This window comes from Gavia stellata, chromosome Z (genome assembly GCF_030936135.1).
Source record: "Gavia stellata isolate bGavSte3 chromosome Z, bGavSte3.hap2, whole genome shotgun sequence".
Lineage (NCBI taxonomy): Eukaryota > Metazoa > Chordata > Aves > Gaviiformes > Gaviidae > Gavia > Gavia stellata.
In genome coordinates this window covers 50,781,604-50,925,782 of record NC_082637.1, presented here as the reverse complement: position 1 = coordinate 50,925,782, position 144,179 = coordinate 50,781,604, and the positions used below count along the sequence as shown (strand labels likewise).

The window sequence follows — 144,179 nt, the reverse complement described above, 5'->3', positions numbered from 1 at the left end:
GAAGGAGTTCATCAAATGCAGGACCTACAAGAAAGACTGGGAAAATTGAGGTTAATTAACCTAAAAAACCGAAAATACTAAAGAATAATACAGATAAGAATCTTTATGTATATAAAATGTTGCTGCAAAGAATAAGGTAATTATTTATTGTCTATTCAAGAGGGATAAGATGAGAAGTAATAGGCTTCAACAACAGCACGAAAAGTTAGAACTGGACATTGAGGAAAATTCACAGAAAGGGTTGAGAAGCACTGGACCAGATCACTTGTGAAGTCTGTGAAGTCTCCGTAGCTGGAAATTTTTAATAGCACCTTAGTTAAGGATCTGTCAGGATGTTATTTTGTGGGGAAAGGGGATGAATAGGTCTGTTCCTTGAAGCTCCTTTAGCCCTACCTTTGTGCACTTCTGTAATCAGTCTTGGCCCTAGTTTCTTATCTCCTTAACAAACCTTCTCTGCTTCAGAAATCATTATGTATAAAAATTAATATTTGCAATATACTTGGGAATAGTGCTGGTAAGATTGCTGTCTTATGTGTACAATCAAAGAATCAAAGTTCAGATATTCATCAAGGAACTCATGCGCTTATTTATAGCTATACAAACCATGTGTGTCCCTACTTAGGAACATAGATAGGCTCAGCTCTATATGGATTTACATTGCCAGCAATATCATAGAATCATAGAGTCATAGAATATCTCAAGCTGGAAGGGACCCATAAGGATCATTGAGTTCAACTCCCTGCTTCTTGCAGGACTATCTAAAACTAAATCATATGACTAAAATATACATAGAAGTGGAGATGCTGCAGGAGTCACTGCTACATAGAATTAGGAATCATACTCCCAGTCCTTACTAAGAGGGGGCAAGATGGTTGTATTATTTCCAGTATGACTTTCATTAGATGTTAATGTTTTACTCTTCTCCCCATGTCCATTTCATCAAATCTTTTATTTATTGCAGCTTATCACTATCATTGCAAATAAAAGATTATGGAGTGAAGTTTAATATAATTGGATTACATGTTTTCTTTTTATAACATGTAAAAATGCATATATAGCCATTATGATTTGCTCTGGATCTGACTTCAGCCACTGTTGAAAACTTACTGTTCCCTAATAATACATGAAAATGTCAGGTAGTGGTTTAGCTACCTCTGTTCCCTGAGTGCTTTTTGAATTATGGTTCTATTTAAGAAATATGTGTCTATTATAGTCACACTTGTTGAAGTGATCATTTCACTTATAAATTATTTTCATTATCTTTTAGTGTTGCTATCACATCTTGACCTGTATCCAATTCCTACATAATTAAACACTTTATCACCTCATCAATTCCTTCTTGAAATGTCAAATTATTCGTACTATTATTTTATTGCATAGCAATAAGAATTATATTGGTAAGAAGACTCAATTCTTTCTTGAAAAAGTTTTAGCTCATAGGATCAAAATTTGCATACAGATCTAACTAGAAACTTGATTTAGTTCAAAAATGGAGGTAAACAGAAAAATGTGGTATTTCACATTTATAATGTGAAAAAGCTGTACAGTCCAACAAAGATATTTTTGAAACTTATTAGCTAGGCTGTAGTAGTAAAAAATGTATTAATCACTTTTGCAAAATATAATTCTTAAGAAAGGGAATTTGTAATTCCTTTGACTAGACATTAATTTTTTCTGAGCCTTTTCCTTACTTTGATTTCAGATAATCAATCACAGACACTACAGTTGGAAAAATCCAGTTAAGTCACGTCTGCCATCAATGCCAAAGAACATATTCTTTGCTATTTTTCCAGGCAGATCTAAAAATTGTCAAACTATTGGATTTTCAGTTCATACTGTAGTAATCCCCTTACTTGTTCTCATTGATATGAATCAATTGTTTTTCCTGATCCAGTTTAAATACAAGTTTTCTCTTTCTAACTGCACCATGTATGACCGTAAAAATAGATTTGCCTAGATTCAGTATCTTTACTTTCTTTGCAACTTTGACATCTGTCACTCCTTTTCAGTCACCTTACCTTTTAAGGATCATGGCCTTCTCAGAGTGAAGAACTGAAATTTTCTAAAAACAAGACCTTTTTGTGTACTCAGATTATAGCAGCTAAAATCCATAGTCACTCTCAAATGCAGGGGATTGGAATTGCATTATGTCTTTCTAGTAACACAGTTTATGAGAAAATACATCTAATTTAGCAGAAAGGCAGAGAAGGCAGAAGAAATATTCAGAAGTTGGATTAAAATGATACACAAAAAACTAAGGAAGCATTTTTTTCAGGGTAAAATAAAGTGAAATCCTGGCCCTAATGTAGTTAAAAGGAATATAGCCATTGAGTTCAGTGGTACCAGGATTTTACTCTGTTTATCTTGAAACATATTCAATACTTTTAAAGTTAATTTCATCTGAAGACACAGTGGAGGTTTTCTACTACTTTGTCATAGAGCTGAATAAACAAAAATATTATCTTGTATGAATGTCTGACAATAATCCAATTTCACTTGTCTGCTTTAATTACAACTCCAAAATAATAAATTTACAGTGTTCTGTAGTAAAAACTTCTGATATATGTAAAAACTGAATATGCATTTTCTGTTTAGTCCGTTAAAAGATAGCTTTTTTTTGCCAAAATCATTTTGTTGTTAGTCTGCAAATTCTTGTAAAAGCAGTTACTTTCTTTGGAAATCTTTGGAAAGTGTATAAAATAAAATAATTCAGTAGCATTATAGCATTAAAAAAGTATATATACCCAGCAATGGTAAGGCATAACTGGGGAATTGAATCTGAGCATGCTAGGAAACCATTTCAGGGAAAAAAGCATTAGCAAATGCATGTCATTTTTCTTGTGTAATTTGTCATGAAGAAGAGAAATATAAATATGTAGGTCAGAGGTGAAAGTTTAATTTTACAAAAAGTCCATTCCTGTATTTTTAGCACTTATTAGAAGGGAAAATTGCAGGTCTTACAATCTCTTTTGGAATTTTCCTGGGAGAGGATGAAAGACTATCCATGCCTTTATATTAACAGTCTTGCAGGTTTATTGGAGTTGTTGAGATCAGACGGTATTTGCTGCTTTCCATTTGACCTCATGGAAACCCTGTTCCCTGTGATTCCTGTACACAAGGTTTTCCTGGAGAAGCAGAGTAGGGGAGACAACAAGGTCACCTACAAATTCCCTGAGAAATTTTACAAGTCATTTATGACTGACAGGCCCAGCATTGCAAAGAATTACTTGATCTTGCACCTTATTGCTTGAAAACTTTCATGGGGTGGGTTTGGACAACACAAATTGAGAGTCTAAGTGAGTTTCCTAATTCTCTTCCCTCCACCCTTGATGTGTCTCCTATGGATAGCTACGCCACCTCAAAGCAAAAGATTTTTTCACACTTATCTTTAAGGTCTTGCAAACTTTCCATGTGAGGACATGACCTGAACTGACGTTAACAGGCCATACAATATTATTCATATTATTTTTGAGAATCTTGCACAGCTGTATGAATATCTTGTTACTTTAGAGCCGTTCATTGTTTCACTGAGGGGGAAAAAAGCAGCAATGTATAAAGGCAGTACTTTGTTTTGGTTGTTACAGTCACTATACGTAAAATGTAGCTTTAAAAGTGGTTTCAAACACAGTAGAAAAAAATTGACAGATGTTTGCATGGATTTAACTCCTGCTATGACACTGCTTCAATATTACCATATGGCACCACTTTTAGCCACAGAATCACAGAATCAGTACGGTTGGAAAAGACCTGTAAGATCATCGAGTCCAACCTGGGGGCGGGGGGGGGGGGGAACCCACAAAAAAAAAAAAAAAAAAAAAAAAAAAAAAAAAAAAACCAACCCACAACCACAAAACCCACGCCACACAACAACAATAACAAGCCACAACCCACCCAACACCACACAGCACCATGTCCATCAAGCTACATCCCACAATGCCACATCCACACGCTCCTTGAATACCTCCAGGGAGGGTGACTCTACCACCTCCCTGGGCAGCCTATTCCAGTGTTTCACCACTCTCTCAGTGAAGAACTTTTTCCTAATGTCTAGCCTGAACCTCCCCTGTCGCAACTTGAGGCCATTTCCTCTAGTCCTGTCACTAGTCACTTGGGAGAAGAGACCAACACCCACCTCTCTGCAACCCCCTTTCAGGTAGTTGTAGAGAGCGATAAGGTCTCCCCTCAGCCTCCTCTTCTCCAGGCTAAACAACCCCAGCTCGCTCAGCCGCTCCTCATAAGACTTGTGTTCCAGACCCCTCACCAGCTTCGTCGCCCTTCTCTGGACACGCTCCAGCACCTCAATGTCCTTCTTGTAGTGAGGGGCCCAAAACTGAACACAGTATTCGAGGTGCGGCCTCACCAGAGCCGAGTACAGAGGCATGATCACCTCCCTGCTCCTGCTGGCCACACCATTTCTGATGCAAGCCAGGATGCCGTTGGCCTTCTTGGCCACCTGGGCACACTGCTGGCTCATATTCAGCCGGGTGTCGATCAACACCCCCAGGTCCTTTTCTGCAGGGGAACTTTCCAGCCACTCATCCCCAAGCCTGTAGCGTTGCCTGGGGTTGTTGTGGCCGAAGTGTAGAACCCGGCACTTGGCCTTATTGAACTTCATCCGGTTGGCCTCAGCCCATCGATCCAGCCTGTCCAGATCCCTCTGCAGAGCCTTCCTACCCTCAAGCAGATCAACACTCCCTCCCAACTTGGTGTCATCTGCAAACTTGCTGAGGGAGCACTCTATCCCCTCATCCAGATCACCAATGAAGATATTAAACAAGACCGGTCCCAAAACCGAGCCCTGGGGGACTCCGCTTGTGACCGGCCGCCAGCTGGATTTCACCCCATTCACCACAACCCTCTGGGCTCGGCCATCCAGCCAGTTTTTTACCCAGCGAAGAGTGTACCTGTCTAAACCACGGGCCGCCAGCTTCTCTAGGAGAATACTGTGGGGAACAGTGTCAAAGGCTTTGCTGAAGTCCAGGTAGACAACATCAACAGCCTTCCCCTCATCCACTAGGCGGGTCACCTGGTCATAGAAGGAGATCAGGTTGGTCAAGCAGGACCTGCCTTTCATGAACCCGTGCTGGCTTGGCCTGATCCCTTGGGTAACCTGCACGTGTCCCGTGAGCGCCCTCAAGATGAGCCTCTCCATAACCTTTCCCGGCACCGAGGTCAGGCTGACAGGCCTGTAGTTCCCCGGATCCTCCTTCCGACCCTTCTTGTAGATGGGCGTCACGTTGGCAAGCCTCCAGTCATCCGGGACCTCCCCCGTTGACCAGGACTGTTGATAAATGATGGAGAGCGGCTTGGCAAGCTCTTCCGCCAGTTCCCTCAGCACCCTTGGGTGGATGCCATCAGGCCCCATAGACTTATGAGTGTCCAGGTGGCATAGCAGGTCGTTAACTGCTTCCTCCTGGATCATGGGGAGCCTATTTTGCCCTCCATCCCTGTCATCCAGCTCAGGGGGACGGATACCCTGAGGATACCCGGTGTGGCTGTTAAAGACTGAGGCAAAGAAGGCATTAAGTACCTCAGCCTTTTCCTCATCCTTCGCGACAAGGTTCCCCGCCGCATCCAGTAGAGGATGGAGATCCTCCTTGGCCCTCTTTTTGCTGTTAATGTATTTATAGAAGCTTTTTTTGTTGTCCCTCACGACCGTGGCCAGGTTGAGCTCTAGCTGGGCTTTCGCCTTCCTAATTCCCTCCCTGCATGACCTAACGAGGTCCTTGTACTCTTCTTCACTTGCCTGCCCCTTTTTCCAGAGGTGGTAAGTTCTCTTTTTTTCCCCAAGCCTCAGCATAAGCTCCTTGTTGAGCCAGGCCGGCCGTCTTCCCCGCCGGCTCTTCTTACGGCACACGGGCACTGCCTGCTCCTGCGCCTTCAAGATTTCCTTCTTGAAGAACATCCATCCTTCCTGGGCCCCTTTGCCCTTCAGGACCGTCTCCCAAGGGACCCTCCCGACCAGTGTCCTGAACAGGGCAAAGTCTGCCCTCCGGAAGTCCATGGTAACGGTGTTGCTCACCCGCCTCCTTACTTGGCTAAATATTGAAAACTCTATCATATCATGGTCGCTAAGCCCAAGACGGCCTCCGACCTTCACTTCACCCACCAGACCCTCTCTGTTCGTAAACAGCAGGTCAAGCAGGGCACCTTCCCTTGTAGGCTCGCTTACCAGCTGCGTCAGGAAGTTATCTTCGACACACTCGAGGAACCTCCGGGACTGTTTCCTCTTAGCTGTGTTGTACTTCCAGCAGACATCCGGTAAGTTGAAGTCCCCCACAAGAACAAGGGCTTGCGACTGCGAGACTTCTGCCAGTCGCTTGAAGAACACTTCATCAGCTTCTACGCCCTGGTCGGGTGGTCTATAACAGACCCCCAGCAGGATATCCGGCTTGTTGGCCTTCCCCCTCATCCTTGCCCATAAGCATTCAACCCCGTCGTGACAATCATCCAGCTCTATACAATCAAAGCACTCCTTGACGTACAGAGCCACCCCACCGCCTCTCCTTCCTTGCCTGTCCCTCCTGAAGAGCTTATAGCCCTCCATTGCAGCACTCCAGCCATGCGAGTCGTCCCACCATGTTTCTGTGATGGCGACCACGTCATAGCTGCCCTGCTGCACGATGGCTTCCAGCTCCTCCTGTTTGCCGCCCATGCTGCGTGCATTGGAGTAGATGCACTTGAGCTGGGCTATCGGTCTTGCCCCCAGCAATGGCATGCCACCCCTAGGCTCACCTCTGGGTAGCCTGGCTTCATCCCCTTCCCCCTTCGAGTCTAGTTTAAAGCCCTCCTGATGAGGTTTGCCAACTTACGGGCAAGGATTCTTTTCCCCCTTGGGGACAGCTGGACACCACCTGCACTCAGCAGGCCCGGTGCCACGGAGACCACCCCATGGTCAAAGAATCCAAAATTCCTCTGGTGGCACCAGTCTCTGAGCCACGCGTTGACCATGTTTGCTTTCTTATTCCTTTCAGTGTTCCTCCCCGCCACTGAAGGGATTGCAGAAAACACCACCTGCGCACCCGATCCATCAATCAGTCTCCCCAGCGCCTTAAAGTCCTTCTTCATCCCTTTCACACTTCTTTGCTCTATTCTCCAGAACATACCTGTCTTTTCATATGGCTCATTTCTAAACTGTAGGCCCTCCAAGATGGAAATATTGTAACTTAGCCACCTTGCATGACTTTTGACAGAAAGGTGAACAGTTAGCAAGAGGCACATCCTTGGCATTCCAGTGATGTCACTGACAAAGTGTAGTTCTCTGTAACAAGACATGGAGATGACACATAAGGCTAGCTGGCATCTTTCAAGACAATTAATTTCCTCCAAAGACCAATCTTAGAAATGACTGGGCCATTCTAGTTTAATCTCAGCCAAAGCCTGAGGCAGGCATTCAGCATGGCAAATATTAGTCTGAATGACTACATTTATTACAATTGTAAACTGTTTTATGATGTGGGCAGGTAGACAAATGTAGGCAGTATCTAACTATAACATGAAATAGTTTTCTGCTTTTGCCCTTCACATATGGAAAAAAAACAGTGGGTCTGGCTGAATAGCTCTGTGCCAAAGCCAGCTTCCAAGTAGTTAAATGTCTCTAATCTATTCTGCATGCCACACACAAGTGTGTGTGTGAATGCTTGTAAATTTAATGAAGTGACAACTGAAAAAAGTTTATGCCTGGCTTCCAATTAGATACTAATAAGGTAACCGTAGGTAGCATAAACCCTTTCTTACTATGAAGATGGAATATGTTAGCTATAAGCAACCTCAGAGTGCTCAACTTTATAACGTTGCCAAGATTGCCAAGACTTTTTTTTTTTTTTTAACAGAACAAAGTTTCCCTTTTAACATCTTGGCTCAATTCACTTCTTTTTTGAAGTCAGTGTGACCTCCCCATTGACTCCAATGGGTTTTGGATTGGGGTCTTAGATGCGCAGCTGTTGCTAATACAGGGCAGGTATTCAAACACTGCACAAAATTAGTAACAAGAAGTGGTTTATAAATTTATCTTGTACAATAATCTAACCGAGAAGAGAGAACAGAGGACAAGAGGATATCTATTCTTTTTTCTTAGATCTCCCAGGTCATATGTAAACAGTGGTTCTCCACCTATTCAAGTGTAGTTGCATATGCTAACTATCTCCTAGCTCCAAATTTAGGCAAGATCTGGACATATTTGTCCCTCTATTAGAAAGGGGACAGAATAGAAAGGGTCTACAGTATGCTTCACCTGCATCTTTTATGAGGTCCACCTGTATGATGCATCTTTAATGTAAGCACTGTGGCCTCTGTTACTCTGTACAAACAGTATATTCGTCAGTTTTCTCAGGCATAAGAAGTGAACTTTACTGCTAAATTCTTCAAAGAGTCAGCTAGGTATCACAATACAGAGTGTTTCCACACCCAACTTTTAGGACACCTAGTTGCTCTGCTAGGTTCTATGGACTTTTGGAACCTACATGTCCATGACAAAAGGTGGACACTTAAGAGTGGGATATCCAAAGAGCAATGTAAGTGGCAAAAAACCTAAGCTAGCCAATAGGGAAATACCAAGGAAAACAATACATTTTTAAAATTTTGTCCTATTCATAAGGCTCCTTAGTCCTATAATTATGAAAGAAATTGCTTTGCCACTTACTGGGATTTTTACAAATATATTTGGAAGGTTGCAGCACCTCTTTACATCTTCTTTTTTCAAAAATTGCTCTGTCTTCAAGTTGTTATCATTCATCTGTTTCTTACTTTTGTTGCTAGTTTTCTATTAGTAACAGCTGGTTACATTCTATACTAGGAATGGAAAAATAGCTCACTTGGTGCCACTGAACACCTTTCAAGAGCATTTTTTCTCCAAAACATACTGTATCTGACAAGTCTGACAGATCACATAATACAGCCAGTAAGCAGTTTTCAGCCAGCCCATGAAATTGACGTCTTAGATACAGTAAAAATGACTAAAAAGATGCAAAAACTGATCTCAGAGAAATGTCACTTTGTGAACATGCCAAAATTAATTTGAATAAATCTTTAATGGTACTTCAATTAATTTTTCCAGTAATGAATAAAGAGTATATACACCATCTCTTAATTAAAACTTATTTATTTTCCTATTCTTTTCATTAAGAAAACTCACCTATCTTCAGTTCTTGTTCACTATTGTGGCTATTTTGTGTACTTCTATTCTGGTATATGTGATAGTTCAAGATGTAAAAGTTTAGAAAGCTTTGTTTTATGATACATTTGTATACGTTTTTTACATATAACTCTAAAAACATCACTCTGCATTTGAAAGAGAAAATTTTAAAGGAGGATTGTCCTCCAACACACTTAAATGACAAATTGCCTTACTCTTTGTATATCCCTTTTTCCTTTTAGCTTGTTACCTAAGCTTTGCTGTTTGAACAATGGTTTTCTTCTTCTCTAGCCCCATTTTCTTTTTATATTTGATCCTGTCATGAAGTTCTAACCGAATTTGTGACATCAGTCATTTCCATGGCAACAGACTGACGCTTTAAACATAGGATTATGATGAATTCAATACAGGATTGAGTAAAAGGAAAACAGGACTATGAGCAAGCCAGGTTTTATTAGAGCACAACAGTGTTCTGTTAAAAGGGTGGAGAAAGGAATATAAATGCTGAATACACTTCCACTTTTTAACATTACAGTTCTGCATGATGATCCATATAGTGTGGTTATTTATTTCAGATGTACACAATATTTGATGCAACTTCTGTGGCCCTCAGACGTTGCCAAAAGTTTCAGACATATTCATTAGTCTTGTTCTTACAGATCTCATGTAAGACACAGTGGATTTTCATGACTACTTGCAGTTGTAAATAAGCTCAGTAGAGGTAGTAGGCTCTCACCACCTCTAAAGAATCATGCTTAAAACATTTCAGGTTGAACTCTGAAAAACTGGAACAGAGGCAATCATTGGGAAATATGACTGTACATTAATTTGTCTTAGTAAGTTTATGTTAAGAAATGCCATAGGTTTAACATTTTAAGAGTCATAAAAACACTTCTTTAAAAAAATACTTTTAGTCTAGCATAGTCTAATTCATGTAATGAAAAAAATATCCTGTTTTCTGTAAATGACATTCCCTTTAGCTGAATTCTGTTATTATCAATATATGAGTGTAATGCAGACATTATAAATATATGAGTGTAATGCAGACATACACATGGATGTGGATTTCTGTTGAGTCAAATTCGTACTCCATATTTTCCAGGCTAAAGGGCCACTGGTTGCATTAGAAATTTTACTAAAAATCTCATCCTGGGGTCAAAGCAGACCCTGGTAAGCAGTGACGTCTCCTCAGAGGTTCCATCTTGTTCCCACCTCATGCTACACTGTGTAGCTCAACTGAAGCTATACTGACAAGGCTCATGTAGTCACTGAGGAACCAGATACTGTGGTGATATCAAAACTACAAAGAAAACTAGAAAAGCTTTATTCTATAGTTAAAGAAGTTATAATATTCTATGTTCCTGTACAGTGGCTACTGGAAGGATTGTCAATTTTAGTCCTACTCTGCCCAAAATGCGTGAATCCAAAGAAGTATGGCATGTCTCCTTTAAGCTTCACTGGCAGAGGGTGCAGGATGAGGGAGGAGAAAGATGCCAAGGATACTGCATATCTCTGTCGCAAGAAATATCAGTCTTGAGGTCATAATTAGAGTCCGATTAATACACGGATTAAGAATAACACCAAGAGCTGTCCCAATATACCTAATTGTATTAAATATGTATTCCAATGTTCACAGTTTACTAGCTCTTATGAACACCTTTGGAATTTCTTTTACTAAGCAGTTTTAAAATACTGTTTCAGAGCTTGGAAACATCCCGTTCTTGTTCATATTTTTACTTCTTCCACCTATTGTTAGACTGCATATACCACAAGAAAATGGCATGTTTGAAAGACTTCAGTGAAGAAGGAAACCATATTCTTAACTTTTTTTCAGGTGTACTGTTGAAACAGCACAAATACTAAAAATTTTCTGAAAGTTATGGGCCATTTCTGAAGTAGAAGACTGCGGGCAACATTAGCCTAACATTCTGGCTTAGTCTTGGAAACCTGCTTTAGGTTTTTTTAAGTCTTTCATTTTATTGAGGAGCTTAGATACATAAACCTTTTTTTTTTGCCAGCTGCTGCCGAGCGTGGGAAGACACAGTATATTGTATTCCACTCAGCAGATAAAACATACTTCAGAGGGCATAAGGGAACTGGAATATAGTTTCACTTTGCAGACATGAAGTGGCATACACAAAAAGACACTATTTAGAAAGAAAACGTTAACTATGACTCTGAAAACAGGTTAATTTTTGTAGATAATTTTTCTTTAATTGAGGCTTAATTTTCACAAATTGCAAAAACTGATTCGTAGATGAGATCCTAATTTTGAGAATCTACAAAAACATGTCTTTAAAGAATGCTAAGAAATAAGAAATCTGAAAATTGCTGTGTTGGAAATGGCTGTTTACTGGCATTGGTGAATAACTCTGTATTCAGTCTGTGCCTAGGCACATAAAATACTAGCCACCTAGTATATACTTTTATTTTCACATACCAATTGCTAGATTTGTTGTTCTTGATCTTAAGGATCTTGCTTTCTTACATAGACAAATGACTTACACTGGGGTGTTTAAGTAGAAAAAAGGTTATGATGAAACCATTTTGACAAAACATCGAGTCGTTAGTTTATGTAGATCACAATTAATCTATTCTTGTATCCATGTGAGGTATCCATGTGATTATTTAACCTTTTGCTCTGTCCTGGAAATTTGGGTAATAAGGTCATTCAGATTCTTTGACATTAGAAGAGTTCTTATATATGACAGAATAAGCTTTCACTGAAAATGCTTATTCAGCGTTATCAGACTGTCTTAATTGCATCTGTATGTAGAGAGTAAAGAATGCAGGAAAATACAGTTAAGGTTAGAATGCAAAAGATAACCTAGTCTAATGAAACTGGACAGAACATCAAAAGAGCCCCCAATGTTTTCCCCATATGGTGTGAAAATGAATGTGAGGCAATTCTTAGAAAGAATTAAATATATTCAATAGATCTCTGCATGACATACTGTTAATCATAAAAGACTAAAAAAGAAAAGCAGTGAACATAAATACATTTTACATCATAACAGCTTAAAATTTATCTTCAGAGTGATTTGTGCATAATGCATCGCATTTTTCAAGCAGTAACTACACAATTGATTTTCTTCAAAATTCTTCAAATTCTGCCGCTGTTAGCAAAAAGGTACAGTATTTTAAACTTCAACTATTATCTACAGTACATCCACTGTAAGCTCAGTTATTGTGTTTAGACATAAGCCACCAAAAAAAAAAAAAAAAAAAAAAAGAAAGAAATTAGCTGAACAAAAGAGAAATCTAATTATGCCATTCAGAAATGTAATACACTTCTAAACTCCTGGCTTGCTCATGAACAGTAATAAAGAATTAGAACTGACAAAAACAGTCTATGAAGTGCTGTTGATTTTTCTGTAACATTTTATAACTTGAGCATAAAAGACCCAGGTTTCTCTTAGCTCCTAGTAGGGACCTGGATTTCCTGACAAATGTATTGCTTTTAAACAGTGGAGAGTTTCTTGGTAAGTTCTTTCCACTAGAAATCACATTACATCAGGACAGAAGCATTAAAATATTTTTCATCTCCTGATTGTAATGATGACAGAAATTTTTAATTTGTTTCATTGAGAGTTCTACCGATATGTCCTTTATTGTTTTAATTCAAAAACTTTTAAACAATATCTTATTCAGATGAATTACCCCTTTATTTCACCAAATACTTGTTTGGATGGAAACCCCACTCTCTGCATCTAGATGTTGTTTTTATTAAGTCAGTAATTCTTTGTTCCAAAATGCTTCCTTCTCTGGGCTAATACCTAGTTCTATTATTTCATTCTTCCAGATAGCATAAATTTGACAGGATTGTTTTACTGCCTCCTTAGCAGCAGCCCAGATAGCTTTTTACCACACATAAAGGCACCCTGATAAAATTGGGAAATCCATTTTCTAGTAGAATTTCATATCAACTATCTTAAATCAAACGCCAGTTACATCAGTAGTGTTCCACCTGGTTTCTGTGCTTCTTGTGCAGCTTTCACTGACCCCTCTATACCACATGAGCACTTGCCTTCTCAGTTCCAAAAGCAAAGATCCTCTAAGATACAGTTAACAATAACGGTGACTCTGAAGTTCTTCAAAAGGATACAAAGATAGCAGGGGAGTATTGCTTCATACAAAGGCTTGTCTAGATGCCTGATCATGAAGAAAATAAATTATTTCAATAATATTCTAAATAGCTGAACAGTATGCATTCACGGTAAGAAAAGTATTCAATGATGTTGCAGTTTGGTTGCAGTTTGCCTGAATGTATAGTCATTTAACTAAAAGTCAGTGAATGTCTGTTCTGTTGAGCTACTTTAAAAACACAAGAAAGCTTTTTAAAAGCTTTGGCAAAAGGAGACAGATCAATATTCAAAGACTTGGGGTTGTAATTAGATACAAATATCTCAATTTTTAGGAATCTCCACTGTTGGTCAATTCTCTATTTCCACTATCTTTGCTTACATCTAGCCCCAAAGAAATAAATACCTTTATTTCATGCCCTATTGGGATAAACTGTGTGCCCTGCCCCAAAAGAAAACATTCTATGTATTTTCTTTAGTAAATATCCTGTTTTAAGTACCTGAGGCCCTCCTTAGGCTCTGACCTTCCAATATCACACGGTTGTAGCTCTGTGGCAACTACTGCCAATTTACCAGTGCAAGAGGCCTTGCTCAGCACGTTTATGTTCCTGTAATTGTTTTAACATTCTGACTTGTTTGTGATCTGCAGAGAACGGGCAGGCAATTCGGTTGTTTTGACCTTCCACGTTTAGGAAGTAGGAATTTTAAGCCCCTTGTGTAATTGGCTCACATCTGCCAGGCGCTTGTCCACTAAATCAACCCAGTGCAGTCGTCTCCATTTTCAAGACGCAAGAGTATAAGCACAAATAAATGGGGTTGACATGAATGCAAAGGCAAAATCTGTCCTGTGCTCTGAGGCACAAGTGACACATAGGTACATTTTTCAACAATACATCTTGGAACTAGGTAACAAGTGCCACGTAAGCAAACATGTAAGCATACCGAAGTAGACTGAGTTCAGTAAGAGTAATTTCTGAAGAGAAAAAGCAAGCTGTGAAAACATCATATATCTTAGCATTATAATCTCAAAGCTGCACTGAGGAGAAAGAAAATAGACAATCTAAGGAAACAGCTGCCTGCAAAACATATTGAATAGGCATGATGCCAGAAAGGGAACATGCTGTGTGTGTTACATGCTTATTAATAATACATAACAACAAGGGACCTTTCTTCAGCAGTATCAGTGTTAAAAGAAGATCAAAAAGGCTTTAAAACCATTAAAAATCAAGACTGGAAATGCAAGTGTGCTAACTGGATTACACAACAATCAGTAAAATTCTGCCATTAATAAAAAGCAAATATGTGAAAATTAAGAAGACACAAAAGCTCCTGGCAGGTGGTGTGAAATTGAAACAACCTTTATAAACCAACTTAGAGAACAGGTAGCTAATGGATCTCACTCAAATATCAAGTCACGTTACAGAAACAATTAATTTCCAACTTGCAATAAAGACAAGTGATTTAGCTCGAAAAGCCAAAATTGGGTGTTGCATTTTTCCCCTAAAATGTGTTCCCTTTTCACTTTAGTTATACACTGCTACTGATGTGCTCAACCAGGGAAAACGAAACTATTTGTTACACCTCATCTACATGCACAATGTAAGAAAATCAAAACAACTTAGAACTAGGTGAGACTCCTTCTTGTCCTTATTCCCGCTACATTGTACACACTCTCTGCACCTTTTCATTGTTACCTGTAAAGTCACATATGAGTATAAATACACATGCAATTATTTTTCTGTCTCATTTCAAATGTTTTATTAGTATTTTAATAATACTAGATGCCTAACAGAACATCTGTAAGTACTTTCACAGTCCTTGATTTTAGGTACCTAATTCAGAACTTAAGTTTAGAGGCCACACTCCTCCATTACATTAATGAAGCCTGAGATTATTCCTCTAGAAAGTGAATCGTGGCAGGTGCCCTGCACTGAAGCATGTTGAATAATGTTCTGAAGAAACCTCTCTCCACTAACCATATAGGCAGTGTCCCAGTTTATGCACCTACACACTGTGCTAAGTTTTGTTCTTCTGTGTTTTTGATGCAGCACTGACTGCATCAAAAACACAGAAAAAGAAAAAAAGACCCCCCCACCCCAAGCCCCAAATCCCCCTTCCTTCAGGCTACATTTTCAAACAAAAGCGGTTAGCAAAGCAAAAAAAGGGGCAGCACATTTGCCTTTTCAGTCTCGGTCCTGCACACTGTGAGAACCTGCAACCTGATGCGAATGGGCTTTCTAGGGTAATTCCAAACATAAAATTAATCAGGGTGAAGGACCTTCATGTTTTTTCCCTTGGAATAGATTATGATTGAGTGACCATATTAAAAGTAACAGCTGAGTGCAGAGAATTGCTGAGCTATTCTTCATCTACACTGGTTCTATTTTCATTCACGCTAACATTGCTTCTCTGGGCATAAGGGAGGCTGAGTCAAGATTTATACAGTTGTGCTAAATCAATTTATTTTACCCATCACCAAGTATCAATATTTGGATTTCCATGTGCAGCAGCAATCAGGTTACCAAGCAAAGTCATATGTTATTTAGGTAGTTACTGAACAGTTTTGCTCCAGTTGCTCCATTTTTTTTTTTTTCTTATTAGGATATATGTTTAAATAATAATCTGCATGTCAAAATACTTTCCCTCTGTATCTAAATGTGCTTTCCATGTCCTACTTCGACTGCAAAGCTGTGTTGTTAGAACTAAACTACAGCGAAAAAAACAGGGAAGAAGAGAATATTGAAAACTTTGCTTTCATCCAAGAGTCCTGATTCATGCTTGAATGTCAGTGCAATGGGAGGAACTCATTATACAGTATTACAAAATGCACTGCAGTATTAAATTACCAAAATAAAACACACTTATATGAGTATCATGCAGTTTTAAGCATCAATACAGAGATACAGTTCAAAGAACAGAATGACCCACTATAGCAGGCATCTTTATGTCTCTTGTAGCCAAAAATTTTAAATTTAATTTTTTAAAAAATTTCACTCTGTAGACTGCAAAAAACCTTCAAGAGCTTTAAGTTTGTTATATTACAATGATACCTATATTACCACTCTCCACAACCATTCTATTTTCAAAAAGCACTAAAGAAGTCATTGGGAAGAAAACTTTTTATCTAGGTGTAAACACGCCTCAGCAGTGTAGATGTGGGAAACTGCAGAAAAAGTGAATAGAAATTAAATTATGTTTTCATGTTTTAGCTAAGAAAGTAAAGACAAAGAGTACCGGTGTAAAAGAAAATCACACTTCTAAAATTCTTTCAGCTTTAACCATGATTGTGGGTGTTTGTACAACAGACAGGAGGCTATTGGGCTTGATTCCATATGCTGACCTCTGCTGAGGAAAGTGTTCGCTAGTCCTTCAGTCTGGGACCCATTGCAAATAACAGCTGTACAGGGACAACACGTCTGTCTTCAGCTTCAAGGCAACATTATGGTACTGTAGTGAATCTAGTTCTGCTTTTAATGTCTTTCTACCTTATTCTGTGTCTTTTAGAATTGTGCTGTCTCTGTTTCTATTGACATAATTGGGTATGATCTTTCAAAATTCATTCTCATAAAATAAAATGTTCTTTGACTGTGAACAAAATTTCCAGGACAGTCATTCTTTATTCCTTTCTGCTGGAAAAGCCTTTAGCATACTGTGGGCACTACTGGAACAGTGTGTTAATCACAAGCTATCGTCCTGCTTAAATAGTAAAACACAATAAATGCAAGGCAATAGTCTGCCTATTCCTCCCCCCCCGCCCCCCCCATTTGCCCTTCATGGTGCTCTACAAGAACAAATAGGACATTATTTTTAGACTTTCATCTCTCCAGAAGGAAGGCAGCGGAGGAGCTGCTGAGCAACTGCCTGAAGGAGAGGAATGCAGTAGCAAGTTTTCCCAAACAACCACCAAAATGGCTCCATCTGAGCCTCTGCTCGGAAGCGGTACAGCTTTATCCCTCTAAGTAACACTGAGTTTTGAGCCACAGCGGGTGGCTCAAAGGCACGTTTTCAATTCTCAAGGCCTAATTCTTCGAAGTATATAAACCTGAAGAAGACAAACTTCACAGCTTCAGGAGCCTCATTGCTGTCCTGGATTAATTGCAGCTATAGCAAACTTTCCCAAGTCCTATGTAAGGAGTCAAATGAACTTCTTTATTTATATCTAATATATACATATACTCTGGCCCAACTAAATGTTACAGTATTGACACACGGATGGGTGAAATTCTACCATCCTTTTGAAACAGGTCATAGCGGTCTCGTAGCATGTGAATTTGCAACTTAAGATGGCAACTATCTCCCACCTCCACCCTTACCACCTACATCCTTTGACTTGCTTCATGCCGGTGGGCCTGCCAGCGTGCATAGAGGGCAAGCAGACACCACAGTGGTCCTGCTTATGCAACTAAACCCAGCTCCTAATACCAGTTGTATTCATTTTATCCTTACTTTTGCAAGGCAATGTTAAATGAGTGCCCAAAAAGAGGGTGGGTGTAGAGGGAGAGGGGAAACCAATGCAAGCAGCCTTTATCTCAGCGTGCAGAACCAGGCGCTACCCCGTTTGTGTTACTGACTGTAGTTGCTTTGGTCAGCTCTGACAGCACTACCGGGCCTGGGCACGGTTGTGATTCTTGAAAAGAAGCAAGAGCGTAAGCGTTGATGTGCATTCGTTCTGGTACCACCTCATACACTGCAACAAAGCCTGAGCATGTTGCCTTTAAGATGGGATCTCGGTAAGTTCGCCACAAATAAATGTGCTGCGTAACTTCCATCACTATCAAGACCTCTCAATAAAACTAAATGGCAATTTTAAGCGATGAGAAACTTTTCCACGCACCACTGTATTTCAAGCTGCGCGTGAAAAATCTCAGCTCTCTCGTGGCTAATAAGTCTTCCTCATCATCGGCATCAGCCCGGCGCCGCGCTGACCCAGCCGTCCCCTCCCCGCGGGCTCCCGCGGCTCAGCCTGCCGCCGGCGACGCCCCAACGGCCCCCGGGCAGTCGTTGAGCGCGCGGGGAGCGCGCAGGGCCCTCACGCCTCGGCGGCGGCGGCGGGGGGGCGGGGGCTGGCGGCGTCCCGTGCGTGCCGCAGCCGGTCACGTGGGCGGCGGGACCGGGGCCGGCGGTCGCGAGAGGCTGAGGCGGCGCAGGCAGCAGTATGGCGGCAGCGCTAGGCGGGCTGGGCGTCCTGCAAGGCCGAGTCAGGCTGGCAACCGCAGCCGCCGCGACCTCCCTCGGCCGGCCCGGCCGGCGGGCGCCGGTGAGCGGAGGAGGCGCCGCCGCGGCTCTCCCCTCGGCCGGGAGGAGCTACGGTTCCGAGGCGAAGGAAGAGGAGGAGCTGCGGGTCCGGTACCTGGATGACGAACACAAAGGTAAGGAGGGGAAGGCAGCGGCGGGGCGACCCTCCCCGCTGCCCCGGCTCCGGCAGCGCCCGGGCCGCCGGGCCGGGGTGACCCCTGCGCGCCGCCGCGGCACTGTGGGGCGGCCGCCACGGTGGGGCAGAGAGGGGGAGGTCCCGGGGGGAGCTACCCGGCGGCGAGGGGCGGGAAGAGAGCGGCGGCTCCTCCTCCTCGGCACCTCGGCCGGTGGCTGCGTCGCAGGGTGCTAGCAGCTGCCGGCATGGCAGTTGCAGAAGTGGGTTAGCTTGGTCGCTCTTGGCTTTTTTTTCTCGGAGTACTATGCTGTATGTACTGTATGTGCGAGGTGCACCTTTATGAGTTCGCATTTGTTGGCCACTTTAATGGGAGAAAATGAAGTTTAGCAGCAAACTGCTACAATCGTGCTGCTTCCCACACCTGTTATGTGCTTGTGTACAGGGGCGGACAAGGACACAGAAGTTGTATGGACGTTTTTTGTTCTAGAAAGTGTGGATTCAGCACTCTTGCTCATCTCATGCTGCTTTCCTACTAACCATCTCATCCTCCTCCTTGCTTTTAGTGCTGTCAACTGTTGCTGACCTTGTTCTACTCAACTGTACCGAGAGTCTTGTTTTAAGCCACCTTGTTAAACAAAGAAAGAAAATCTGTGCTTCAGAGTGATCTGGAGCCAATGCATCACAACCTGGACGCTTTGTACTTCCTTTTCTGGTTTGGTGCTCAGCAGATTTTGGAGATGTTTTTCCTTTGGAGGTGTTTCACCTCCTTTGGTGTTTGTCACTTCCTTCCCGTTTGGGTGCAGCAGGGCTAGGAATGGTGGAGAAACAGTAAGTGCAAGCTCCATTCCTGAGGATTTATTTTTAGAGCCATGATGGTTTGCCTCCTTTTATGGAGAGGGCCATAATGTGGAGCTCTATTAATCTAGAGTGCATGGTTCTTTTTATGTGGATAGTCTGGTTTGGAATAACCATATGTTGAGACGCACAATTCAGTTGATGTCTTTCAGTGTGTTAACTCAGTTCTTGCTGCAAATTCAGGCAAACGCCTGTGAGTTGAGTATGTATATGTACAGATTTGTATACATATACAGAGATGTAGCTTTAAAACTTAGAATTTTAGCATAACGCTTAGAAGATGGTTCTTTTTCAAAGGAAAACTGAGGTTCTGCTTTCATTTGAGGGCAGGTTTTTCCTGTCACTGTTAAGGGTCAGTAAAGTTGATAATGTAATCTGATCCTGAAACCCACTTCTGTCTCAGTGATTGTTCTTTCCAGTTCCTTTAAGATGTACTTCTTTAGTCCTGTTTTCTCAACCAACTGTGGAACTCAGAATTAGTTTTAAACATCTATTTTAAATTTTTAAGGTTATTTTAAATTGAGGAAGAGGCAAGGCAGGGGCATAGAAGAGTTTGTAAAATGTTGGAGGAGCATTTTTGCTTGTTTGTTTTGTGCTTTTCCATCAAGTGTTAGAGAATACTTGAGTACTACCTAGGATCATGATTTTTATTTCTGCTGTTAAAACAACAAGCAATAGAATTAGGTGCTGTGTTCCAGCCATTGAATCAGCTAGGAATCATTGTTTCTGTAGTGTTATGGGGGTGTTTTGTACTGTGTATCTATCCTAAGTTCATTGCTGAGTGTTTTTGATGCAGATACTGTAAGTTTGATTGTGCAAAGAGTTGAAGGTTTTTGAAGAAAAGGTGCAGGCTAAAGTTTTGCGTGTCAGTAGCCCACCTGTTTTTATTTTTTCTGTTGAAAAAATCTTTTTTGAAGTTGTTCTTTCTTTCCTTCTCAGAATATATGTCTTTGTTAAATGTAGCATTAAAAATGCCCCCAAAACATGGAGATAGCATTTGGAGTGTTAAGTCAAGCACTTTGATTTAATGCCTTTGCCTTTCAGAAGGACATAGGAACAAATAAAGGATAAGAACAAGGGTCTAGAAGTAAGCCAGAAAGAGGCATAAGGTTTATATGCCTCCTTCAGCAGCACAAAGAGCAGACCACATTTCTGTGAAAGAAACATGTCTCTGCTTTCTCCCCGTGCTGTTACTGCACACCCTCCGTCTTGCTTTGTGTGTCAAGTTCATCTATATTTGTCTGCTTACAACATGTAATAGCCCTGCTGCGTTAGGACACTAACACCATGTAATCCCTTGTGGTCTTTCTTGCTCTTCTCTAATCTACCATTCCTTTTTCGAGCAGTTCATGTTCTAGACCTTCCCAAGCAGGACCCTCATGCCGTTACCTCATCGTATTCTTCCGTTACATATTTCTTGACTACACATGGGGACAGACCCCATCCCTCTGACTACCTTACACGGCACACACATGCTTGTTTATGCTCTTGTCCACGCCTAGTCTCTCCGTGCTAGTTGGAGAAGGATGTATTGTCCAGGGGCTTTTACAGCAGAGGATGCTGGGGAGACAGGAAAACTGACAGTAACTGCCTCACATAGGGGCGCATAATCTTGTAGCTCTAGACAGATCCTTCCCTGCAGGCAAAGTAGCAACCTGTCCTGCTTCGTAACACTTTCACATGATTCGTATACCATAGTTTTTGGGAAGCTGTTAAACATAAACTGAAACGAGACTATATTTGAAAGGGTTAGTTATTGAAATTTTAGTTCCAAGACTTCCCAGCTTCCAAATTTGAACTAACTAGAATAAAAAAGATGTGAGATTTTTGAAGAATGTGATTGTAAAATGCCTCTGTATTCTGAACAACATGTTGCTGCTCGTGAAGCTTTTTGTATCAGTTTTCTGTGAGTGTAGGTGAACATCAGTGAATTAGTATTTTTTAATTAAATATGTATCTTTTACTTTGAGATTCTGTTTGATTATCACTAGGACTGAGACATATTACAACTAGTGACATTTCATAACTTTTAGCCCAGTTGCATTAGTGATCCCATTACAAATGTTAATGAACTTAGGGCTTTTGCTCTTCCAGTTGTAGATGGAATTAGGAGAAATATCTCTGTAGTCTTGACTCAAGTGTTGCAGTGTCACTTGCTGGAATGTGATATAAATAATTTGTAAAATTTAGGTTTTACACTAGAACGACTCTTTGTGCTTACGTTTTTCAGCCGGTTTTATTTCAGTTAGAGTATGTAAGACAGCTTTTTGTCCTCATCAGTTAGCATTTTAACATACATAGAATGGCCAGAACAAATATGGTTTCAGTTGAAGTTGTTTGTTCAGACGTTGGAACTGATAGCTGATAAATGCGAAAAGCTTTCCCTTCTTTTTCTCTCTTTGAATAAAGCAGGGCTGAGCTGATGAGATCTACTAATTTAGGAAGTACAGGAAAGATTTTTAAGTGGTCTTTAGAGATTATAAAGGTGCAGATACGGGATTTTGACAAGTGTTTTGGTGTTTTTTAAAAATATTGCCTAGTACACATCTGTATGATGGAAACCACCAGAATTATGCATGATACACTCACCATAGATTCTTGTTTTGCTTAAGAAACTATTCTAGAATAATAAATATCTAAGTCAACTTGTCTTCCTTGGTTTATCTGAGTAGTTAAGTGAGACAAGCTTAAAAATAACTTAGCTGTCTGTGATCCTCCCTCCATTTTTCAGTGCATAATTTAGATTTATTATTTTTTTAGTTATGAAAAAGTACATTTGGGTAGATCATTTGTGTGTGTGTATACTTAATACAAATAAATGTATTTCCGTAAGTACTTTTTATACAGATACAGTGAATCTCTCTAACTCAGACAAAATTACTAACATGAGTGTGAAGACAGGATTTGTTTGTTAAGTAAACATTTAAATGTGTTTCTACCAAACATTGAGGATGACTGTTTTTTGAAAACTAGAAAGTACAAGATAAAACAGATAAAAATCATTATTTAGAGTAAGATTTCCTGTGTGCTGGTATAAACTGTAGTTAAACCATGATCTAATCACTTCACTTAAATTGGTCCACCCTGTTTTGTACAGTACAGAAAGAAATATGAACTCTCTCAGCAGTTCTAAATAATGATAACATCATATATTTTTGCTATCACTCTTAAAATACAAGAACCTTTCAATATGAACTACTTATATACAAATCCCAAATTTAGTCTACACTATGAAATGAGGATGTTTCTGGGAATTTACAGGTATTTTGAAACTATCTTTCATATATGTATGTATCCTTACCTCACTAAAAGACATTTTTTTTTTTTATTATATATGACTTTTATATAGTTTTCTCTTAAACATTAAGAATTATGTCACAGGCAGTTTCCTCTTTTAACAAAGGTCATGCTCTCCTTCTTGGGTTTAACCATTTTTATTTGAGTCTTGAGAGTGGTAGTGGGTGAATGGAGAACTTTGGTTTCAAATTGGTAGCTTCAGAGGAGCAGGAGCTCTCTTTAATTGTCTTGTGTGTGTGTCTGTGCGCATACATGCAGGGGGAAGAAGAGGAAGGGGAGTGGGCTTAAGCACTGATGGGTCAGTCCTTTGTGAGGACAGGTTTCCCTGAAATAAAAGTAGTAGTATGTGCTGAGATGACAAGACAGACACCCTGTGGAGGCTACGAGAGCCAGATTACATATAGATTATATGTGCAAAGCTGAGTGGTGAAGTAGCAAGTATTGAGTTTCTGGAATTTCTTTTTTCACCTTGTAGACTGATGGCAATACTGTGGGCATTTTTGAGATAGAGAGCTCCCTTTTTTGTCTTTCGTTCCTGGTCCCTGTCCTAGTCCTTTGTCTTTTTCCCCTTACCCCTGCATTCTCCAAGTAAAAAAAAAAAGTCCTGATTACCAGGGCTGGATCAATTTAATAGGACTGTGTGCTGGTGTTTAGAATCCAGGGAAATGTAGTGTGTTCAGGAAGTAATTGTCTAGAAGATTGTTGTAGGCTTGGTAAACCTAGACATTACCAAGATAAACTTTTCAGAATTTTCCTGTTTGATAATCATGCCTCTTGAGCTGAGAGGGGTGAAATAAGGACAAACAAATGGTTTTTCTGCTGCAACATTCAAACCAATGCACATGTAATTAGTCAGCGATCCAACTGATCTCACAGAATCACAGAATCACTACGATTGGAAAAGACCTGTAAGATCATCAAGTCCAACCTGGGAAAAAAAAAAAAAAAAAAAATAGAAAAACCACACAACAACAACAACAAGCCACAACCCACCCAACACCACACAGCACCATGTCCATCAAGCTACATCCCACAATGCCACATCCACACGCTCCTTGAATACCTCCAGGGAGGGTGACTCTACCACCTCCCTGGGCAGCCTATTCCAATGTTTCACTACTCTCTCAGTAAAGAACTTTCTTAATATCAAGTCTAAACCTCCCCTTGCGCAACTTGAGGCCATTTCCTCTTGTTCTGTTGCTAGTCACTTGGGAGAAGAGACCAACACTCACCTCTCTGCAACCTCCTTTCAGGCAATTGTAGAGAGCGATAAGGTCTCCCCTCAGCCTCCTCTTCTCCAGACTGAACAACCCCAGTACCCTCAGCTGCTCCTCATAAGACTTGTGCTCCAGACCCCTCACCAGCTTCGTTGCCCTTCTCTGGACACGCTCCAGCACCTCAATGTCTTTCTTGTAGTGAGGGGCCCAAAACTGAGCACAGTATTCGAGGTGCGGCCTTACCAGAGCCGAGTACAGAGGCATGATCACCTCCCTGCTCCTGCTGGCCACACCATTTCTGATACAAGCCAGGATGCCGTTGGCCTTCTTGGCCACCTGGGCACACTGCTGGCTCATCTTCAGCCGGGTGTCGATCAACACCCCCAGGTCCTTTTCTGCGGGGCAGCTTTCCAGCCACTCGTCCCCAAGCCTGTAGCGTTGCCTGGGGTTGTTGTGGCTGAAGTGTAGAACCCGGCACTTGGCCTTGTTGAACTTCATCCGGTTGGCCTCAGCCCATCGATCCAGCCTGTCCAGATCCCTCTGCAGAGCGTTCCTACCCTCAAGCAGATCAACACTCCCTCCCAACTTGGTGTCGTCTGCAAACTTGCTGAGGGAGCACTCAATCCCCTCATCCAGATCATCAATAAAGACATTAAACAAGACCGGTCCCAAAACTGAGCCCTGGGGGACTCCGCTTGTGACCGGCCGGCAGCTGGATTTCGCCCCATTCACCACAACTCTCTGGGCTCGGCCGTCCAGCCAGTTTTTTACCCAGCGAAGAGTGTACCTGTCTAAACCACGGGCCGCCAGCTTCTCTAGGAGAGTACTGTGGGGAACACTGTCAAAGGCTTTGCTGAAGTCCAGGTAGACAACATCAACAGCCTTTCCCTCACCCACTGGCCGGGTCACCTGGTCATAGAAGGAGATCAGGAGATCTCTAACTGAACTAAGGGAACTGTGGATGTGTGATTGGAGATGTGTACCAAGCATTGAGTGCAGTTTTTCTGTCTTGGGGGGGGAGTATTTTTATATTATTTCTTTCTTTTTAAACAAAAGTTCAGGTTTCCCCTTGATAGCATTCTTTCTGTGTGACTTCATTTTACCTGTGTCAGAGTTGCTAGTATTAGCTGTGGTAGCACTTCTTGCTTTAAGAAGTCTCTGAAGGCAGGCTGTCTAAATATGGTAACATGTACTTTACAGTTAAGTAACTTTCCTGATTGCCTGTCAGCACTTCACACACAAACATGAAATTTGTGCGTGCAATTGTGTGATTACATATTTAGCCTTTCTAAGCTCTGTTTCCATCTGAAGGTGTTAGGGCCATATTTTTCTTAAAATAAATGTCATTTCTGTTGAATATTGAAATGTTTAACATTGGAAAATGTAAGTCAATTGATTTTCTTTCAAAACCTCAGGAGTTAAGTGATTACACTAGCATTTTTTTTGTAGTCCTCAGTGATGATTTTTCTATAATTTCAAAATAATAATTTACATAGATAATACATATTTTACTACATTGTAACAATGATACAATTTTTCTTTCCCTCCAGGAATTGTGGTGCTTGGATTAAACAGATCTCATGCCAAGAATGCGCTTAACAAAAATGTTTTAAAAATGGTAAGTGAAAAGAATAGTTTTTAGTATAAAGGGTGAAGTATTGGAATTAAGTACTTTAAAAAGTGTTTGGTTATTCCCCTTCCTCCTTTTCTCTGTAGATGTCAAAAGCTGTGGATGCTTTGAAATCTGATAAGAAAGTACGAACTGTTATATTCCGGAGTGAAGTCCCAGGGATATTCTCTGCTGGTATGCAAACTTAATTTTCCTGGAAAGCTGAAAATCTGTATCTAATGTTGCACAAAAAAAGCCCAGATTCCAAGGAAACATGTATTTTGTATATATTCATCTCAGTAGCAAACCAAATATTTTTGTATGATTTTCCTCAATTGCTAACAAGAACCAAATATTGGTTTTATTCTTTCTGTGTCATAAAGTTTCAAAATATGTAATAGATTATTTGTGGTGGTGGAAAATTACTTACTTGAGCTCCTAGAAAGTCTTGCATGTACTTCAGAATGAGGACCAACTAGTGCTAGAGGCCATATAAGGAGGCTGTGTAGAAAGCTGTATCAAAACCACATTTCAAACACATTAAAATTAACTTTTAATTAAAGAAACATACTTAAAATTAAAATTCCTTATGAACGTGACTGTTACTGCAGACTGAACGTCTACACCCCAACCCAGATATCAAGCAGTACATATGTCCTGCCAAAGTGCTCAGGAAAACAAAAGCTCTCAACTACCAAACACTGGGAAATAGAATTTGTCAACATGTCAAAATCAATTGAAGCCACTGTGTCTTCTGTGATATCAAGTGAATAGTCTCCTTATTTTCAGATGTCACATCCAGTTCTTACTTTGTTCAAATTTAATTTACGTCTGTTTGAAACTCAAAACAGAAGTAAGTTGGTTTCTTCTTTCTTATATATGAATAGAACTGTCAGGAAAGAGGAGGAGATCAGTTCTAAAATCTTTCTTTTCTGATCATTTATGCAGTCATCAAGCTTGCTAGCCACACATAATTAATTCAGTTTTAAATGCAGAATAGGTTTTCCAATTTTTACATATTTAACATACCTAAGTACTTTTATTTGAGTTTAAAATTCTTTTTTGTTGCTTCTAATAAGTCTGTTTTCATCCAGATACAGTTTGTCACTTATAAGACTTGTGAAACGAATTGTCTTGAAAAAAGGAAGTAATCAATTCAGCATTTACTAATACATGTCAATAGGTAAAATATGCTTGTATTAATCAGCATATTTAAATTAAAGGTTATGTCTTGTTTTAAAACAAATAAGTTTTAAAGGTCAGTAACTAGTAATAATCTTCAGGAAAAACAAGTTTAAAAGATGTGGTTTTTAAACTGATGAAGAATGCAGCATCAGAGCAACACATGCAAATGGCGTTTCAAGTTAGATGTTGTGTACTTCATATGAAAAGGTGGCCATTAGTTGAGATTTGCTATCAACTGGTTTTGGTTTTTTTTTTCTGATTTTTTTATTTAACTTTCATGAATTTTATGTTAGTGTTATATAGGAAATATGATAGCAGAAATACTGATTTTGGGGGAGAGGATCTCAGTTACGCTATTAATATTGTATTTATGAGCTCCAGGTACTTCTCCAGTATTCTTTGTTGGCTGACTTTGCAGAGCTGTTTTGGTATTAAGATTTAAAGTCTGCATTGTTGCATGTTTGTCTGGCTAAGAAAAAGCAGCTTAATAGTATGTATGCCCAGCTGACTGTAGACAAGATTCAGGGATGTTTATGTGTGGATATTGGGAAGGGAAATCAGTCCTGAAAAGAGGAGTGTGAAAGACTAGGGCTGGATAGCCCTACCCTAGTAGACCTAGGGTGTGGACCAGGTGTCTGTAATTTTTAAAAAAAGTAACACGTAGAAGAAGGGTCATAAGAAAGGAACTTCTGATGAAGTTGAACCAGTGAAATAAAGGATGTTCCAGCACTGGTAACTGAAATTTAGGGTGAACCAGAAGACTTGAGGCAGAGTTTGTCAGTGAAGATAGGCAGAAAGAGCTCAATAGCTGGATGGATTGCTTCTGTAGATGACTTTAAGGGCTGTCTGTAAAGAGAATGCAACTAGAGAAAGCATAGAGGGACATGGGAAGAACAGGTAATGGCTTAGGGAAGTAGGGTGAAGGGAGAAACATACTGGATGTAACAAGGCATTTTCTGGAGAGGACTTACTCAGGAAATTCAGTAGGAAAGAAGAAAGTGTTTTCAAATGTAAGTGTTAAAGGACAACGTGTTGTTTCAAAAATGCAAGGATCATGTTGTGAACTGTTGTCACATTTTCTCATGCATGATAGTACAATTCAGTTAAGCTAAACTTTGAATGTTTGTTTTATTTTTTGTATTTCCTCAGTTATGTTTTCTTGCTTGCATGTGTGGGAATGTATGTTTTTAAAAATACATTTTTTTGTGATGATTTTTTGGACCACCATCTGATGTTTTACGGGCTGCGGATTGAGAAACTTTGTCCTAGAATGTAATTCCCTTTTATGTGTGGAATGAAATCCAAGATCCTTTAATCTTGCCATTCCTCAGCTATCAACAAAAATCTGTGAAAGCCACAAGCCAAGTATCTTGTTTCCTTCTAAGGGCTAGTCCGTAGAACATGACATCCAACTGTTTTTCACAAAATGACAGTGTGGGTGATCGAAAGATTTAAACTCTGTTTATGAATGATGTGGATCTGAGTATGATTCCAAATTATGGAATTTTCACATGGTGAAAAGGAAGGGGAAAAAAAAGGAATTGCATAAAAGAATATAGAGATTTGCCAGCAATCGTATCCTTTCATTTCTGCATAAAGATTTGCTTTGAGTCTTTTACCGTTGTTTTCTTTGTATCTTCCTTCTCATGCTCTATACATGCATGGGTGCAAAACGTTCCTCATTAATGCTCTAGCCATGACCAAAAGGGACCCCTAGAAATCGAAGAAGAGCTTGGCTGGGGTAAGGATGCATTATGTCTGTGAGGCCTTCTTGTGCTTCCATCAGAAGTGCTCTGGCTCTGAGTCACTTCTTGGCCCCTCTGTTTCTCTGTCTATAACCAAATAGATAAAATATTGGCTATTCTGGAGTGAACATGTACGACCAGTCCTGGCCTATGTAAGCCTATGCTGTACACTGTGTGCCTGCCAGTTCTGCAGCCAAGGCAGGTGAGTCTGTGCAGGAGTCTTTATTTCCTGGCAGCATTCCATCCTCGAGGAAGGCACAGTCTGTCCATGGGATAAGGCAGGTGTCCCATGGGTAAAATGTTTGTGATCAAGTAATTAAGAGCTGTGCTGTGTTCACACAAGGGGCTGAATTACATTTGCATAGGCAGTCTGAATAGGTTCATTTTTTATTATTAATGTAATTTGAACATGTATATTAGTGATACTGCTTCAGATAGTTTTGTGAGCAGACTTTCAGGGTTTTTCATCTTCAAAAAATTTCTGAAAGTGTAAGTGTGTGCATAGTACTATCAGGCGATACGCTACTGCGAGGAAGGGAGGAAGGACTGTCTGCAAGTTGTTGCAAAACCTTATTTTGCAGTGGCACTGTATTCTAGGAGACAATCTTACAGCTTCTTCTGATCTTAACTACATGAGGTCTGAAAAAAGTTAAAATAAAATCTACTTCCCCAAGAGCTATTTTTTTGGTTTTCAGATAGCATTTGATAATGTTTGTGGTTCAAAGAGTTGAACAACCAAATATTGCTCCTTAAAGCTTTTGTTGTTGAGTTTCCTAAGGCTTTGAAAAAAGGTAAAATAATATTTATAGAACTTCTAGTTATTATAGAACCTTGCTTTTGGAAATGTTGTTTTGGCAAGCTGACATGTGCTGTGTGATTCCAAGTCTTCCCCTTTCCTTTTTTTTTGCCTCTCTCCCACTCTTGTCTGTGTGTTTGGTGACGTGAAATGTGGATTATGTTATATTTTGCAATTACAAACTTTGGATATTTGAGATCAGGTAATATTCTTTTCTTTTTAAACAGTTTTATTTGTTGATGGTTACACTAATTAAAGAAACAGGCTCCTTTTATATTCTTTCTTACCCCTTTTCCACCTGCTGTTCCTTGTACTATTGTTTCCCTTAGGACTGTCACATTCCTCCAGCCCTCTTTTCATGTCCTGTCAAGAAGGCACTTTTATGTGTTTTTAAAAAATTTATTCCCCATGTGTTTGTCTCAGCCAGTAACGTATTGGACTATAGTCCATTGGTTCAGTGTACAGCTCATACTAATAAATAATATCCCATGATACTGTTTTACAGTTCAGAGTAGTTATTGTTTTATTTTCCTTCCTCTGGTTCCTGGTCAGCCAGGTCAGTTGCTTAACTCTGACTGTCCCAGTCCAATCAGAGATTGTTTCTTTCCTAAATGTCCACATATGAGTTGTCCTCAGTTTCCCTGCATCCCTCCACCCTCTGTTGATGTGCAGAAAAATTCTGCCATCTCATATGGGAGAAGAATGAAATGCTGTGATTCCCTAGAGGAACAGAGTACTTCGGGATTTTTTTTTTTGCATGGGAGAGTTAGAAGGAGAGCTTTCAGGGGCAAGAACCTCTAACTTCCTGAGATTTTTTGATGACACTGTTTAGAGTATAATTGTTAAGAACAGGCACTTCAGTATGGCTTCTCTGAAGTGAACTGCACTAATTGAAATAGAGTTTGTGAGGTTGATGAGTTATTTGCTTTGCATATGCATGCACACAAAGAAAGAGAGCTTTGGGCAATTTTTAGTTGACAGATTTGAAAAAATATTGTTCTTTGGAGACCTTATTTCAGAAATCTTTGAGACATATCAGAATATGGATAGTTAACTTATTTTCTGTTGTAACCAGCTTTCAAGACAATTTGAAAAATTTGGGTATTGGAGCTCTTCAAACTGCTTTGACCTAAAAGTCACTGCAGCTTGGCCAATAAAGCCCCTTCTCGGAACAGCAGAAGTAATCTTTCTGCCAGCAAAAATTCATTGTTTGGGTCTGTGGTGTGAGTAAAGCCAACACAAATTCTTTTCCTGTTGCAGTAACTTGTCTACATCAGAATTTTATTTCCAGCACAGCTGAATTGGCTGTATGGTGTGTGGTTCCCAGCTGCCATTTCCAGCTGGTGTATTTTTTCTGGCAGAAATTCATGAAGCAGACAAACCTGGTAGAGCAGATCCTTGAAGACTTCTTTGTTTAGGAGATTTTGATGTGGATTGAATTGAAAGAAGGAGGAAGGGGGTTCCATAATAGCTCTCAAATACTTGACCTACATTTTTGTAGAACTAGCAAGAGTAGTAGGGAAGTATTACTGTAGATGTAGCCTCCTTTTTCCCTCCAGTCTCTGTTAAGCAAGCGAGGAGAGAGGGTATATTTTCCCAGAGCTTATTTTCGTCCTCCTGATTCCAGCTCCTGCATAGGAACTGAGAAAAGAGTTCATGTATTACTCCACCTTTCCCTTTGGAGGGTTCAGATCATACATGAAAATATTTTACTGTCTTCTGAATATTTTTGTTGCTGTACATACATTTCATTCCCCAAAATAAATGCCTTCAGAGATAGACTGTAGCTAGGTTCTTTCCTCTTTTTTTTTCATTCCAGACTTTCACCAACGTTCAGATTCAAAGTGATGCCAGCTGCTTGTAGACTACTAGGCTCAACGACAGTTGTGTTTCCCCTAGAGCAACATGAGTTATGTGAAAACCAGAAGGTTGGTCAGCCATGTGACAGCTGTGTCTTCTGAGTGTGCGCATAATAATCTCTTGAGTTTGGAGTCTACAGCTTGCATTTGTCCAACATCAGTTATTTTACTTCTTAATTTTGTTTCTGATGTTTTTTCTCCAAAAGAACTAATAGCTGTCATAATTTTCCAGAGCGCATGTTTAACAACTGAGCCAATGAAGAGTGCAATTAGGATTGTGGTTTGATCCCCTGGTCTATACAGAAAAAAATCCCAATAAGACAAACTGGTTTAAGTGTCTTTCTTATGGAAGTACCTCAGTCAGATAACTCCAAATGCTCCTCTACCTTTTACCCTGAAGAGGCTTACTGAATTTCAGAAGAAATTGGATTGACTGTGGATTTTTGAGATCTAGGAAAGTTTGTCTTAAACAAAAGTTTGTTCTTGGCCTTAAGTATGGCAGAGCTGCTGTGTTCCTAATTGATCACTTACTTGATTCTAGTATTGGAATGTAGTTCAGCTGAGTTCAGCATGTTATTTGATGCATGTTATTCTGCCCATGTTTACCTTAACCTTGTGGCTAATTGTAGAAAAAGGTGCTGGGAAATTGGCAAATAAAATTGCTTGTAGTTGATGCAGCACATGGTGGTACAGTAAAGAGCTGCATGCTTAGTTTATGCTGCAAAAATAGATAAATATACGTACAACCTTTAGGTGCAGGGAAAAAAAAAAGGTGGGAGGTTTCCAGGAAGTTTTTCAGTAAGAACATGAGAAAATAACTATGTTCGTTTTCTTTATCTCCAAAAGAGTGATCCATTCCTGTTGAGGAGGCAGGCCCAAGGAATGGGGTAGGAAGTTGGGTGGGACTGTCAACAACAGTCCAGTCTTTAAATCAGCTCTAATCAGCTATAAAGCTTTCAGCTAAGAATCACTTGTTTGCCTTCTCATTGATGATTACAATGCCTGACTTGAAAAAATTATAGGAAAGGTTTTTGGGTTTGTTTGGTGGTTTTTTTTTTTTTTTTTTTTTTTGCATATTCAGCTTTCTTAAAGTTACTCTGTAGTTGGGAATAGAGTTTTAAACCAGTTTATTGGGTTTGCATGGCACGGGTCTGGTAGCAGTGGGGTGGCTTCTGTGAGAAGAGACCGGGAGCTGTCCCTGTGTTGGACACGGAGCGCTCCAGTGAGCTCCAGAATGGACCCATGGCTGCCCAAGGCTGAGCCCATCAGCGATGCTGGTGGCACCTCTCTGATAACATATTTAAGAAAGGGTAAAAAACCACATGCAGCAGCTGTGAGAGACAGTAGTGAGAAAAAATGTGAGAGAAACAGCCCTGCAGACACTAAAGTCAGTAAGAAGGAAAGGGAGTAGGTTCTCCAGGTACCAGAGCAGAAATTCCCTTGCAGCCCATTGAGAAGACCATGGCAAAGCAGCTTGTCGCCCTGCAGCCCATGGAGGACCACTCTAGAGCAGATATCCACACTGCAGCCTGTGGAGAACACCACTCTGGAGGAGGTGGACATGGCCTGAAGGAAGCTGCAGCCCATGAAGAGCCCTCTCAGGAGCAGGTTCCTGGCAAGAGCTGTGGCCTGTGAAGAGTAGCCTATGCAGAAGCAGGTTTTCTGGCCGGTGAGGCCCATGGGGAATGCACACTGGAGCAGTCTGTTTCTGAAGGACTGTACCCTGTGGAAGGGACCCATGCTGACACATTTCTTGAAGAACTGCGGCCCATGGGAAGGACCCATATTAGAGCTGTTCGTGAAGGACTGTATCCTGTAGGAGGGACCCTATGCTGGAGCAGGGGAAAAGTGTGAGGAGGAAGGAGTGGCAGAGACAAAGTGTTACGGTCTTACTGCAATCCCCGTTCCCCATCCCCCTGCGCCGTGCAGCAATGGGGAAAGAGGTAGAAGAGTTAGTGGTGAAGTTGAGCCAGGAAAGAAGGGAGGGTGGGGGGATGATGTATTTAGTTTTGTTTTTGTTTCTAACTATCCAACTCTATTTTTAATTGGCAATACATTAAACTTATCTTTCCTAAGTCAAGTCTGTTGTGCCCATGATGGTAACTAGTGAGTGATCTCCCTGTCCTTATCTTGACCCATGAGCTTTTAATTGTATTTTCTCCCCCATTCTACTGAGGAGGGGAAGTGACAGAGCGGCTTGGTGGGCACCTGGCAGCCAGCCAAAGTTAACCCACCACATCCAGTTATTATGGATCTTTCAAAATAAGACTGAGGCAAGACCTTTATTCTTGAGAAACTATGAAATTGAGGACCTACTTGTTATATAAAGTCTCAGAGGAACTTGCATAAAAAATGTGCTAAGTAAAAATAGTCAGGAAGCTTCTTCTCCAGTTGAGTGAGTAGCAACCAGTACTGTGTAATTAGTACTGTACAGAAGCTAAAGTGGCTTAACTTCATCAGAATAGACTAAATCTGTAGCTGCTTGGTTCTTTCTTCCATCCCTTACTTAAGATGCAAGATTCTCTTCATGAGGCTTCTGAAGGACATCTGTTTAGATGTCTCTCTCTTCCTACATTGTGTGCTCCGATCACTTGTCTATGAAATATTGTGTGTCCCTCTCCTCTAGTTTTTAAATTCTCTAATGACAACATTAGTTTAGTTACTCCTTTGGTGCCAGGAGCAATTTATAAAAACATATTTCTGTCTAAGAGAGACTCCATTCTTCCACTGATTGAAGACTATTTGAATTGAAAGTACTTTCAACCACAGTGTACTATTCTCCTGTATTGAAATTCTTCGTAGGCTCTAGTGAAAGTAGAGACAACTTTATTCATAGCTAATATTGCCACAGCATAAAACTTAAAAAAAATATTCTGTTAATTGGTTGTATTCAGCTGGCATGCTAGTTGTGGATATTTCCATGCAATTTTTCTTCCTTTTTTGGTCTTGAATGAGCTGTGGACCATACCTCACTGTGATTTGTGAGCACAAAGCTGGTGAATAACAGATTTAAGATCAGGCCATTAGTGAAAGATAGATTATGAAAGCCAGCTAGAGAGCCATCATTTTAGCAGTATTTTTCCTTGATTGATGTAATTTTGAGATTTGCCTTTTAAAGCTGATGAAACAGACCATTCCTTCTCTTGTATGGCTTGTGACATCTGATTCAAAAATGGAAATGTAAAAGGTTCATTTATGCCAATAATACAAGCATTCTTCTTTCTCCTTCGCCATTAGAATTGAAGCCATCTTGGACTTGAGATCCATGCTACCACTTAAGATTTACCTAAGAAAACAAATCTTTCCGAATTGATCCTTGTCCTTTAGTTATGTGGTGATTCTTGCCAAGCAGAATCAATGTTTTTGTGGACAGTGACTTAATAGGAATGATCAAGCTAGTGCTTTACTAGTGTAAGACAGAGCTCTTACCTAAGACTGGACTCTGTAATACAATCACATGGAACTACAAACCAACACCTACTTCAGTTATGTGAAGTATGGGGTTATTTTACGTGATGGATATCTGTCTTTAGAACTAATTTTGAGCAACAGAGGGCTATACTATACTTGATATCATTCAGCTGGCTTCTGTGTGCTGAAAGCATAAAAGCAGAATTAAAGTGTGTATCTTTCGCTATTGGAGAACATAGTGAGGTTCTGGTGATTTTTAATTGCTGATAAAAAATTTTTAATTTTTTACATAATTCTATTTACATAGTTTAAAGAATTTTCTCAGGCTTTTACTCTATTAGAACAAATGCACACTATGAATGTGATATTTTCTGGAAATTTTTTTAAAAATATTAAATTCTAGGCAAAAGTTATATTTCTGAGAGAGTGGAATTTGGTTAGTTCTTTAGTTTAACCAGAGGAGGGTAACAGGAAACAGGAATGACTTTCCTAAAGCCCTTCAAAAATTTATTGTAAAAGCATGGGAAAAATTGATCAAATTGAATGCCTAAAACTATTAAATTGGAATACTAGATGCAAAATAATTTGTTCTTTTGTTCTGGAGAAGTAGTCACAAAACATAAATATACTGGTGAAAAGTGAAATTTATTTGTTTGGATTCTGTGTATGGGGGTCAGAGTCGTTCTCCAGGGTATCCTCTTTTTTGAGTAGTTGTACAGAAAACCTATGGAGACAAATGTCTGAAGGATACACTTGGCCTTTTTGAGTTCCATTCCTACATCTAGTTTACACTAAGTTGAGTGAAAATTTTGGAAGTGCAGCTTGCTTTTTTTTAATGGGAGATAGAGGGTTTGAGCATAACTTTAGGGCTAAGACTTTTGTAGCCAAACAACTGAACGTAATTTCATTAATGAGAATAAATACAACCATATATCTTGCAAATAAACAAATATAATAGGACCCTGAACAGCTGGAGAACTTCTGCAGTTTTATGGGATGTTTGAAACAGACAGATTGCTCAAGATCTTTTGGATGGTTACAGAAATGATACAGAAGTCTGCTGTGTAGAAATTTGTAGTGACTTGGTGTGCAAACTTGACATATGCAGGAAATGTAGAGAAGCGTCTTCAAGTGTGTCCCAGAATTTAAATGAAAGTGACATCTTGTCACGATGATTATGGAGCAGTGAAAGGCACCACACTTGAGTACCTAGAATAGTGAAATGTGCATGCAGACCTTACTTAAAGTGAATTTTCAAATAGTGAAGTATTTTCTGGAGTGGATTTTACCAGAATAGACCAAATTAAAATGGAAAAGATACCAGATGGATGCAAAACATTTTATATTGGGGAAGCTATGTTCTGCAGGGGATATCCTTAGGTAGTCGGACAGTTTGTTTTCCTAGTTCCTCTTATGAAGAGACTCTGCTTTCTGCATATAAAATATATCCAGGTTTTTATTTCAATATTTAGAGAATAATCAGAAATAGTTTTGCTCTGTATTTGTCATTTTTTTTTAATACAATTCTCTAAGATTTGATCCACAAATGTCTTTGGTGATTTAACTGGCTTATTGGAGCTTGTATGGATAGGAAATGCATCTTCAATAGCTATATTATGTTTCTACTGCAACTGCAATGCATTTAATCTTGGGTTTAAAAATGCGTTCTGTAGTATTTCTATCAGGTTTATACAAACCCACTTTTTCTAGGTTACCTGTGTAGATGACTTCCTGCACTTCCTATGCTTGTTACAGTTGGATTTGACTTTTGGAATATAGTTCTTGTGGCACTGCTTAGGAGTTGTGTTGAACTTCATGTACAGCTACTTGCCTAAATGCATCACACCTTTTTTCCTTTCCTATGCTGTATCATTGAAGCTTGTAATTAGATGACTGTCGGTGTACATGACACCGTGTAAGAAATTTTTATGATTATTTAAGTGTGTAATGTGCGCAGATGAACTTGACTATGGTAAAAAAGAGTTAACTGGAAACTGGCGTAACTATCACCAGACCAGTTCTGGTGTCTCTGTGTGTGTATCGAAGTCTGAAGACTGCAAGATTCAGTGCTGCTGAAGTCCTTGATTTGGTAGGGTGGTCTAGTGGAGAGGATGCTGTATTTGAACAGTCTTTGTTTCTGTGGAAGTGATCAAAGTCTTCCTGGTATTCCTGAGATTCTCCTGTTCAGGAAAATCCTTAATATGGTGTAATTGTCATCTTTAAGCAAGCTATAGGCTGTGTAGATTCCTGCAGGTGTATTAGAGCTAGGTAACTGTTGATTTAATATCTAAGGCTACAGGAATATCTATGCAGTCTTCATTGGTATCTTTAGGCTCTTTGAAGTCACAGTGCAGTTCAGGTGGGTCTTCTGAGATCCTTGTATGTATCAGCTTTGTGTAGCTCTCTGTAGGTATTTTGAAGTATTTGGATTGTTTGCCCTATGGTTGACCTATGTGCTACCAAATGCTTTGAGTATTAGTGGTCTTATTTTAAAAATTTGTACTGGGCATGGCTGGGATGGAGTTAATTTTCTTTATAGCAGCCCTTATGGTGCTGTGTTTCTGATTAGTGACCAAGACAGTGTTGATAAGACACCCGTGTTGTAGCTGTTGCTGAACCGTCCTTGCACAGCATCAAGATCCCCTCTGCTTCTCCGTCTGCCAGTGAGTCAGCTGAGGGTGGGCAAGACGCTTAGAGGGGAAACAGTGGGCACGGCTGACTTGAATTGAGCGACGAAGTACTCCATAACATCTGATGTTGTGCTTAGCAGTGAAACTGGGGAGAAGTTTTTCCGAAGGAGACCTTGCGCGGAACTGGCGAGGCATCAGTCTGCTGGTGGTGGATGATTGCTTTTGCATTATTTGTTTTCTTCTTTTTTTTCCACTGTACTTACTAAACTGCCTTTATCTCAACCCACGAGTTGTTAGTTTTTTTCTGTATGTTCTCTGTATGTAAGAGTGAAGAAATCTAAGTAATTTTTTTCAAATCTCTTAAAGGCTGGGTTAGTATCCTAACCTGCATTAAGACAATTCAGGAACTTCATCTGGCTTTCCAAGCTCCTTGTACATCTCTGTAATAAATACACTTTAGATTCCAAAGAGAGCTTTGCGTATTTTGAAATGAAATTTTATTTTTTGCACAGAAAACATAAAGGATTTATTAGACAGAATCTGTCTTGTAGTAATACCAATTTGTTCATGGTTCGGTCATGATAACAGTCAGTAGGGGTGTTGTGCAATTTGGTTCACTCCAACATGATACCAGACCCATTTTAATGTGATCATGAAGGAGGGTGGCTATTTTAGTTCATGTAATTCTCACTCTTCATCATCTCCAAATCCTGGTTAAAAGAAAGCAATCAAATTTTCATTATGTGTAAATTCCATGTCTGTCTTAGTCTCTCCTACATCTTTGCAAAAGCTGGAAGCTTAATTTCAGATGTTGGCTAGAAGTTTTGCTACAGTTTCAGGGCATGCATATGGATCCATTTTTTGTCAGAAGTTGCAGTCACTTGTCTAACCTCAATATAAAATGGTTAAAAACTGTGTGGTTTTAAAGTGGCTAAAACCAGGCAAAGATCACTTTACCAGAAAAATACGGATTATCAATTAGCCCTGTTAATGCTAAATTGATAAGGATAACTTTCGGCTAGGCCTCTGCTACTCAGGATACCACTGGTAAACGCATTTGTGCTCAGATGAGGAGCTTAATTCTTATTAGCTTCTATTACATACCTCTGAACTTTTGACTTTCTAGTGCAGTGTCTAAGGTCCAGATCTCTTCCACAAGTATAAAGTCAAATTGAGTAGTCACCTCCATTTGAAATACTCACATCACATCTGTGAGTATTTGACATCTTCATTTGTAAAGAAAGGCTGCTGGTTTTCTTCACAGTTCTCTGAGGTAGATTGTCACAGTGCACTATATGAGCTAACTAACCATTTACCGTGGTGTACTAAGAGCCTATGGCACCTGGTTTCTTCATTGGTGAGGGGACTAAGCCTGCTTTGCCATTTATATACTTAGCTGAGAAAACCTGCTGGCAAAAATAATCTGATCTCGTGTGCTTGATGGTAATGTGTGCTGGAAATATAATACATGTGTGCAACACATGGCAAAAATAGTTATTGCATGGTAAAGAATTATTTTCCACTTGCTCTTGAAAAGAATAAAATGATCTTGTAGCAGAGGTATTTAGACATATCTGAATCTATGGCATTTTCATCTTAAGACAATTTACAAGAGTTAGTTTCATATCTGCTTCCTTCTATAAATGGCACAGAATAACACACAATGCAACTATGTATATGTATGCTAATTGCCACAAATATGAAGAAAAACCTTCAATAATTAAAAATTTTTACTTTCTCTTCTCTTGTAAACAGCAGGCAAAGACATTGGTTTCCTTTAAGGAAAATAACTGAATCCACATAAATGTACCATAGAGTCGCCTACAATTTCAGTTATAATATGGTCATGCAGTGACGTAGGAAAGGGTGGAGACCTGGCCATCATGAAAACGGCATGAATCTTGTATGTAATTTAGGTTTTTTTATATGCAGTCAGTGGACATTTGTTTTGTACCTTTCAAAACGTTTTCCTGTGTGAAAGTAATATAGGTAATATGAAAATGAAGAAATTATGAAATTTCTCTGTCAATCATTTTCTCCTTGTAAAATTTTTACTTTTTTTTTCTATTTAAGTGCTGATCCCATATGTATGTTTTAATAAATAGGACTATATGTGTGCTTCTGTTTATACAAATCAGGCAACTCTTTTATTGTCTTGAACCAAAAGAAACTTAAAAGATAAAAAGAAGAAATGCTGTGACTCTTAATCAGATCCTGCCTGTCTTAGACAAAATACAGTCCCCAAAAAGCTATTTAATGATAAAAAGGTGCAGATATGTAGTTGTCTACAATGTCCCCAGTATTTTCCAACGTAATGTCAGTAGTTTATGTTAATAGTGAAGCAGCAGGGTTTTGTAGGATATAAGAAATTTAGGTCTGAAATAGTCTCTTGTTGATATTTTAACATTTCTTTGTGGAGTTCCTGTCACCAGCTGGAACTTACTGACTGCATGTGGAGGGACATGATTTTTAAGTGCTTGAGCTCTGGGCTTGAATAGCACCAATCTATATAATTTGTTAAGCCCCTCCAGATGGCAGGTAATATTCCAGTGTTGGATCTCCTTTCCTTTACTTTCTTTCTCTGAAGTAATTTGCTGACAAGTCTTGGATGGTCTTTTAAAAATAGAAGAGATCAGATATCTCTGAAGAGTTTTAAAATAACAAGCCCTTATAAAATAGGATTGAGTTTGCAACATTGGTGCTGAAAATATATTCAATGCATGGGAAATTTTGCTCTTTGCAAGCATTTTCATTTATTTTTCTGAGTCAGTTTGAAGCCTTTGGGGACACTGGGAGTAAGGGGAAGTACTGCTTGTGAGCTGCATAACTTGGTGCTTATGAGAAGTAGAATTGCAGCTGCTGTTCTCCCATCTGACTTTTGTGTGAACAAAGCATAATTAAGAGATGTTCCTGCTCATGACTCAAATGCTTACTAGTCCTTACTTTCACACAGTACTGTGTGGAATGGCAAGACTTTAGCCTTGAGTGCTGGCCCAGTATTAATATGAGCCAGAGATGTTTGTGCGGGAATGCCAGCCATTTTAATGCATTCTTTTTTTTTTTAGTTCAAGATTTAAGTTTTCTGAATAGACTTAAAGTGGCCAAAGCTGAGCTCCGTATCTTTAACCTTGAAGGCTTTTCTTCTCCTATTTGAGTTTTCCCACAAAAGTCCTTGTTCTTCTCACCTGCTCTAGCTTGACAAGGTTCCCAGTCAAACTCAGTAGTCACCTCATCTAATCTTTCTAAGGCTGTTACTTCAAATCTTTCCTCAAGTTTGTTTGCAGTGTGCTGTATGCAGAGAACAGTCATCTTGTAATTGGGAGGCAACAAGTAATGATTATTGTTACAGATATTCTTCACAAGGTGTGTTTATTTTCATATACTACATGTATTATTTACCTGCTTCTTTAAATGTTCCGCTGAAAGTATCACTTGCCCCATAGCTGCAGTGAATCCGGTGTCACTGAATCTTGACCTGCTGGAAGTTTCCAACTAATATACCAATATGACTAATACTGATCATTGGAAAAAGAGCTGAAGAGATACTGGGTGATGCCTTTCAAATCAAGGGATAGGATGGAGGGTAATGAAAAAGAAGAAAAAGGCTTTCACCTATGCCTTCATCTATGTTCAGGGGATATGTTAAAATTTTAGTTTTTCTCAGGAAGAACTCCTCCTTTCTTTAATAGGATTTATGCCTGAATACTGACTTTAGGACTTCATTCGAAGAGATTCTGACTCTCACTTTTTTACCACATAACACACTTCCTCCTTTTCTATTTACAGCTCATAAAACTGGGTGTTCTGTTAGTTAACTATTTTTGTAATTATTACTAATCAAAATAGATAAACCCAGCAGTATCAATTCCCTTTAACATTAAAAAAACATGTGCAGTGGTCAGCTATATGGTATATGCAAAAGTTTTGAGTCAGTCATCTGTGATAGTGCAATGAAAGATGTCTCTTTTTTTTTCTGATTACTTAGTTTACTAGGAATCAAAGTGGAACAAACAGCAGGTTGCTCAAAATTTCAGGTGTATTCATATTTCTTTGAGTTGAAAGGCTATTTACTAAGAATGTTCAGTCTGAATATCACTATCCATTTAAGGTTAAAGAAGAAAGATGAAGAATCTCACCACTAGCAAGTTTTAGGAGTGCCTGCTTATTAATCAGAAGGTAGAAAACTGTGTGTCACTTGTCATTATAGGGGTTAGATATTAGCAGACTCACTGCAAAGCTATTGCAAGTACTTTTGTAATGCTTATTGTGGAAATAACGTAGAAATACAAGTGATGTAGGCAGTAGCTTTACTTTTTGGTTAAAAGAAAAGCTCTGTATTGAATAATAATTCAAATTCAAATAATTCAAAACAACATACGTTGTTTTCCGTTTAAATGCTGATATTTATCATTACTGTGATGTGAGGTGTAAACTCCTGGTCTTGCCATGTTTAGGTAGCTGGGCTGTTGAATGAGGGATTATTTGAAGATTGGGACAAACAGGTTTGTCATGATTTGATTGCTCTAGAGGGCTGTATTTGTGGTTCCTAGCCACTTACTAGGTGACCTTCACTGCTGCCACCGCTGTCTTTTCCTCTGGGATCTTCTCTGCTGATTCCATATCTATTTGAGAGTCAAGGATGATGCAGCCTCCATGCCTGTCTTCTGCTAGTCCTGATTTGTTAGCCTGACAGAGGTCACTAGAAGTGAGGCATAGCACAGAATCAAAATTAATATTGTCTTACCTTACTGTTTGGAAACAGGTAACTGTCCTGTTATTGTACCCTTCCACCAGTACTGATCTCTTTCATGTGCCATGGAGGAAACTGCAGGAAGTCCTGTCGTGATAGTTACACAATGTCTTGGCTCCATGAGAGGGTACTAGGGACTAGGGAGTGAGTGAGGCAGTTGTTGGATGATAGAAGTGTCACAAAGAAAACTGGTTGGTGTTTGGGAAAAAATATTGGCTTTGTTTTTAAGAGGTGACATGAGGATCCTTATAATGATTCTTTTTTTCCCCTTCTGCAAGTGAAGATGAATTCAGGAAAGGCATGCGAGTTATAAGTTGCCTTTTTTGTGGCAGAAAAGGTTAACAGGAGGAATATTGTTGGGTGCTTCTAAATTTAGAGCTGGACAGACAGGATGGAAAAAGAACCAGCTGACTTTAATCTATATCTGGTCTGAATTTGCATAGGCATTGAAAAGGGATTGTGTAACTTTTGTATATAAAGTTAGGGTTGTTTATATTCAGGATTCCTGGATTCGAGGAGGAAACCTGTCTGAATTAGCAGCTTGGCTTTTAAGAAAGGCTTGGGATGCAAAAGGGTAAAAGAAAAAAAAACCACAAAATAACCCCAAAAGTTGTACTTTCCAAAATATCTCATTTATGGGAACTGATTTAGTAGCTAGTGCTTTAAATATGTTGATTTGGGCGTAAATTATTGCAAGATACGAGATAACCTATAGCGGTGGAGCTCCAAGACTGCCATTTTACCAGAGGAAATGCTCAGGACTGGCATCCTGCCAAACGCTCAAATATAAGAAATTGCAGACATTTTGGTTGTTCTTAACAGTTTGATGATTCTCAGGAACTTTTCTGTGACACAGAGGAGATATATGTAAGAAGTGCAGGTGTCCAAGTCATGCTAATAAATTGTGACAGCAGATCTTATATGGAAGAATATCAATATCGGTTTTGACTTAAAAATCATATATCCGCATTTAGAGAACTTCAGGAATATAAAGTCCTGCATAAAAAATAAATATTTTTATTAATTTAAATTACTTCCTTATGTAGGAAACACAGCATCCTTCATGCCAAACTGTTTTTCCCTTGACTAAAATGACGGCAGCCAGCATCCTTCTCATATTGTGTTGAAATTTAGAATACACCTTGCTTTTTATCAAAGTTACACGTACATGCATTTTTCTCTGTACTCAGGTGGCGTGTGCAAAAATATGTGTCTATACCGGTGTGCGACAGGATTCATGGTTGCTGTCAATAAAACAGATGATTACTAGAGAAAGTAGGTGGTTATGCAGGGTGAATTATGAAGTCTGCTGCTTTAAAAACCTTGTGATAACCATATGTTGTGAACTAGTTTCTTAGACAAAATGTTATTTAACAGGCAATTACGACAAATGTATCATAACCTCTTTAATATGTTTGTGTAACAGTACCAAAGACTGAGAGACAACCCAGTTAGATAGGGGTAGGGCCAAGGTCTCTGTTTTTAGCCAGTGACTGTTTATAGCTCTTTGAGGCTTCAGAGCCAGCTTTTAAGTATATTAGTTCACTCTTAAGGCTGGGTGCCATGGTAATGTACTGGTTTTACTTATTTAGTTCCTTATCCATTACATACTAAAATTTCTTCCTAATGATCATGAGCATATGTACACTTACTTATATTAATTTCAAATCATTCTGGATCTTTATAGTGTGCCGATTTTCTAAGCATTTTGTGCATCTGAAAAATTGAGTTCTGAATACTTACATATAACTTTTGGAGTTCTCAATTTCCTTTTATATGAGAAGATTTTCAGCACTTGCTTTATATGTTGTGATATGTTACTGACTTCTTTAGTGTTGTGGGTTTTGTTTCCTACTTCATTTGTTTAAATCACTAGGGTGTGACTTTTAAATTTTTTTTTAAAATCACAGTATGAAGTGCACTAAAATGTAGAGATCCAAGTCAAACTTGCCACATAAAAGTGGTGATCATGTCTGTTTAATTTCAAATTAAAAGATATTAAGGAAAAATTTAAGTGTGAGAAGATACAAGAGTTTGGATGAAACTGTGTGGAGACTGAGACTAAATGTCATGGGATTCCTTCCTCACTGAAAAGTTTTGAGGTGCTCTACAGCACAGGCAAAGTTAATGTGAATCTTAGATTTTTTTAATCTATCCTTAAGGAATGAGAAAACGAAAAAAAGGGTTATGCAAAGCCATGTTTTGCCAAAAATGCATTGTTCTCTTAGAGATTAATCTTAGAGGAAATAATATTTTAATTTAAATTTTACCTGTTACATGCACATGTTTGATTTAAAGTTTAAAATATGAAATCTCGGAGTCCAGAAATGGCAGAGAGTAAGTTGTACTGCTTTGTGAGTAAGATCTTTCTTTTCAGTATTACTCATAAAAGAAGCTGATCCTCAGAAGAAAATTGCTAGCAGTTCCTTGTTTAGTAGGTATTTCAGTAATGTTTTTTCCCTTTCTCTTTATCCTTAGCTTTCAGATCTCTCATACCCCATAGCTAAAAACCACGATGCTTGAAGGAAGCATCATTCCTTAATGTTCTGAATTAGTAACTGAGTTACAAGTATTGATAGAGTCAATTTGAATATAAAATCTTGAAAATACTTAGGAATACACTGGAGCATATTCAGTATATTATAAGTTTATTTTGTGTGTTCTGTAGCTTTTAAACATTTAGATTTAAATATTTCTTTTTATTCTTAAAAATATTAAAAAATACATTTCTTCCTGTCTTTTAATCTCTCAAATATACACTATATATTTTTGAAGGAGTTGTTTATTCACCTGACCCTTGGAAAATGGGGCAGACTCCCAAAGAGTAATACAGAAGCATTGCTCAGGTATGCAGAGATATGTTTAGGATGGAAGAACCTCAGCTGGGGCTTGAACTAGCATAAGGTGTCAAGAATAACAAGAAAAGCTCCTGTAGGTATGTTAGTACCAAGCAGAAGTTCAAGGAAAATCTGTTACGAAAGACACAGAAAAGGCAGAAGTACTCCATTTTCTCTTTGCCTTGGTCTGCATGGGAAAGGTCAGCTCTCAAGTCTCTGTGCCAAGAAGTGACAGAAAAGTAAACAGCAAACCATTGACAGCAGAGGAGGACTGAGTTAAGGTCCATCTGTACCAGTTGGACAGATACATGAACAGGATCTGATGGGATGCATCTGAGTTATTGCACTGCAGAGTTACCATCGATCATATTTGAAGGGTTGTTGAAGACCTAAGTGACTGGAAAAGAGCAAATATTACACCCATCTGCAAAAAGGAAAATTTGGGAAACTACAGACCAGTCAGTCTCACTTCAGTCTCCAGGGAGATTATGGAACAAGTGTTTGTGGAAGTTGTTTTCAGGCATATGGAAGACAAGAAAGTGGCTGGGAAAACCCAGTGCAGGTTTACCAAGGGTAGATTGTGCTTGACCAACCTGATTGACTTCTGTGATGAAACCACTTGCTCAGTGGATGAGAGGAGAGTTGTGGATGCTACCTGCCTTGACTTTAACAAGGCATTTGACATGTTCTCCCCTAGCATCCCTGTGGACAAGTTGGTAAGGTACAGTTTGGACATACAGACTGTGAAAAGTGGTTCACATGCCAAGATCAAATGATGATGTAATGTTAATGGCTTAAAGTCAAACTGTCAGCTGGTCACAAGTGGAGTTCCTTGAGGGTCGATGCTGGGTCTCTTTGTACTATTCAATGTCTTTGTAAATATTCTAATGGTAAGGTTGAATCCTCTGCAGGTGACTTCAAAGTGGAAGGAGGGCTAGGTATGTGGGAAGAAGGAGCCACCATTCAGAGAGACCTTGGCAGGCTGGAAAATTGGGCCAACAAGGACTGCATGAGGTTTAACAAAGATAAATATGAAGTCCTGCACCTGGAATGGAATAATCTTAAGTGGCCAAACAGGTTGGGGATTGACTGGCTGGGGTATAGCTCTGCTGCAAAGGACCCAGGGGTTCTTGGGGACAGCAAGCTTAACATGACCTAGTAGTATACTGTGGCAGTAAAGAAGTGTCCTGGACTGCATCAGGAAGAGAACCATCAGCAGATCAAGGCATGTGCTTATTCTACTCAGTGTTTAGTAGTCCAGCATAAGGTGATTAGAGGGTTGGAGATTGCTGAGAAATAAGTGGTCTTCCTGTGCCCAGTAGATACATCCACAGAAACAGAATACTTTTCTCTGTATACAGTGACAGAAGAAGAGGCAGTGGACACAAGTTGCTTTAGGAGAATTCCATCCAGATAAAATAAATAAATTCTTCATTGTGAGAAGATTAATTAAGAATTAAACATAGGAGTGGTTTTCCCAGAGAAGTGGTGGAATCTCCCTTGCCAGCGGTATTAAAGACTCAAAAGGACCCTGGATAACCTAATCTAAGGCTGTGCATTTGACAGCAGGTTGGACCAGGTGATCTCCAGAGATTTCTTCCAGCATAGACTTTTCTGATATTCTATCAAATAGGTGATAATCTTTTTTGTTACTTTGTGAAAGAAGGTCCAGAATAGTTAATTAATATTTATGAAGCATTGTGTCTTGTTCTTAATTGATCAGACTGGACACATTTTTATTCAAGAATACAATCAGTAGTAGCTCTAATGGGTTGAGATTGATGATCCGAGTATCCTGGGTCTGGGTGGGCTGGGAGGTGCCATGGAATTCTTACTGGAATGCACACATATTTTGTCTGCAAAGCATAAAATGTTTTTTCTTTCACACAGGCAAGAGATTTCAATAGTGCTTGACTAAGTTTTGTACTGCAATTTGTCAAGCGTATAGCTTTACACCCAGAAAAACAGTATTTGAAAGCAAAATAAAAATCATTGATCTACATGGTGACATAATAATCAAATTTAAATTATGCTTTTGTGATTTTTTTTTAAAGGATTTTTAAGGATATTAACTTGAAGTTTATATCTGTCAGCAGGATAATATTCATAACTTATGTAATTATTACTGTGGTGTATATATTTAACAAACACTAATTCTATTTAAAGAAAGTTTTGCTCGCCTTAGACTTGGTGCTATCTCTAAATAAATATATTTGTTTCATGAGATATTTCAGTTTCTGTTCAAAATTGAGACTTAAATTGTCCTGAATCGATTTAAAGATGTAAAAGCTTTATTTCTGAAATTATTGGAAATTTGGAGAAAAAGTTGTTGGTAAATCTTTCTGAGTTTGAACTTAAGTTGGCTATAGTGTTGTTTTCAAATATGTGTGTACAGCTCCCTTTTGGGGTATTCGTAAACTCATAAAAGTTGATTGGGGTTCTCCTAATGATTTCAGCTAAACTTGGATTTATTGCAGTGGCGTCTCTAGGAGATCCACACATCTGCCTTTGAGGAAAGATATTTACATGTACCCTAGTATGTGTTTATTTTGTAGTAGTTACAAGTTAAATCTGTAATGTATGTCAAAGGTGGCCACTTGCCTCAGTATTTTAGTTCAGTATCTTAAATGTCTGTTTTTCTGTGTGGAGAAGGAGGGATATTAATTCACAGTCTGCTTAGTGTAGGAATAAGCTGTGGGTACATAGCAGTTCTTACCCTTTTAATTGGTGAGGTAGTGCATGTTTTGTACTCCTAGTTGAAAGCATTTTAAATTTAAATTTCCTTCATAAATTTCTTAACCTGTTTTGTTGGGTTATTAAACGTATTATATAGGTGGTGCCTCTGTGCTTTGCAGTTTTCAGTGTTCCTAGGTCTTGCCAACAAGATACAGAGGAATTGGACAGAGTATGCAAAAGGGTATCTTCAGATACTCTTGGATATCACTTCCTTATTGAAATTTTGGTGTGCTGACAGAATTGGTCGATCTGTGTTTAGCAAGATCAAAGGGCAAGCTCAAAATAACACTGCTACGGTAAGAATTTAATACTTTATTCTATCTCAAATGCCTGTGCATGTGTCACTTCCTTTCCTCTTCTCAGAGAAAAGGCACTTTGGGCACCTTTCGACACTTGGTAGAATAACTTCACTGTTTAAGCTTGGTGTGCCAGATTTCTGAAAGACCTTTTTTTTAATAATAATATTTATTAAGTAAAGTTAAATGTTAAAATGTTAAGTATAATGTATAAACCATTAAATTTCATGCCTTTTTAGTTTACAGTTTTTGTGGTGAATTTTGGAAGTACGTGTTAAAGCATAGTATAGAACAGTACTGTACAGGAAAATTTCTAGGCATTTATGCTATTTAGACAGTAAGGCTTATACAAAGATGTTGGAACAGATTTTTCAAACACAACATTTAGCTTTTCAACAGTATATAAATTCTGTATAGAAAGTGTGTGAAAATATCCAAATAAGGCAAGAGGCATGGGGTCAGGGTAATCACTATAAAACTTGTTTTCTTTTGGTGTGTTCTCTAAGTTAAATAGCCATCCTTGTCATGTAGAAGCATAGGTGGAAAAATTCTGGTGAATAACAGAAATATGCCTATCTTGCTGGACTGCCCCTGGCTTTCTCAAATAAACATTTTCTCTGGCATCATTGTGAAATGCAAGTGAGGCACATGCTGCAAAAACTCTATCTGGACTGACAGTGGACAACAGCCTTTCCATGTTCTTCCAGTATTGGAGGGGGGAAATACAAAAGTAATGGATCAAAATCAAACAGATTTTCTTTTGGATTGACAAACCTCAGTAGAAATGTAGGTAGTATTTAAAACAGCATGCATCTTCCTCACAGTAGTTTCAAGGGTTTATCTGCAAATACCAGTTTATGTACTTGCTGCTCAGCAGACCTCCAGAAGACTGCTATTTGTACTGGTGTTTTGCAAACAGGACTGTTCATTGGAAGTCTGCAGGGAAGTTCTCTCCCACCAGTTTGCTTTGTAAATTTGGAAGTCATGCCTCTGTGAATTAAGTTGATTCAAGAAGAGTTTCTTCACAAGTGGAGAGTAACTGCCTTAATCCTAATGTGGCTGTAGGAGGAGGTGGCTGATTGCACTGTCAATGTAGTCTTTCACTGTTGCACTTCTCTTTTGTCCTGTACTAATAGCTAGTAATCTGAAAATGGCACTGCATAGTCTTTAAAAGGGAGTTCATAAAGAGCTGGGAGTAGAAGGGTGAGAATTGGGGAGCGTGACACCTGGAATCACACTCTTGAATAGCTTTTGCTACGTTTCTGAGTGGATGAGAATGAATTAGTGGGACAAAGCATCGAGATGCCAGAAGGTGTAATACAGAGAAAACAATGATTCATGCTTCAGTACAAACCGGATGAATGTGTGGATATAATTATAGTGTACAATCAAATCTGCAACAGTTAGTTTGCCTCAGCTCACTGGTAGCTCAGGTTCCCCCTTTCTTACATCTGTGGGTAGAAGGGCTTAGAGAGCGCTGTATTCAGTGTGGTGTGGAGTCATGGACCCACAGTACAGCCCCCGGAATCTTGTCAGGAGTGGATGTGGGGAAGCAGATAGGCCAAATGTGTCCACAGATTTCAGCTGTGGCTGTGGGAAAGTTGCAGAGGTTTGTTCTGTGAGATATTTTGTGGTTTGAAAAGCGTAGCTACTTTGTTGCTCTGAGCAGTTGAGCAAATACTATCTTCAGATACTTCAGTAAACTTGGGGTGAGAGGAGGGATCTTTGATGTCAATAGCTGAGAGAGCAGAAGTCTCTGGTTGAACCTGCGCTTTCCTTCATGGCTGTCTTCAGAAAGTTAACCTTTCCTACTTCTGACTTGAGAAAAGGTTTCGAAGAAACATATGAATAGTTCTCTGCTATATGGGTCAAGGAATTCTTCAAGAATTCTTTGATCAGTGGTTGAATCTTGTAACAGGAACAAAAGTATTAAGTCAGTGGCAGTTCCATCTCCTCTGAACCAGAGGCTGCCAAGGTGTGTGTTCTGTTTGACTGCAGTGAATGATTTCCACCTAGAAGTCTTCTCTCTGAAAAAGCTTCGGTTACTGTTATGCTTTCGAGAGCTAAAATAGGAAAGGGTTAGGAAAATAACTTTTTCCATTTCCTTGACAGTTACGAGGGAGAAATACTTAGAAAGGGAAATGTAAGATTATAGCAGTTGCTTAAGGCACTAAGATCAGCTATTGTACTAGAAATTTTTTTACAGTACTCAAAATCATTAATTTTAAATTGGCAGCTACCTTTTAATCCATTCTTACAAAGGTTTTTTGTTGAAAATTTAATAGATTTCTGTAAATATATTCAAGGAAATGTATATTATAAATGAGGGAAGAAGTCTTCAGTTTGTGTATTTTTTGTTTTAGAAGGGTTGGTTTTTTTGGGGTTGAGTCAATTTTTTTTTTAGAAGAGTGAATAAATCAAAACCTAAAAATTGCCTTAATCTTATCTTGATAGTAGATTTTCTTGACAGTAATACTAGAGGTATTTTTTAGGTTTAGTGCCTCTCTTTTGAAGTTTTCTTTATATACTCTTCAAGGGTATGCCCAGTGAGCAGGATTTCAGTGTGTGGAAGTTTTGAGTCAGATTGCAAGGCCATACAGTTTTCTTGTTCATAAAGCACACAGTTTCTTGTTGTTCTTATATATGTAATGGAAGTTGTGGAAGCTAGACCTAGACATGAACTGGTATCAGAGAAGTGGTATTTTTTCGTTTGCACACTTGCTAATATAACTTATAAAGCAGGTTTTGTCATGAAGTTTTATAAAGCTCCTTTTAGCTACAGAACCCTATACATAAATGCATTTGTGAAAGAAGCTTGCAGTTTTATATGATTTAGAGTTCTATCCAGATTTATGGATGCAAATTTTGTTTGCTTTTCAGGTTCCTGGCAAGATTTCTGTATGCATTGATTGTGAATTACTAAGGTAGCAACTGCAATTTTGCTGCAGTGCAGACTTGACCACAGTAGTTCTGGTTTTATACTGCCTGCTCAACTGGCCTGTCGTGCTGTCTTCAGTTGGGGCATATCCTAGAAGGTTGTTTGGAAGCTTTTGGCAAGGTGTCATAGTGTAAATTAAACTTGACATTATTTAGCAGGAAACATGCAAATGCAGTCAGGACTGATGCTTCATTGTTTTCATATTGGCATGCATAGAAGGAGAGCAAAAGTCTTGGTGAAATGAGGAGCTTTGCTATGATGGATGTAGAAGGGGACATGTCGAGCTGCTTTATTGGGCATGTTACCTCAAAACAGCAGCTGGATGTCTATCAGAAAAGTCAGATTGAGATACTGATTTTCACAGAGCTAGACCGGAGTTGTGAATTTCAACTAATGCTGTCAGCAAAAGTATATCTAAAACTATGTTTGATGAAGAGGATCATGAGGGTCTAGCATGAGTTAAGTCCAGAAGGGTAAGAGGGGGAGCCTATGACTGCTTAGTTTAAAATTCAGAGTTAGAATCTTAAATTAATCTGAGTCTGATGCATTTTCCTGATGGATAGTATTTTGATTCTCAGGGTAAAGAAACAGAAAACTGTTTTTTGCATTGGTTATATGCCTTGCTAAGCCTTTTCAGACATATGCCAAGAGACTAATTTAATACGTTCATTTTTACCAAATGTTAAAAATATGCGCCAAGTTGCAGTACGAATGTTGCACTTCTTTGGAGAATAAATGTGTATATCCAGATTTTTGTCTTTTTCATATATTCTTCCTCTATAAGAAAGATGGACTTCCTGTCTTACTCTGTTTTTAGCTTTAGCTATTATTATTATTACTGTCTACTTCTCTTTCTTTTTATACAGTCATGAGAGAAAATACGAGGTTTGCATTTCACTGAATTTTAAAAGCACATTTTTGTAACCATCTCTAGTTACAGTGTGCTTTTTAAATAGAATTATTTTCATATAATAATGAAGAAATCGAGTAAAAATTTCAAGTTTTAGAATTTTTTGGAAGAACAAAAAATATGATATGTAACATTCAAAAATACATTTCAGTAAAATGCATTGAAAAATGGTACTAGGTCCACTGTAGAATTTTTTATTTAGATAAAGATAGTCTGTTAATGTAAAAATATGCACCCTAGGTATTTTATGATCTACCAATAAAAGATAATGAGCACAATATGAAAAACACATATTTATCAGACTTTGTGACACAGTTGGGAAAGTAAAAGTATATTTCAGATGAAATATTAGCATAAATGCTATTGTTCGTAAACTATTTTAATATGAGAAGAAGAAATGTCACTGGGAAGAATATACTTACTGAAAATCTGGTGGTCTGTAGTTTTATTTTCTTTGTTGTTATTTTGGGATTTTTTATTTTTGTTTTCCTTGATAAGCAGTCCATGTTTTCCTTGAAATCTGTGGAAAATGAATGTGGCCAATATGAACTGTCCTTGTCTCAAAGCAGACAAATTTTTTTTGAATAAAAGAATATTTTACTTTTGAAAACGTATTTACAGTACTGTATACAGCTTGCTAACATGTATGTGAAATGTCACTTACAGGTGCTGACCTTAAAGAAAGAGCAAAAATGCACTCAAGTGAAGTTAGTTCTTTTGTCTCAAAAGCAAGAGCAACTATTAATGAAATGGGTAGGTAACCTCTCCCTTGAACAATGTTATTTTAACTGTAGGCTGAGAAGGGTTAGATCAGAGGAATAACATAAACGTGCATGGTTAATTCTTGACAGGTAGTAGGATTTCCACAACTGTTTATATTTTTATTTATATAGCTATTGATAAATACAAATTGCGGTGCATTACTTCTTTTAAAAGGTTCCTAATCAAGTTAGACTTTTTTTTTAGAATGCTAGGAAAAGCTAAATATCAACTGAAATAGAGGTGATTTGCCCTGCTGTTTTCATAAAGGATGGATCGTTCTGTGATATCCAAGTACTTCAGAATTTAATTTTTACTATTACATTCTTGTGGTTGGTATAATTAATATAGTCTTTAATACATTTTAGAAATGTGTTAAACATTAGCTGTTGATAGAAAGTTAGCTACTAAGGCCGTTTAAAATTTTGTTTAACACGTACTTGTTCTGGTGTAGTAAAACCTGTTAATAGTTCAGGATTTTAATTGACTTGTACTGGTTTTTAAGGATAGTAATTTCTTTGTAAATTTTACATTATGAATTCACCATCAAATCATTATGTTTCTACAGCTCTGCTGATCAGTTTTAATACAATTGTTTTTCAACAGGGCATTGTTGATATGTTTCATCAAAAAGAGAAGTCAAGTGTATGAAGTTTGAAACAATTAATTTTTATGCATTTGAGTTATATATACAACATATTTTGTCACTTGAAATTTTGGCACAGAACTGAGGAACAAATCGTTTCTCAGAGAATGTTTTTAGATGCATTTCCTTAATAACTTTGGGTCAGATATTTTTTTTTGGCATAATGTTATGAATAGAAACCAGTATGTTTTTGCAGGTAAATGACAGACTACTGAAGAATATGTCTCTGATTAGGTACTTCATGGAGGTACTTGTGTCCTTGAATTAATGTCTTGTCTTTGAAGTGAAGCAGATCCTCAAGGCTCTTTAAATAAATAAAATCAGTAAAACATCTAGAAGTGAATCGATCATTAATTTCCTGCAGCTTATACTGTATTTCATGCTGGCGTTTGTCCTTTTATTGGTCTAAATGGAACAAGTTGTTCCATTTAGTTACTTTGTAAGATTTTTGGGAGGCTTCCTTAGGTCTGGGTAATAATTTTTCAGCCTTTCTTAGACTGAAGTTACTAAACATACTTTCTGAGCTGCTATTAATGTTTAAATAGGGGCAGTTGGTTTTAAGATTTTCTTACGATCAGGAAATAGGGTTTTTAAAATTCAATTATTTTTAATTTTTTAAGTGAGAAAATGCTAAAGTCTAAAGAAATATTTGGATTCGGCATTCTGCACTGAATGACTAGAAAATACACACAGTGATTTGATGCTTTTTTTTGCTTCAGAATTGAAAAGGCTTTAAGACAAATGCTTGTTTGTCCTCAACTTCATTAAGGTTCCAGTGAGAGTGTTTAATTACTGAATATGTAAGCAAATTTTCAGTATTATCTAAAAGGTTTACAGTAGATCATTATGCTAACAGTGAATTACTTGAAGTTTAGGAAACCAGTATGAGTGCTGTCATTCACTGATCTCTAGTCTCTTTCTCAAGAAAGAAGCATGAAATTGTGAGTAAGTGGAATTAATATTTGAGACTCTAGGTCACTGAAGTAGCTAGATAGGAAGGTTTGTGATGGGATGTAGTAACAGCAATTAGACATTCTGCAGGTTGGAAAAGAGAAAGAATTTGAACATAGCTGTTGCCCGATACTGTAACAAAACTTTTGCTTAGGTTGGTTGAGTGTCTCTCTCCCCTACCGCTTCTTCCTCTCCTCCCTCCCTCACTCCTTACTCTCTGCCTCCCTCCCTTTCGCCATTTCTGTGTTAAACACTGAACAAAATAGTCGCTGGAATGTTCTTTAATGGTTACCTGATATTTGGCCATCTCCCATTCATTTTTTTAAAGGCTTTTTTACAGGATTAAAGAAGAATATTGAGATATCACTTCTAATGTTATTGGTCAGTTTTCATATCATGTATGTTTGGACATGCGTAGTATGTAAGTCGCTTTTATTTTTCAGTCACATGATGTATTCCCATTATATACATATTTGAGGCATTGTTGGTTTTGAAAAAGTTATGCCAACAATAGATGCATTTATAGGGTGGATCTAACATTTTTCTGAAGGGCCTCATTTTATAAATGAGATTAGATTAGATGGGTGCACAGCGAATCATGTTGTGTGATGCCCTTATGAATAGAAGTGAACATAAATTTTGTAGCAAGTCAGAGGTCCTCAGTTCTTCTTTTTTCTGCTGAAGAAGTGATCTGGCATTACAGAACGTAATTTTTGTGGAACTAGTGGGACATTGCATTTGCATTTGATTGCTGCAATGAAGTGAAAATTGAAAATAATAATATTTTTCCTGCCCAGCAACAACCAGAATGCTGTGAGATGGTTAAAGAGGGGGAACAATTTTCAAATTATTATTTGTCACGGGAGAATGCTATATAGCCAGGGAACAATATTTTCAATCTCTCAGTTTGTTCTTCTTCTATCCAAGTTTAATGCTGAAAACTCATTTAAAATGTGTTCTACTTTTTGCTTTTCAGAAATAGGTCATGTTTTGATAATTGCATTTGTGTTCAGACATGTGACCTAGTAAGGAAATGCTTCTTTTCAACAATATTTTCAGCAAGAAGACCATTAAGTTATCTCTGTAGACAAAATACACAAAAGGTTAATTACATCTTGAACAACTGGATAAACTTAGCTGTTTAGAATTGACATGCTTTGGCTTTCTTTAGTTCCTGTCAATTTCATTACGTTTAAAATCCTTACGCTAGTGGTATCATTTTGGAATACAGCTACAGAACAGAATTTTCTGGAAGTTAAATTAATCAGGTCTGGAGTTTTCTGGAAATTAAAAACAGAATTTTCTGGAAATTAAAAGCATACTGCACTTGTTTTTATGGGATTAATTTATAACTTCTTGCTAAATTTGGGTGAAGTATTAAGACTGCAGTAAAGATCACTTGGTATAAAAATAAGCATTTAAAAAAAGAGCTGAAAAAATTGTACTGAGCCGCTAGTTGCAGTTCTTAGAGCTTTAAGTTGAGGGGAGAAAAAAATCAAAACAGCCTCTATTTTTAGCAGTGGTTGCTTTTGCTAAAATTACACCAGAATTGTGGGGGTTTGTTTGGTGGGTTTTTTGTTTTTGGTTTTTTTAATAGTGGGTATTATAAGACTACTTGTTCATTGCTGTATTCTGCCTTGAGGCTTTTCATTACTGATGTTAAGGCTAGCTTTACCCTCAAAAAACTAGGCGAGAAAAGCATTAATAGGTATCTTGCAACCATGCATGACAGAACAGGCCTGACTGAAATCAAATGTTACCGCCTCCCAGAAACCTTGGGTTTTGACACTTTGGGGGGGAAAAAAAAGCACCATCATGGGTCAGATCTTCAGCGTATATTTTACGGTATAACTCTCATTAAGTCCATGTTGTTCTTTATACTGGCTGTGGGTTCTGGGCTGTGATATTACCATTGTATATATGTTATCTTTTGGGATTTCAGTTGCAAAACAAACTTGAGGCTATGTATGGAGCTGAATGCAATAACCGCTTTCCTCCAGAAAAACACCTTGTTTAACAGAAAGAAAAAGTGAAGCTGCAGAAAGAATTTGAACTTGGCAAATACTTTAATACTCAGAGTGATGTTTGGCCCCAATCTCTAGTAAGTGAGAAACACTATTGGTTAGCAAAGCTATTCCAAGGAACATAGGCATAAGTACCTAAATCCCACGAATGGGGAAAAAAAAAAATTGGAGACTTACTTTCTTGGTTACTTTCTAGAATCAAAGTCATAGTGTGGTCAGGCTTGATTTTTATGTCACGTTTGGAGCCAAAACACCTTACTCGTGGCCTGATGGAACCTAGATCTGAACTAAGCTAAGGAAGAAATTTTTAATAAAATACTGATTTTACTTGTTTTCTGTTGGACATGTTCCATTCTAACAAACCTTATTGTGCTTTGTTTAAGACATCTGATTAGTTTTGATGCCTAAGTTGTGATATAGCTTTAATAAGTAGTGATATTTATTAAATTTGTTTAGACATAATTTTCACAGATGTGATTAGCTTTGACATAGTCCAATTTAAATGAGATCTTCCTGAATGAAAGCACCTTGCGATCAGTTACTTGCATTTTTTTTTATTGTGCACTTTTTGTTTTATTCAAAGCAGATGCAACTCTGTATTTACAACTTTATTTTTTTTTTCCTCCTTAGCAATTGTCTGTCATTCTGGCTTTTCTCAGTCATCACCAAACTTTTAATTTATTCAAAAGAGTGCAGCTGTTCATCCTCCAGGAGAACAGTGTCTTCTCCAGAAAGTTCCTTTTTTGGCTATTGAAGATCAAGCATCCTTGGAAATTCTTAGGTTGTGCCACTTATATGCTACAGTTTATGTTTGGATACAAGCTGTCAAAACTTGATCTCGGAGGTCCCAAGGGTGGGATCAGGATTATATAATTTTCACTTGATTTCTGCTCTGCTAACTGCCACCCCACCTTCCCATTGTAAAGTCTCAAAAATAGGCACAAATAATCATTGAAGAGACCAGTGCAGTGCCTTATTTTACTATTTGAGTTTCTGGAGCTTCTGTGGAGCTTTGGTTAACATGAAAAATCCGGGTTTAGTACTGAATACTCCAGGCCTGATTACTACTCCGCAAAGTGACTGCTTATGTAACATTGACCAAATCCATCTGTGTTTGCTGGAGGTAAATCTGGGCAGCAAAGATGAGTGCTCTAGTTTGGAAATCCAGTGAGAATAACTGTGGGTTTCTTGCATAGGGAAGAGCAGATATAGGCTGTAACTTGACAAAGCATTCACAGGGAAGCTGAATGAAATACCGCAGGTAGCGATCAAATTTGAAAAAGGACAAATTTACAGCTAGCAGTGCCATGCTTAGCAACCATTATTAGGCATCATGGTCTCCCTACGCTACTGACACTACGAAAAGGAGGTTTTGGCACAGTATTTCTCTTGCTGTGTTATGTTGTTGCCTGTTCGGTTAAATGTAGAGCATAGCTAATACAGTCCAAGTCTGCTAGCATTCTGAACACGTTGCTGAGTTCTTGGTTGTTTTCCAGTAGTAGATTTACTGCTTCTCTTAACATTGAATTAATTTAAGATACCCTTAGACTAAGTATTGTCTGTTTCCTAAATAGACAGTTCTGTCCTTGCAGAGCTGAAATTATAGGCTTTGTCAAATTGCATTGGATTGTTTTTAATTAAAAAACACAATGCTAAGCTCTGTACCATTATAAAGGCAATGAATGTACCATTAAACTTCTCTACCAAGATGTTTATTAGCTATCTATATGACAGCATTGCTTCCACAATTGCTAATACATTTTTTCCCCCATAACAGTAACTTTCTAAAAACTGTTACCAAAAAAGATGCAGAAATGGAGGACCTGAATGTTAGGATGAGCTGATTGTCCTTCCTTACATATCTGAAGATTGGGGAAGGAGGTGGCTTTACATTGCTGTTTCATTGCTTTGATCCCTGGCACTGCTGTACAGCCTTGACAAAAATTAACATAGCCTCAGCTACAGTGTAGTTTTCCTTCTGGTGGTAATTCCAAATGCTGCTCTGAGGAGAAGAGACTGTGCTCTGGACATGGCTCTTTAATTTTCCTCCCACAAAAAGTAACTGTACCAAAAGAAGGGTGCTGCTTTCTCAGATGGTTTATTGAGATCAACATAGCCAGTTTGCACATTGACTGTTAAAGCAGGCCTCCAGTATGACTTGTGGTCCAAGGCTTCTGTTCTCTCTCTAGGGAGCCTCATTGTGTATGTTTGATAGGTTGGGAAACTCTACCCTTTCCTTGCTCTGTTCAGGTTTGGAATGGTATATTTCAATTCCTGAATGAGACTAGTTTGTTAGCTCTTATGCTTTGCCTGTCTCAGTCTGTGGCTCTGTTCCTAGAACCAATTGACATTTGAAGGGCAGCGACTCCTGGCATGGTACCGAAAGTATTAGACTGCTTTTCTGTCAAAGAAATCCTAAGCTCATTGCTTGGGCCCAGCATTAGGCTTTGACTTCAGAATAGCTTCTTCAAGTCTTGTACTGAATGTGGTTTTTGCCTAGGTATGTGCTGCTTTGATGATATTACCAAGCTAGTTTATAAAAAAAAAAAAAATACGCTTACTGCACTCCCACATTAGGGAGTGTTTCCTCTGTAGTGTTCAGTGAATGAGCTAACTGAAACTATTACGTAATATATTAAGCTAATTTAGAAATAAAGATATTTTAGCACTAGACTGGGGAATGTATGTATATGGAACACTGCTGAAAATAGATACAGGAGAAAAATTCTAGAAATGTTCAGCTAAAATGGTCACAGTCTGATGTGTTTGATTAAAGGACCTCTTTCATTCCCACTAGTTTCCCAGCTTTTGCTCCTATTATCAAGAATGTAAAACACACTGTCCCTATTATCTGTCAATAATAAAGTACCAAATAGAAAACTTTAAAATTAAGAACATAGTATTCCTATATTAAGTATTCTTTTGTCAATTCAAAAATATTTTTTCTAGGTCATTTATGAGTGAGTAATCACTGGAGGAAACCAGAAATTAATGGGATTGAGGGAGTTGCCATAAGAAAACCCTTCAGCTACTGTCATAATAAAGAGAAGATAAACTTTACTAATACCTTTTGCTTAATAATCAACTGCAAGCAATGTGCAGTAACCATTTTCATTAAAAAGCAAAGTTTCTTTACAAGTACTAAAAAATAATTTTTTTATGCAGCTCTTTCTTGCTACCAATTGTCTGCCTGAACTTCGAAGGTATTAAAGCAAAGATAATAATGTTCAAATAAATCTATCAACAGTAGCAGTCTATTAAGCTTCTTTTCTGAAGCACAGGAATTAGAGGGTAGCGAAAAGCCTTTCACAATTGTGACTAGAAAAAGTATGAAAAATAATTGTGTGTATCCAAATGCACATGTGGAGCATTCAGACTTAAGTGTGGTCATGTTTTTGCAGATGGAGATATTTTAAAAGCATATGTAAATATATAAATTATTTTGAGTAACCACTTTTTCATTTTTTTTGCAATTATGACAGGTAAAACTTTGTAGCATTTCATTACTTGCCTTGCACAAAAATGGTTTGATCAATCTTCTTTGCCTTCAAGTTCATATAGGAAGATTGACAGGGTCTCTTAGCCACTTTCGTGTGTTGCTACATACATTGGTTGGTTTTGATAGTGTTATAGAATGGATGAAAGTGCTTGTTGAAGAATTTGGTTTCTGTTTAGCTTTTTCCCCCATAGAAAGGCCTTTTTTGATGGCAGTGCTTGCAATTGAAAATGCAAGCAAGCTGTTGTAATCGCTGACTTGATAACAGATTTTACAAGGCAAGGTAAATGCCTGAAACACAACTGATGTTGCTCTCTAAGTGCAAAGCTCGTATGCCATCCTAACGTTATTATTGTTCTTCAGGAAAAGATTCCAAAAGATTAAATCAAGATATAGTATTGTGTTGCAGTTATTTTTCTGATTTCTTGTGACATAAATTAACTTATATGAAAGTGTAGTTTTGTGATTAAAATGTTCCTAGTATAAAGAATATTTCAGTTATAATTTTTCAGGGACTGCCTCCGCTTGGCGCTCAAGGTGCATAGTTTAGGCCCTTTTATTTTTTGAAGGGAAACATCTTAATTTTATGGTCAAGAGCAACATCATCAAGAGAGATCAAAAATCTGGGTAGTGAACAGGTAGAAGAGAAGTTACAAGATACGAATATTTAGGTATGAACTTAATTGTTTGAAAACCAAATTAAAAATCCATTCCCAGTTCTTACAGCAAGCTACCATGTAGTTTTAAATAAACACTAATGCTCATTCACAATTCTTATTGACATCTGTGGCCTTCTGAAAACTCTTTCCTAACTTGTAACCAGAAAACTTGCAGATGTTGGGTTAGTAAAGAAACTCTAAAGTAACAGATCTTGAACCTTTCTTTCAACATCGTTGGTATAGGAATCAGCCCTTAGACTTTCAGTATTATGTGGTTTTAAGCTATTGTTAGTTGAAATATTCACTGAAGATAAATAGGATGTAAATAAGTGCATTGTTTTGTAATAATAAACCCCCAAATTATAATTCTTTATTTGACGTTCACTCTATGATGTGACTTTTATTTCTTCTTTCTTGCTTTCCTAATGGCTGACCCATCAATTATGGAATCTACAAATATGTGTTTAGTTGTGTTTAGACATTTTCGGGGCATGTGACCATTCTTTTTATTAATTTGAAGTCTCCATTATTTTTACTACTTTTAATGTACTAAGAAACAGAGAGGAAGCTTTCTTATCTGTAAATGAAAATTTGTCTTTGGGAAGGTGCTGGATCAACTAATCCTGGAAACTACTTCTGGGCACATGAAGGACAAGAAAATCATGATGTGTAGTCAACATGGATTCACAAAAGGGAAATCATTCTTGACCAGCCTTATAACCTATGATGAAATGCCTGGTTTGGTAGGTGAGGGAAGAGCAGTGGTTATTGTCTACCTTGACTTCAGAAAGGCTTTTGACACTGTCTCATAATGGGATCCTCATAGAGTAACTGGTGAGTATGGACTGGATGAGCAGACAGTGAAGTGGATTGAAAATCGGCTGAACGGATGCATCCAGAGGCTGAGCATCAGCAGGTTGAAGTCTACTTGGAGGCCGCTAGCCAATGATGTGTACCCCAGGGGCCAATACTGGGTTCAGTCCTGTTCGACATCATTAATGATCTGGAAGATGCGGCAGAGTGTACCCTCAGCAAGTTTACTGACAGTGTAAAAGTGGAAGGAGTGGCTAATGCACCAGAGGGTTGTGCCATCATTCAGAGGGACCTTAGCAAGCTGGAGAAATAGGTTGACAGGAACCTCATTAAATTCAACAAAGGAAGGTGCATGGTGCTGCACTTGGGGAGAAACAACCCCATGCACAGTACATGCTGGGGGCTAACGATCTAGAAAGAAGCTTTGCAGAAAAGGCCCTGCAGGTCCTGGTGGACACCAAATTGAACATTAAACAGCAGTGTGCCCTTGTGGCAAAGAACGCTAGTAGTATTCTGGTCTGCATTTGGAGGAGTGTTGCCAGTAGGCAGAGGGAGGTGGTCCTTCCCTTCTCCTCAGCACTGGTGAGGCCACTGCTGGAGTACTATGCGCAGTTCTGGGCTCCCCAGTATAAGAGAGAAATAGAGCTATTGGACAGAGTCCAGCGAAGGGCCATGAAGATGATGAATGGACTGGAGCATCTGTCCTATGAGGAAAGGCTGAGCAAGCTAGGACTGTTCAGCCTGGAGAAGAGAAACCTCAGGAGGTGATCTCATCAATATATATAAATACCTGAAGGGGAGAGTGTTAAGAAGATAAAGCTAGGCTATCTCCAGTGGTGTCCAGTGATAGGACCAGAGGCAATGGGCACAAGCTGGAACATGAGAGGTTCCTCGTGAACGTCAGGGAAACACTTATTTACTGTGACGGTGACTGACCACTGGCACAGGTTACCCAAGACGCTGTAGTGTCTCTGTCCTTGGAGATCTTCAGAAGCCATCTGGACATGAGCTTGAGTGGCTTGTTCCAGGTGACACTGCTTGAAGCAGGGGGGTTGGACAAGGTGGCCTCCAGAGGTCACTTCCAACCTCAACCATTCTGTGATTTAAAGGATTTTTCACGTGTTCTAAGCATATGTTGGCAGGTATGTGCCACACTTTCTTGATCTGCTTGAGTTACATAATGAATTGTGGAACTTTTTATATAACCCTCAATTTATAGCATACTTTCCTCCAGTAATCCATGTAATACAGTATGCAAGATATTTTTAGGCGATTCATCCTCCTTGCTTTATGTTTTATGAAATACATTATTCAAAAGGAAAAATGAGGTGCTAGAAATGCTCTCTGAAGTTGCTTGCCCTGGTAAGCTGTGCACTAATCAACATTATTTGTCAAATAATCAGAAATGTGCATGTGGAATAAATAGCTTGGAGAATCTATTTCTCCATTCTGTGGGAACTCAGTTGTGCTGTCATGTAAATTTGAACTCTCTTGTTACTTCTGTCTTTGGAAACTCACAGTTTTTGAGGCAAATAGAATACTCTCGTTACTTCCTTTTCAGTCAGTACTGGGAAACAAGAATTATTCTTAGACCATTGGCTGTCTGTTGATAATTAAAGACAAGTCAGGCTTATGAATCTGGTTCGGTAGGTGCTAGAGGTAGTCACCGGCTTCTGATTTACATCTGAATAACTGTTCTTTTGGAAAATTGATGGCCAGAGTTCACTGAAGAAAGAAGAGGGATGTACAATAAGGACTTTTTTCAACATTGTCCAGGTATAGGAGGACAACAGAGGAATAGCGAGGGGAGTTAACCTGACTGTCTTTCATTTTAGTGTTTCATATCAAATGCTTGAAAAGACACACTTTAAAGTGGGGCTTCATTTGAATGTTCTGTTCCTAAATACCAAATTCTGACTGCTGTGGTTATTTGCATTGAAAATACTTGTCCTAATCTGTAAAAGAGTACTTCAAAATTAGAAGTTAATTATAAGGGACCATATATAATTTGTGCATTGTTAGGTATTGAATGGGCTTCCATGAAGTATTTTCTTTTCTGATTCATTGGAATCATGAACTGCAACTGTTGCTGCAGTAGCAGTGCAGACCTTTTACTTTAAGAGCAACTGAATTCTAAGTCTGGGGGACTTCCAGTTCTTTAATGATGGCTCCTATATCCTAGGTATAGGAAGGAGTACTACAGGTGATCTTCAGGTTGCTGTTTGAAACTGTTGTCAGGCTACAAATGTATGGTTCTCATAGAAAGCTCACTGGCACGTGAACAGCCTAGATCTCAAAATTTTGTGCCTAGCTTGAGAATGTTTCTTCTTTTTATACAAATACGTGGTACAGTTGCTAACAGAAAATACCACAGATATAAATTTACTTAGCAAGCAAGGAAGCCACTCTTAGGAGGTTGGTCTCTTTGGATTTGATGCGTTGTAAATCAGTAACTCTTTTTTCTGGGAGTCATGTATTTTAAGTTAATCAATCTGGATAAGTTGATGTAGGTTGACCAGCAACACAAATCACAAAGTCTGGCAGTCTGCATAATCATTTTATTCTTCCTCTGCCCATTTTAGGAACTCTCAGTAAGGGACTAGTAGTAGTGAGAGGTCTTCCTCTGAGCCCTGGGACATTGTCTAAAGAATGTGTTTATTGCCTGTTATGTGAAATTTACTGATGTTATGTTTCATAAAGGCAAGACTACTTTCATGTATAAATTGTTGCCGTTTTGTTTTTACTGTATTTATTTATTCATTCTTCATACTTCTTCCTTCCTTCTTCCTCTGCAGATTTTTCCTGGTTGGTCAGACCATTTCATTGTCTGTCAATAGTGAGAAAGTGAGGTTGTGCAGGAATAGAAAAAGGCTGCTTGACAGTTGCTAAGAAAGTATTAAGTGTAATTCAGTTTCCTCTCAGATATTACCTTACATATCTGTAATTTTCTAAGAACTTTTTAAATGAATTAGTTAGAGGACTAAATAGTCACATGCGATTCAAGTCAACTTCTACTTTCTATTTGGGGAATGTCAGTTACCGCAATATATGAATCAGCTATGTGGGCTTTGTGACACACATCTGAAAAATTGTTTCTTGGTCAAATCCTCCGGATCTGTTGCCTATATTCATATGCTGATCTTTCATTTATATAATCATCTGAGCAGAAAGGGAATCCCTTGTTAGTCACCAGCAGTGGACATCGTGTGGAAAGTAACTTAAAGATGAAATAGCAATTACCTGCTTCAAAACAGTTGTGATTCTTTGAGGTTGCTTCCCACACATTACATGTGTTTTTATGTGCTTAAATGCAAAGTCCTCCTCCTGTGACATTCTGTGTTGGTGACAAAATTGTGGGAGAGTTTAGCTTACTCTAGTCTTTATGTCTTTCAGTAATAGAGAGTCACAGGAAAGCAGGAGGCGTGCTAAGGCTACAAGATGCTGCTGGTCAGCCTAATGTAAAACAACATGTAACATATATATTTACCAGGAGTGCATTCCTGAAGTTGAGCTGAAGATCCACAGTTACTACAGAGTAGGAAACAGGCCCATTTCTTTATATTGCTGTATATCATCTTTTCTAAATTTTGTTTGAGCTTTTTATGGTTTATTTGACTTAACTAGCTGTATCATGTTATTATGTGTAGTCTCTGTTACTGAAGATTTTTGCATGCCATTAATTTCTTAGTTCTTCAGTTTACTTGTTGGTTATTCCACCTGTATCATGTCTTGAATGGCCAATAAACATCCTTTTATACAGGTTGGTATCACCTTCTGTCCTAACAGATTATTCCTCAAATAGGTTAATACATAAATATTTTGATCTGCTTGTTCATGTTTGTCTCCTCTCCAGCTAGTCCAAACTGTTTCTACACCTGTTATCTCAAATATAGAAATGCATTTTTGTCTTATGTGTGACTCTGTTGCTGACTTAGGATTAACATATACTGAAATAGGCCCTTCTTTTTCTTTACTGTACTTAGAACCTTCCTTTTCTGTAATATCATGCATTGATGTTGTATTAGGACATGAGTATCGGCTTTTGCTTTGGACGCTTGTTTTATGTGCAGAATGGAAGTGTATACACAGCATATGCAGCGTGTTTTACAATACAATAGGTGTGTGAAGTAATCGTTTATGAATTCATTGTATGAACTGGCTTATTATTTAGTGTCCTTCATATTCCACACTTTGATATACTACAGTATTTCAGTGCAATTCTCTGACTACAGTTTAATGCTGCCTATTACTTAGCTTTTTTTTAACTACTGCTAACAACATTAATCTGTGTATATACATGGTGTACTCTTGCCTGTGTGTTGTACACTCTAACTTAGTTTAATTATTTTGTTTCTTTTATATATATTTCTAATTCCTTTTGTGGACTTTACTGTGCAGCTCATGTTTACAATCCAGAGCAATTGCTAATTTACTCTCTGTATTGCTTTTTTTGATTCTTCACAAGAACACGTTAAAAGGATTATCCTTTAAAATTAATATCCTTGGGAAGTGATGATTCTAACTTATGGTATCAAACTGCTTTTTCTCCCTTTGAATTATGTATTTTAATATTTCTTGATAGGAATGCTGGCTGTAATTCTTGAAACCAAGCTATTTTATAATACTGTAAGTTTCATTTCTGTGTGTAATAGTCTACTTGAATTGTACCAAAGCTAAACCTGGAAGTTACTTACCATAGAGAAAGTAGTCTGCCTTGGAGTACTGCAAAAGTTGTGTAAATAGTGCTCCAGATACTGTTTGCTACTCTCTGAGAAATGGAACATACACGCAGGCAGTAACTGCTGGAAACTACGGTTAATAATGGTCATGCCTTTGTGTTCAGGCAAATTATTTTTCATTTACCTATGGCAAAGGCAGATTCCTTGAAGAGAAATGCTAGCTTTATCAGCCTGGAACTTGGATTGCAAGACTGTTTGGCAGATTGGTTGGGGTGATGGGGTTACGAGTTTTGGTCAGCAACCTGGCCCTGCAGAAAATGAGAGTTGCCTTCTCTTCTTGCCTTCCCATATAACTAAGAAAAAGTAAATAAGGAACAGATTTTATTCCTATTCTTCTGTCTCCTATGCGTTCTGTGGTAGATGGCAAATATAATGGGTATCTTGGCCTCTTTCAAGTGACTGCAAGTGCTTGATGTTGCAGACAGTAATCAGTAGTCTCTTTTGACATTGGAATTGATTCACATACTAATTTTTAATCATGCAACCAAAGCATCTGTTATTATCTTGAAAAACACTGGTAAATTTTTGTTCTTTTCTTAAAGGCAGTTGGATTTTCATTAGTTGTTAATCATAAAAGGAAGTCAATTTGCAGCTAAAAATAGCCTTTCATTTAAATTGATGTTTGTTTTGTTACTGAGAGACTACCTGTTTGTATACAGATTTATTCACACTGATAGACATTAACATTTACTTGATTTTTTTAAAAAAATGAAGTTATCTCAAGTGTATCTGTCAGAAAGGAAAAAGGTAAGCTAGGTAGCACAACTTCTAAATCTAGAACTAACTAGTTCACTAAAGAAAGGAAGTATTATTTGTAATTAATACATTAAATTAAGTCACATTACACTTCTAGATTTTAAAAGGAGAGAACATTCTCTCACACCTCATTTTCATTGATATTTTGGCAGCAGGTTTTTTTCTTTTTCAATTTCCAACTAAGACTGAATGAACTGGCCATTGAATTCAAGTAGCTGAAACATTGAAACAAAGAAAATATTTTTTTAAGATCTGCAGAAAAAAGTATTGCTGTCAAGAGTTGGTTTAACATTTCAACAAGCTGTACACCCAAGTGTTCAGCTAATGAATTGCTCTTGACTGTCTTTGAAACTTTAGTAGCAAAAATGTACTACTCAAATATTGACTATAGTTTAAAATTATTGATAGCTTGTGGTAAATGTTATGTTAAATATAATTAAAGCTGTAATATGCAATTTTATTTCTCAAGTAAAAAAAACATTTTTCATCAAACTTCTTCGAGCTCATGGTGAAGAGGGAAAAAGAGAACTTAAACTTGGAGGTGAAGAGCAGAACTTTAAGCTGAATGTTTAAGTGACTTGCCTGTGTCAGAAAATTGATGATAGATTAAATACAAACTATGCCATGGTCACACAGGCCTCTGGAACCCTGCTACCTGTCATGTACTGCCAGGATGTGCATCTGTTTATCAGACTGAAAACTTCCCCACTTTCCATTAAACTGTTAGCTGCTGCTTTACAGGAGAAAAGGGCAATAGTGGTGGCCACACCACATCTGGGAATATTAAGACGCAGAGAGCTTCCAGCTATGCTGGCATCACAGGTGATTATGATACAATATCTGCATTTCTGCTGGGACTGTTTGTGTATGTGCCTGTTTTAAGTATTCCTGTCTTATTGTTTGCCTAGCTCTGTTATGTATGTTTTTGGAGTTTACTATTCAGATTTTTGTGAAAAGTGAGCAGAAGCTAGAGAAAAAGGCTTGCAAACCTATTCAGCCACAGAGTGATTAGAGGGAGGGTCAATTTTTTTGCCAAAGTGTTGCTGGGCAATCAATTTTTAGACCCCTTTTGTTTTATGAGACTTTTTTCCCATAGCGTGACTGTACTTTGAATAAAATGTACTGAAATGGTGTTTCAGAGATGTTCTTTATGAGGCTGGTGTTAATTGGTACTTTCTTTTTCAGCTAATTTGCCTGTACCTACCATTGCTGCAATAGATGGAACTGCATTAGGTGGTGGCCTTGAACTTGCGTTAGCCTGTGATATAAGAGTGGCAGGTAGGTCTGAATCCTGTTTACAGAACATAGGATTATTAGTGTTGCAGATGGCTTGATTAATCCTTGTTTTGGCAACAATCTTATAAAACTTACTTTGTATTTGATGTTGTTTATAACCAATTATTTTAAAGGGATTTAGCATAAACCTGGCTAAGTACTTGCTAATGTTTAATTTCAAACAACTTACCACTGATAGCTGGATTGGTTTTGTTACATGTTTTATTTTATTCCTATGACCTTCATTTTATCCGTATTGCCAGAAGGGTTATGTAGTTGTTTTGATATTTTATTTAGTAATTAAAGTATTTTCCTCTTCTGTATTTGAAATGTTCTAGATGGAGATCTGATTTTATCTGAACAGGTTTCAGGGAAAAAGCAAAAGTTGTTAGTGAGAGTAGTATTACGCAAGCAATTAAGCTGTTGTAAAAGAAAAGTGACAACAGCACTTGAAAAGAGGAACCTTGACCTATCCAGCCGTCAGAACTGTAAAGCCATTTGTTGGGAAGTAAATGGAAACTTGGTCCTGAACAGCTGCCAGTAACTTAGGGTATATAAAGTTATTTGACCCTTAGAGAGTTCATAATAATCAGATACAGAATTCTACCGCAGTTTAAGATGTTAAATAATAACAGTCTTCCAGTATTTTACATTTTGCAAATACGTCTCTGTTAGTCACTGTGATTGCTTACTAGCTATGTAAAAATTAATAAGGTACAGAACTTGCCTTGGTGGGAGTAGTTGGATCTTTTACTAAAGGCAGGTCAGTTGAATCTATTTAAAGATTTTCATAAACAAATGCTTTTAAAGTGATTTATTGTTCTTTATGAAGGAAATGTAATAAATTAACAATCCTGTAGGTCATTGGTACATATTTTGCAAAGTTTTTTTTCCTATAGATTATAGTAAGAATTCATTTACATTATGTTTTTTAGCCTCTTCTGCTAAAATGGGCCTAGTTGAAACAAAGTTGGCAATCATTCCAGGTGCAGGTATGAATGTTTTGCTTCTGTTACTATGGATAACTAAATAACACATGCTCTTGATACTTGATTTTGGATTGCTGTTTACGAATTTATGCTTATTTGTATATTTCCATTAAGGATCATGGCATGTTTTAAAGCTTATTGCTCATATTACTTACTAAAAATTAATAAAAAAAGTGCATTTCTCATTTTTAGGGAGTGGGACTTTATATTATGTTTTTAATCAAAGTCTTCATTAAGTCAGTCAGTATTGAGTGATTCTGTAAATTACATTTAATGTCTTGATCTGAAGGCTGAATAATTTTGCTAAGGAACAGACTAGGAAAAAAGATAGAGTTAACTATCAGTGTACAAAAATGGTAGTGTTTTTAAAAAAGATCCACTTCTAAATAACGTCTGGTACTTCAGGATTCAGATTCTGTTTTTATGCAGCTTGTAAATTGGTTGTGAAGAGTTTAAAAACTTGAAGTATAGCTGCGAATACACCTTCTGTCTTACCAACATTTTTTGAGACTTTTGGGGTCAAAAACCTCTTTTCTATTTGGAAGACCAGTTGATTAGCTTTTCCTGGATTCAGGGTGAATGAAAGTTATATAACGAATAATGTTTGAGTAGGTCTTTGTGTTATGAAACATTTTGGTTTTGTTTTATGGATAAATCATTGTCACTTGAATTAAGATATCTGCCTTTCTGAGGAAAGGGCACTAACTTGAAAACAAGCGCACGCCTGTGACCCCCACTTAACTTTGGCCTTCATTTCTGGAAGTTCTGGGGAACTTTATACCCTGTTTTCTTTCCCCTGTTTTCTTTCTAATAGGTGGAACCTGTTCTGAAAGCACTGTGTCCAATTTTAATGGATGTCATTGCAGCTCATGTAGAGAGAACAGTAAAAATTACTGTAATGGGAGCACTGGTATGAACTTTAGTGATAGGACAGGATAGTTTCTTATACAATCTAGACAAATTATTGTACAATTTAAAATGCTGTATTATTATGGTTATTGTTGACTTGTGATTTCAGTCAGTACTTTCTCCCCATCTCTTTTTGTTTGTGGTCAGAGCTACATTTTACATAAGGAAAGCTGAGTTACAATGACCAGTGCCTTTTTAGCAGTGGATAAAGGTAATAATGTAGATGATTTTAAAGATAGATTTCCTTCTGGTCATGTTGTCATGAAATAATGTGCCTTGACAATAAGTCCTAGTAAAGAAAAAGACAGAAAATTATGTTTATCTTTGTTGGCAATTTCTCCCCCTTTGTTCTCCCATTCCACCTTCTCCTAAGGAAATCTGCAGGACAGTATGGGAGACATACTCTCCTGTTCAAGAAATTCAGGTGAAGTTCTCCACATATTCTCAGTATTCAACCTACTTAGGTTGTCTCATGTTTCCTTGTCTTCAGTTAATTTTAGGTGTTTCAAACTTCTAATGCTTTCACCTTAAAATGCTAGGTGACTGACTGATTATAACGTTTTATACCTATTCAAAGACTGAGGTTTGAAAAATCTTTTTTTTTTCCCTCATCCTAAAATAATGATTTAGGCATATGTCTTCAGCTCCTTGAAAATACGAGATTTCACCACGTTACAATGCCTTTTAAACTTGAAATGCTTTGGGCTATGTTCAGTGATGAATTTTTTCCCTATTCCTGTCAGCCTTTCTGAGGACTATTTTTGCTGTGTGTATTTGAGCTTATCACAACTTTTTCCTGATCAGCCTGTACTTGCACCAATCCTGTTGAGCAGTGGGAATGTTTCAGCCCTTTTTGGCTCCTGTCATTCAAATAGTAACTGATCACGCTTTGTGTCGTCAGAAAGTGAAGAATGAGTGAAGGAATTTCACGTATGTCATTTAGGTAGAGAAGCCAGATATGCCTGCTTAAACCATAGGCTTCATGGGTAGTGGAATATTTTCTCATAGTGCTTACTTCAAGCTGCTCTGAGCCAAAGCAGGACTGGGTAGTGGAGCTGAAAAGAGAGCTGTAGCCATTAAGAGGCCTCAATAAGTTTCTGCTGCCATCTAGTACATCTGAAACACACTGACAAAGTGTATGGCTTCTTCGAAATAGGTCCCTACAGCATGGCAAGCTACTACTGTTTTTACTCTGCTTCACCAGCTGCCACAAGTATGTGACAGATGTAAAGATTTTAATTTGGGTGATAATTAACATGGGTGTTTGAGGCTGTATGAAAAATTTTATTTTCTGTTTGCTTTTTTTAAAGCCCCAGGAAGTTACACTCAAAAAGCTATGTTAGAGTAATGTTACTAGAATTTAATAGTATTAAAATACAGGTTCAGGGCAGATAAGCTATGACATTTTGGGCCTTGTATGTTATGTCTTATTCCATTCTGTTTTGAAATACGGTCATCAAAAGACCGAGTCAGCTGCTGTCTAGTGACCAACCAGTTTTAACATGAATTTCCCAGGTGTGAGAAATTTTGCTTTCAAATATGCATAGAAGTACTGCAGCCTTCTAAAGACTAAGGTTGAGTAGCAGTTAGTTGAATCCCAGTTAGTATACCAAAATGAATTGTTCCTTCTAAGTCTGCTGGGGGTCTCAATCAAGTAGGCATTTGTAGACCATGCCGTATGTGTGGTAGTAGTTTGAGTTTCCATAGAAAATTCATCCATGGCAGACAGCAGAGCAAGACCAAGTGGGGTGACAGCAGTGCCTCCTTTTATACAATAGCTTTGTGCAGAGACCAGCTGCTCAGGTTGTGAGGGAGAGGGATTGATTCTTCTGCCTTTGGAAATTTAAATCCAGTTTTCTCCACTATGAAAAAAGCCTTAGCTGCCAGTCTGTGAGCTAGAGGAAGTAGGAAATCTTTCCATTTTTCCTCTTCAGTGCATCCCACTGCCTAGTAAGGAAGTCAAGATTCAGAGAATTAGAGGAAGTGTGTAATAGAGAAAATGGCTTGGTAACTCGGTGCTGGTGAATTTACCTGAGAAGGAATATTTGATGATTTTTGTTTTCTAAAGGAAGTCTGCCAATCACTATTCATTGCACTAGTGGTCTTATGCCACCACAGCAGGCGTATATATCAGACTATTTGTCTGTTCATCCCATCTCTTCCCTATGAACATGGGGTCTGTTGGCCAGTTGTGGTCGAATTTGACTACTGGGCACTAGTTGCAAAAAAAGACAGTCCCTGGAATTTTATTAAAAGTATGTGGCCACATGAAGGGAAAATTTTATTCTCAGGTGAAAAGTTTCAGCACAAACTAACCTATTCTTGGGCATGAGAGAATGGTCACAGGAGGGAGGCATTGTGGATGTCCTAGCTGTTGAAAATGTTTCAGTCAGAATACTCCTCTCACTGGACAGCAATGAATTTGTGTAAGACAGGATTTCATGGGAAGCTAGACTTTATTAGCTCTGTGGTTTGAGATGCTTGTTATCAGCCAGAGTGGCGTTCCTCGAAGCTGTTCATTGCTAAAAGGAGTTGATTTTTTGGATCTCTTAGTGAAAAAGCTGTTTAAACAACTTACTTTATCTGTAACACTCTAATCTGTACAGAACTCAGCATAATGTAGGGAGAGTCTTTTACACAAAAATCATGTTCGTTCTCTTTGTTGTTATTTCCCAAAGTTAAATAAAAAGAAAGAAAATCTCTTTCATTAATTGAATGTAGTTTCTGGTGTCTTTCAACTTATAAAGGAAGTGTTTCACAGTGACAAGTTTCTCCTTAGCTGAAAATTGTCTTTTGGAGCGTTTGTATCTAAAGTCCTTTGTTCTTCTGCTTTGTAACTTTTTAAAGCTATCTCCATCCGTGATTTATTTCTGTTGTTTATCTCTAGACTTTCACAATGGATGTCATACTGGTCCTGCAATTTATAGATGATGCCTTGCTGGCAGGTCTGCTTTTATTTGTTAGTATTTCATTTGTATACCACTCAGTAATAGATCTGTTATGAGAAGATAAAAATGCTTGTAAACAACATACATAAACTTTCTTACTCTGTTAATAGAATGAGATATGATTGGTTGGACAAGAGAAGATATTCTGTGATAATAAGAAGTAGGAAAGACAGGTGTATATATGAAAAATAATTTGGGTTTTCTTTATGCAATTTTTGTCCATGAAAATTTCATGTGTAAAGCTGAGGTATTGGTATAGATCGACAATTATGTTTCCACAAAAAAGACAAAATAAAATACTGGAACTTCATTGAAATTAATACACTTTGTATCAGCAGATAATTCGACCTGGCTGGATTAAAACTGTAGCTACTGGCCTGCACAATTACAGCTGTCACTCTTTTTTGTTTTGTTTTGTTTATGAAAACATTTTAATTAGCAAGGCTTCATTCAACTCATCAAAATGAATTTTGCCTTTCTTCTTCCCTGCTCCTCCCCAAAACCCCTCTACTTCATTACAGAGCTGTCTTCCACTGTTTAAAGGTAAAATAAAAACCCAGCCCATAATCCCTGGGATCATGCTTTCCTTGACAGCATTCAGTTTAAAAGCATATTTTTACCAAGAAGGCTTTTAAAAAAATAAAAAGAAAAGAAAAAAAGAAAAAAATCTTTTAATAAGTCTTTGTAAATAAACTATATCTTCTTTCTACATCTTAAAGTTACCTTGAACCGTTTTTTCCAAAGGTGAAACTGAAGCTTTGTTATATAGCAGACTGGACTGTTTTTTGTCTTTAAAGTATACAGCAAGGGAGAGACTTAATGGCAGCATTTCTGTGTTGTCCTCTTTCCACTGTGGTAACAGTGTTGCTTTGACTGTTTTTCTAAACTTTAAATGTGTTTGGGGAAGTTATGGTACTTGTAGATTATAAGATTATGAAACATGACAGATGAACACAGTGAAAAATCAGTTTTCTTTGCATAGGAAGAAAACAAGCGTAAGAATGAAAACTGGATTTAGGTAATCATTGTGTACTTTCCTTATATGTTTGAGTATTCATCATTTGCTTTTAAAAACAACATGAAGATCTCTGTAACAGGATTTATTTTAAAGCTGAAAAAAATACTCTGTTTTGGATGAGAAAGATGTCAAGGGAATTTCCAGATGTGAAAAACTCATACAGAATGTGATCTTGCTAACAGCAGTAGTTGTACCATTCAGCCAAGTGTAAAGGTTAAATAAAATGTCAGACATTTCAAGTTGAAATCTGGTGCACCTTACAATATATTGTTAGCATATTCTTTAGATTTCTATACTTCAGTTTCGACAGTAATAGGAATAATTGCATTTGACAAATACTGAAAAAATTGAAGTGTCACCGTTTGTGGTAGTGTCTGAAGTAGGACTTAATGGCTTCTGCACATTTAGTGTAATTATTCTGCATGTAGGTGCTACTTGATAGTACTTCATTACTATATTAATAGATATTTAGAAAGAAAAATCTCCTTATTTTGTAAAACTTTATACATCTTACCTGAGTAATCCTATACCTCTCCATCCCATCTTTAGTCCTGTCCTCACTAGCCTACTCATCTTCTGCTTTACTTTTTCCATAAAGTCTCCTTAGTTCTTACATATGCAATTTTTTTTTCATTACATAAGGATACCAAGTCCTCTTAGCTTTTTAAAGTTCAACTCTTAGTCCTGTGACAACTGGCTGACTGACTGGGAAAAAACCCAAAGTGAAACAGTTAGCTTTGAGTTTGGTGGGGTTTTTTTCAGTTAGTCCATAAACTCTCCTGTGACTTCTCCTGTTTCCTTATCCCAGTGTTGTGTCAGATTTTTAGTATTGTAAAGTTCCCAAATTAAATACTGGTAGAAGACAGTTTTAAATAGGCTCCTGAATCAACATCTTCAGCATTTCATCAATATTGTTCTTAAATATTTATTTACTGTGGAACAACCAAGAAGATGCACTTTCTTCCCTTACAATTAAGAAAAATTTTAATTTTTTTTTTTACTGAGGTCTAACAGTGACTGCTGAGCATTTACGATCCTGCTATGATTTGATACAGTAAAAATCCTAAATTAGTTACTCTAAGAACATTTATCTACTTTTTCTTCAATCATCTGGAGTCTAGATAGCTTTATTTGCATTTTAATATTTGTAATTTTTATTTTATGTGTTGTGTTAAATAAATGGCCTGAAGTAAAAAATTGCTAATAGTGTAGAAAACAGATGTTTGAACATCCACTCTTCTCAAAGTAATTAAACACAATATATAGAATGTTACTAGAGGGAGGTAAATTGGTTCTGCTTCTGTAAGTTAGGGAGCATTGTGGTTTGTGCTTTTTCCTTTTCTTAAATAAAACTAAGCTGATTTTCACTGAATGACTCATTTTTTTCCTGGCTTTATGATCAGTTGTAATGGTGATATTGAGGCAAAACTTAAAAATGTCATGCAATACTAACACTGCAAAAGCTCCATACATAAAACTAATGTTTTGCAAATTTTATTTACTGTGGAACAACCAAGAAGATGCACTTTCTTCTTCTTCCCTTACAATTAAGAAAAATTTTAATTTTTTTTTTACTGAGGTCTAACAGTGACTGCTGAGCATTTATGATCCTGCTATGATTTGATACAGTAAAAATCCTAAATTAGTTACTCTGTGTAAACAGAGTGCTTTGCAAGTAGTGACAATGTACAGCAGAAGAGATGATAGAACTCCATGTCATCAGAACTATCTCCTATATCTAAATGAAGTATACAGTACTTACCTCGGCAGAGTGATCCGCAGAATAATCTGTGCTTTTCCCTTTGCATGCTAGCCATAGAACACTTTCCAAAACCATATTAAAAACACAACTAGTACTTCCTACAGAAAAAGGAGGTATTCAAGGCTATCATCAATGACCCAAGTGACACCAATTGTATAGAATGTTATTTGAAATGTCAAGTTCATTGTAAGAAATTGACCACTTCTGAGGTTGTAGTTGTTCGTGCTAGCAGAGATTGCAGAACATTTCTTCCTGACCTAAATTTGGAGATGTCTTGTTTACAAATCGGAATTAACAATCAGACTTTGAGAAATTTCAGTTATCATAAGAAGCAGCACTGTATCCTCAGCATACTGTGTCTAGTTAAAATTAGTCCTTTGGTGGTGCAGAGGAAGGAGGAAATAAAACAAGGACAAAAGAAAGTCCCAGAAGCCAAGTTGAGCATTACAGGAAGTGTAAGATGAGAGAAAGGGAATTTTCTTGGTCTTGGAAAGCAAAGCATGGAAGGTCTCAGATTACTGTAACACATCTATGGAGAAATAAAACCTTAGCAACAAACAAGGATTGAATGTTCTTTAGACCTTTGTCATGTCTTGGGGGTATAAAAACATTGTTCTTTATATCAAGATTGAATTTTGGAGTACTGTTTTTATTAAAATTCATTCTTACAACCTGAGCCAATGTTAGCAATAGTTTTCCTCATTCTCATAGGTATATAAGTACATTTGCTTTCATCAGTTTGAAAATTGTTTTGTGAGATTGATGGATTGCTCAATTTTGAGTGACAGCCAGTAAAATGAAAAAATGTGACAAACGGTTTGTTTTCTTCCGTCCTCTTTAAATCATGTAGATTTAAGCCCCATTCAGTTCAGTGAGGTGGGTTGTGCTATCACATTTGTATCTTTTCCAGACCATTTCTGTGCCATTGGTAACTAAGGAGTGAAACTTTGAAAAGAAATCAAACCTGAACTTTGCTTTTGTTTTTTGATTTTCTCACCATTTATAGACTAGTATGACACTGAATGAAAACTACAGTTTAGGCAGACGGTAACAATGTGAATGAAATTCACAGTAGGTTTCATAGCATAGGTGCAAAGTAGGATATATTCACTTGGGCTACTCAAGTGAAAAGGACATGGAGACAATAAAGTAAATGGAGAAAAGAATCATCTAAAATGCTGCTAGGTAAAGAACCCTTTATTTTTCCAAAGCCAATTAAAATTTAAAATTATCTGTATACACACTTGCAACTAATCAGGTAAATTAGTTTTGTATTCACTTATAAGGATCCATCAGAGTTCATGAATGCCTTTGATGAAATGATTTTCCCCTTGCACAAAGTTTGGAATTAATTTTAAAAGTTGTACGAAGCCTAATGTGCTTTGCACAAGACCAGCCTTTCTTACCTTGTAGAAGACCACCCTTTTCATCCGCAAACATATCCTGAGAGCAGCACCTGGTGTCTGTCTCAAGCTCTCTTGTCCACTCAAAATTGTGATAGAAACTTTCAATTGCACACTTTGGTGTGAAGTTTTTGTATTATTTTCTTTCAACTTCTTGTTTTTAAGCTTATACAAAACAAAAGGAAGACTAAGTAATAACAACCAATATTTCTGGGGAAAGATGGGGCATGAGAAAAATAAAAATTTGCTGGATATGGAAAACACAGTTGCATAAAATTTTCTCTTAAAAATTTGCTTACTGAAGTTTTTTTAATTAAAAAATTTGCATTTTGGAAATAAATATTAGAAAAATTAAACTCAGTATCTATTGACTTGTTTTACCTCTTCTGGTGGACTAGGAGCTAAAACAAAAATCCTGAGCTTCAACGTTCTACACTCAGCTTCTTCCATAGATAGCATCTCTGAATTTTAAGGTTCTCCACCTTCTTGTCTGATTACCTTTCAATGTTCCTCTCTTGAGAAGACTCATTGCTACTTCAGCTCATTGTCAGAGATTAAGTATTGTCTCAATAGTGTTCACAGAATCACAGAATCACTAAGGTTGAAAAAGACCTGTAAGATCATCAAGTCCAACCATCAACTAACACCACCATGCCCGTTAAACCATGTCCCACAATGCCTCGTCCACATGTTCCTTGAACACCTCCAGGGATGGTGACTCCACCACTTCCCTGGGCAGCTTATTCCAGTGTTTCACCACTCTCTCAGTAAAGAAATTTTTTCTAATATCTAGCCTGAACCTCCCCTGGTGCAACTTGAGGCCATTTCCTCTTGTCCTGTCACTCGTCACTTGGGAGAAGAGGCCAACACCCACCTCTCTGCAACCCCCTTTCAGGTAATTGTAGAGAGTGATGAGGTCTCCCCTCAGCCTCCTCTTCTGCAGACTGAACAACCCCAGCTCCCTCAGCCACTCCTCATAAGACTTGTGCTCCAGACTCCTCACCAGCTTTGTTGCCCTTCTCTGGACACGCGCCAGCACCTTGGTGCCCTTCTTGGGTCCCTCACTACAAAACTGAACACAGTATTTGAGGTGTGGCCTCACCAGCGCCGAGTACAGAGGCATGATCACCTCCCTGCTCCTGCTGGCCACACTATTTCTGATACAGGCCAGGATGCTGTTGGCCTTCTTGGCCACCTGGGCACACTGCTGGCTCATATTCAGCCGGCTGTCAATCAACACCCCCAGGTCCTTTTCTTCAGGGCAGCTTTCCAGCCACTCGTCCCCAAGCCTGTAGCGTTGCCTGGGGTTGTTGTGACCCAGGTGCAGGACCCGGCACTTGGCCTTGTTGAACCTTATACAATTGGCCTGGGCCCATCGATCCAGCCTGTCCAGATGCCTCTGCAGAGCCTTCCGACCCTCGAACAGATCACAACACTCCCTCCCAACTTAGTGTCATCTGCAAACTTGCTGAGGGAGCACTCAATCCCCTCATCCAGATCATTGATAAGGATATTAAACAAGACCGGTCCCAAAACTGAGCCCTGTTCAGCCAGGCCGGTCGTCTCCCCTGCCAGCTCTTCTTATGGCATATGGGGACTGCCTGCTCCTGCACCTTTAAGATTTCCTTCTTGAAGAAGGTCCAGCCTTCCTGGACCCCTTTGCCCTTCAGGACCATCTCCCAAGGGACCCTCTGAACCAGTGTCCTGAACAGGCTGAAGTCTGCCCTCTGGAAGTCCATCATAGTGGTTTTACTGACCCGCCTCCTTACTTGGCCAAGAATTGAGAAGTCTGTCATTTCATGGTCGCTAAGCCCAAGACGGCCTCTGACCTTCACTTCTCCTACCAGACCCTCACTGTTTGTAAACAGCAGGTCAAGCAGGGCACCTCCCCTGGTAGGCTCCCTTACCAGCTGCGTCAGGAAGTTATCTTCCACACACTCCAGGAACCTCCGGGACTGTTTCCTCTTGGCTGTGTTATATTTCCAGCAGATGTCCGGTACATTGAAGTCCCCCACAAGAACAAGGGCTTATGACTGTGAGACTTCTGCCAGTCACTTGCAGAACGCTTCATCGGCTTTTTCGCCCTGGTTGGGTGGTCTATAACAGACCCCCATCAGGATATCTGCCTTTTTAGCCTTTCCCCTCATCCTTACCCATAAGCACTCAACCTTATCGTCACAATCATTGAGCTCTATACAATCAAAACACTCCCTAACGTACAGAGCCACCCCGCCACCTCTCCTTCCTTGCCTATCCCTCCTGAGGATTTCATAGCCATCCATCGCAGCACTCCAGTCACACAAGTCGTCCCACCATGCTTCTGTGATGGTGACTACGTCATAGCTGTCCCGCTGCACAATGGCTTCCTGCTCCTCCTGTTTGCTGCCCATGCTGGGTGCATTGGAGTAGATGCACTTGAGCTGGGCTATCGATTTCGCCCCCAGCATCGGCACGCCACCCGAGGCTCATCTCTAGGCAGCCTGGCTTCATCCCCTTCCCCCTTCAAATCTAGTTCAAAGCCCTCTCCATGAGGCTCACCATCTCGTGAGCGAGGATCCTTTTCCCCCTTCACAATAGTTGAACTCCATCTGCAGCCAGCAGGCCCAGTGCTGTGTAGACCGCCCCATGGTCAAAAAAACCAAAATTCCTCTGACGGCACCAGCCTCTGAGCCATGTGTTGACCAGGTTCGCTTTCCTGTTCCTTTCAGTGTTCCTCCCCGCCACTGAAGGGATTGAGGAAAACACCACCTGTGCTCCTGATCCTTCAACCAGTCTCCCCAGTGCTCTGAAGTCCCTCTTGATCACTTTTAGGCTTCTTTGCTCAACCTCATCTCTGCCAACCTGCAAAACCAACAGCGGGTAGTAATCAGTGGACCGTACCAGACCAGGGAGTTTCCTAGTGACCTCTCTCACCCGGGCCCCAGGGAGGCAGCAGACTTCCCTGTGGGTTGGGTCTGGTCTGTATATTGGGCCCTCTGTTCCCCTCGGAAGGGAATGGCCTGCGACAATTACCCTCCTTTTTGTCTTAGTAGAGGTGGTTCTGATGCATGGGGCAGACTGACTTGCCCTAGGCAGCCCCACAGATGGACTTTCGTCCATATCCTTGTTATCCTGGACCTCAAGTTCCAGAGCCCCATATCTGTTGTGTAGGGGCAGCTGGGAAGGTGAGGGAGGCCGGGAGGCGATTCGCCTGCTGCCCCGAGCAGGGACCTTCTTCCATTCCCCTTCGCGTCTTAGGTCCCCTCCTTCTGCCCAGTGGCAAGAGAGTAAGGGATCCTCTGCTTCTTGTGTAGCTTTGCTTAGCTCTCATTTGGCAAATGAATAGAACTTTTCTTCTGGTCTTCCTATCTCTATGGTAACACAAGTGGTGAGGGGAACAAACTCCTTAGGGAGTGTTAGGAAAGGCAGAGAAAATAGGCAGGTGAAAGTAAGAGTCTAGTACAGAAAATAATTAACCTTAAGGCATCAGTCATAAATGAAGATGAACATGCATGAGCCAGTCAGTCTGGGTTGGGAATTTATTTTCTGATTTCTTGAGGTGGTGAGGGAAAAGTCAAAGTTTATCTTTTAGTGACAGAATGAAGCAGAAATGTATCATTACCAACTATCAGTATGTGTGTATGAAAAACATACCAGGGCAGTGGAGGACAGCAAAATAAAAGGAGTGAAGGTTATTCATACCATATAGGAAATTTTGGAAGTCTTAGTTGCTGTGTATCACTCTTGTCTCTCTGCCCTGACAGCCCATGAAACAAATTCCTTATTTTAGTTCTTGGTTTGTCCCTAAATAAGATGTGTAAAAAGGGTGATGAAAATAGTCCTTGTAGTGCTAAGAAGATTGGTAATCTGCATAGTGGTAGACACAATTTAATACAAGATGATGAAGATGATACATTGGACGCTAACATATGTAGCTTATCATATTACATATTGCTTGGTAAGTTTTCAGTAGTTCTTTAGAAGAGATGACTAAATGTGTTTTTCAGTTGCAGAAGTTGAGATGTATGTGTAGGAGACCTGGATGATTCTTGCATGTGAGAAAAGCAACATTCCTACATAGGAATCACACAGCTCACAAGCCACTCTTTAAGTGATTTTAAGTGACTCAGCTTCTGTGGCGTATGGCTGCTCCCGCCCTTTATTTTTTTTAAGTCTACAATTTGATAGAACCTAGCTATGATACCGCCACAGTCTATACGTATATTTCAGATGGAGTCTAGAAGAAAGCTTAGATCTGTACAAAGAGATTATGCAAAGACGCAGAGACAGAAGATACAAGAGAGAAAGAGGAGAAAAGATACGCACGCTGATCAGGAGGCTACTGACAGAGAAACAAGGCAGGTTGCAGGTATAAACCTGAGGACTTAAGAAGTTTTTAATAAATGAGGAGAAAGAAACAGGATGCTAAAACTTCCCTATTGATTCTCTTAAAGAAATGGTTTATTAAGAAGAAAATAATCAATGTGAGTTTTAGAAACTATATCCATGTATCTAGTTTTTTGTTCTGTTTGTTTATTCCCTGATACTCCCACAGCATTTTTGAAATTGAAATGATGGGTATGTCCTTCCAAAACTTAATTACAAGTCTTTATGTCATTATTTGGTCAAAATTTCCATTGACATCAGTATTTGCTACAGTAAAGACTACAAAAACTATGATCATCCTTTAGGATTTGTTTCAGTAGTAACGAATCCAGAGGGAATCTGGAGGAAAAAAGAAAACCCAAGATTTTGAGGAGATCAAACAAATAGTATGTTTCTGTTTTTTAAATTCTAGACCTTTTGTGTAAGTCATTGTGCAAGTGACCCTTACTGCGCAGAGTACCTAGAGAAGAGTTGCAGTTTGGTCACTGGCATGTGTTAGTAAGGACTTGTGTAAGCGGGGATTGCTGGGTGAAATCAATGCATTATATTACATATGTCTTATATGTCTTATATCTAATAAAAGAATGTTGTGGGATTTTTAGCAGTTCAAGAATAGTTTTCTTACAGTATTTCAGTTTACCTGCTGCACTGCACTTGGTTAGTGAATGGAAAGCAATTTACAGGGAGCAACAGGCTTTGGAAAGATGAAAAGAAGATGACGAAATACCTTCTACTGTGTATTATGAAGATTCCCCTCTTCAGTATGTCTCCATCTCAATGTAGATGTTACTGGGGGTGAAGAATTGGGAGTGGGGCTCTGGAGAACCAGCTGGAGTGTATAAATGGGATCTAGTATAGACGCAACAATGCTTGATAAGTTCCTAAAAATTATGTAGACAGCTGTTGAGCTCATCCATACTAAGTGTTTTTTGAAGAGAAGCCAAGGAATTTTTAATCAAGGAAGATTACTGAGCAGATTACTGTGTGCTGAATATTTAAAAATAGACTTACTTTTATTAGCAAAAACGCTTTGTTTAAGCCTGAAGTGTTACATTTTTCACTGAAAATGCAAAAGCTGTTTTGATTTAAACCAGTATTAAATTATTATGAATGAGATGGAAAGAGATAATGAGATGGGAAAAAGATAATATTTATTCTGTTTAATCAGAATGTTCTATAGGAATGTCAGCGTGAGTAATGTAAGCGCATTTTAACTTTAAACTTTAATGGATCTCAGACTGTAGCATTTTTGGGGGAGAGAGGATTTTCAGTGGCCTATTAGATTGGAAAATGTCTGATTTAAAGAAAATTCTCTAAGGAATGTTTTTCTGTGAAGTTATTTTGGTAATCTGCTCTCATAGGACCAATTGCTAGTCTTTTCCCACCCTAATGAAACTAGGTCACTAGTTTTTGGCACTCATCCAAGTTGTGAGATTTATTTGGTGTTCAAGCACACTGTCTAGAAATAGTGATGCAATGTCAGCAAGGCCACTTTTCATTTCATGAACATAATTTCCAGTGCCCTGGAATTAATGTATTCACTGACCTGTTAATAACTGCAATCTGTCACTGGCTTACAGAGGCAGAGGAAGTGTCTGGAAATAGTCATGGTCACCCTACCAGGTGATTAGTTACCGGATTCATGTTCAGTGTAACATTTTTTGGTTTTGACCATGTAGAAGAGTCCGACTGTTAATGAAAACAAGCTAGCAACTTAATCAAAAGGAAAATACTTGTAATTAGTAAATATTGGAGAGAGATAACTGATTTGAAGCAGTTGTTTTACACCACATAATACTGTAAAATATCCGAGAAACATTCTGGTTACCTTTGAAAATGTGTAGGAATTCAGCATGTGTAGATAATTGTTTGAAAAAGCACATCACGGTATTACTGTTGTTAAATAAAAGGAAAACTAGTAATTCGCATTTATTGGTGTTCCGTGTTTATTCTCACAACCACCACCATACCCCAATGTTTTAGTTAAAATCAGAATTGTCTTTTGCCACAGGCAGTCGCTCAAGGCAGTAGATTGCTCTGGATAGCAAAATAGCTGTTAGCCCTTTTCTGCTTTGCATGTGCCAGAGCCTTGGGGAGTCAATCTTGCTGCTGCCATTGAGAGAGAAGGGTTCAGGGGTCAGAAAACAGTTCTTACTGCGCAGTGGCACAACTGGCTGTTCCTAGCAATGCTGCTCCTATTTTCAGTGTTTCTGTTTCTGCTGTAGGGAAGCAGCAAACCTAGGTCTAAAGGGATCCCTCACCTGTTCTGCATCCTAGCTCTGAGCCTTTTACCTTACTGTAGATCTGAATGTTTCTTCTTTTCTTCATTTACCCCATGGTACACGCTGCACGGCGTCCTGGCCCTTAATCCACTGTCTAGAAAAATTAGATTTTGCCTATAGCAGTAAGCTGGCTCTGATTAAAGTATCAGGCACTATCACTGCATGCAGTAAACCCTACTCTTGGGCTTACATGGGAAAAGGCTTTTCTAGACTTGTACAAAACTTATCTTTGGGCAAGATTAAAGCTTAATAATGAGAAAGGGTTTTTTTTGGTTTGGTGGTTTTGGTTTTATTGGGGACCTAATTTAATACAGCTCCAGGGTACTTCATGTGATCTTAGAGATATTAAAATTTCTGATGGAACTTCCAGCAGAGCTCAGTGCTGATCTACTATTGCTGCCATTGCAATCATGGCAAGAATTGCCACTTTTTTTGGTCTCAGGTTTCATGATCGGGAGTGGTTTTTCTGAAGCTTTAGTTTCAGAAGACAGCTTGTGGCCTGGACTTCCATGGCTGAGCAGTGGTAGTTGAAAACATGTCCTTTTCTTCATAATGGTTCGGAAAGTCAGTGTAAGTGAATGTCTACATCTATTTCTAATCTCATTTTCTGGGAGTCTTGTTTAAATGTTTTCCAGTATTTGAGGGTGGAAAAACACTAGAAGTCTTTTTAGCGGTAACTTGTGTGTTGAAACTGAGTATTTTTGAAAATTCCAGCTTTATACACTGTATGTGAAATTTTTAGAGGGGCCAAACACTATTTTGGGGTGAAGTTGTGATGTCCATAGAAGTATCATCCTACACCTCTTTAGTGCTAGAAGAGAATTTATGAAGTTCAATTCTAAGGCTTGTTGGTTTTTTTGTTTAAAATATAATAGGAAGATGCATTTTTCGGCTCAAAAAAAGACATAATAGCACAGAAAATAGCAGCTTTCTCTTTGACTCTTGCTAAAATCAGTATTTTCTAATGGAGACTTGTAGACAGGGCAGTAGCTACTGCATACTCCTCTGTTTAGTGATATTTATCTTATCAGACTGCTAGCTATATGATTCCTGTGTATGGAACAAGAAAAGGTCTGGCTGCTTTGTATAATATCCAGTCTTTCAGTGTATGGAATGCTAGCAAATTTTGATGACTTGGCCCATTGCATCTTTTGATGTCTCCTTTGTTTTCAAATTATTTCAAGTGATACAGTAAATTAAGCTGCTCTCTGTTCACTATATCTGCTGACTGTCCCCCAAAGTCTTTGTAATAAAAAGGAGAATAAAAGTATAGTAAATTTCTGGTGAGTCATTTTCTAATATGTGATAAAACAGAAAGCCAAAACCAGGGATGAGCGATATAGAACAACATTCTGATCTAGTACAGTACATAGAAGCAAAACATACTTACTTGGTTTTTCATGCCAGGCAAACCAAATGAAAATGATTTGGATACATCTTCCAGTGTTTCAGACATGAGTGTTTTTCTTTAAAATATGTTATTGAAGTCTTTTTAGTTGTATTCATTTTAAATTACTTATAAGGAAACCCCATTAATATTTTATAATGTTCTTATGCTATTCTATTATTAGTACATAGTGTGATCATGATTCAAGTAGGGTTTGGAGGAGGGGATTGGTCCAATTTTTATGTTTCAGCATGAAAAAAATAAATGTGTTGATGTTTGGTGGCTTTCTAAACTCATAGTTGTTTCAGGATATTGAAATTGACATGTTTGGAAAATCCCTCATCCTGAATCACTAGTTCATGTATATTGTAGGAAGCGTAAAATAGAGCAGTTTAATCATCTAAACATTCATGTGAATGTTGTTCTTGAAAATCTCAGTGTTCTAGGGGTTCACTGTTTTTTTTTGGCATTACTGTGGCAGTTTTTTTTCATTTTGCTGAGCTTAACATCTGCTTTATTGACTGTTTCAAATTAATTTCTGTGACATTTTTGCTAAAGGTTTGCACTTACCAAGTACATAAGCTAAAGTGCAGTTTTCCTCTTCAGTCATTAAGTCACTTTTCCCCTGTTTTTACTGGAGAAAGTTCTTCGGAAAGTATCTCTCTCGGCTCTCTGTTTTCTTGTAAAGGGTCAGCAGGTGACACTTCTCCCAGCAGAGCTGGAATAAAAGTAGGTCTTGTAGAAAGTAGGTGAATGATAACCAATTAAAAATCTTGAAAGTGTTCATAGCTTTGAACATTTTATGTGTGGAATTTTCACTGTACACTGTAGCACTTTATAAGTCTTTCCTCCTAAATCATCAAGTCATTCTCAGGTGTCTTAATCTCAAATACAGCTAAAATTTCAGTGAATTCACATGTCTGCTAAACAGAAGGAAAAATTAAAACATCTATCAAGTCACTTCTTCTAGCATATATGAATGAGTGAGGTGCTAGCTGGATATTAGTTGAGTCTGATGAAAAATTTTCCTGCTAAATTCATCTTACAGTACAGACTCTCCCACTATTTTTCTTGTAGTGGAAGCCTCAGTGTAGCAATAAATGTGGGAAAAGTTGTTGTCGTCTTAGAAAAGATCAGTGAAGGGTAGCTACTTCAATTAGAAAGCTGATATTTTCTGTACATTTTCTATCATCTTTTTTTGAAAGACTCTTAGCGTGCTACCACACCTGGCTTTAAACATAGGCAAGCTTAAACTCCAACTTCTCTCTGTGTGGCCTGTGAACTGGTAGAACAATTCTGAATTCAGACAACCAGGCACTAGGTATTAATTTTAATTGTCAAAACAGAGGCACACAGTAGCACAACGGCACAGGTGTTTCTGAGTTGTCATATCTTGAAACAGGAGCCAACCTTTCTCTTCAGACAGTTCCTAGAAGGCTGTTCTTGCAAGCAGAAGACAGCATGTGGGATTCAGGTCTCTAAACATGGTGTCCTATGCCCTGGAGTGTCTCGCTGGGGCTCTGGTTACTTGTGTCTTCTCACCCTCAGTGCAGGAGTTGTAGAAACACTGTGATTTCCAAAATTCTTTTGATACCTAGGTGTAGTAAGGTGAATCCCATGCATAATGTCAGTGTTGCGAGGCTTCAAGCACAGAGGTTTTAAGGGTGATTTTTTGCACAGTACAGAACATACAAGTTTCTGTTTTTATGTTCTTTCAGATGGATCTGTCTGCTTTTTTGTTTGGTTGGTTTTTTGTTTTCAACCAGAACTTTTTTTTTTACTTAGAAGGAACAGTCAGTTTACAATTATGTGCATGTAATTTGTGCTGGTAACAAACTCATACAGGTGTAACAACTGTGAACAAATACAGCAAATGATTATGTGGCCATTTGTGTAGGTAATACCAAAACGTCACAGACTGTCCTAGCAATATGAAACACTGTAATGCAACTGAAATGTACAGAGGTGCAACATAGCTCTGTACATAGCCATCATAAATATGGCAAAGAAAATCTGACAGAAAAAAGGGAGCTTCAGAAATAAAATTTAGTAGGTATAAGTTGTATGGGCTTAGCCAGCAATTTCCATTGAATTTTGGATTATAAAAGCTCACATAAAACATTAGAGCAACTCTTTAGTAAGTCGTAAGTCATAAAATAAAAATAAATGTTCGTATTTTTATTCTTTTTTTTAATATATACTTTGCTTTCCAGTTTAGTCTTCATTTTACACAAAATTAAAAAGAAGAAGTAAAAAGAAAAAAGTTGATATAGAATTGACTGCTGTCAGTACGGAAGAGAAATGTGATAATTTGAAGACCAAATGCTCTTTGCTATAATAATTCTGCCTGAAAAATAGCTGGTAGCTATTGATTTTTTATTGAAATTCCTGAAGTTTGACACTAGATTCATGTGCAAATTGCCATCAGTTTGACAATGAGCAGGGCAATACATAGCTTGTACGTGAAATTTCTTTCAACTGAGGGAATTAATAGACAGTTTTAACCAAGATATATTGGGCTGCCAGTTCCTATGGGACTGGACCCATAGTAGTGAAAGATTTCTCACTGCTTCTCCAAGATTTGCTATTAGAGGGAGAAACAGAGTGACTGAATTTTGATATTTTAGTTGTTCATAAGGATGTTATGCCTAGCCAGCTTTATAACTACTGCAGGTGATCAAAACTCTTCCTGCTAGAATGCTTAGAAGTGCCAGCTATCTTTCTGGATATCATATCTTCAACAGAATAGGAGGTCACCCACTATGACCATAAAAAACTTTACTTTCTTCAATCTTGAAGTGAGAAATAGAGAGGAAGAAGGTAACACCGAGAGTACAAAAATAATAGTACGTGCAGCATAGGAAGCAACTATTGTTGTCCTTGCTCATTGTTCATATGGGAAAAAATATGCCCCTGTGAATTAAAAAGCACCTACTGTAGTCTTGGAAGTGTTGAAGGTCCAAATGGTGGAAAAGGCTGATACGTTGTCTGTTCTGAGCTTATCACACTTCTCCATTTTAAAATGAGTTAAAACCCAAGTAAATTCTTTCCACGTTCTGTAAAAGATGTGTCCTAAATTAGAGTATGGAGTGTAACATATTGTAACTACAGATTTTTTGATTCTCTTGAATTCTGTGCAATACATATGTAATGTCTCTAGGCAAAACTGTTTTCTTTTGTTCCTGGTGAGATGACTTTACTCTTTACTTTGGCCTTTACTGTAAGTTTATCTTTACAATGCCTTTTTTATTGGAAACCTAAATTTGGTTTGGTATGCTTCAGTGTCTGCAAGGACATTTTTTATGCTTTTCTCCTCCTAGGGAAGAGATGATTATAGATAATGGAACCAATGATAGTCACAAAAATTCTCTATTGTTTCCTTAAAAAAACACCAAAACTGTAACATCACCACCCACAAAAAAAACCCCACCCCAAGTATCTTCACGCAGGAAAATATGTATTTGTTTAAAAACAGGAAGAAAGAAAAATCAGTGAAAGCTATGTTTTGCAGTTGAAGAGACATTTCTTTTTCTGGTGAGCAGAATAAAATAATTGTTAGACTTTTATCTGTTTCAGGTTTGTCATGTGACATAAATTTTAGGAGGTTTGTGTAGATGTCCATTTGCTCATCCTGTCATCTAGGAGCCAGTTACTGCATAAGAAAAATCTGGTCTTCAGAATTCCTTGATCTGGACATGGTTCCGGACAACCTTTTCTGAATGACCCTTCTTGAGCAGGGATGTTGGACAAGATGATCTCTAGAGGTCTCTTTCAACTTCAATCATTCAGTGATTCTGTTATTTTGGCAGTTCAATGAAGTATCAAAAGACAGTGAAAAACATGTTCTTTTTTTTTACTTCTCAGAATCAGGGTAAAGCAAGCTGGCATGTTGTAAGCCCAAGTACTAGCACAACATAAAGAAACATGTTAAATGTGTATGTGAGTCTAAATCTGGTTTGTTTTTTTTTTCCTCGCCCCCTGCCCTGTGCATAGAAAAAGGAAGTAGTACTTTCAAAGTAGACCAACAAAATGACAGCTGGTGAAGTATGATAGGTCAATGGAAAAATCGTTGACTTTCCTGAAAACACTGTTTCTAGAACAAAATGTTACTGCACTCTCATGCTATTTTTCTTATCTGTTATCTTTTACATTCTTTTGTTTCCTGATGGTATAGGACTTCAGATTATCACCCGACAAAACCTCTACTTCACAAGTTTCATTACATATATGAGTTGTAGTTTAGTCTTTTAAACAAGGGTGTTTTATGATTTCTACCTTCTTTCTTCTTACTTCATGTGGTGTGGATAGCAAACCCACTTGCATATTCTTCTATTGATGGTAATAGGCTTGGTTCAGAACTTTAGTTGTACTGCTTAACCAAGCGTAAGGTATGTAAGGTAAGTGTGCAGTTACTGGGTTGGTGCCAAAGGGAGTTTGCCTTAGGCTGTCACATAAGAGAGCCAACTTGACTAACAGAAAGGAAAGTGGTGTTATCCTTACGAATAAGTGTAGAATAATAGTGAAATGGTAGTACTACTGTGGTTAAGGTTGAGATGAATTTGCCTGTTCAGTTGCAGATTTTTTTTCATGCTCTAAAAGCAAAATATGTTCTAAGAGTATCTCTAAAGTGGCTGTTGCCTATTGAAAATAGGATTATTATGAACACTTACATTAGGGAGCAAGAGATTCGCAAGGTACAGAGATTCTTGGCCCAGAGGGTGGCAGGACAGAATATACAAAAAGAACGGGGAGATGCCCTAGTACCATATCCAGTTCTGATTTGGGGGTGTATGAGGACATACATTTAAGGATCAAATTGTTCCAGTAGTTAATTTCAAAGTGTATCACCAAACTGTGGAGAGACTTAGGTAATGCTAAGAAGCATTCTGAGGTTGGTGGTGTATTTCTAGAGTCATAGTTTTTTGTATGTGGCTGAAGTGTTTGTCTGAGCTGAGTATTAGTATACTCTAGCATGTCTGACATCAGTGACTGGGTTGCATTGGGGTGTTCCAGATTTTGCTGGGTCACATTGGATTGCTTCTTGTAGGTTTTGTTCCTAAGACTGAACACTAAGTATGAATCTTGCTTTCAGCAGTCTTACGCATATGGCTAGTGTCTCTACAGATGCAAAGAATATATGGAATGATCTTGACTGAAAGGTTATCTTTTGAAAATAATATTTGAGAGAATTGTTTTGTTTGGAGATTCAGGAAAAAATTGGGAGGCTTTTTTTGGTTTTATTTGTTTATTCTTGTAAAGGGTGTAGTTTACCTGTTGCAGAGTTTTCACCATTCTCTGAATCAGCTGTTGACAGAGGTAGTAAGGTCTGGCATTGGCTGAACAGTTATAACTGAAGTCCATTCAGAATGCCTAAGAAAACAGATACCAAAAAAACCTTAACAAACACAAGTGTAAAATTTTCTTTGCTTAAAGGAATTGTATTCTATTTATATGCACATAGTCTAAGTCTGTCAGGGACAGTGTTATTGTTAAGGATTTACATAAACACATCAATAAGCACTTAGCTTAGTGGAAGTGCATTTGTGAAATCATAGATCATAATTTCTCTGTTTGGTTATGTGGCTTTTTCTCACAGAGAGAAATGAATGCTTACTATTATAATAAGCATTTCTAGTATTCCTATAGCATCTTTATCAGATGACAGGTTTCTGAAAGGGTCAATGTAGGTAATATTTTACCGGGAATCTTTAGTGCACAGCTCAAGAGATTATAAAGTTTGACACTAATGATATGTTTTTAGTAGATTAGATAATAGAATCATCAAGTACAGACCAAGTGTAGAGTTTGGTTGGCTGACTCTACATGATCAAACATGGCTTTTGACTTTTATTGAAAGAGAGGTCTGGTAGTTTCCTCTGCTGTATACATGGTCTTTACTGTCCCTATCATCTGCAAAATAGTGATGCTCACTAAAATTGAAGTAATTTGTGGGGAAAAGTTGAGATTATGTTGATTTTACTTCCTGGTACTTTCCTATATTTAGAAATTTAAGTAAGCGAACATAGTATCTTTGAAGGATTTCAGCCATGAGAAGTCAGCTTTAGCAAAGTATACTAACATAGTTATTTTTTAAAATAATTATAGGTTATGAAAAGTGAGTTGTACTGTTAAAGAATTTGAAAATTTGTTTTGCATAAAAAGTGTTACTGATTTATTTTCAATCTTCAGATATGTGTGAAGTATAGTATGAGTAGGGATATTTTTGCCTATTTTGCAAATATAACTCCAGGCTAATCTGTGCTACTGCAGAAGTGGGATGCTGGGACATAAACTGTCTGCAGTGTAGCTCATTGATTTTTTGAGTGTCTGATTAGAGTAAATTACATCAATCACTGTGGTGGCAATGTAGAAATATGGAAGTGGTGTAATAGTAGTAATCATTTCCATAATGAAAAAGTCAGCTTTAAGAATGTGTGTAGGAGGAAAATGTTTTCCAAGAACTAACTACATTTGAATATCATTTCATCTAAATAGAACACACCTCCATATGACTGATATTTTCATTTTTAGTAATCATTGACATCCTTTGTCAGAAGTTGCTTGTGATTCAGTCTTTTGAACATGGGCCTGCTAAGTTTTATTTCTGTACACAAAAAATTAATAATAATATGCCTTATTCTGCTTTTTGTTATGCCCTGTGATGAATCAAATGTTTTCAGCACTTGTTTATCAGTTATTTTCATGGTCAGTCTGGCAATTCTTTGTATGTCGTCTTTCACTGTGATTTACTAAGGTCTTTCAATGGTGAAAAGGGCTGGTTTGCGTATTTCTTTGCCTCCCAATCAAGCATGTGGCTGATTTAATATAACAACTAAGTCGAAAAGCAAAACATTAAAATTTACTGCTTTTAAACACAAATCAGAATTAAGCAAGGTAGTAATTTCTACAAAATAATTTTCTTAAGGTTTTAGGAAGATTATTTTTTTTTAAATGACTGATTTATTGTATTAAAGATTCAGAATAATTTGAAAAAGATACAAACCTCTAATCAGGTAAGTCGATCTTTTACAACATGTGGCTGATTCAATAATGCATCACACTCTATGTATTTTTTTGTGGGGAAATCAAATGTTGAATGTGAAACTAGGTGGAATCTGGCTTGATAAATAACTTAATGTAGTGTTGTTGCAAAGGCTATTTCATAATGCTCTGCCATCATACCTGTAGTTTAACAGTGTAGAAGCAGAAAGTAACCAATGAAATAATACATCAGTTTGAAAATCCTACACCTTGGGGAAAATGCAGAAGCTTGTTAGAAGCCCTCTGCTTGTTTAATTATTCTAGCTCAAGTTCATGTTTACAATATTAAGAAATAGATAACAGAAGTGTACTTTTAGTCTTCTACTTTCAGTCTTCTTAGAAAACAGACATCTTAACTTTATTATAATTTGTCAATAGAACTTTGCAGGTGAGATAATTAAGGATAAATGTCCCTATTATAAAGTCCATGTTGTTTATCTGTGCTTGGTATCACTGAAATTTTGATTGCTTAAACTTGCCCTGTGATGGTAGGCAAATATGAATGATTCCAAATAATTAGAATGGAATGTCACACAACTAAGAACCTCTACCATTTACCTGGAGCTGAGATTGTAATGAACTATGTAACCTAGGTTAAATTTGTAGAAGCTGATACCATAGTTGTTGTTGTGAATATTTTCATGAATCCAACCAAATTTAGACTTAGGCAATAACTTAGGCAATAACTTAGTAAAGAAAACACATGATATTATGGTGACTCTAAATAATTTTAATGGTTCGATATTTATGACTACTGCAATTTCAACTTACTGTTCTCTAACTTAGGGTCATGCCCTAAGATGCATGGCTCTACAGACTGTTGCTTACTGTACTTGCTCTTTTGAATTACTTTAAGTAGAGACGATGAACAGTAGTTCAGTGAATGCTTTGTGAAGGCATAGGAGAGATAGACTTACCTGAACTGTATAAAGGTGTTTTGTGCAGAAAAGAAAATGTAATATATTGTGATTTAGTTAGAGGTAATACTAATTTTGAAGGACAGATAACTGGAGTAAGTTGCAAAATCATAGATATTTTTCTTTGATATGTAGAAGTTCATAATGCCTCTGGATAAAATTAGGTCTTGCTGCTCCCTTGGACTTGGTATTCTGCAACAGCTCATCTAATATTCTAAGTGTGAAAAAAGGATGGGGTTGAAGGGATTGGTGCTATACCCAAAACATTTTTATTAATTGTAAATGTGAGAATTAGCACTTCACAATAACTTCTATTTTCAGCATGTGCAGAGTGTTGTATACACGTGCATGCATGCATACACTTGTGGTTTTTAGGTGAGTAGTATTTCACTAGGTGCTTTAAGAGCAATTTTGTTTTTCTGTATTATTTTTTAACTTGTATTTTTCTGGATGAATTGAACATAATTCCAACCTGATTTTTTTTTTTTTTTTTAGCAACAGTTTGTGAAACTGTGTTTTGAAATATCTAAAAGGTGATAACACCAAAATTCTTACTAAGTGTTTTGGAAAACAGTAAGTTACATGAAGTGTCTGGTTGCTAAGAAAGAAAGTAGAATTTAGTGAAAAAACACCTGTAGCCACCAGAAGCAGCTTCTATTTGACAATGAAGAAATGGAAATAATTATTTTTTTCAATTCTTGACAATTAAATATTCTAAAAGATTGCCAAAGTATCTGTATTTTGACTAGTGCTGAGTGATATTTGTATTTCTTTAAATGTTTACCTGTAAAAATTTCAAAACTAAAATAGATGCAAAAGTGTTACTGATGTTTGTTAACATCCTTATCTTTTTTTCTGTTTCCTTTTTTTAGGACTACTGATTATAGTAGAAGTATTTGCTCTCATTGGATGTTAGTAGTGGTATTTCCCATTGGTATGGCATGCAGGTTGTTAGTTTTCATTTGAGCTGTAATAAATGTTCATGCTGCTGATCACTGTTCTAAGCTGGTGGTGCTACTATTTCACACTAACTTCAGGACTGAGAAGTTTTATTCAATGTTTGAGGATATGAGGGAGAAACAGTTGATTTGTCTCAAAGGATAGCACCACAGTTAGCTCACGACAGTTATGACATTGAAAAGATAAAATATGAACTCTTCTTGAAGAGGATCAGTGAAGGAGCTCAAAGGTATTTATAGTCATCTCAGAAACAACAGAAAGTGTTTTCTCACATTCCTGAAGATCTAACAGGTGAAGCCTTGTTTATTGAAATGGAGGAGGTGAAAAATTACTGTAAAGCTTCTGAAAAAATTAAACATTGTCAGTGTTGTGGTCATCAGTGGAACACAGCCTGTTGTGTGATTGTGTAACCTGAATACAGTGTGACTGAGTAACCCCAATAGCTCTTATTTCAAGCCCAGTTTCTTTTTATCCTCACATTCAAAAAAAGGCAAAGGTCTTTCAGTGACTGTTTCTGAATGAGAAGTGAAAACACAGACTATAGTTGGTAAGAGAAACTTCTTATATGATAGTGAGATGATCTTCAATACTGTACATGCTACAGCATTATGAAGATGTGATTAATTACCATGCTGGGATATCCTTCCAGCTACATTTAATTTTGTCTGTATAAGTTTATTAATCCCGAAGTAAAGAGCTGTAGGGAAGATCAGGAAAAAACCACCATAGGCATGGATTGTGTTGGGTTGTTTGCAATTGTCAAGCATTAGAAAATAGAGAAGGATTACCTGTTATTATAATATAAATAATTAAAAATTATTATAAATCAGAGAGAAAATATATATATATAAAAACATTTTAAATGTTGCAATTAGTTTTGCATTCACTTATACATGACATTACTCCACCATAGCATGAGTTTTGTCTGCAGAAAAGGCCAGACTATATTATCAGAAGCCATGTGCACACAAATGTGAAGAGACAGATGTGAAAGGACCATTTCTTCTTTCAAGTTTGGTGTCTCTGTGCAGGATCCAGCCATGCCGGCAGTCTTCCATCCGCTGTGGGGGTTATACAAAGTAATGAACAATTTTTAGGTTGTAATGAGATGACATGTTAATTTTGAACATCTTGACACTCCTTAGGATGACAAGAAGCTTTTTATGAAAGCTGGAGTAGGGTAGAAATAGCCAATTTGGTTTTGTTTTGCGCCATGAAAAGTAGAATTTAAACAGAAATATGGAAGTAAAATGCACTGTGGCTGGAAAACAGCTGAATTAATAAATAAACTGTGAAATGACAATGTATCATACCAATATAATTTATTAAAATAGCACAACTTTTAGGAAACTACTTTAGCACTTAAGTGTACAAGTAAGGTGGTTATTTCAGGACTTCTGCTTAGATTTCTACTAAATACCTTCTGTGTTACAGCACCACTTCATTGACCTTAACATGTCTCTGCATGTCAAGCCTTCTGGCCAGTTAAGGATTTTTATCATACTTTAATCCTTCTTTTATGGATGAGTTCATGTGGAATAGTTTCTCAGACGTTTAGAAAATGTTTATTACATGAATCACATTGTCTCTGTGGAGTAAAAACTGGTTGAACTGTGGTCCACATCAGCCTCTTGTTTTACAGTCGTATGAATCAGTGTTTGGGTATTATATTATTCATACCATGAAGCTAGTGCAGTAGAATTAGGCTATTATGATACATGTTGGAAAAATATTACATACCTGGACAATTGGTCTGCAATGGTGTAATGGAAGGCAGTCTGTTAATTTGCCATTTACTTTAAAGTTCATTAACTCACTACAGTTTTGAATGTGATCTTCAAAAAAAACCCCCAAATTATTTGTGTGTCCTCCTTTGTGATATTTAAAGAAGTTATTTAAAGGAAGTTTCCAATTGGTTCTACGTTTTAAAAAAAGAGAGGCTTTCTTCTGATAACTGCAAAGCTAACACACTAAGAATAGAACTAAGTAATTGAGAGGATTTGCTAGAATCTGTAATAACAAAAAGGTCCTTTTAAAATATTTGATATCATTCATTTGTACTCTTGTAGCACATAAATACTCTGGTTATGGATGAGAAGCCTGTTGTTTAAGGCAAGGTGCAAATAGGAGCAAAGTGGTTGTCCCTGATGGAAAATGTTTACAATATAAGTGTAAATATAAATGTAGAAAAGATGCAATATATGATTTCAAAATATGAGGAAACCATGAGACCACATTATTTGATGTGATAGGTAATGGTTTTAGTATACTCATGATATAGTCTTTTCAGTTTTCATTAGGCGTCAGGGTAAAGGAAAAATTTAAGGCCAGATTTGAAGAAAATAGTGAACGTCTCCAGAAGACTGCCTTCCAGCATGAGGTGTTATCAGAGAAGGCGGCACAAAGGTGCTTATTTCACAACATAAGAAGTGTATGGTGGAGGCTGGCATTACTGCTATAGTTCAAAGACCAGATTCAGTCTTTCAGTACTGAGTGAGACTTCATGGATAGGATGAAATGAAAAACTAAAAGCATTACACTGATATTTTTACTCAATAGAAGCAGAGTGAAGTCAGCAAAAGATGCAGACAGAGGGATGGCAAGATCAGAAACATGCAGTAGAGACACTATCTTTGACATTTAGAGAATGAAGTCTTTGCTGAAGTTTCATCCGTATACTCTGATCAACAAAGGTGTGAAGGCTAATTGTATACATCATAATCTAAACCCGCTGTGTATTTCAGCAGGACTAACAAAGACTGCCGCTGGCATTCCCAACATACTCTAGGTGGAGAAAAAATAACATTTCTTCAATACTCTCACACTTTGCTTCATATCTTTATGACGAACATTTGATTGGAAGATTAGTTGATTGATACTGCAAATGAAGCTGAGTGGGGATACACTATGGAAGTAAACAAGGTTTTGAACTGACAAAGGAATTGTAGGAACCGTGTAGAGGAAGTAAGAGTCCACTTGATTGAGTAAATGCAGCTTGAATTACGGATCTCTCGTGTATTCTTTCCACTGGTTGAGAGGATTGTACAAACCATTTCATGGCCTCCTTGTTTTTCTCTCTGATCCCTTAATGATTCCCTTAAGCCACAGATGGAGCTGTTAGTAGAACTCTTTTGTCCCTGCACAGTCAGTCTTTCGTTCACAGTTTTATAGGCTGGTCTTGTTTTCTCCATATTGAAACAAGAAGAAAATTTTACACCAAACAAAAAATTCATTGTTAATGAATCTGAAATAGGCTAAATTTTTGTGAGTTTGCTAATTATTTCATCTCCTGATGTGCACACAGTCTAAAAGTCCTCGGCCAGTTGATTGGACCACAGACAAGTTTAAGAATTGGTTGAAGCTCAAACTTAAACTTTCAAATACAAGTGTGAATAGAGGTTATAGTTTTCCACATAGGATTCTCCAGCTTACGAGTGGGGCTTATTTGAGCAAGTGAGGCTTTAGAACCAAAGAGCTTGTATTGCCTGCCCCAAAGGTCTGTCTAGCCCTATTCTTATCTCCCACAGAGCAAATGTATATAAATGATACCTCACTTTATTACTTTCCCAGTCTCTGTTTTTTTTATTAGGGATTTTCTGAGCTGGATGTAGTTTATATGTTTTTAATAACTCTCGGTGGGTTTTCCTTCCATGAATTTGTCTGATCTTTCCTCCCCTTAAGCCCCTGCTGTGTAACAAGCTTTGTTCAGTACTGGTACCACTGAGTTGATTTTGCACAGAGGGATCTGTAGATTCTAGTATAACAGGGACCTGATAGTTAAATGATGTTCGCATGATCTAAGTACCATTTCTTTAAAATGACCATTACATCATTACCCGTGTCTGCAACTGTGGATTCTCTGAGCAGTAAGGGAAGTGGAAGTGCTGACAGAACTCATGTATTTTCTTGATTTTCTGCTCCTTCAGTCCTTGCTCCTTACCTCACTCACACTAGCTAATTTGAGTCTCTGTGTTACCTGACAAAGAACAGTTGCTTCGTTGAATGCAAGTTCTGGGGACCTAGCCATGATGCACTTTTTCCTGATGTGGTTGGTTAAACAATTTAAATAGTTACTTGGAAGGGTGTCAGCATATTACAAGCAGCTGTGCTGAGAGGAGAGATTACTGCTTACTATCCTACCTTCAGCTGCCGGTCTTGCCCTCCTGCCAGAAGTCATCGCTCATTTAGATCTGTTTCCAGAACAGACTGTGCAAACTCTTCTTTATTTTAGTCAAAATAAGAGAGCTAGCAAAGACCTACAATTTAAGCCATCCAGGCTCATTTTGACTAAAGCAGATGCAGGGAATCTGATTCTGAGTCCAGGCATCAGTTGTAGAAGCAACCTCAATGGTGTTTAAAGAGAAGCAATAACCTCTTTTACTGGAACAGTTGGACCTGTCTGATTGACTAAAGCTAATATCATACACGGTGAACTTCCCTTGTGTATTCTACAATGATAGAATAACTTAGGTTGGACAGGTGCTTTTGAGGTTATATGCTCCAATCCCCTGTTGAAGTTAGGTTAGGCTGCTCAGGGCCTTGTCCTGCCAGGTTTTGTAGGTCTTCAGAGAGGCTGTATTCTTCAGCCTCTCTGATCAACCTGTTCTGTGGTTTGACCACCCTCCTCGTGAAGATTGTTTTCGTCTCTTTCCTTAGAATTTCACTTGCTGCAACTTGTGCCTTTTGTTTCTGAGTCTGTTGCTGTGCATCTCTGAGATGAGTTGATCTCTTGTCTTTTCTATAACTGCCCTTTAACTAGTTGAGGATAACAACAAAGAAACTGCGGTAGCCCGTCAAAAACTTCCTAAATTTGTGGTAAATTACAGTCTTTGCTCTCCCCTTATCTGTTGAGTCAACCGTCTCAACATCAGGTTGGTCAGGCACTACCTATCCTGTGAATACAAATGACTTCTGGAAGACTTGCGCTGTACTCTTCCCATAAGTTAAGTTAGGCTGGATGGCTTGTAATTCTCTGGATCCTCTTTCTTGAAGAGGATTATGATATTTGCCTTTTTTTAGTCTTTACATCAGGTACTTTACTTGATTGCTGTCACCTTCAAAAGAAGAGACCTGTATCACAGTGACATGAGCCAGCTTCCTTAACACCCTCACATGCATCCCATCTCGTCCCTTGAGACTTGCCAATGTCCAGTTTGCTCATCTGGTCCCTGACCCAGTCATCCTCTATTGTGGGCAGTACTTCAGTCCCACAGACACTACCATGAGGCTCAGGAACCCTGGTGGACATGAAAGCAGACCTTGACAATAAAGAGCAAGGCAAAGAAGGCATTGAATAATATTTCAGCCTTTCTATGCCCTTTGTTGTACCTTTTCCATGGCATTTGTGGCTTGGACTCATGCCTTATTCACCAGGGACCCACACACTTACCTAGGTCAATTTTTGGTGCTAACATACTTACAGAAGCTCTTCTTGTTCCCCTCCAACCCCAGCTCCTACTTCTGTTTGTGCTTATGTGGGTGATGTTTCTGTATTCCTCTTAAGTAGCCTGTCCCCAATTCCACCTAACATACACTTTCTAACATTCTGGGGTTTTTAAAATTTCCCTTTGAGATTTTGTATTTACTGCCTTCATATTTGCAGAGGGAATTTATCATGAGGCTTTCTGCATGCCTAGTTTTTTCCTTGATGACTGCTGCCAGAATTTCGTCTGCCTTCAGCTGGAGAAATAGAAATACCTGGCTTTAAGCAAATAGTTCAATAACCTGAAGTCTCTGCTCATGAGTAATTGAATATGTTCCATAATTGCAGCTACTGTTATCTCAAGCAAGAATGTGGTACTAGAAATATGTTTTACCTGTTATGCTGTAAAATACTAGAGCTAGAGTGCAGTCCAAAACCTTATAATAATTATCAATTTATATAGAAGAGTGTACAGTAAAATGAAATTAACCTTTTTCTGCTTTTAGAGTGATTGTTTAGTCTGTTCATAAAATGCACAAAGGCAATTGTTAAGGCAAGTCTTATTGTTCAAAGAGTATGAGTGGCATGCAAGTGTTTCAAGTGTGTATTTAAGCAGTTTTTGTTCTCTTTTCTTTTTTTGGGATTTGAGACATTCCATTAAGAATAGGCAGCTCTGAATACCTGGCTTATAGCTAACTTCTTTTTTTTTCTATCAGTCGAACGTTCCGTGATGAGTAAATTTATTTTTAACAGCAGTTCAGAGAATTATAAAGGTTGCAGTTAATATCCCTGTTATAGTGGCTTTATTAGCAAATGCATATTTAATTTTATTTCATTGAAAGAGATTTATAAAATGTTGCACTGTTCATGAAGAGTTACTTTATGGCAATAAAATGCAGAAAGCTTAATTACGGCAGTCTGTAGATGTAATGGATATGTGTTTAACACAGTTCAGGCCTCACTAACCAGTTTAATGGACTGATCAAAATTCTCTCATAATGTTATTATGTTTGCAGCACTTATCATGTACAATAATTCTGTATTTTTCATTTTGTATGCTGTATGAAAAAGAACATGAGCTTTTTTTTGCCAGTGTCTTAAATTAGGCAACTCTAGTTGTTTTTAAATTAGGAGTTTAACTGCATCCAAAGCCATTTAATCATATGCTTCCTAAGAAGAACTCTTTTCCTAATATTGTCTTGTGAGATGATGACTTGTCTGAAAAGACAAATTGCTCTCTTGGTGTAAAGCAATTTAGAAGGCACAGATACTAGCCTTCAAACGATTTTATACAATAGTTCATAGACATGTAGTATGTTCAGTGACAGTTCAGGCTTTATGTGATGAAGTAAAATGAGTTTTAAACTCTGATGACTTCACATTGAACAAAGTGAAATTTTAGCTTTGATCTTCACGGGTGGAACTTAAGACATGTGTGATGACTCAGTTGTGGTTCAGAGTATGACGGTTTTAGTAACTTGTTGGATGGTGCTACATGTTGAGAAGTCTGTAGGAATAAGTGAAACAACTTTTGTGTTATAGCTGCAGTTCAGGTAATTAATGTTTTAATTACTATCCTTACCCTTATACTCAGTCCAAATTGACAAATATTAGTTTTTTTATTAAGAGCAACTGCATTATGCTTTGGGGCTTTTAAAATATACATAGTTTCTGGAATCTAGTTAAAGCATACGTGTGTTAGACTAATTATTGAAATCCCTTCCTGATGATCTTTAGGTGGTAAAGGAACAAAACATAGTCATGGTGTAATTATTACAGGAAATTGCATTTGACATGTAACAAGAAAAAAAAGAACAACCTCAGTATGCTGTTGGCATTCTGCGGCTTCTGGTTGAACCCAAAATGTAATTATTCGTATGCCAGTCAAAAGCCTCTTTTACTAGATTTTTTTGAAGTACTGCAACAATCCCTTTTCAGCAAGTTAACTTTAGAGATGAAGTAACAAAGAGACTGGTGGCCAAAATTTTACTGTTCAGTTACCCTGTCAGTGACTCCTGAATTAGGAGGTAGATGAATGATAAAATACTGACATCTGCCGCTTTGAAATTCCAGTTGGTGTTTCAGCATTGGCAGTCCTGACACTTTTGAAAACTTACCCATTTTTAATTCAGCTTCATCTGTGAGTTGTAAGAAGAATTTTAGAAGTCACATTCAGAGATATAAAATATACTGCAGGAAGGATTGTAATGACCAGGAGAAAAATCTTGGACAGGTAGAGATTGCAAATAATATAAAGCTATCTAAAACATCCTCTCAGTTTTTGACTTTCTGTAGAAACTACTTTTACATATGTAGTAGATCAATATATGCAGTATCTCCATTATAAATCTCAAGAGTTATGTGCAGTATCTCTGATGAAACTGATACTGTTGGTATTTAAAAGAAGTCATTGCAGTTATCTTACAGAATAAAAATTATTGCAAGTTCTTAAATGAGTTTGACATATTTTAATTAAAATTACCTAATTCAATATACTGTGAGATAGCATTATCAAAAGTAGAAAATGCTGTATAACCAGCTAGCAGGAAAACTGATTTCTTAAGTTGCACAAGTCAAAAGAGTGTTTCTTCAGTGAAAAAATTTCAAAGTTGGATGATTGTGGGGAGAGTCATGATATTTCAGAATTAAAATTAGGATTTCAGTAGTTATCTATGGGAATGGAAAAATTGCAGCAAGCTTATCAGAGGATTGAAAACCAGCACTGGATCAGACACATCAAGCTTTCAGGCATCTCACACAACTCCGAGTTCTGGATCCTCAAGGCTCCTCACCCACACATCAGCCCAGAAGGTCTCTCAGTTGTGTGAGACTTGAGCATCCTGACCTACACTGTGCCTCTGAGGGACTCCCTCCTGAGCAACCAGCGCTGAGCTCTGAGCTGAGCAGTAACATACAAGGCTGCCATGAGTAAAAGTAATGAATTCCTAAGCGGAATTGGATTGAAATGTACCATGCCATCAAAGTTGCTTGTCCAGAGATGTGGGGGTTTTTCCTGTTTTTACCTTTTTTCTTCTTTTTTTTTTTTTTTTTTTTTTTTCTGGTGAGCACTAATACCTGCCATTATTTGTTTAGGTGTCCTAGCTGCTTGACTAAGACTTTTCCTTCTGAAGTCTACATGCTTCTTAAATTCATAGTAGAGCCTGTAAGGTTTCGTAAGCTCTGCAGTGGGGGGTTTGGATTAATTTGGCACGTGAGCCATGGCAAGCCTAAAAGTCGTATGCCAAGGCTTTGCAGAGGAGTGGATTTTGGAGGCCCTTAGAGTCCTTAATTCCACCCTGTCATCCATATATGACTTGATAGGAGACTAGGAAGGCTCCAGGGTGCTCACGGAATTGTCTTTGGTGGCTTTTGTGTTACCTGGGTGTACGAAACTAGACTTAGAAGATGGAAGATAAACTTCATATCCAAAACCCAGAAAGAACTGGGAAAAGAGTTGCATAGACTCTGTGTTTCAAAATGCATATATTTCAAAACAGGAATTTTCAGAGCGTTCTCTAATGAAGTGTCAACAGAAGCTAAAAGAGGTGTTTGACATGCGGGAGGGTATTGGAGCGTTCAGAAGCATGCAGATGGATGACATTTTATCATCGAACTGTGTTACTGCAGATTGTACTGAATAGGAAAATGCACTTTGTGTAACTTGTTCTGGAAGATACTTAGTATCTCCTGTTAACATGTATCACTATGCCCAGAGTTATCTTGAGCTTGCCCTTTTAAGTTTCCGTTTCCATTCACTTTAGTAATAGAATAACTGGAAAGCCCCCAGCGCTGACAAATGCAATGACACATACAGAATTTAAGCATGAAAGGTCATCATAACCAGTAGATACATGTTTTTAACATAAATATATGGCAAAATTGTACTAGTGGCTTGGTATATTTAAGAATGACGTTAGCGTATGTTATTTTTGTCTTGAAACAGAGTGCAAAGTTTTGGAGCACATCGTTACATCTCAGCTTCAGAAATAAAAGTGAAACCCTTAGATGGACACATCTACATATGTTAAAGTGTGAATCCTACTACATTAAGGTTTTTGACAAAACTCTCTAAGGGACTGCTCTGCTCAGGAGAAGGGATTGCCTATTACAGTCAGGATTTGTTGATGTGTTTCAGTTTTTGAGTTGGAATTTCCTTATTTTCCATTTGAGGACTTTTATGTTATTTGTGATCTGTAAAGTTCACATTTTGAAGCAGACTGTTGCTATTTTTTGAATAAGACCCATAGTGCTGTCAAGGAGAAGACATGACGAAAAGCTAGTCTTTATTGTTCTAATGTAAAGCTTCAATTCAGCAAATTGCTAAGGCAGGTAATTGTTTTGAATATAAGGCACTAACTGATTTTCTGGAGATTAAGATCCATACATCTCTTAGATCTCATGTCATACACTGATGTACTTTGCAGAATCAAGGGATAATAGCCATGTTAATAAAACAAGTACAGACATGATGTTACATTTCTCTGTGTAATGTTCACTAATTTGCTTTAAACATAAGTCATTGTTTGTGTGTGAATAACAACAAAAATGATAATTTCCTCTTGACACACAGAACTTCAGAAAGCCAGAAAGAGCTCTGTACAAACCTAATTGTTAATGCTATGTTAAGGTTACTGAAATACGTGTATATGCATAATTTGTGTATATAATATATATTTGTTGCAGCTGTGGTTTTCTAAGTTTGGAAACACAACCTTGTACAGTTCGAAAACAAAGTAGATTTCAATGTTTAGATTGCAGTGGTGTTTCAAAATACGTTCTGAAAAGTACACTGCAAGTGAAATAATCTTCTGTTTCATTTTTAATGAATTAAAGAAATAGTTAATCACTCTGTTTTACCTTTCTCTATCTGAAAATATTAAAATGATATAATGAAATAATTATATTTGAGTTGAGGTGTTTCACAGAATAGGCCATGACACTGGTTCTGGTTGTAGCTCTGTGTGTGATGGAGAGAACGGTGTGGTTCAGTTTCTTCTCTATGAAAAAGAAGGTAGATTATTGCAAGAAGCAGTGCTGTGGGTAACAGTATGATAGAGGAGCACTGTATAAGGAAAGAAAAACACAAAGAGCAGTTTGAGTGGACTTTGCCTCTCTCTGGATTCTTTAAGATATTCAGAGGAGGACATGAGATTCCTTTGCACTTGCTTGCCTTAACTACAAATTAATGTCATTCAGAGCCTTCTGTGTCACTTTCTATCCTCCAGAATTTTCCTGTCCTGCAATTTCTTTTCCTAAAGAAGGCCTTGGTTAGTTTTTTCCCCCCAAAATCTTGAAAGTGATCAAGCATGTTATGGACTGATTAATTGTCAGATTTAATTTTTGAGAAATAACTTTGAATATCTTTTGCTCCATGTATATTGTGAAAATTAGCTATAGATTAATAAAATAACTGCAGTAGATTTAGAAATTAGTTTTAAGGTTTTACATCAAAATGTAGTATAAGTAAATATTTACTGCTTATTTCCTATACCCTTGAAAGCACCAGATCGTAATGGAAATGATGACAAAATTTCTTCTAGATAATGAGACTGATAGTGTCACTGTAGAGGTTCTACTGGGAATCAATGCCATTCTTTTAAATATTTAACTTAGCTTCCATTATGAACTAAGCATTTGTAGGTTAGGGCTTCTGCCTAAGCACTTTTTTTTTTAAACTAAAAATAAATATGAAATAATCTTACTATAAATCTGTGATCAATACAAATAAAACTTAGCAGTTTAATTTAAAAGTTCCAGAAGAAAGCAGCAATCTGATAGTGTTTTAAGAATTTGGGTAGTAAGCCTGAAAAAAAGTCTTCAGGCAGGACTTGTTCAAAATGATATCCTGCCACATCATAACATGCAGCAAATAAGCTAAAAAATACCCCACAGAAAAAAATGAAATAATAATTAAAAAAAAGCAATAACCAACAAACCAGAATAAAATGCTGAGAAGAATCACTAAGTTTCAGCAGAGCACTCTGCATTAATAAGCTCTCAGTTCATTTCATCTAGATTTCATTGTTGTGGTTTCATTGAAATAAAGTCTGTTTTTTGCTGTATGTCTTGAGATGCAAGATACAAGAGATGAGGGCATTGTTATACTGGTTATTGTTTAAAAAAGTAATGTGATTACTACCTATTTAGGAATAAAAACATTTGGAAGCTGTTCTGAGTTAGAAGGAAAACTGTGTGATCATATTTCACACACCATTTAATGTAAACATTGTATTTCTTTTATGCAGTTTGGGGTTTATGTTTTAACATTTCAAATAGGTTTTAGTTAAGTAAAAATAAACTCCAGCAGAAAATGTGGTTTTCAAGGTAAACGTGCATTGCAGTTCATACAATGCAGTAATCAATGATGTAAGTGTAAAGATCTTCACTTTTAAACACCCTATTTTGATTTTGTTTATGTCAGATTTCTTTTGTGTTGTGTTTTGTGTCTCTGTGGCCTTACAGGTTAGCATGTGTAAGCTGGTTTGAGGAAAAAAAGAGAGTCCAGGCGAGACAGTGGGCTGTTCAGAATACCTCTTTGACTAACAGGTATAGTGACATTCAGCTGGAGTGAGAGTCACTTCAGCAGAAACAATGGTGTGAGCATTTTGGCATTGCTTGAAGCTCTGGAGTGGCTTTCATTGTAATACAGCTAGGGTTAACAGGTATTTTCTGTAGATAATGTTGTGTATTACAGGCTGTAGAACCTGACCTTACACAGAAGTGTATGGAGCATGGCTTTTCCTGTGTTTTTCTGGCATCTGAATAGTTTTCAGAGGCTTGATAACTGAGGTTGTTCAACTTCTAGAAAAGTGGCTACTGCATACAAGTGGCTAAATTGTACATGAATATTTGGTCCAGCACCAGCTGTGCTGGATTCATTGGACGTGACCATACTAACTCTACTGTGAAAATGCACTGGTCCTGAGGCACTGGCTTTGCTGCACATGTGCAAAACCGAATATGTATGATGCCTGTGACCAGGATTGTCGTACAGTTCAGCATTTAAAATCTGCCAGGGCTATATGTATCCGGGGCTTCATTTAATACGGTGCTTAAAAATGGCTTAAGGGTTTTAACTGCAGTTTAATGGGAAAAGAATCCCTGCTGCAGGTCCTCTGCAGTGAGGCAGATTTCACGTTGCCTACCAAACTGCTAGGTAACTGCTTTTTATTCTTAATGAAAGATGTATTCTTAGATCTTTGTTTGTACCCCTTCTGTTCATCTGAAAGTTACACCTGTGTGCCATGGTTTTAACATCTGTTGAACAGTATTATAGAAAAAAACTGTACTGAATTAGTCATCTCTTCTTCAATCGCTTTAACGCCTTCAAACACATGAAATGGTATTCCTAAATAGTGTACGTTGTGCAGGCTGTTTCATGTTCAGGCCTGGAAAGATGTAAATAACATTATGGGAAAACTTGCGCTGATCAGTATTTCTATTAAGTAAATGCAGAGATCCAGTGCTGTGAGTGACTATACTTATACATACCTACACATCTCTGTACTTTTTTTATATATATATATATGTATATATATATGACTATCTGCATTCAGTGCATAGTGCTGGTATCTGCTTGTGAAAGCTCTTGTTTCTCTGAGGCTTCCCAAGAAGATACACACTGCATAAGAATTCTTTAGTCAAGGGTCTTGGATGGGTTTATACAACTGACAAGTTCCAGTCATTTGGGATGAAATTTTTAATGCTAAGTGACTTTCTCAGGACAACTTTACAGAATCACAGAATCACTAAGGTCGGAAAAGACATGTAAGATCAAGTCCAACCATCAACCCAACACCACCATGCCCACTAAACCATGACCCGAAGTGCCACATCCACACGTTCACAGAATCACAGAATCACAGAATCACTAAGGTTGGAAAAGACCTGTAAGATCATCAAGTCCAACCAATTAAAAAAAAAAAAAAAAAACCAACAACAACAACAAAAAAACAACAAACCACACCACGCAACAACAACAAACCACAACACACCAAAAACCAACCCACCCAACACCACGCAGCTCCATGCCCATCAAGCTACATCCCACAATGCCACATCCACACGCTCCTTGAACACCTCCAGTTACGGTGACTCCACCACTTCCCTGGGCAGCCTGTTCCAGTGTTTCACCACTCTCTCAGTAAAGAAATTTTTCCTAATATCCAGTCTAAACCTACCCTGGCGCAACTTGCAGCCATTTCCTCTTGTCCTGTCACTTGTCACTTGGGAGAAGAAACCAGCACCCACCTCTCTGCAACCCCCTTTCAGGTAGTGGTCGAGAGCAATAAGGTCTCCCCTCAGCCTCCTCTTCTCCAGACTGAACAACCCCCGTTCCCTGAGCCGCTCCTCATAAGACTTGTGTTCCAGACCCCTCACCAGCTTTGTTGCCCTTCTCTGGACACACTCCAGCACCTCAATGTCCTTCTTGTAGTGAGGGGCCCAAAGCTGAACACAGTATTTGAGGTGTGGCCTCACCAGTGCTGAGTACAGGGGCACGATCACTTTCCTACTCCTGCTGGCCACACTGTTTCTGATACAGGCCAGGATGCCGTTGGCCTTCTTGGCCACCTGGGCACACTGCTGGCTCATATTCAGCCAGCTGTCAATCAAGAGTGGGAATTTAAGTGGGAATGTGGGCTATTTAAAAACAAAAAAACAACCCACCACTTTTTTGGTCTGGGAAGGTTGCAGGACTTTACAGAGGACCCTATGTTTAAGGAGATCTCTTTTGGTATCCAGAATTTGACTAAGCATTATCCTTGGAATCATAGAATAGTTTGGGTTGGAAGGGACCTTTAAAAGTCATTTAGTCCAGCTCCCCTGTAATAAGCAGGGACAGCTTCAACTACATCACGTTGCTCAGAGCCCCATCCAGCCTTGAACACTCCCAATGATGGGGCATCAATAACCTGGACAACCTGTTCCAGTGTCTCACCACCCTCATTGTAAAAAATCTTTTTCTTATATCTAGTCTAAATCTACCTACCCTCTTTTAGTTTAAAACCATTACCCCTTGTCGTATTGCAACAGGCCCTACTGAAATGTCTGTCCCCATCTTTCATATAAGCCCCCTTTGAGTATTGAAAGGCCACAATAAGGTCTTCCTGGAGCCTTCTCTTCTCCAGGCTGAACAACGCCAACTCTCTCAGCCTTTCTTCATAGGGGAGGTGTTCCATCCCTCTGATCATTTTTGTGGTCCTCCTCTGGACCTGCTCTAACAGGTCCATGTCTTTCCTGTGCTGAGGGCTCCGGAGCTGGATGCAGTACTCCAAGTTGGGTCTCAACCAGAGCGGAGTAGAGCATCAGAATCATCTCCCTTAACCTGCTAGCCACACTTCTTTTGATGCAGCCCAGGAAATGGATGGCTTTCTGGGCTGCGAGTGCACATTGTCAACTCACATCCAGCTTTTCATCCACCAGTACCCCCAAGTCCTTCTCTGCTGGGCTGCTCTCAATCCCTTCATCCCCAGCTATTGATACCAGGGGTTGCCGTGACCCAGATGCAGGACCTTGCACTTGGCCTTGTTGAGCTTCATGAGGTTCACATTGGCCCACTTGTCAAGCTAGTCCAGGTCCCTCTGGATGGCATCCCTTCCCTCAGGCATATCAGATGCACCTCTCAGCTTGGTGTTGTCAGCGAACTTGCTGAGGTTGCACTCAATCCCACTGTCTGTGTCACTGATGAAGATATTAAACAGTACTGGTCCCAATACGGACCCCTGAGGGCCACCACTTGTCACTGATCTCCATCTAGAAATTGAGCCATTCACCAGTACCCTCGGGTGCGGGTACAACCGATTCCTCATCCACCAAACAGACCATCCATCAAATCCGTATCTCTCCAATTTAGAGAGAAGGATGTTGTGGGGAACTGTGTCAAAGGCCTTAAAGAAGTCCAGATAGACGACATCTGTAGCTCTTCCCTTGTCCACTGATGTAGCCACTCCACCGTAGAAGACCACTAGGTTGCTCAGACAAGACTTGCCCTTGGTGAAGCCATGCTGGCTGTCTTAAATCACCTGCCTGTCCTCTGTGTGCCTTCACATAGCTTCTAGGAGGATCTGTTCCATGATCTTCCCAGGCACAGAGGTGAGGCTGACAGGTTGGTAGTTCCCAGGCTGCTTCTTTCTACCCTTTTAAAAAATGGGTGCCATGTTTCCCTCTTTCCAGTCACTAGGGACTTCACTTGACTGCCATGACTTTTCAAATATCATGGACAGTGGCTTGGCAACTACATCAGCCAGTTCCTTCAGGACTCTGGGATGCATCTCATCGGGTCCCACAGGCTTATGTATGTTCAGGTTCCTCAGGTGGTCACAAACCTGATCTTCTCTTACAGTGGGAGGGACTTTGCTCCCCCAGTCCCTGTCTTGAGGTCCATCCACTCGAGAGGTTTGGGAAGAGAGGTTGCTACTGAAGACTGAGGCAAAAAAATCTATTGAGTCTTCCACATGCTGTTTATAGATTTTTCTGGAACTTCCTAATGACATTTGTTTGCTTCTATTCAGGCCTGAGTAGTATTTTCCTTGTATTGAGAGGCTGAAAGGCAGAAATCTTAGGCCTTTTCCTGTGCTTTTGGCGACCCTGCTGCAGTGCCCACCACATCACAGCGTATTGCCAGCTGCGGAGTACCCCAGCACCTTGCAGAGATTGATGGCTCATAGGGAGCATGAGGAAGGAAGACAGAGCTCAAGACTTGTTTAGCAGGAAACTGGACTTCAGAAGGAAGCAGAACTGGAGAAGAAATGGGGATTTGGGAGGAGTTGCATTAGTTGTTTAGGTGGAAAAAAATGGTAGGTGATCCTGGAACTGAAAGGACAAAGTGCTAAGGAACCAGTAGCTGAGGAGGAAGCGAGAAAAGCCTGCTGAGGAGCCATAATGCTGGGGAGGGACTGAGGCTGACCAGTCAATGAGCAAATGGGAAAAAGGGCAGGGCACAGTTTGAGTGTCCAGATGGACAGATGGTACATAAAAAATGATGTTTGGATAGAGACATACCAGAAATCACTGTGCCCACTAAAACACAGTCCCGAAAGGCTGGGAATGGAGCCAGTGTTTTTTAAAGGCTTATCTGTGGTGGAAGAGGGGGGTTGTTTTAAAATTTATTTGTTTAAAGTATTACTTAAGCTGTGCTAATTCCTGTGTGGACACAAATAGTTCTAAGTTAAAATGGACTTAACTTGATTTATTTTAATTCATCTTGAAATTCAACTTTCTTACTTCAATATAAATCAGTCTAATATTTCAGAATGGTCCCGTACAGGCATCCTACAAGTCTGTTTTCAGCAGTCCCGACTGCAGCATGTGCTGCATTCGCCATGGTATTCGATGTTACTGTAGGAAAATTTTACTGTTATCATTTAGCAGCAGAGAAATCCAGTACCTTGCAGCTGAAGGTAATATACCTTATATGGTTCCTCAAAAAGTGTGCCTTATATGGTTCCTTATATGGATCTTCAAAAACAAGGAGCAGGGGCAACACCTAGGAGATTATACAGATATACATAAAATGTATTTCGGAGTAACGTGATTGAAAAGTGAAGCACTCAAAAATTAGCTGCTGTTATATGCAACCTTGCCCAAAACTGCACAGTATAGCTTGCAAAGTTTTAAGCCAGCTCTTTATGCATTATTGTGTATATTCTGTCATTTCATGGGCATGTATACTGGTGCTGTTCATAATGAGATTTTTTTTAAAGACTGAAGCCTGCCCAAATATGTTGTGTGGATTGTAAATGACATGTTCCACAGACATTGCTATCAATGTCAAGCCAAATTTAACTCTGTGTTCCAAAGCAGAGATGTTAGAGAGGCCTTTTTTTCTTTTTTTTCCCCCCGGGGTGTGTGTAATAGGAGCAAAACACATTTTTCCACGAGTTTCATTCTTAGGTAGAGCTGAACTGCTTTGGCTGAATTAAAAAAAACACCACATGAACAGCCTAGCAATATGAATTGCTTGCTGGGCAGTACTTATAAAGGGAAGAACAATTAAAAAACTTAAGTGATTATACTCAATTAAAAATAGCACTTTATATTGGGAAATTTTATGTGATATTGATAAAGATGATACTACCAGCACTGACTGTAAATAGAAATACAAACGCATCATATTGCTAAGATTCTTTAAATTAAGGATTAATTTTCAGATCGATTTTAACTTTGTTAGCATTTGATTTAAGAAAAAATAAGCCTGTGATAATCTACTTACCTTACAAAGGAAATTAATATGCATGTGAAATGAAAACTGATTACACAATAGTGTAAAGTACAAGATTGTTAGATGATGCAATAGAAAATGAAAACTATAACACCATAATGCAGAGAATTCACAAAATTCCATACTTGTTTTTGAATCCCTAATTTACATTACAAAGATTGCTTTGTACTTGAAGTAGCTAAATTAGATGAACAGTCCGTTTTATCTTCTCGACCAGAAGAGTTTGAGTGGTCAGGATAACCTAATATGGATGTGAGGAAGTGTGAAAACATGGAAGACTATTAAGTATAATCCCAACAATAATAGTAGGTACTATGGTAATGTGAACAAGATACTATCATTTCCTGAAATTGAGGAGATGGGTGAAATACAGTCAGAACTCCCTTTGGTATTCTCTTCACACAGAAGCTTAGAAATATTTTATTAAATATTAATAACAACATAAAAGACCTGTGGTCTTATTTTCATTTTAATTAGGCAGGATATATATGCCATTCACTTTGAAGCCAAATGCTACTCCTTTGTATTAACCTGCAGGGGGTACTAGAAAATTGAGCCAAGTAGCATTTAGCTATTTCTCCTCCTGCCATGAGATAATTAACATCTACTCTTTTGCAGAATCTCTTCGTGTTACCTGATCCCCATATACAGGTTTCATATTGACTTCTAGAGTTTGAGTGGTATGGTGTGAAGTGCTGCCTCAGCCTGTTTCTTATAAATTGCCAGAACTCAGGAAAGTAATAACCTCCAACTTAAACTGCTGAACCTACAAGGGAAGCTTAGTCTCATAATGAAATCAGATTGGAGAGACAAAATGGACAATAATTTCAGGAGGGAAACAAAGCTGTATACACTATACTGAACCCATTTTGTTTTGTGGTGAATGATAAAGGCAACTGAAAAACCTGATAACTTAATGGTAGCTTGTATGGCTAAAAAGAGTAGGAAGTTTTTTGACAAATAAAGCTAAGGCAGGAATTAGTAAGAAGCAAATGAAAAAAAATTAAATCAGTTGTATGAAGTCTGTGGGTTTCTAGACTCTTGGACAGCTATTTACCCAACGTGCCTACCTCTTACATAGGATTACCACTCCACATCTAAAGCCTAGGAATCATCTTGAATGGAGCCTTGGAGCTTCTCATCTACCGGTCAGGGATCCTGGGGCCTCTGTTGGGAGAATCTTGCAGAGTTACCAGGCTGCTTGGCCAGCTTTTTCCTCTGGCTAATGGCCTTGGTCATCCACTTTCGCCAGACCTTGGTATACTTCAGCCAACTGGCCATGTAGCCTAGTGCTTCTTAAGTCTTAGACCTAACATATTTTGCTTGGTCAGTCTACCACAGAGGTATAAGCTTGCCGATCCTGCAGCCTGTGGGACTGGACGCTTCTCATGGCTAAGCTTCCTCAGACTGAAGAGTCTGGTGGACTTAAATGAGTTATGCACATGAACCGACAGGAAACGGAGCTGCTTTCAGAGGAAACCCACCTGTGTTCCACTCAATGAAAACAAGTATGTTTACATTGAATACTTCATTTACTGATGAATTCACATTTTCCAATGATTATCAGAAAAACTGTAACAAGTTTGACTGTCACTATGATGCCCCATGACTGAAATTGTCTCCTCTGTACATTTGCATTATGACACATGATAAATTGCATCATCAAATTTTTTCATGGATACCCTCGTCCATAGAATAGATGGTTCTTCTTTAATTAGCTAGTACTCAACCTTTTGTTTATTTTGTTACCCCGATGTGTAAAATGAACATCATTCCCTATTTCCTGTATATTTTTCAGCCTTGTTCTGGGGACACGATTATTCCTTTTTCTATACAAAAGTACATGAAGGTGATAATACTTCGTCTTGCAGGAGTGTTACGGAAATAAATTTCAGTATTATCTATGAGATACCCATGCTGTGGTAATGTTAAAAAGTTTATTTTTTCCAAAACTCCTGTGAAGTGAAGGAGTATAAATAGCTTTGTTTTATCAACAAAGTAAAAATCCAGCAAATAACAGCTTCCTTCATCTCCTGATTGTCCTTCACTTCTAGAGAAAATGCTAAATGGTTAACAAAAATATTAATCTCTACCTTTCCCTTTTTCCCCTTTTTAAACAAAATCACATTGGTCTGGTTGTGATACACTGAGATACTTTTCCTGTGTAGTTTGTAAATTGTAACAGGTGTAATCAGGTTTGTAAATTTAGAAACTTCCGCATCTGCTGTAACACATCATTTTAAGTTCCACCCTTCTGCTATTAGAAAAAACAATTTAGCTTTTTACATAGTGGTTACCAGACTTGGACTAGTAATGACCACAGAAGTTGCAAAACAGTTTCTGATGTTTCTCACTTCCCTCATTCTCAGACATGCTTGCAATGTGTTAGAGCTAACTGAAAATACTAAACCTGTTTCGTACTGCTAGGGCAGTTGGTTTGAATTTGAAAATGTTAATGTTCGATCAAAACAAATCCCTGTGTTTGCATTTGGGAAGCTGTAAGTTTATTAGCTGTTACTAAGGGAGAGGAAACAGGTAGAAAGAATGCTTTTGTTAATGCATGCAAGCTTTTGCCTTTCTTGTGTCAATAAATAAATTAAAACAGCAACCCCTCCCCAACCGCTCAGTTATGAATATTAGAAGTGGACACTTGTGTTTAACAAGTATTATTACTCAAGAGTTTTGAGGCATAGAAGATCAAAAATATTAGACTTGTCTTTTATTTCTACTAAATAATTAAATTTAATTACTCAAGGGTTTTGAGGCACAGAATTTCAAAAATATTAGTCTTTTGCTTCTACTAAAAAGAGTAAGCAAAACCAATACATTATGCCAAAAAGATAATCAAACTTATTTGTTCCAGAGATTCAGTAACTGAATTTAGGATTCTCATGTAAAATACAGTCATGGATCATTTTTACTGTAAGGTATAAAAGGCAAATTTCAACATTTGAGTTGTATTCTATGGTTGCCATCATGGCACTGTAGAACACTGATGGGTTTCTTGGAAAACACAGCTAAACCACCTCCTGAACTCTCAGTAAGGTTAGTGTAAAGGATGAATGAAACATCTGATACTTCTTTGAAATTGAAGCAAAGCTTTCTAATTTACTGTGGCCCCATTTTCAGCTGCCACAGGATTGAAGACCTTGAAGTAAGTAGGATCTGTGTGTCAGGCCAAGGTAATACAAAAAACTAAATCCATTCTACTTATGGTCAACATTAAATTTGAAGCAAATGAAAAATATATCCTTCATATGGATATGAATAGCGTAACTCAGTTTTTAATTGAATAGTTTACCTACTTTGAGGTCCTTCATTACTGACTAATAGTGCAGAGTCTAATTAGTTCCATTTTATATTAATTTATGACTGTATTATGTAAGAAAGAAAAATAGCTTCCAAAGTCATAATGAATTCACTGTCTGTCTGGTATTTTTCTTCAAGTTCCAGAAAATTCAACAAATGAAATGGCAATTGTGTAGTCTGCCTTAAAAGAACAGCTGCATAAGTTAGTTCACCACAAAACAAGTTGGACAAAATGATTTATGAAGTACTGTTTCCTTAATTATTTCACAGAACCTCTCTGGCTCTGGAGACTTATTTGAGCCAACTATTACAAATCTCTGAATTTCAGAAATAGTAGATTCCTGTCCTTCCTTCTTTACCTCCATTTTTCATCATGTATTTTCAGTTTATGACCAAGAATGACTATTTTCCCCTGATTCTCAGACACAACTGAAAACAAGCTTATAGGAAAAATTGCCCCAAAAGCCATTAATCCTTTGTAGCTTTATACTAGCAACGCTATATTAATGCTTTTTATATTTTAAAACAAATTTGAGATCTGAGAAACCAGTGTTAATCAGATGACTGAGTCAATCTGAGTTTTCTCTTGACAGCTAATTCTTACTGTAGAAGTTTTGTGAAGTTCTAAAGAAAATAGGAACATAGGGTGCAATGTGCTTGACATAGTCATGAGTGTTTTAAGCAAAAAAAATACAGAATTCTGCCTCTCAGAGGCCTACCCTGATGCATTTATTAACATTATTTTGCATGTGGGCATCAAAAAATAGGAATGACTACACTGAAACTAAAAGAAGATGAAGGAAGTTAGTTTAATTTTGACCTTTTAGGTCAATATGCTAATATCATTAATACCTGCCAGAAGGAATGGCTATTTGTTAGTTCATTATGAATGGAATGAAATTCTCCTTTTACCTTGGGACTATGAGGTCCTCATAATAAGCTTCTTGGCTTTCTTGATTACGCAGAATGTTAAAACGTATCTACTGGCCTGACAGAATTTGGATGGTCCTAAGAATTTTTTCTAGGTGTTTCTAGAAAAGAACGAAGCTAAAGGAGGCCCTCATTAATCCTGTTTCTAGGAAATAAACTGATGATCTTGCCACAAAAAGAAGAATTTCAGGAGCTTTGCACAGAGTAAATGGAAACTCTGCTTCCAATTACAGCCCTCTGTTCCAGCTCCCTGCAACTGCAGGCTTACTCCCTACACTCAGTTTCCCAGTGTTTTTTTCCTTAAATGAGTTCTTTCTCCCCATACCCAGTCTTCCTTTAGGTGTGCCTTGAGCATCAGCTATATGTGGTTTATACCTGCAGAAAATGTTTCTTTATTCTTTGGGAAGGAAGTAGTTTTCTCTTTGCCATCCAGCATGTTTGCGTGAAACCACCATTCCTCTCATATTTAGGGAGCTAAAATGATCTAACACAGAATATTGTGGGGAATCACGGCTGTGCTTAGTCTAATAAACAGAGGGACGTTGTCCGTGGGTTTTGAACCTGCCAGCTTGAGCTCACAGGTGTGCACCTCACCCTCTGTCCCGTTATGAACCAGTAAGGAGTAGATGTACATATTACCGGGGCTGGGAGATTATGAGTGCAAAACAATTAAAATTGCTGCTGCTCAAGGATACTCCACATGTACAGTGTGAGTAGCATTTAAGATCACCATCACATTAATGGTCTCTTTTTTATTGATTGTGTTTTATTTTTATCAGTTCAAACATCCAGGGGTTTCTTTGCCACAAATTCTCATTGGTATGAAATAGTACATGGCTTGAGTACAAGCAGCAGACTTGAAAAGAAGGATAAATTATTTTCTTTAATAAGACCTTTTTTGGTGTAGGTAGGACTATTAAAAAATTGAAGGTTCAGTTCAGTGGCTAAACTAAATTATCAATAAAAATCAAGTGGTGAAACCAAAATGTTTTGTTTCAGATTAAATAAAGTATTTTGTTTCACCAGAAATGATGGTTTAGGCTCTTAAAAAACCCCAAGGAAGTAGAGATGCATGAACAAGAAACCAGATAAGAGAGGCTGAGACAGCAATGTAGACTGTCTCAAGTCATATTTAGGTTTTATGACATAAAACGCATAAGGGCCATGCAAACACATCACAAGCTTATCCTGCTTTTGGTATTCCACTGGATATCTCCACAGAACACCTACAGCTTGCTGTGTGGTCTTAAATTATACGTGCATGGTAAGATACAGCCCTGTTTGGTTAGGGTTAACAACGGAGGTGTGATAAAGGCTTTAAATTTCTGAGCTGTTTCAGTGGTCCACCTGCAAGAAGAATAAATATTACAGCCGAGGCTGGCTAGGGAAGAGGGAGGGCTGCCAGTTCTTAGGGTGAAACACATCTTAGGCTTAAAATGAGAGAGAGATGTGAATTTGGTTAAAAACATACCATTTTTTCTGAGAAAGAAAGAGAAAAGAGACTGAGGCCAAGAAGGTGATGTGGGTTTATGCTTGCTCATCAAATTCCTAGCCTTGCAGGCAAATGGAGTCTACAAGGGGTTTCATTCAGCATGTCTACTCATTTTCTAAATATTCCATGATTCTCTTCAGATTTCAAGGGTAAAATGTTCTTTAGGAAAGAAATTTTTCTTTATTTTTTTTTAGTTTCTTACTCATACATCATGTATTCTCTGAAGGACTTACACAGAAATAGAGCTTTTGAAGTCTCCAGACTCCAGTAAAATGTTCCTAAACTGCTGTGGATTTGGGAGAGCTCTAGCACTGGCTTTTTAATCAAGCAGGTGGATTGCTGCCAGAGAAGGGTCAAAGGATCTGCATGTAGGAGTGCCTTGAGAGATCCAGAACTAGGAGCAGCAACGAGGCTGTAGCCACACCTATAAGTACAACAGATTCAGCAGTGAGGTCTGCTTACATCAGAATGGTCCTGCCTGAAGAGCGGGAGGAGGCCAGCTAGTGAGAAGTGTGTGATGCTCCCTATCTTGTTGATCTTTAGCATTTGTTATGAACTATTCTTAATGACTGATGTTAATTAAAAGGTATTTATAAATATTTTTAAGAAGTGCAGTGTTACCGGCTACTATCCTAGCTCTTGCTGCTCATACAGATTCGTTTCTTCCTTACCTCCTGCATATATAGCCCCAAATGTCTCTTTTCCTGGAACTTGGATGTAGGATGTAAGGAAAATAAAATTAATATCTAATTTCTTTGATCCATAAAACTGTAAAGGTCCATGAAAGCATCTGTGTGTGATGAGGTGACAGAAGAATCTAATTAGCACTAGCTTCTCCATCTATAGGGAAGGACTTGACATTGCATATAGCCGTTTTGCATTGCATGCTATAAACAGTGTCTTCTCTTCTGTATTGCTATGTCGCAGCAGCAGGTGAGAGGAATATAAAAGGTGTTTTCTTAGTGTAATTCCTTTCCTTAGTATTGTAACAGGCTGACAGCTGCAGCCTGGGAATAATCACTTATTTAATATCTTCCTATGTTGATTTCCTGTCATTTATTTGCCTTTGGTTTTTTTTGAGGAATTGCAAATTGACTAGGTGTTGGAAGAGCTATAGTTTTCTGTTAAGCAAAACCATCTGAGTAATCCCAAAAAACAAAATGTTAAAATACTGATTTGCACTTACTGGGGTAGGTCCACTGTTTCACAGGAACTGTTCTAGTAGAAAATATATCCCACATACATTTAAAGTTATTATATATCTTTACACAAAATCGTATGCATATTAACGTGAAACTTTTTAATGCATTTGGACTGCAATGTCTTTAAAAACTTTGATTGTCAAAATGTTAACAATGTGAATTAAACAAAATAGTATTTATCAGTGAGGGAAGAAGAGTCATTTTAAAGGTACCATCTGTTGTCTGGCCTTTTAATAGTAGTGTAACTAAAAACAATGTCCTAGTCCTACCTACCCTCTCTCAGTTGAGACTGAACAGCAATATGTAGAACCAAGGGTCAGTCAAAAGTAGTAAAGAGATGTGATTTCCTGATAAGGACATGAACAAATGAGCAATTTGGATCTTCTTCCAATTGCTTTTGGTTATGTTGAATTTGTAACCTTTCAGTCTTTGAATACCTGGTCTTTTGTACAGTCTGGAGGGTATCTGCTGCTCTCAGTATAGCTGAGTAGTGACTGAATCATATTTGTATAGTGAATAAAGAAGTTTTCTGTAGAGCCTGTAAAGGATGATCCTGGCTTTGGAAAAGGAGCTTCTCTCTCAACCCATGTCATAGGCTTCTAACCTGGTATGCTCAGATCACTTGAACTGCAGTTTCTTAGGTGTCAATTCACTGATTTTAGTATTTTGATAGCCAGTCCGGAGGTATTGAGTGAAAACCTGAAGCTGAAGTCAGTAAGACTGCTTATGTCTCTGAAAAAACAGACTCTTTCATTGTTTCAAGCTAGGCGTGCAAATATCCATGTGATCAAAATTAGCACATGGAGAATATCCTATAACATAGACTGAATGGGTGTTTATATTTACACTTGTGATGAATTTATTTTAATTGTTAATTTCTAATGCAAGCTTTAATTATTCTTGCAGGTAGGTAATATACTTACAAGGAATAGCAAATAATGTAACATTCAGAATACAAATTAACATGCACAAATAAAAATAACATTTCAGTTACTCATGTGACTTACATAATTTTTAATAACAGCAGTGATTATTTCTTCACATATCAACTATTACTGTAAAATAACAAGTAGGAGGATCAGTCTGGGAACTAAAAAGAACAGAATGCCATTCTGGCACTCCTAGATAGTGCTACAAAATCTAACAGATCAAGCTGAAAAAGTTAGGCATATTTCTGAGTATTAGACTTGGTATCTCAAAATTAAGTTCCAATTTACTGAAGAGTTTGCTTTTTGCACTGCAGATTGTTAGATTAATGCATGCCAGCTTTGAATGATTTGGCCAGTTTTTTGGTAGAGTCTGTGTTTTCACAGCACTATAAAACGTTACAGACATTGTGTTACAGCCTCGGTACTAGGCTAGCTGCAGTGTAGCTGTCGTGTATGGCTGCCTCATCTGGGAGGACATCTTACTCAAGAAGAAAAATATACTTCATATGTACAAGTTCATTTTAGAGATATTTATCAGTAGAGAGAGCACTCTGCCTTCTTGGGATCTGACAGCTGAACCAGGTGGGGTTGTGTCCTACAATATTGTTGGCTTTACTGTTTCCCCTGGGCTCCCATTCTGTTGGCCACTGATTCTTCTTACTTTAGTGCTGCTCAAGTCAGGGAATTTCAGGGATGAATAACTTCAGAGGTAAATTCTTAAAAACCCATTGCTTTGGAACTGTTGAAAGCAGATTAATTTTGTAGTAGTCAGGATGGGAGAAAGAATAGGGTTAGGAATAGGAATTGGTTTGGGGGGTTAGCAGAGTGATGGATTTCTTTGCTGTGTGGAAGGCTAAAATGGTAGATTTCCATAAGGAGAGCACCGAAGTAAGGAAAACATTCAAGTCACTTGCTCATAAGCAGTGAAGACTTCAGATTTAATAGGCTCGGTTTTGCTTTGCTAGTTGTTTCTTTATTTCAGTTCTGTCCAGTAAAACTAAAGTAAATGTCCCAATATGGGACTGCGATCTCATTCAAAATGTAAATAAAAATAGGATACTACTGTGGTAATTAATTTTTCTGTATCTCACTTGCACTAAGTAATGATGGTAGTTTTTCTCATGTCTTTTTTTTCGGTCCTGACTTTCACATGAATCAAATTTTAGCTGTCATAGTCAATCCAAAACTGTAAGAACATGGACTATAAAATTATCTATTTAAAATACAAGTTAAATAAAAGTTATTACTTAATATTACACATGATTTGTAAAGTGTGATCATACAGAGCAGCACTGGTCTAAACCTCCTACCTGTTGTTACAGCTGAGTAATGACTTCATAAATGTGTGGGTGTAATTTTGAAACTGGAAAATGCCTTCTCATGGGACATTAATTTCTATCTGCAGCAAGATGAGTTATGTTTTAATGTGTTGTGCTTTTGAATTTCATTTAAGTTCACTTTCTGTCATTGCATTCCCAAATGACAACAAGACTAAGTTCCTATCTGGAGTAATAGGAAGGCACATGGCTTACCAAATATTTGTGTGTGCTCATGCTTGTTGCATTTGTTTACATTTAAGTAAAAGTTAATAAGTAGATTAACGGCCCTAGGCATTTCTCTTTTATTCCTCAAATAACATCAGTTTAAAAAAGAATAAGGCAGATTGTCAGTGTGTGCATTGCTAATACCCGGAGAGTCCATGGGTGTGTCCATTGCTAATACCCTGGGAGTCCAGGGGGGATAATGCAGATCTGTGCTTGTCAAGTGGTGTTTAGTCTGACAGTGGAGTCCGTGCAGTTGGTTGTACCACGCTTGCGAGGGAAATGTGGAGTAAGCTCCTTACACCAGATGCAGAATCTCTTTTGAAGTGGAGTCCATTTTCTAAAAATCAGATTCCAGATGCATTTTTGGTTCCATTCATTTCATGTGTGCAGCCATCTACTGGGAAACCAACTTCTATCTTTCTCAATCTACAAGAGGATTACTTATTTTGAAAATAAATTAGTTTTTCTAAATTACCTGACAATTTAATATTTCTGCACAAAAGCTGTGATTATTGAACTGCTAGTGAATTCTGAAAGTGTATTTACACTTTCTTTCATGCATTGGAAGTGTTCGTACATCTTCAAGCCAAGTACTACATTCTTCTGATTCAAGCTGCTGCCTTCAAGCCACCCACACATGGCGGTTTGGTATAGTCTAGGTGTTTTTCGGATAGGTTTTTAAATTAACCAATCCACAGATGCATATGAATAAAACGGACTGTGAAAATTAAGGACTGATTTGCAAATTAAGTTGGCAGTTTTGGAGCTGGGGTTTGCCACTGCCAGGCTGGTGTAGGTAGCAGGTCATCCTGCCTCTTCGACCTCAGGTAGGGTTGTGTCTGACATTCCTGCAGGGCTTTCTTCGGCTTGACTGGCAAGCCAGACTTCCATGAGCCCTTTTGGCAGCCTACTACAACATCTTGCTCAAACAACTTCTCAGTTGTCATAGACCCCGGGGCAGCCTCTGAGTCAGACTCAGGCCACTGCTTCAGGCTTTGCTCAAGTCTCCGGTCTTCTTCCAAATGACTTATATGGCCAGACGTGAGAGCAGCCTCGCCTACCACCTGCTCTTCATCAGCTCAGCGCTTTTTTCCCCTTGCAGAGATAATGTTTTGTTTCTTTTCTTCTCTAGCCCGTTTGCACCCTGTCACTTGCATCTTTGTTGATGTCTTTCCTGGTCTAAACTAGTTTTGGTTGTTAGTCAGTTATCCAGTTTGTGCCGGTGAAGGGCTCTTCATGTTTCCTTCTGTGAAAGGATTTGGGATGTCTGAGCCCATAAAGGTTTAGACCTGGATTTAAGTTACATGTACAGGATCAAGGCCTGATCTGGGAAATAATCTGTTGGAAACTTGGTGTTAAATATTGTCTTGGTAGAGTGTTCAGGCTTTTAAGAATGTTTCATATTTTGAAAATTGCTTAACTTAGCAATGGATGGCAGGTACTTTAAAAGTGGAAAATATGTTTGTTACACAGACTTTTAAAATATGACTTACATGACTGAAAAGTATTACATTAAAATAATAATTTTATCCATATTAGTTTATTTATGGGCTCATACGGTTAAGGATTCGGTGTTATGAACAGCAGATTTCTGCATTCCTTGTTTCTCTGAGTTTCAATGGAAAGGAGAAATATCTACTCCTTACAGCTTTCTGAAAAAGAATCACAAGGATACATTTGAGCCATTTTGTGACTGACTTGAATAATTAGAAAGTTTGTGGCTGGCAGACTTGGGTTTCACCATTGATTATTAATAAAACATTAGAAATGCACAGTAGTCTTCAAAAAAAGTAATCTAGAAACCTGTCAGTTAAATCTATCCAACACAAATCAAACAAAGCTCCTGGTAGAAAGCATAGGATAGAAAGACTCATTTTTACTTGACTTAATAAACAGGATTGTTACTGAATTAAGGTTTGGATTTTTTGTCAGAACAGGATTTTTTCCAATACGTTTTGACAGAGTCTTCAGCTATGACAAACTACTGACTGTAGATATTCTCTGCCAGAATGATGAATCTATTTCCAGTAAGCTAGTTGCTTCATCTTGTTGGATATACTCTTGGGAATTTATCACGTAATTCCTTTAATCCAAACCAGTTGTGTACGTATTTTGTAATTGGTGAATTACGGACAGTAAATAAATATTCATACAAAATCAACTATTTGTTAAAGAAAAAAAATACTGTTTAACAATTTTCATACCAGAACTTGGCAGTCTTGTATTTACTATGTCTTTTCACATGAACTAGAGTATCATCTAAAACTGCTGTTTACAATTATTACAACATTGAATATATGCCATCTCAGATAAGAAGGCATGTACATTGCAACTGTATGTGAAATACTTTTATCAACATAGTAATACCACTAGTCCTTGAAATAACAGGTCATTAAATTTGTGAAGATGAAACAACTATTCTTCCATCAAATTCTGCTGTACATTAAGATGAAATGCCTTGGTTAAGTCACGTCTTTGAAGACTGGGTGTTACTTCCTTTAGCTCTGATTGTAGTTGGCAGGCATTGTATGTTCTTTGTGTATTACCAAAACAGAACATCTATCTGCAGCATACTCTCTGTCTTTTCTTTATAAGTTGATGTAACTTTTGCGTTGGATGTATTTTGGTGTGTTGTTTGCCTGTGATTAATTGGGTCTTACTGCTTTTGTGTGTACATATATCTTATTCCTACTGCTGAATATATATGATTGATGCGCTGAACTGTTGGCTTCTGTTCTGTGAATATTAATCAAAGAATATGCTTCTCTGCTTAATGGCTTTGCAGTGTAGGAGGCAGCCAAACAACATAGACTATAGTCTGCTTTTTTTGCTCTTTACTCATTATTGTGTAAGACACTGGCAAGAACTTTTTTTCATCTATAAACACTATTTCGTGCTTAAACATATCCATTGTTTGGTCAAAGTTATGAAATATTGTTGCTCAATTAAATTTTGTTTTCAACATTTCCTGGTAAAAGCAGTAATAGAGATAAAACAGTAAAGGAAGGGGAGATAATTAAGTAGAAAAAAATACTAGGCATCGCAGGCAAGGAAGAAGCAGAAGATGTGGAGTCAGTAAATTCAGCCTGATTTGGTCTCAGGTCTTATGATTCAGACAAATCAAAAGCCAAACCTGATGCTTTTCTAGATTCCATTACTATGGTGAAAGGGATAATTTATGACTAAACAATTCTTGAAGATAATCAGGGTAGACATTTTCTATGTTCTGATGTACACTTAAAATGTGTATAAGGATAGTTTTTGATTAGGGTGTGACAGCTTCTTTGGCTGAGAAATTAAAAGAGGTGTTCAGTATTTAAAACAAAAAAGACAGTAAATGTTTGTTTGTGGTGATGGTGGAACAGCTCAATATCAGAAGCAGCAAGCTTCTTGAAAACACAGCTTACATTTTAATGACATGTAGTTCTGATACAAAGGTTGATAGCCACAGCTTTAGTCATTCTCTGTGAATCTCACCAGTGAGGCAGTCAAGGCTAATAGGAAGGCTTCGGCTTCAGGGTTTATAGTACTTTACAAGGGGTTTTGGTTTAGTGTTTCCCCCACCCCCCCACCCCTTTCATAAAAATACCCTAGACTAGGGGCTTTCTCTGAATTATGCTGTTAGCAAAATTTTCTCCCTAGCACTGTCACTGGCTTAGCTGTACAACTAGCAGAATTAGCAGAATTTCTTGAACAGGAGTTCCTCTTACTCTTGCCTGTTCCTCTTGACCATTAGGACAGCCTTCCTAAAATCCTCTCAGATAGGTAGGACCATAGAGAATATCACGTTATTTATATTTACTGATGATGTTGTTCTACAAATTTTATTTTAACTGTTATGAGTGTAAGCATTTTTTTAATTCCTCCAGTTTCAGCCCAGAAAATATATATCTCAGGTGTTGTTACAGTTCATGATTTTGTAGTATTCTAGAAAGGCATAAGGCAGAAATCTCCCAAACCTTCTGCATTTTTCTATGATGTAATGTGTTCAAAGGCAGGTCTGTTTTTATGGAAAGCAATACAGTAGTACTGAAGCTTGTGATTCATAAAGAACAATAGTTGCAAGCTGAATCATTGAATCACAAAAACTTTTTTTTTGTTTCCAGTCAGTTTATTTGTCCCAGGGATGTATTTAAAGTATTTTCAGGAAACATCCGTAAGAAAACTAACTGGCTTCAATAAAGTACTGGCTTAGTCCACCATTATCTTGTGGAAATTAATCTATTCTATATTTGTTAAACACACATTTATGCAGTGTTGTCCCACCTGCCTTTGAACACCTCCTATAAATATTCCTTTTGCATATATACATATATTTATATTTGAATAGATTAGCATGCTCTTGCAGAAATAGCTATTTGCAAAGAAATTTTTCTTTACAGACTGTCTGTATAAATTGAATATTTGTTTCAGATCCATGTCAAAATGGTAGACCTTGTATATTTTTAAAATTCTTTCTCCTGGATAAAGGCCATTTCTGCTCTTTTAATTTTAATTCATACAAACATCTGTTTCTGTGATTTGACTCCACTTTGTCAGTTTTGATAATGATTATTCCCACATTCTTGTTGTTTGTCAAGTTAATTGTTAGTCCAGCTAAGCAATCTTCTCATGTTTGGTTAATGTAGTTACTGCTTATCAACCTTCTGAAAATGCTGATCTGCCAAAGAAGTTTTTAATGTAGTAAGAAAAGCTAACTAAAGTGAGGTGCCTTTCTCTGCTGATCCACACCTGCCATTGTCCTTCCCTAGTTTATGTAATCAAGCTTTAAGATTTCAACGATAGTATGGAAGTAAGAAGAGACAAACCCATGGCTTTTTAAAGACTTTGTCTAGCGGTTTTAGTTTAGTTTACATACAAATTTTTATTATCCCTGACATATGCAAATTTTAGCATGGACTACAGTCTTGTTACAGTATATGTTCTTTTTTAGTATAGTTCTTCAAAAGTGTTCATATTGTGGTGATGAATATCACAAAAATATACAGATTGTTAAAAAGTGGAGTTTTTTGATATGGTAATTACTGGCAAGTAGTTTTCCTTCAGCTTTGGGCTGATATGAGTAAGGTAACTTGTCTGTAATTGAACAGAATCTCTATTAATATCACCTCTTTTCAGTTATTAACATGTCTTTCTAAGAAAGAGCAATTGATTTCATTTTAGATGTCGTTTCAAAACTGAAGAAGGTATTTAGGAATGCCATTGTATGATAGTTTAATTTCTATATATTCATATAATTGTTTATGGAGTTAAAAATGAAAATATTTGAACTTAACAAGGCATCTACGTTTGTGGTATAAATGGATAGGAAACTAATACTTGCATTTTCTCTTTTTCCAAACTTTAGGGGGAACGCAGAGATTACCTCGCACAATTGGAGTGTCTTTGGCAAAAGAACTAATCTTCTCTGCACGTATTGTAGATGGTGAGGAAGCAAAATCAATAGGATTGATTAGCCATGTGGTAGAACAGAATGAAGCAGGGGATGCTGCATACAGAAGAGCATTAGCTCTGGCAAAAGAATTTTTACCTCAGGTAAAACAAATTATTTTGGTTTTTAGTTTTTATCAAACATTAAAACTGAAAAAGAACCAACTGTATTAAGAAGAATTGTTGTGACATTATGTATTAAAAAGCCATTCTAGTTCTGTGGAGAGTGATCAAAAGTTTTCTGTCTCATATATTGAGTGGTGTTATTTGGTAATTATTACATAGTGAAGCAAAAAAACTCTGTCAATCCTCATATATTCATGGTATGGTCTGTATTTGTATTGCGTATTTTGGCTTTCAAGTTTTAAACAAAAAAACAGTGTAAGTGGGGTTTTTTTTAGTAAAGCAATTATCTCAATACGTTATTCTGTTGCTGTTGAACACTTCAGAAGAGAGGCAAAAAGGTCTATATGAAAGTGGATGTATGTCAGTGTAATTTCTGTTTTAAAAATACACAGCTAAATGTAATTTCAATATTAAAGGAAAACCCATTTACTAGTGGAAAGTTTGCTTTCTGTCCTTTGTGTATAAGCTTGATCAAAGAATCATGCTTTCATTATCATTCGTTCTAAGTGACGTCCTATCTCTGTCTTTCGTAAAAGAATTGAAATGGGATTTGCTGAATTCCTGTGCTTTAGGACTTGAAAATTTTAGTAAGAAGTTTAAGTATGGCCCTTACAGGAGTCTTTGTGTAGCTGATTGCTACCTGTTTCCTTGTTGCCATAGGCTGCAACCTGTTTGTTCAGAGTAGGAATGTGTGTTTGGAGCTTTTGATGAACCTGCTTTTCAAATGAAGGGTCCCAGGTAGCAAATTCATAGGAGGCAGAGGAAGAAAATAGTAAACCACTTAATTTCAATTTTTCATTGAAAATAGAAAATGTTACAGATTAAATGTGGCATTTAACATTGGTTATTTGTGTCTTGAACACCCTCATAGAAAGACAAACATGAAAAATACAGTGAAAGTTTAACATAGAGTGATTCTGGAAGGCTGATTTGTAGTTATGACTTCGCATTGGAACCAGCTTAAAAGCATTTGGCTTTTCCCAAAGCAGCAGGCCACTTCTCTAAAACAATGTCTAAACATTCAGAAGCTGGTGCTGATGGATGGGCAGAGGACTGAGATGATTCCCAAAGATGTCTCGCTGTTCTGCAGCTCATTGGAGGAGGAGGGTGGAAATCCCTCTACTTGCTGGGGACCTCAGTTGCTCACGGAAGAGTGTCATCACTTCACCAGTGCAGGCTTTGCAGTAGCGTATTTAGGGTTTGAAGCTGCATCAGTTCATTTTATTTCATTATCACATCTTTTCATGTGTCTCCATTGTGTGATAATAGGGACATAAGATTGACCTTGCAAAGGCCTATAATGATGTCTTTTAAGGTGGCCATTCTGAGCCTTGTTTTGAAGGGAATTGAGCAAGCTTGACAAAAGTTGACATGCTCAGCAACTTTGAAACTAAACCAAACACACTGCTTTAATTAGGTTCTTTTGAAAACAGTATACTTTCACTTTTTCTCAATACTGAAACTATCAGTTTGGAAGCAAGTGTCTATTATAGTGATGTAATTCAGGATATTTGACCTATTTACAGTAAATTCAATGGAAGTCCAAAGTCTAGAAGGTCCCAGTATAAGAACATTGATATGCAGACTCTTCACTGCATATTCTTGTCGATTTTGATGATACATAAATAAGCTTTTTCTTTCATTTTAGGGACCAGTAGCAATGAGAGTTGCAAAACTGGCCATCAATCAGGGAATGGAGGTAAGGATCTGTACTTTCCATAAGAGTAATCAGAAGTCAGGCTGGCAACAGGTCTACTGTGGTGATATTTTTTTCTAGAACTGTTTTTTAGTTTCTCAGTGTGTAGTCTTTCAGAATCCATTTGCTCAAAACTTTTTAGAAGATGGAATGCTTTTTTTTTATGTCTCAGACTCCTGAGACATAAAAGTTGATGCTGATTTCCATAACGAGGCTTAGTAACCTCGTGTCTATCCAGGAGTAATGCACTCTGCTAATTATTAATACTAGAAAGTAAACATAAACTACTATGAACAGTTGTATTTCAAATGCTGGGTGGAAAAAAACCTCAAAGTCGTACTCTGTCAAGTCTGTCAATGCTCGCAGTGTTCAGTAACTAATAAAGTTAAAGGCCAAAAGGCATGTTATTTATTTTTAATCGTTTAATAGAGGTTAGTGTTAAAATTATATCTGGAGTCTGATTTCATATTTGATTCTGATTGCCACTCCTTCTTGAACACTATTGACCTAGCTCTAAAGCTCGTTAAAATCCAGCCCTGAACACGTCTGAACATGTGTTTTACTTTAGGCTTGTGAATCATCTTGCTGAGCTCAGCAGGATATTCATATTTAAAGTTAAGCACATGCATAAGCTTTGCACCAGGGCACCTTATAGCTCAACCTGGGACAAGGGAAAAGGGATCACACTGCATGCAACATCTGAATCCAAGAAGATGAATTTAAGAATGGTCATTTTTTTCTTAAAGTCTCAAAAGCAAGCAGTGATATAATTGAGTTCAGCAAAGCGTACCACCACTAAATTTTGGCCTGATAACCAAACTCAGATGCTGTTATGCAGAGTATGTTCGTTAGCTTTCCACAGCAAGTAATGATAGTATTCAAGATTTATTTCAGTGGTACCCAAGGTTCAAAATGCTACAAGCTAAATTATCTGGCTACCAGGTATAGTGGACTGAAAGGTAAAAATCATTATGTTTATAGAACTAGGGACAGTAGGGTTAGAAGGACTCTGAATGATCATCTAGTTCAATCTTGAGGCCCCAAGACAAGATCTACTGTATCAAAACCAATCAAGCCACATGTTCATTCAAGCTGTTGTTACAAACCTTCCACGGTAGAGATTTCATGGCTTGCTTTGGTAATCTATCTATAGCTTATCTCCCCTTGACAAACTGCTGGTGGTGCATAGCCACAGTCCTTTTAGTGGCCATGTGGAGAGCTGGTAAGTTCTTCAGCAACTGGTGCTTAAGACAGAGAAGTAGCAGGGGAAAGATTCAGTCTTTTCAGCCGTTGAGACTAGTTCGCAAAGAAAAAAATGTTATTAAAACTAGATGATAATGCAGGATGGCCACTGGCCTCTTTTTTTATTTTAAATCCCTTTAAACTTGAATTTATATTTATTTTGTCGTATGGCATCATGTTCTTCTATGACATTTTCAAGATAACTTGTTTCAGAACAATTTTTAAATAATCATGCAGTACATGAAATCTTTTCCCCTGTAGTGAATGAAATTATTACAAATGTGCAAGTAGCTAATGGTTTTTAGTCCAGATGATTTGTAGTGAAGAACATACATTGTTTTGACAGTATATTATATACTAATTGTATCGCCAAATATGGAAAGTGTTACAGAAATACTAACCACTCTCACCACATGGCAGTGTAGCATTTCTATGTTAAAGTAGTGTAGAAGAACTTTGCAGAAGTGTTTTAGTATGCGGCATAGAGAAACACAGTTTTTAAGTTAGCTGTCAGGAAATAATATATAATAAATATACAAAAATACACTTTTAAAAAACATTGTATTCTTTTCCTCAGGTCGACTTAGTCACAGGTTTAGCAATTGAAGAAGCTTGTTATGCTCAGGTATGTAACTATGATTACACGAAAAAACCCAGAAAACAGGCTTTGTTGGTGCCTGTTATGAAACATGCAGAAATTCAGCTAGAAATTGCTCTCTGATTTCTTCTACAAATATTTTGGCATTGTATTTAGACCTTCCTTCTACTTACTCTGTTTTTGTAAGGAACTTAAGGAAGGAGGTGTAATTTAGGATAAAAACATCTCCTTGCCAAGACTGTCAGGGTGAAGGTAATGAAGCACTACCAGGCATATACCTAGTCAGTCATACACTGCTGTGCATCTCGTCCAAGAACTGCCTTGCTTTTGCTTTGTTTTGGTTTAACATGAAATAACATGAAGGGCACTTCGCTAACATGTGCCACTAATGGCATATGTGCTAACCAACAAAAAATCGAGAGAAACCTCTTTGCCACCGAAACATGTGAGTGATGTATTTGAGTTTCTATGTTCTTGGTTTGATCATGGAAACAGAAGCATCAGCATTAGATTCTTGTGTAAAACATACAGTGATCTGAGTAATAACCTACCCCCACACGCCCCCCCAAAAAACCCACCAAAAACTCAAAAACAAACCCTAAAGAGTTTCTCACAGTCATCTGTTTGGAGAAAAGATACTCCTTCTCCCAAATTGTTTCTCAGCCTTATATTGTGCCTTTGAAGTGTCTGGTACTTTCCTGTATCTGACTAGACATTTTAGTTTTCATTTTTCTGTTGTGTTATCTGTTGCATGTTGGATGCATTGAAGAACTGAGATTTGTATGAAAATATTTTTATTGTTATTGTTTTTGGTGTCAATAATGAATTGTTGCTCTGCTCATTGCAGACTATTCCAACAAAAGATAGAATTGAAGGTCTTCTTGCATTTAAGGAGAAGAGACCTCCTCACTACAAGGGAGAATAAAAGAAGCTGATGCCTTTAAAATACAGTGGGATAAAAGTACTGCTGTGAGGACCATTAAGGTGCACTTTGCATCTTCACCTGGAATATCACAACCACCAAAGTAAAAGCAAATCATACTGATGTTACAACATTTTGAATGTGTCCATACTTGTACTGAGCCCAGATAGAAATGTGTGTCAGCTCATGCTCCTTACAGTTTCTGAAGGTTGATCTGTGTATTGGCAAGGTCACAGGTTCATGCAGCATTTTTAAAATTTCATGTGTATGAAACATACCATTCCACAATTGAAAAAGCTCTGTAAATTCTTTATATAGGCAAAACCTGTATGTGATGTTAAGTGTAAATCTGCTGTATCATTTTATCAAGACAAAAGCGACTAGTGAACACCAAAAATAAGAAATTGTACCAAATATGCATTAAAAAGATTCTGTATACCAGTAAAAATTATATTTGAGTATTCTACCTGAATATGTATGTTATTAATAAAGCTAAGGGAAATGGGAAGGATTATTGTTTGGAAAACGTTAGGCTTTATTTATCTGACTTACACTATTCTAAGTAAAATGAAATTAACTTTAGCATATAATGGCATCCTGTTGATGGAGTCAACTGACGTTATATTTATTTAATTATATTAAATGAAGATATTTTCGAGGGCAGCCTTAGATTATGCATTTTTGTATGTTAAACCTGGCTTTGTCTTGCGTTCTTCCAACATATTGTCTGATCAGCACTGTCTGCTGTGAAAGAACTTTATGTCACTTGCCCCAGTTATTTTAAATTTTTGATGATTGTATTAAAGATTGTTGTGCAGGGATGCAACTAATGCACTGTTAAAGAAACTAGAATTCTCTTGATCTCCTTTTGCAGATCCTAATAATGTATATTTATATAAAATGGGGATGTTACTGAAATGTTCTTTATTCTGTGGCGGCCTCAGGGTTCTTTTCATACATTGAAAGAGAAATTCAGTAGGTTACGAGGTGAGAAAACTGTTGTGATTCATACTGTATATTTGTTGTGGACATGGCATATACAGCAAATGCCTGGAAATAACCTCTTAGAAAGTATTTTTGTTAACTTGACTGGAAAATAAACATGGCTTAGCAGTCAGAGGCTGTCTTTCTATATAAAAAAAAAATTATTCATGTTTGGTTACCATTGGCTCACGAAACTTGTGCATGCTCTGCTGTTTCTGCAACATTAACTACGGTCACTGTCCATATCTATGATGATAAAGCAGCTGATCAACATGAAATGACAAGAACTCATTTAAATTCATATTTAGACATATCATTACATGTAAATTGATTATAACTGGTAGAGCACACACTTTGTTGACTGGTAAACTCGCTGAGTCGATCATTTCATGCACGATAATTTGCAAATAAAGTACCGGTGCTTGTTTTGATAGTCATATAAAGCCTAGAGGGTCATTTTCTCGTGTTTTTGAAATGCTAACATGTCATTTTCATTTTTACTGAGTAGGAAATAATTATGTTAATAGGAGAAAAAAATATTAAGTCTATGCTGACGGGTTTCTGTTTCATAACTTTGATATACACTCTGGTTATTGAGCTGTTGCTGTTTTTCTAATAAGCGCTGATTAAGTAGCTTCTGTGAATGTCTGTTTAAAAAAATCTAATAACTTTAAATACTGTGGCATAAGACTGTGTAGGTTCGTGCCTTTAACTAGTAGTTTTGATCTCAGAAAATAATTTTGCTGTCACAGTGGTCTCTCCATTCCTTTTCTCAGGAGAAGATACAGTCATATCGTAGCAATTTGAGCCCCTTCTTTGAAATCAACAGTTTGAATATTATTACAAAGTGAATACCAGTGGGGCAGTTTTTAAAGTTACTTTCTAGTGATGTTGAAATAGTTCTAAAGGAACAACATTTTAGCAAAAGGTGTGTTAATCACTTAATGTCTCTGTTATTGTGACATGTTATGATGGCTGCAGTGCTCGTGATTAATAGCAATATTAGAATTCTGCTTCCACAAGAGGGTGATTTGTACCAGAAATGCTCTTATAAAGGCTGACTTTTCCTTATGGAAGTTATGATCTGCCTCAAGTACTTAGGCTCAGCTCTTTCAGTTCCTGGTGAAGCCATGCTTTTCTCCACAATACCTCATGGGTGAGTGAGCCCTGGTCCCCGCTGGTTTCCTGGAAGGTTATCTCATGGTCCCTAGGCATAAGTGGCTTTGTTTTCTGCTCCTGCTGAGCTCAAGTGGATAGTGAGTTCTTCGGCACTTCTCCACTGAGTTGAATATTGAAAAGTTACAATACGGGTAGGTCCGTTACCTTCAACTGATTATCTCTCAACAGTGTAAGTGCAAGTTCCACTTAGTAAATTGCCTAGAAATTCTCAGTTTCAAGTAGAAATTAATGTGTGACTTTAGATAATGTCATTTTAGCCTTTAATCTATGAAAGCATTTGTCTTTTTTCTTCAATTTACTGAAGTAACTCACATTCTTACTAGTTTTGCTAAATTTCTGGATAAAGTTTTCACAATTGTCTGAACGTCTTAAGTCAGTTCAGTGCTTTTGAGTATCTCACCTGCTACGAAGAAATACGGTGTTTTTTTTATTCTGAGGTTGTGTAATGACACAGTTAAGAGCACTTGGAGGATGTTGTTCCATGGAACATTTCTATAAGATTTGCAGAGTCATTTCTGCCAAATTGTTGTTGAAATTCTGTCAGTCTATATGCAATTACTCGTAGTCCTACACCAAGGTTCATATCAATGCTTTTCTAGAACTCTTTTAACCAGCTACATTCAGAATACTAAACAACAGGATGTATCATTTTCAGCTGTTTCATATTTTCCTCAGTCATTGCTCTTAGATGCATTTAACCATAATCAGGTTTGTTGAACAGAACAAAAAAATAACATCACAGGAGAGGGCAGAATATCATGCTACTTGGAATCTGGTTTTGGGAGACTTACGGGGTAAAGTAAGAGGTTTGGTACTAGTGTCACTTCACATACCAAAATCAACTCATAGATGCAAAGTGAAAAGAGTAATTGAAACATCTTAATTTATCACCAACTTAGTTTTTGTTTAATTGCTTTTCCATGCACCCAAAACCCTGAGAAGGTGGCTACTGAGATTAGAGAGGGGATTTATTTACAATTTAAAAAAATATAATTGAAAATCATTGGTATTTTGTGTGGTGTACATTGAACAAGATGTGCTTTCATGTCTCACTTGTGGGATTTTAGCCTTGTCTTGCACCTAATGACACTGCTGAAAAGCCATAGGGCTTCATTGTCTAGTGAGACTGATACAGTCAGTGTACTCAAGGTGTGATAATGACCATGATGATGTGGTTATTTTAAGATGTTCTTTTTCTGTACACTTTTAGAAAGACAACTATCTCCAAAAATGAGGAGAAGGAGAATAATTGCAAACAGATAAACCAAAAGGAGTGATCTGTTCAGCTAAAGGTAATGAAGTTCCTCTTGTGTATTTTGAGGGATTACAAAGACTAGTTTTTCTGTCTGTGCCTTTTTTCTGTTGGCTTTTGTCTTCTCTGAGTCTGGAGCTCAGACACCAGGGTGCAGGGAACACTTTTTAAGAATTTCTATGGGTTGTTTTCACTTTAAGAACATTGTTATTTTATAAGCAAAGTTAGGCAACTTAAAAAATTTCCTAAAAGGTTTTTGAAAGATGTAATCAGAAATGATCATGTTATCACCAAATATTAGGTGACATACTTTTTTTATTATAGATTTAAATCATGTTCAGTTTCAACCTTGGAACAGAGTTGAACAGAAGTTTCCTTATGCAGAATGTACTGTGTTTATGCAATGTATTCGTTATGCATTATAAAATATATCTGTGTATACTGACATGTCATACGCATGCATATGTATGTGTATGTATGTATGCATATGTGTACGTATAAATAAAATTCTTCAGACTGTCAGACAAGTCCAAACCCCCTCAGGGTGTGATAATATTGTTCTACTCCAGGAAGTTTGGAATTTGTTTGTGCAAGAGCACTACCAGCAAAAACCTTGAACCCCACACAGTATGTCCCATGACTGCTACAAGTGACTATACTTATAGTGTGGAAATTCTGTAACACAGAAATTCTGCCGCAGAAGCAGCAGTCAAGTAGCGAGGGGACGCACGTATGTTACCGTATATCTGGTCGTGCGCATTTGGTAGTGCAAGGCTAGAATAAACGTAGCAGAAGTCGAAGTGAGTTCTAAGTTTCAACAAAGGTGTGGCATCCAGATAGCACATTCCTCCCAGTCCTATAGTATCGTTTGCTTCTGCAGTTTGGACAGGCCTACAGCAATCATGAGCAGCTCATTAATCAACAACTGCCATAGATTATAAGATCAGTCTCCACCCCCCTTAAATAAGTCTAGACTTAGATTTCATCTTCAAATTTTATCTAGTAGATAATTCTTCCAAGGACACTCATTCACATGGGAAGAAATATGAAGTATGTTAAAAGAATTTATTACAGAGGGTGTGAATGTTCTATGTCAAAGCTAAGTCCTATTGCAATACTTGAGTTCAAAATAGTACATTAACCCTCTAAGGCATAGTCTGTACATGTATGTTTATAAACTCTTCAAAGTTCTGGCTAGTGACTACTACTCTTTGATTATAATTTCTGAAGCATATATGCTAATAAAGCTTTTGTAACATTAAAGAGAGGAGAATATGTTGCTGTTTTCTTGTTGCATAATGTAACCACTTTCAGAAGAACATGAAAAGTTTGTTATTTTTTTAAGGAACTTATACATCAAATTGTTGCTTCTTTATTCTAGCAACTGCTAATTGATTTAACATTTTCCCTTAAGCATAAGGGACTTTGTGATATCATCTTTGGCTCAATTCTTTCTAGCATGTTAAAAAATCTGATGCCAGTTGTACAAATTCTTAAAAAATGTGTCTCTTTCATGCAGCTTAGAAAGGCAAAGTTTAAAATTTTAATTGTAAGGATAGAGTTGTGAAGGTTGTGTTTTCATTACTTATGAAAGTTAATAATACATCTGTATGCCTGTGTGGAAAGAGTCTGACTCTGCATCTTTTGTGTAATAAGTCTATACTGCTGGGACTGTTGTCTTCAAAGCTGGTCTGTAGCTGAACTATTTTTGTAAACATATGTAAGTATCCTCAGCTAGTGACCACTCAGGGTTCCATCTGTGGTTCATGTTGTCCTGTAGTTGTCCTTTGGCTAGCCTCCTCTTCCAAGTAGTGGTGAAAGGAGGAGAGAGCCAGGGAGCACGCTTCTAAGAAGCAGTGGGTCTAGGAAAGATGGATAGGAGAGATGGTGTGTAGGGTGTGTTCAGGCTGCGTGTTTGAGTCACAGTCCACTTAAGCACTGTCATTTCTTGTATCTTCATGAGCAGCTCCATAAAGTGGATTTTTCTATATTGGTTGGTTACGGCACCTGAGTTCTACACCCTAATGACTAGTAGAGAACATAACATCCAAACATGATTCCTAGACTATTCATATAAGATATAAAAGGAGGTTGGAGCCACAAAATGGCCTAATGAGAAGGGTTCTGCCTAAGTTACCAGCTCATAAATGAACACAGGGACATGGGTTTTTTCCACTTTGTGCGGAACAAAATTCCTTTCTTCATTTTGGATTCTTACCCCTCTTTCCAAATCTTAGCTGGAATCAGTCTTTTTTCGAAAAAGTGAAGAGGATATGCTGCAGTCCCACAATCTATCTAATTGCTCAGACTCGTGAAACACCAGAGCAACTCAGTTTCTGCTCTCTCCTTTTACTTAAATGACCTGAACTGAACCCTTGTACAGGAGTGAACTGGTCACTGGATGCTCTTAGTCACTCCTGATGAAACTTTTCTACTTTAATTAGTTATTCTACAAGTTAATGTATTCAGATGTAGAGATAATGACCATTCACTTACTAGTTTAGAGAGGGAAGGCCTGTCTTTCAGTACTTCATGCAGCAAGTATCACACTGTTTTTTTAATAGATGCTGTGGCAAGGATGAGAATCCTGCTCGCTTCTGTCTCATCCCCAGCACCTCCTTTGTACTGTGTGGAGTCCTCTCTGCCAAGTGTGAAGATGCCTACCGAGTCAGACTCCTTAGGTGTGGAAGGTTTAACTTATAACTCCTGAAAGGCCTCAAGATACAGCACTGTCCAATGCTATTGCCTAGTATCTTCAGGACTGTGACTTCCTGAAGCAAAATCTCAGCAGAAATTTTGAGAATCTAAATTTTGAATTTGGGCACCTAGGTCCCTGCACAGATGTAGTCTTAGTTGTGTGCATTTGTGATTGCGCTTCTAGGCTGCTTTACTCTTTAGGATTATTAGTTAAGCTTGAAAATACTTCTTTAAAGTAAGCGAGGGATATCAGAAATCACTTTAGCCACTGGTGACATATCGTAGACCCCATGACAGAACTGAGTTGCTGTTAACAGATAGTAATACTTATGCAGCCTGGCTACCCCTTTCTGTACCAGCTCCCCAAAGTAGTCAGGCTGTCATCAGTGAGGTAGAAGAAAACCTAGCAAGTCAGGGAGGAGGTGGTGTAGGAGCAGCAGTGGCATAGCTATGCTACCAGGATGGTTGGCTGTGCTAAAGCAGTCATATGAAGCTGGTTATTCCAGCTCTGCAGCCTGCAGCTCTGCCAACAAAGAAGCACAAAGTAGCTGCATACAGGATGAACTTTTGATCATGCTGTGTGTGTGTATATGCATAATATATAAAATGTATGTCCGTATGTCCATTCTGCTTCCAGCACATAGTTTTAAGGTTGTTCACAGAAGCTTTTAGAGCATTGTTTCCATTGTTAAAATAGGTCATTAAAACCACATCTCCACAGGTATGTGTGTTTAGAGTTACAAAAACATTTTGTTCTATACATGTTTTTATATTTCATATAATTACAGCATATTTATCTGAAGTATTTCGCAAGTACACTTTTGTGTAATACTGGTAGGAGATTAAGTAATAGCCGCTTACTAGCACTATTGCACAAGAACATCAAATGTTACTGTGATGTTCTGAGATTTGAGGTACCAAGCATGCTTTTGGCTGCTTTGTTCCTGTGACCTTTAGGCTCTTCTGGATAATACAGTAGTCCTGTAACGATGCACATGTTTTCCTTTACACAAATGCCAGTAACCACTTGAGCAGGGCACTTGATACCAGTTTTGATGGGTGGTGCCTGTAATGGACAACGGTAGTGTATCCAAGCCAAGTTGGCCATCTTTGTGCTTTACAGTGCCAAAAACTTCAAAGCTTCTTCCTTTTAGAACTCTAAAGCAATACAAGTTTGTGTTTCTTCATATCATCAAACTTAATTATTGGCAATAAGCAACTGCTGGCAGGAGCGGCACATCACATGGCTCCATTTCTGCTTTAGAAAAGGTCAGCATATGGCATAAACACTTTGCTGTATTATGCAGCCTTGTACTCTGATCACATAACACATGCTTCAGAAAGCATTATGCAATGTTATACTCACTGATTAATGACTGCTTGCACAAGAAGTTTTTCATTACCCTGAATGCTAGCATCCTGGGAATGATTAACTTTGTGACATAACTCTCATCACATAAATATGGAAGATTCAAATATAGCCTCAACATAACGCGTTTCAGAAATAACTGAACACTTTCCTGCTTAGTACTGTGTACAGTACATGATTAACAACTGCTTTAAACCTTCAGAGTTGAATAGAAAAGCCTATTTGTGAGAACTGAAAACAAGATTTATTTTTAGGGTTTAAAGTTTTACCCAAGATGAATTTTTGCACACAGCAGCATCTCATTCGCAATGTTTTTCCTCTGCTTGTGTAAGTTTGAATTTCCTGAGAAAAATCTGTGCCAACTATTTTCAGTGTTCAGCCAGTGAGTTAAACAGAACAAGTCAAATCTAGCCCTTATTTAGACCAACAACTGCGGCCGTGTAAAATGACTCAGTCCAGTGTGTTCAGTATTATAGTGCATACAGTTGTGTGCTTGAATCAGCGTCGTTATAGCAGAGTAAATTCCCAATAATTGCCAGTTTTTCTGCAGGCAGAGTAAGAAGGCAAAATGTGGTCCTGAATGAAGTGGCTTGCAAACTTACAGTCTGAACATGGCTACACATTCACATGTAATATTTTCATATTCTATTGATTGATCGTTCCATGTTCAAATTTTGCAGATTCTTATGTTAAAAAGCGTGATGACAGTGCATCACAGATGTTGCCATCTTAAGGATGTACAAAAGAGGAAAAGCCTATAAAAAGAAACGTTTCTCACTATATTCCTCCACATACAAAGATTCAACCTTGGTTTTGAAGTAATGTCAATTGCTACCAGTTATCTATGTTTCAACAGCTTTGTTAAGGAGAAAGTTGGTTTGCCTGTTTGGAAATTCAGGATCAGTTTTCACAAGGAAATAACTGTACTGAACTTCCGCTTACTAATTTGATTTTAAATGTCAGACACAAAAAAATTGCATCTGCTTTTTATGATTCTCTCTCCTGTAAGTAATCCTGCTCACTAACAGTCCCATTAAATAAAGCTACTTAAAAGTCCTTACAATAGGGGGGATGGTTTAGGATGTCACCATGTTAATGCATTTGTGCCATTTCTTCAGAAATCATCTTCATAGAGAACAACTAGAGAAGGTAAACATTGACCTTCAGTATGTTCTCTTTAATTTTTGTCTTTTCCTGCATTCCAACTCCTACAAGCAGTAGCAAAGGCTGAAGGAAACGGCCTCTGACTAAGCATTAGCTACCAGTGTGCCCTCATTACAGCTGAGGGCTCTTATTTTCGCTTAGCCTACGTGCAGAGCCAGCTAGTCTTTCAGCTGTGATGACGAAATGCCATGCATTTCTTCCTGGAATAGTACGCAGATAAGAGGCCACTTGTTATGCTGAGGTTTCAGATGAACTCCACTAAGGGTTTCAAAACACTCTGTCACAATTATATCAGGTTTCTTTAGCAACCAATTCATTTCAGACACTTTTAAGATAAAAAGGGAGAGATGTTAGTTTATTTTCCCTTGTGGTTTCACTGTTTAAACCTTTACAGGATATGACTGGATAGTTTATACATGGCCTGAATTTATTAATTTTAAATAAAACCAGCAGATCAAAATGGATCTGTTCCTCTCTTGAAATTCACATTATTTTTAGTCCTCTGTGTGCACCTATAACTTGAGAGAAGAAACAAAAATCTCATGTCTGTGATACGCAGCTAGAAAGGTCCTACTGTGCAAACTCAGTTGCTGAGTGCCTTGAATTCATTCTCAGTCCAGCAAAAGCTGAGACTTTTCAGAAGTTTGCAGCACAAAAGGTTAGTCCTTTATCCTGGGGTTGAGTTCAGGTGCTAGGACATGTGTGCACAGTACGAGTCCAGTTGACCTAAGTACTGCTTGCAGCTGTACGAGAACCTGTGAGATAATTTTGCAGATTTGGGGCCTGTTTGGGTGATTCCGTGCACTAGCAAAAGCAACTTTAGTGGGATCAAACAAATAACAGAAGTGTCCAGACTGTAAAAGAAAGAGGAATCTATGAATCTTTGCAGAGGGATCTGGACAGGCTGGATCGATGGCCGAGGCCAATTGTATGAGGTTCAACAAGGCCAAGTGCCGGGTCCTGCACTTGGGTCACAACAACCCCATGCAACTCTACAGGCTTGGGGAAGAGTGGCTGGAAAGCTGCCTGATGGAAAAGGACCTGGGGGTGTTGATTGACAGCCGGCTGAATATGAGCCAGCAGTGTGCCCAGGTGGCCAAGAAGGCCAACAGCATCCTGAAGGTGGCCAATAGAAACAGTGTGTCCAGCAGGAGCAGGGAGGTGATTGTGCCCCTGTACTCGGCACTGGTGAGGCCGCACCTCGAATACTGTGTTCAGTTTTGGGCCCCTCCCTACAAGAAGGACATTGAGGTGCTGGAGCGTGTCCCGAGAAGGGCAACGAAGGTGGTGAGGGGACTGGAGCACAAGTCTTATGAGGAGCGGCTGAGGGAGCTGGGGTTGTTCAGTCTGGAGAAGAGGAGGCTGAGGGGAGACCTCATCGCTCTCTACAATTGCCTGAAAGGGGGTTGCAGAGAGGTGGGTGTTGGTCTCTTCTCCCAAATGATGAATGATAGAATGAGAGGAAATGGCCTCAAGTTGTGCCAGGGGAGGTTTAGACTGGGTATTAGGAAAAATTTCTTTACTGAGAGAGTGGTGAAACACTGGAATAAACTGCCCAGGGAGGTGGTGGAGTCACCATTCCTGGAGGTGTTCAAGGAACATGTGGACGTGGCATTGTGGACATGGTGATGTTAGTTGATGGTTGGACTTGATGATCTTACAGGTCTTTTCCAACCTTGATGATTCTGTGATTCTGTTTGTTTCAAACCAGGCAATAACCTTAGTGACAGCAATAACTGTACATTATTGTGAAGAAAGGAATATATTGCCTGTAATAACCAATGGATCACATGCAGGTTACATATCTCTCTTTGCTCACCCCTAGACACTAATTACGCATTTAGAATCTGTGATATGCCCCATTTCCGTTCATTCATTAAGGATGACATTAAGTCAGCTGCAACTTACTTTCCCATTGGATCCACATGCCACTTTAGATAGATGTAGTCAGTAGGATGGAGAGTCTTGCGATGATAAAACTGAGTAAATCGCAGTGTAGATAAGGATTTAAAATCAGAAAAAAAACCCTAACCCAAAATGGCATCTGTCCTTGATCACTTCCCCTGCAGTTCTCTACATTTACTAGTATCTCATTAACTGGGAACTTAAAAGCTAAATTCAATTTCCTTTTAAGACAACAAAATTTTCTTTTTCCATTTACATAATGGAATTTGGATCAGGTCTTAAGTCTGTAACCTTATTCCATTAATGCCTTCCAAATAAATGTGTAATTCCCAGTGAGATCACTAGGAATCTTGGCTATTCATAGTCTGTTCTTTCTTTTTTTCTGCAACTGTTCTTCAGTGAAGAGGGTCTCCTTCGAAAATATCCAGAGAATATTAGAGCTGTCAAACCCACCATTTCCCTTAATTCCTTTTTTTTTTCCTTATTGACTACTGACTCAGAAAAAAGTAAGAACAAATTTCCCTCATGAATAAATTTTTTCATAATTGTTTACTAGAGGTAGATGATTCTTGCACATTACTCTGAAGAAGTCCTGTCCTTGCCAGAACAGGATAGACCAACAAGCCTATGTTTCTCCATAATTTTTCTGCTCTCTTTTTGTCAAAATGTGAAGGTCAGCCTAAATACTGTTGCTGCAGTGGTAACTAGCAGGATTTTTGAATGTTAGACAAGGGATTTTCAGAAAAATTCTGACCCACCAAGTACAAATATGAATTATGGGCATCTCCTTTTTTGAACTGCTGCTGTTGTGAGGTTTGATTTTAATTAAATACCATGATGACAAATTTGTTAGAAATGGTACTTGTTAAATACTACTGCTTCCAAAGCTGCTTCTTTTTGTAAAATTGCTTGTTTATAAGTCATCTTACATGTTGTTTGAAGTATCTTGCTGTGGTTTATCTTATTTTTCTATCTTCAGAGGATTTGATCTTAATGTCTGAAAAAGACGTTGTTTTTTCAAGGAGTATCATGGAGAAAAAAAAACCCCACAGTGCCTTTCTTGAAAATGATACTAAAAAGATAACTGCTGTTCTGTGGTGCAAAACCTTGAAATGTTTTAAACTGAAATTACTACAAATCAATATTTGTCATCTTTACTGAAATCACAGAACCAGCGAATGCAGTCCCACCAGTGCTCGTACTAGTGAAACCTGTTTTCTCCCACTCTTTGGCCTTCGCCACCTTCTGCCCATCCTTCCACGCAATCCCTGCTCCTGCTGCCCACGACATCCCCTTCTGAGGAGAGGGGGTGTATGCCATCTAACCACGGGTATGTGCTGTTTGTGCCTGGAGCCCTCGAAAAGAAAGTGTGATGGCCAAGTTACCCAAGTTTTTCTCTAGGAGGGAGGTGGGAGGGGGATGCTAGCTTGAGCCTTTGTCTTCCATCAAGCCACTTACTTACTTACAGAAGACTAATGGATCATCCTCCTCTACCTCTTTCAAGCACAGTTTACATTGTGTAAGGGTTCAAGAGATCCAAGGGTGAGGACTGACTAATAGTAATAATATCACTTTGTTTCCTAAGGCTATTGATGCATGGGTAGAGCATAGGGCATATCTGCGGGGCCAGGTTTTATCTTGTTGTGCAGTCAGTTGTTCTAGCTGTCAGAGGCATAAACGCCACCGAGGATTGAGAAACTGTGGTGACAGGCTTCAGCCAACAAGCAAGTGTCCAGGTCCTGGGACATCTTGAGCTGACATAGTGATTCATTGTTATCAGTATCCAAACTAGCTGGACGTGAACCAGCTGAGATTTCTTACATGCATTTGCCAATCCTAATTGCACAATAGCTGTAATGGGCATTTTAAAAAAAATAAATCATTCCTTACAAATCAGAATTCTTCCCCACCTTAACTAAATCCAAGTTGAAGTAAGAAAGGGAGAGAGTCTGCATTGTGCTCTAAATGTCAGCAGCTTTAGGCTATTCCAAGTCATAAAAGCAATAGCAACAGCACTTGCCAGTCAGACATTCTTCACTGAAATGTAAACAGTTTAAACAGTAAACACTTTACGCTGTTACTGATAAATAGATATATTGAACACTTTCAGGGGTGTTATGACCCTGCAGTATTATTTTATGAAATAAACAGTGCGTACAAGAAATACATAATTGAGATTTTCAGTCTTGCTGTGGAGAATGTAAAAGTTGAGGATGGGCTTTTTATGCCTATTATCTATTCTTCAGAGAATTATTTCATTGCTAGAAGCAGATGGTGATTTTTAAGCCCACTGCTATTTTGGTGTACTTTTAAAAAAAAAAAAAAAGTCCTAAAAATAGACCCAAGTTACCATATCCAGCAAAAATATGTTGTCAGCTCTTTACTCTCTGGGCTGAAAACAAATCTGTCAGCAATTTCTTTGGGTTAAAGTATCTGAACACTTGTGTGGGGTTTTTTTTTGTTTTTTTTTTTTAAAGAAAGCATTTTAAGTGGTTTTGTAACAGAGTCCATTTAAAGCTTTAAGTATCAACAAATTACCATCTGTTGTTATAAAAACACTTTATCAAATTGATGAGACCTGCACTCCGGTTAACGTTGTGGATCAACTGCATGAATTAGACTTTAAAGTCTGAATGAGTCTGAAATCAACATCTTCAGCTCTGCTGGAACAGGCATTAAAAACCAGCCCATTTTCTGTAATTATGAAAACGAAAATGAGAGTGAGAGTTATTCATGCAGGAAAAAAAAAGCACTGGTAATACATCTTAGTCAAATAGGGTTCTTATGTTTGCTTTAAAATAATTTCTTGGA

At 37.9% G+C, this 144,179-nt stretch overlaps 1 protein-coding gene across 1 annotated transcript; it reads left to right on the top strand.

The window, feature by feature from the left end:
- Positions 1 to 25,539: 25,539 nt before the first annotated feature.
- AUH (AU RNA binding methylglutaconyl-CoA hydratase) lies at positions 25,540 to 132,435 on the top strand. Its single transcript, XM_059833591.1, has 8 exons — positions 25,540 to 25,573; positions 25,672 to 25,759; positions 52,324 to 52,410; positions 67,686 to 67,778; positions 68,711 to 68,767; positions 126,152 to 126,339; positions 128,009 to 128,059; positions 130,744 to 132,435. Exons 1-8 carry the CDS (start codon positions 25,571 to 25,573, stop codon positions 130,819 to 130,821), a joined length of 645 nt encoding a protein of 214 aa, XP_059689574.1. The 5' UTR covers positions 25,540 to 25,570; the 3' UTR covers positions 130,822 to 132,435.
- Positions 132,436 to 144,179: the final 11,744 nt, after the last annotated feature.

Excerpts from the sequence above, each read along its gene's own strand:
- AUH (XM_059833591.1), top strand. Across the intron at positions 68,768-126,151 it reads GGCAATCATTCCAGGTGCAG|GGGGAACGCAGAGATTACCT; the intron begins GTATGAATGTTT and ends TCCAAACTTTAG. Across the intron at positions 128,060-130,743 it reads CCATCAATCAGGGAATGGAG|ACTATTCCAACAAAAGATAG; the intron begins GTAAGGATCTGT and ends TGCTCATTGCAG.